The 144179-nt window shown below is 37.9% G+C and overlaps 1 long non-coding RNA gene across 1 annotated transcript; it reads right to left on the minus strand.

Moving 5' to 3' along the window:
- Positions 1-37338: 37338 nt before the first annotated feature.
- LOC147005669 (uncharacterized) lies at positions 37339-98731 on the minus strand. The gene is made up of 3 exons (XR_015046643.1): positions 98548-98731; positions 60149-60439; positions 37339-37502 (listed from the first exon to the last, which is right to left on the minus strand). It is a non-coding gene; the product is annotated as an uncharacterized LOC147005669 (long non-coding RNA).
- Between the last annotated feature and the right edge of the window lie 45448 nt (positions 98732-144179).

Below are 144179 nucleotides of genomic sequence, written 5' to 3' on the forward strand. Positions count from 1 at the left end.
CAGGAGGCAGCTATATAAGGCTCCTGTCAACAAGCACTTCTTGGCATCCACAAGTCTGAGTTCGATTACTGTATATGGGATGGATCTCAAGGTGGGCAGTATCTGGATGGCCTTTCTTTTAGTCTTTGCTCCACACTTTGTCTCTGTATCTACTCCAATGGGTATTTTGTTACCTCTTCTAAGAAGGACCAACGTATCCAAACTTTGGTCTTTGTTCTTGTTGAGCATCATGTGGTCTGTGATTTGTATCTTGAGAATTCCAAGCTTTTGGGCTAATATTCACTTATTTGTATGTGTACGTCATGTGTGTTTTGGGGGGATTAGGTTACCTCACTCAGGATGATATTTCCTAGCTCCATCCATTTGCCTAAGAATTTCATGAAGTCATTGTTTTTAATAGCTGCGTAGTACTCCATTTTGTAATGGTACCACATTTTCTTCCTCTGTCAAAGGAAGGTTATTTATGGCTTCTGGCTATTATAAATAAGGCTCCTCTGAACATAGCAGAGCACATGTCCTTGTTATATGTTCGAGCATCTTTTGGGTATATGCCCAGGAGAGGTATAGCTGGGTCCTCAGGTAGTACTATGTCCAAATTTCTGAAGAAACGCCAGATTGATTTCCAGAATGGTTGAACCAGCTTTCAATCCCACCAACAATGAAGGAGTGTTCCTCTTTCTCCACATCTCCACCAGCATCTGCTGTCATCTGAGTTGTTGATCTTAGCCAATCTGACTGGTGTGAGTTGGAATCTCAGGATTGTTTGATTTGCATTTCCCTGATGATCAAGGATGTTGAACATTTCTTTAGGTGCTTCTCAGCCATTTAGTATTCCTCAGTTGAGAATTTTTTGTTAAGATATGTAACCCATTTTTAATAGGGTTATTTGGTTCTCTGGAGTCTAACTTCTTGAGTTCTTTATATAATGTATATTAGCCCTCTGTTGGATGTAAGATTGGTAAAGATCTTTCCCCAATCTGTTGGTTGGTGTTTTGTCCTATTGATAGTGTCCTTTGCCTTACAGAAGATTTGCAATTTTATGAGGTAACATTTGTCAAGTTTTGATCTTTTGAGCATAAGCTATTTCTGTTTTGTTCAGGAAAATTTCCCCTTTGCCCATGTGCTCTAGGTTTTTCTTATTCTCTCCTCTATTAGTTTCAGTCTATCTGGTTTTATGTGGAGGTTCTGGATTGACTTGGACTTGAGCTTTGTATAAGCAGATAAGAATGGAGAGATTTGTATTCTTCTACACGATAACCACCAGTTGAACCAGAATATGTTGAAAATGCTGTCTTTTTTCCACTGGATGGTTTTAGCTACTTTGTCAAAGATCAAGTGACCATAGGTGTGTGGGATCATTTCTTGGTCTTCAATTCTGATCTACCTGCCTGTCTCTGTATGAATATCATGCAGTTTTATTCACTATTGAGTTCAGGAATGGTGATTCCCTCAGAAGTTATTTTATTGTTGAGAATAATATTCACTATCCTGGGTTTTTTGTTATTCCAGATGAATTTGCAAATTGCTCTTACAAACTCTATGAATAATTGAGTTGGAAATTTGATGGGGATTGCATGAATCTGTAGACTACTTTCAGCAAGGTGACCATGTTTACTATCTTAATTCTGCAAATCCACAAGCATGGGAGATCTTTCCATCTTCTGAGATCCTCTTTAATTACTTTTTCAGAGACTTGAATTTCTTATCATATAGATCTTTCACTTGCTTGGTTAAAGTCACACCAAGGTATTTTATATTATTTGTAACTATTGTGAACCTTGGCATTTCTGTAATTTCTTTCTCAGTCTATCCTTTAAGTAGAGGAAGGTGACTGATTTGTTAAGTTAATTTTATATCCAGCCACTTTGCTGAAGCTGTTTTAGGAGCTCTCTGGTGGAATTTTTGGAGTCACTTAAGTATACTATCATATCATCTACAAATTGTGATATTTTGACTTCTTCCTTTCCAATTTGTATCTCTTTGAACCTCCTTTTGTTGTCTAGTTGCCCATGCTAGGACTTCAAGTACTGTACTCAATAGGTAGGAAGACAGTCGGCAACCTTGTCTAGTCCTTGATTTTAGTGGAATTGCTTCAAGTTACTCTCCATTTAGTTTTATGCTGGCTACTGGTTTGCTGTATATTATTTCACTATGTTTAGGTATGCACCTTGAATTCCTCATCTTTCCAAGACTTTTTTGTCATGAATGGGTGTTGTATTTGGTCAAATGCTTTCTCTGTGTCTAATGAAATGATTATGTGGGTTTTTTTTTTCCTTTGAGTTTGTTTACATAATGGATTATGTGGATAAATTCCACATATTGAACCATCTATGCACCCCTGGGAAGAAGCCTACTTGATCATGATGGATGATCATTTTGATGTGTTCTTGGATTTGGTTTGTGAGTATTTTATTGAGTAGTTTTGCATCCATTTTCATAAGGGAAATTGGTCTGAAGTTCTCTTTTTTGGTTCTTTGTGTGGTTTAGGTATAAGAGTAATTGTCACTTCATAGAACAAATAGGGTAGTGTTCCTTCTGCTTCTATTTCGTGGAATAGTTTGAGGAGTATCGGTATTAGGTCTTCTTTGAAGTTCCCATAGAATTCTGCCTTAAACCCATCTTGTCCCAGGCTTTTTGTTGTTGTTGGAAGACTTTTAATGATATTTTCTACTTCATAAGGAGTTATAGGGTTGTTTAGCTGGTTTATATGATGCTGATCTAACTTTGACGATTGGTATCTATCTAGGAAATTGTCCATTTAATCTAGATTTTCCAGTTTTGTTGAATATAGGCGTCTGTAGTTAGATCTGATGATTTTTTGGATTTCTTCCTTTCTTTTGTTATGTCTCCCTTTTCATTTCTGATTTTGTAATTTGGATACTGTCTATGTGACCTTTGGTTAATCTGGCTAAGGGTTTATCTACCTTGTTGATTTTCTCAAAGAACCACCTCCTGGTTTTTTGATTTTTGTGTAGTACTTTTTGTTTCTACTTGGTTGATTTCAGGCTGGAGTATATTTATTGCCACCTATTCACGTATTTGCTTCTTTTTGATGTAGAGTTTTCAGATGTGGTGTCAAACAGCTAATGCATGCTCTCTCCAGTTTCTTTTTTGGAGACATTTTGAGCTATGTGTTTCTTCTTTGTACTGCTTTCATTGTATTTTAGAAGTTTGGGTATGCAGTGCCTTCATTTTCACTAAATAATAAAAAGTCTTTAATTTCTTCCTATATTTCTTCCTTGAAAAATTTATCACTGAGTGCAATGTTATTCAGCTTCCATGGGTATGTGGACTTTATGTTGTTTTCCAGTCTTTTACTCTGAGATAGTGTCTGTCTTTGTCCCTGCAGTGGGTTTCCTGTATGTAGCAAAATGTTGGGTCCTGTTTATATAGCCAGTATGTTAGTCTATGTATTTTATTGGAGAATTGAGTCCATTGATATTAAGAGATATTAAGGACAAGTGATTGTTGCTTCCTGTTATTTTTGTTCTTAGACGTGAAATTATGTTTATGTGGTTATCTTCTTTTTGTTTTAATTTTCAATTTTTTATTAGATATTTTCTTCATTTACATTTCAAATGCTATCCCAAAAGTCCCCTATACCCTCCCCCAACCCTGGTCCCCTACCTACCCACTCCCACTTCTTGGCCCTGGGGTTCCCCCTGTACTGGGGCATATAAAGTTTGAAAGACCAAGGGGCCTCTCTTCCAAATGATGGATGACTAGGCCATTGTCTGCTACATATGCAGGTAGAGACACAATATCTGGGGGTACTGGTTAGTTCATATTGGTGCTCCCCCTATAGGGTTGCAGACCCCTCCTTGGGTACTTTCTCAAGCTCCTCCATTAAGGGCCCTGTGTTCCATCCAATAGATGACTGTGAGCATCAACTTTGGTATTTGCCAGGCACTGGCATAGCCTCACATGAGACAGCTATTTCAGGGTCCTTTCAGCAAAATCTTGCTGGCATATGCATTTGGTGGCTGATTATGGGATGGATTCCCCTGGTGGTGTAGTCTCTGGATGGTCCATCCTTTCATCTTAACGCCAAACTTTGTCTCTGTAACTCCTTCCATGAGTTTTTTGTTCCCTATTCTAAGGAGGAATGAAGTATCGACACGTTGTTCTTCCTTCTTCTTGATTTTCTTTTGTTTTGCAAATAGTATCTTGAGTATTCTAAGTTTCTGGGCTAATATCCACTTCTCAACTGAGGAATACCAAAGGGCTGAGAAGCACTTGAAAAAATGTTCAACATCCTTAATCATCAGGGAAATACAAATCAAACCAACCCTGAGATTCCACCTCACACCAATCAGAATGTCTAAGATCAAATATTAAGGTAACTAACAGTCGATGCTGGTGAGGATTCGCTGAAAGAGAAACATTTCTGGTGGGATTGCTAGCTGGTACAACCACTCTGGAAATCAGTCTGGCGATTCATCAGAAAATTAGACATAGTACTACCGGAAGATCCAGTAATACCTCTCCTGGGCATATACCCAGAAGATGTTCCAACTGGTAATAAGGACACATGCTCCACTATGTTCATAGCAGCCTTATTTTATAATAGCCAGAAGCTGAAAATAACCCAGATGTCCCTCAACAGAGGAATGGATACAGAAAATGTGGTACATTTACTCAATGGAGCACTACTCAGCTATCAAAATCAATGAATTTATGAAATTATTGGGCAAATGGAGGATATCATCCTGAGTAAGGAATGACCCAATCACAAAAGAAGTCACTCGATATGTACTCCTTTTGGTTTGTTAAAAGAAGAATATTTTCTTGCTTTTTCTAGGGTGTAGTTTCCTACTTGTATTGGAGGTTTCTAATAATTATCCATTGAAAGGCTGGATTTGTAGAAAGACATTGTGTAATTTAGTTTTTGTCCTGGAAGATGTGGTTTCTGCATCTATGGTAAATGAGTTTTTTTGCTGGGTATAGTAGGCTGGGCTGGGATTTGTGTTGTCTTAGTGTCTGTATAACATCTGTCCAGGATCTTCTGGTTTTTATAGTCTCTGGGGAGAAATCTGGTATAATTCTGATAGGTCTGCCTTTATGTTAGTTGACGTTTTCCCCTTAATACTCTCAGTATTCTCTCCTTGTTTTGTGCATTTGTTATTGTGATTATTATGTGACAGGAGGAATTTCTTTTCTGGCCCAGTCTATTTTAAGTTATATATGTTTCTTGTATGTTCATTGGAATCTCCTTTTTTTAGGTTAGGGAAGTTTTATAATTTTGTTGAAGATATTTACTGGCACTCTCCTCTATACCTATTTTCTTTAGGTTTAGTCGTTCATTGTGTTTTGAATTTTCTGGATGTTTTGGGTTAGGAGCTTTTTGTATTTTGCATTTTATTTGACTGTTGTGTCAATATTTTCTATAGTATCTTCTACACCTAAGACTCTTTCTTCGTCTATTCTGGTGATGCTTGCATCTATGAGTCCTGATCTGTTTCCTGCATTTTCTATCTCTTTGTGATTTATTTATTGTTTCTATTTCCATTTTTAGATCCTTGATGTATTTGTTCAATTCCGTCACTTCTTTGGTTGTGTTTTCTTGCAGTTGTTTAAGGAATTTTTGTGTTTCCTCCCGTATTTTTTGTTTTGCTTTGCTTTATTTTGTTTTTTTGAGACAGGGTTTCTCTGTATACCCCTGGCTGTCCTGGAACTCGCTTTGTAGACAAGGCTGGCTTCAAACTCAGAAATCAGCCTGCCTCTGCCTCCCTAGTGCTGAGATTAAAGGTGTGCACCACCATGCCCGGCTTCCTCCCATATTCCTTTAAGGGAGTTATTTATGTCCTTCTTAACGTCCTCTATCAACATCATGAGATGTGATTTTTAATCTGACCCTTGTTTTTCCAGTGTGTTGGGGTATCTGGGACTTGCTATGTGGGAGAACTGTGTTCTGATGATGCCAAGTAGACTTGGATTCTGTTGGTAAGGTCCTGAAGCTTGCCTCTTGCCATCTGGTTATTTCTGGTGTTAATTGGTCTTGTTGTCTCTGACTGGAGCTTGTCCCTCCTGTGGGCCTGTAAGCCTGTGAGCTTAGGTATGTGAGCACTCCTGGTGAAACTAGCTTAAGGCTGGGTGGGGTTTGGGTGCAGAGTGCTATAGGACAGTTTTAGACCAGAAGGATCCTGCCCCCAGCAGCTCCACTTTTCCTTTGCCTTGTGCTCCTGGTAAATTCTGCTTTGGACAGTCATTGGAATGAAAGTGGTGGTCTCACCTCTTAGCTTAGGAGTGAAAGCACTCTTAGGAGATCAGCCCTCTCCTGGAGGGATTTGTGTGTGGAATAGTGTGGAACAGTCTTAGCTCAGGTGCAGATGGTGACTGGAAGGCACTATAATTATATTTTAATTTAAAAATTAAAAACTAAAAATATCCTGTCTCAAAAGAATTTATTTAATCATTTGTTTACCTAAAGAGCCAGGATCGAATACTCTTATATTTGATATCAATTTTAATGAATTTTGTTTTTCTTAATTTTATTTTTATTTATTTACTTTACATCCCAACCTCTGCCCTCCTCCCAGTCATCTCCTCCTATAACCCCAGTCATCTCATCCCATAATCCTTCCCCATGCCTATCTCCCTATCTCTCTTCTCTGAGAAGATGAAAGTTCCCCTGAGTAATCTCCCATCCTAGCACATCAAGTCTCTATGGGACTTGACACATCCTTTCCCAATGATGCCTGGCAAGCCAGCCCAGCTAGAGGAACCTATAACATTCTTCAGTCTTACATTTAATCATAGAGGATTCATAATGTATTCATTTCTACGTATCTTTACTGTGCTTCATGTAGAATCTTCAAGCTCTATTTAGAACCCATCTACAGCCAAGTAGGCAATAAACCAAGAACTTGCAGTTGGTCATTGGCTAGCCCAAAATAACTAACAGATAGTATTTGGGGAAATGCTAATGACAACAAAATTTTTTAAATTTACTAAAACATTATAACATGGTAGTTTGATATTTAAATATCTAGTTGACAAATTGCAAGAAGAGACAGTCTATGTATTCCAACAAAATTATAAGGTGGCTTTTACATTGTTTTGGGGAAGGGAGTTGTCATACTCTTTATAGATAAAGGCATAAGCTATCACAAAGGCTTCAGTTATTACCCAAACCCAGAAATCACACTGCATTCATGGTCTTAGGACATACATATTTACAAGTGATTGAAAAAGAATCAAAATGAAAGCATAATACAATAAAGCTGGCATCACCTAGAATTAGAGACATTAATAATTCAAGGACAACAAAAAATGTACTGAGAAACTTAGTAATAGAAAGCTTGCTAGATGCTTAACAGAGCAGAAAATAATTGGGTTTTCCACCTCTCATAGTCAAAGAAAAGGAAGTGCATACAGCACTGGCAAGAAGAGTTTTGGATTTCCAGACACATTTCAGCCTTACTGAGATGAACATTGACAGCTGCTTTACAAGGGACTGTGACTGCAGAGGTTGGCTCCATCTCAATCATAGAGCTAAAGGCCTCCGAGACAGATTGTGGTGATGTTCATCTGTTCAGTTCAAGTCTCTTGACTGAATAATATTCATCATAATCTTACAGAACTCCTAGACTATGTCACTGTCTGTGGCTTGTGTAGAAATTCTGATTGTGTATGCTGATTTTTCCTTTTCAAATTTATGTTGCTACTTCAGGAGAGCAAAGTGATTACTTTGGATCTTGGGAAGATGTCATGACAATGCTATTTGGTGAAACTTAGGCTGTGAATGATTAGAAACGGGCTTAATAATTCAAGAGTTTAAAATGGATAATTTTTGTATTGGAAAATGAGATTGGATAAAACCAAACCTTTTGGCCCTTAATTTTGGTGGAAAGAGCTCCTTTACAAGGCTTAACATGGAAATAGATCGCTATTGCCACCTCCTGGCAAGTAAACCACACCACCAAATCAAAATCCTTTGAAGAGCTATATATATTTTGGGAAAGCAAGATTACTCCATAAATAGGTAATAAAGTATGGAGTATTTATTGTAAGGCAACCATTGGGATTTTATTATTTACTCCTTGAACACCTTTACAGAAATCCATTAGATTTGATAAATAGTAGCATTTGTTTTATCAGCACTTTATATTCAACAGAAACACTGCTTGTTATGACTTTTTAAATTAAATTCATATGATCAGTCTAACTATAATTGAGATAAGTGTTAGAGAGTTTCAAGAAGAAAGCTGGTAAAATGTTCACTATGCCTTGGAGGATAGGGACCAGCATTGGAACACTGCATGAAGTCAAGAAAGTGACAGGTGGCTTTCTACCATATAATAAAGCTGATGGCATGGATAACAACTCTGACAGTGTTAATCTGTCTTTCTGCCACGGGGGCTTTCAGAGGAGATGAGTGATAGCAGCCCCTTCCAACTTGCCTAGGAATCCTGCTGCATTTTTCTTCACTTCTCTCTTCCTTCTTATTGTTCTCCTGTACAATTAGTTGGTGCTGATGCTTTGAGACCCATTCTGCCTTCCTCACATCTGGACATCAAATCCTCAGCTGCATCAGAGCCTGTTTCATGGACTCCCTGCCTGAGATGCCAGCTGAGCCATTTATGAAATAGATGTCACTCAACCTGCAAGGCACACTCCAGGATGCCTGGCTGCCCTAGAAGTTCCAAGTATGTGCTGCAGGTAAGTGAAAGAGAAAAATAAGAAATGGCCTCAAGCTGTTACCCTCCAGATCAGAATACCACATCCACATTAATTGGAGATTTTGCTCTTTAAGCTAATTACTTTATAAAAGATGAACTTAACAAATAACCTTCCCTAGATGGGTTGAAATCAACATCAAATATAATTAAACATTTAAAAACATAAAGAAATACTCCTTTAAATTGGGGGAGGTATATTTAAGTTGTCCTAATTTTCATCTTGCCATATCTTATCCTAAATTTTACCTAAATCCCATTCAATTATGACAAGTGTAAGATTGTTTTAGTTTACACTAAGGTGAAAGAAGAATGAACACTGTAGAAATCTGCCTGGATTTGAGCTGTGTGTGATTTATGACATTACTCCAGTTTAGTATCTTGGGAAGTGTTCTGCTGACCTTTCACATTGCTGGCCTGTTGCATTGCTGGTTAAGCCAATTTCATAAAAACAAAACAAAACAAAATAAAACAAACAAAAGAAAACCAAGAAGAAACCTACAAAATGATCAGGAAGGAGGATTATCTACACCCAGAAATAGCAATAATAATATCAAGTATGAGAGACATATTAAGGCTGATAACATTGAGAAATGGTCCATTCCTCTGCCCTAGCCAATTACTGCTCCACAAGACTACTATTAGAAGAATGTCAGATAAATCAATGCCAAAAAAGCCATAAAGAAATAAGAAAAAGATTTTAAGAGAAAAAAGCGAGAGCAAAGCAAGTATATAATAAAATAAGTTTAAAAATCCCACTGAATAAGATGCCTAGACAGAATAAATGCATCCATAGGCCATAGACAAATGGCATCACATGTCCATGTGTATAACACTTACTATGAAAGAGAAATATCTGTGATTTTATCACATACAAATTAAACTCAATTCTCAAGACAATGTCATTTCGCCTATGTAACAGATTTAAAAGCAAACAAACAAAAACTGCAAATCAAAGGAAAACTAATTGTTGATTCCTGTTATTTTTGTTGTTAGAGTTGGGATTCTGTTCTTGAGGCTATCTTCTTTTAGGTTTGTTGAAGAATTACTTTCTTGCTTTTTTCCCTGGGGTTTACTTTCCCTCCTTGTGTTGGTGTTTTATTTTTATTATCCTTTCAAGGGTTTCATTCATGGAAAGATATTGTGTGAATTTGATTTTGCCATGGAGTACTTTGGGTTCTCTATATATGGTAATTGAGAGTTTTGCTGGGTATAGAAACCTGGACTGGCATTTGTGTTCTCTTAGGGTCTGTATAACATCTGTCCAAGATTTTCTGGCTTTCATAGTCTTTGGTGAGAAGTCTGGTGTAATTCTAATAGGTCTGCCTTTATATGTTAAGTGATCTATTTCCCTTACTGCTTTTAATGTTCTATCCTTATTTAGTGCATTTTTTTGTTCTGATTATTATGTGTTGGGAGGAATTTCTTTTCTGGTCCAGTCTACTAGGAGCTCTGTAGGCTTCTTGTATGTTCATGGGCATCTCTTTCTTTAGGTTAGAGAAGTTTTCTTCTATAATTTTGTTGAAAATATTTACTGGTCCTTTATGTTGAAAATCTTTATTCTCATCTACACCTATTATCCTTATATTTGGTCTTCTCATTGTGTCCTGGATTTCCTGGATGTTTGGAGTTAGTATCTTTTTGCATTTTGCATTTTCTTTGATTGTTGTGTCAATGTTTTCTATGGAATCTTCTGCACCTGAGATCTCTCTTCCATCTCTTGTATTCTGTTGGTGATGCTCCCATCTATGGCTCCTGATTTCTTTCCTAAGATTTCTATCTCCAGAGTTGCTGCTCTTTGGGTTTTCTTTATTGTTTCTACTTCCATTTTTAGATCTTGAATCATTTTGTTCAATTTCATCACCTGTTTGGATGTGTTTTCTTCTTTAAGGGTTTTTTTTGTGTGTTTCCTCTTTAAGGAGTTCTAACTGTTTAGCTGTTTTCTCCTGTATTTCTTTAAGAGAGTTATTAATGTCCTTTTTAAATCCTCTACCAGCATCATGAGATATTATTTTAAATCTAAATCTTGCTTTTCCACTGTGTTGGGGTATCCAGGTCTCACTGTGGTGCGTGTACTGGGTTCTGATTATGCCAAGTAGTCTTTTTTCTGTTAGTAAGATTCTTATGTTTGCATTTGCCATCTGGTAATCTTTGGTGTTAGATGTTTTAGCTGTCTCTGTCTGGAGCTTGTTCCTCCTGTGAGTCTCTTAGTCTCTGTCAGCCCTCCTGGGAAACCAACTCTCTCCTGAGTTCCAGAGATCAAAGCACTTCCTGGAGGCAAGTTCTCCTCTGGTGGTCAAGGTGCACAGAGGTCTGAGGATCAGCTCAGCCTCCTGGCTGAGGATGAAGGCCCAAAGGGACCCTGTCCAAGAACCTCTGTTGCTTCTGTGGCCTGTGCCTCTCCTGAGCAGACCAGCCTCAGAGAGACCCTTGATAGAAAATGGTGATCACATCTGAATCCCAGGGTCAGAGCACTCCCTGGAGTCAAGCTCTCCTCTGTGGGGAAGATGCTCACAAGTCTGAGTATCAACTCCACCTCCTGGCTGAGGATGAAGACCCAAAGAGACCCTCTCCAAGAAGCTTTGTTGCTTCTGTGTCCTGTGCCTCTCCTGCAGGGACCAGATTCAGAGACACCTGGTTAGAAAAAAAAATATTTTTAACAAAATATCACTAAAAGTTCAAACATAAATTCAAATCATTAATAGAATAAGTTTACAGCGGAGGTGTTTGCATGTGTTTCCCTTAGGACTATTTATGTAAATAGACATTCATTTTCTGTCACTAGCTACAGTGGTTCATTGAAAGGTAAAAGTCACAATTTTTGTGACTAGGCTAGCACTGAAGTTTTGTATAGATAAATCCAGTCAATATTTTATCTTCTGTCCTTGCACCTATAATAAATCCTTAATTTCCCTTTTATGATCTTTGCTTAATTGCTTTACAACCTCTTGGAATGTGTTCTAAACTGTAAATACCTGCTTTCTACCTCAAAAGCAATTAACCCTTAACACATCAGGACTGGCAGAGTTCTATACACAATGTTCATATGAGAGAAGGCTTTAATAGCAATCCTATCATAAATGGCTTAATAATTATTAGTGTTATTTTATGAGTTCTTATAGGGTCATCATAAAGAATTAAGAAATCATTTATTTGTCTGTATAGTATCACAATGAAGACATATTGTCTTCATTGATCTGCATAAATCTTTACAATAAAGTGGAATAATATCAGGTATTATATAATATTAATTTTATAAGGACTGGAAAGGCATCTCAGTTGTAGAAGTCATTTTCTGAAATTTGTGCTTTGTACCTTACCTTGCAAAATCTCTTTCATCCTTGTTCCATGGTGAAACATCTCAAGCAGATCACCTGCTAGCTTTTAAACCTCGCATAGATGGCTTGTGGCATGTGATAATGAGTTTAAAAATGAAAAAATAAAAAAGACAAATCAAAATTCATTGATTTTTCTTTTCCCCAAAATGTCATATATTATCTTTTTTCTAAACAATTTATTCTTAATAATAATAAAAAGCATGTATGCCTTCTACAGATATCTTGTCTTTACTATTGGCATTATCTAATCATCATGCCACAATTTACATCAGTCTTTTTGCAGACTACACATAAAATATGAAACTCATACATTAGCATTTTGTCTCCTTTTAAGTCAGACTCTGCAGAAGAACAGTGGCCATGTCCCTATTCATTTGGCTGTCACTGATGAACATTGTTTCTCTTTTCTTTTCTTTTCTTGACTCAAAATAGTGTGTGTATCATAACAAATACTTGCTGTACTTCATTTGAGGGAAGGAATTTCAAGCTTTTTGAAATATACTCCAAGTGTATTTCAAAACTTTTAATGGCTCCCTATTGACAAAGAATATAATCCATAATATAATGGATTATGATTCTGTGACATGGGAAACCTCTAAGGCTCATAATCCTTTACATTTTTTTACTCTTAATTGCTCTGGATGATGTTGGGGCTATACAGTGCACCTGTCCATCCAGCAATCATGGATGCTTCTCAGCTCCTCTGACTCTACTTCTTTTGTTTGTGTATGACAAACTCATGTGCCTACTTCTCTGATTAATACCTAACCCATTTTTCTTCCCAACTTAAACCATAAATTATCTCCCCTTTGAGTGGTCTTCTGGTCCCTTCATAAGATAGTACCCATCCCTGTTTGGTGACAAAATATATTTTCTTTTATAGAACAATTATTTTTCCTAGGCTTCTTTATGTGGTTGTGTCTATATGTCTGTCTATAGGTATAGACATTTGGGATTCTAAATGTGAATGCATGTGCCCATGGTGGCTAGAGCTCTGCTAGAACCAGAATTATAGCTGTTTTGAGCCAACTGATATGAATATTTGGAACTGAATCTAGGTCCTTTGCAAGGACAGTATGTGTTCTTAACTCTTTGGTCATCTTTGTCTACTTCCCTCCCCAGTGAATTTTAAGCAGACTTTCCCTTTCCCATTACATTTTCATTACAGATTGTTATAACTGCTTTTACATTTCTCACTCTCAAGTGTGCATGCTTTCATGCCAACATATATATTTGGTGGAATGCTGCATCAAGAAAAATGCTGGACTTTATATTACTGTTTATATTTTGTTTGCAGGTTAGAAAATAATCTTACACTGCTTTTGATTAAAATTGTATCACACAGTAATTGTTTTCAGGACAGATCTTACTCTGTCTCTTAGAGCTGAATGCCATTATCAAAGCCGATTAACCTCTTTGAACTTGTTTACTGACCATTATCAAGGAAAAAATAGTTTATTTCAAGTGATCACCATAAATATCAAATTAAATATTTGATATGTGATATTGCAGCATCTTTTAACACCATTGTATGAACTACTCATAGCATAAGCATATAGCTACAGGTGCTTATAAAATATACTGTATCATTTCAGTCTCTTCAAATGAACAGACTGAGTGAGAATAAAGAGGCCAGCTTTGTATTAGTGGTAATAAGACACATAATTTTCTAGAAACAAGAGCAAAACGAAGATTAAAAATATTTTAAAATTACAATAATTATTTTAAGGCATGAATAGATTTCCCCCAGATTCTGTAATGAAAAGCATTAAATGACTCAGTAACCTTGGGGGGGTTTGATGACATTTACCAAGTTTGAAATCTGACTACACTAATTTCATTTGCATCTTATTTTTCCTTGGTTTGCTTAATGTTATTGAAACACTATCTGAAACAAATATCTTGTGACATATTTTTTCTATGAAGATAAATATTTAATATTTTTACTGGAACTCAAGGGTAGATATGTGAGAAAGTCAATGAAAGGGAAAAGATACAATAGGATGTGAGCAGAGGAAGTCCTTCCTAAGCAGATGGCTTTGCTGCAAATTCACATGGCTGGCATGTCAAAGAGGCTTTGGTCTGAGCCTCCTTCTGACCACTATCACATGTCAGGAACTTGATAGAACGAAAAGCCCCCAAGTCAAATGTTAGCCCTCTTTTCGCTATCTATTTGTGGATCACATCTAAGAACTACTAACTTAGAAACACACGATGGCAAGCTGGGCAGGTAGCTACGTAGGCTGAGTGCTTATCCAGCAAGCATAAAACCCTCTGTCCATTCCCCAGTGGCACAGAAAAATCTTACCACTGGTGACAGAGGTTGGAGCATCAGAATTTCAAAGCTGTTCTTGGTTACATGATGAGTTTGAGGTATGTTAAAGTTAGGGGTAGGTAGATAGATAGATAGATAGATAGATAGATAGATAGATAGATAGATAGATGGATAGATAGATAGATAGACAGACACACAGAAAATGAGAGAAAAGGGGAGAGGGAGAGAGAGTTACTTGTGCCTATATTACTTCTGATTATCTCAACTATGCATATGAAATTAATTATTCATTGTTCTTTTTAATGTTTGTTTTCTTGTTGCTTTGGTTTCATTACTAAGGTAGTTGATGCCCTAAGATACTTTGAAGTCCACAGAAGGAACATTTTAGCTTTTTGTTTGACCGTGATAATTTACAGTTCATTTGGGAGGGTGGGAAAACATTGCAGAAGAATTGGTTTACTTTTTGCAAGAATCTAGCAAGAAGATGAAGGTCTGTGGCTTAAACGATATTGATCTGTTGTCCTTGCAGACTCTAAGGTCTAACATTGATCTTTGTTTCCTTACACTACAGCACCATGCACTCACCAAATTGGGACTAGCAAAATGTACTCCAATGGCTGCCTTCTCAAATCAAAGTAAATAAATAGTTTATGAAATATTTGTATAATCTCTCAGAGCATATAAAATAGGCAAATATAACATCAACAGCTTTAAATGAAGTCTAAAACATTTAGCATGGTTGTCCTGACTTGATCCAACTGAGTAATATTAGATTTTCCTCCATAAGTTTTATTCTTTTCTATTTGAAAAAGAGTCATTGATTTTTTTTCTGCCCTCTATGGTTTTAATATAGTACAAGCCAACATAGTTTTATTTATTCTGTGTCTCTGCCCAAATGCCATCAAATATGTCAACTGCCCATGGGGATTTTGACTTTAGGGTACACTGTGATGTCTAAGTGAGTCAAAGCATAGTGAACAATAAATAGTGTGAGTCCACTGGAAACATGAATCAAGTCCTTTCTTCAACACAACACCCCCTGCCCCGTTTAAATTACAGAAGGGAGTTAAATATATATGGTCTGGATCTATGCTTGGTTTATTAAAGATTTCTTGCTTGGATCAAAGCTTGCCTCTGTTGCTTCTAAGTCTTCACCAGCATTTAATCAGAGGGAAGGAACATTAAATAGCCTGTCATATTGCTATATGCACCAGGCAAGTTGAGAGAGGCATTATGATTTGTGGGTAAGTTTTTCTTTCAGTGATGAAGAAATACAATGGATATAGGTTGACCAAACTTTCAACACATAATTTTAAACTATTGAATAGATAGAGTACTGGGCAATGCTTTAAATAGTTGAATATTGAGAGTATATACTTGAAAGATATTTTTTAAATGAAGTCCAGCATTTATGCAAATAAAAACATGTGAAAATGCTTTTTAAAATATGTTAATGAAAAAAGAAATATGAGGACAGAGTTTAGATAGGAGAGCATTATATATGATTTTTAAAAGTGTATTTTTAATACACTATCATTTTTAATATAAATGTCAGGTGGGGATGCTGCTAGAAGTAATTTTGTGATGAGAATACCATTATTTACAGTACAGTTTCCTGTGCCTTGAGATGGTATTGGGAACAGAACAAGATTCCTCAATGCATCAGCATTCAGAATTATAGCTAGATGCACACTGAGTTATGTCTCCTTCAGAAGAAATGTGAGTTTTTACTTCAAGAGCTAGAAAGATGGGAAAAAGAAAATCTGTACTTAGAGTGACTGAGATCTGTAATACTAATGTTCACATTTACACCATTGTTATCGTTTCCATGGCAATCTTACAAAGCCATACAATTAAGCTTCTTCATAAGTATGTCTATGAATTGAATGATTTGGCTTCAAATGAAAAAAGTACATTTATGCTTTCACTTTTTCTGGAAAGTTGACCTGTTTGCTATTTAATTGCTATGTGCTTGATCTTTCTGGTTTTGATGCAGATATATATATATATATATATATATATATATATATATATGTATATATATATATATATATATATATGCTATATCTAATATATATATATATATATATATATATATATATATATGATATAGCACCATAAACTGAGACTAAGAAAGACCTCCAAATTCAGCAGTACTTTATAGATGCTTCGTTTTAGGGCCTTATATATATCCTTAAACTACAGATGGAAAACAAAATTTAGTTCTTTGAAAATTAGTTTAATTCTGTGGTTTGCAAACCCTGGATTACCTGTAATTTCTCCTTATGAAAGTGGGTGACCAGTTGCAACTACTATGTCACATGAATCATTCACAAAGTGCTATATATCTCTGTTCAGGAATGATTTGCAAAGGATCTGATCAGCAGTAGCTAAAAGAATCTCATTTGAGATTTTCTTAAAGTAGGTTGTTTATCAACAGCATGCCAAGTATAAAACATGATCTCTTCTTCCCAGAGATATTCCTCCCAGAGACATCAACTAAATAGGGAATATCAATTTAGAGTAAGGCTAGGCACTTCCCTCATACTAAGACTGGCCAAGGTAATACAGTAGGAGGAAAGGGGTCTAAAATTAGGCAAACGAGTCATAGATAGCCCCTACTCTCACTGTTAGGAGTCCCACAAGAAGACCTACCTAAACAACTGTAACACATACGCAGAGGCCTGACCATCCTGTATAAAAACAGAGCAGGAGTGGATGAGGGTAGGTCAAGGAGAGGTGAGGGAGATGGAGGGGAAACTGCAGTTGGGATGCAAAATAACAATTAACATCAATAACAGAAGTACAAGTACAATAAAAAATAAATCATTCTCTAGTGTTGTGTGCCTGGTTCTATTAAAAATGTCTTGAATCCCTTAATTCATGACATGTTTACAATTGCCACAAGAGGCAGGAAGTATTAGCACCAATTTCCAGATAAGGAGACTTAGACACAAAAAATTTACACAATTTGTCAAAGGCCCTGAGTGATAGATTGCTTTCTGACCTCCATTGTCCTATCTAGCAGAGCACCGACTCTCCATTATTACACTTTATAAAACCTATCCTTCATGTATATTGTGTGTCTATTAGGTTAGGAATGAGATCTCTTTGGTTCCTCTAGTAAGAAGTAAATTATAAAGAAGACAAGACAATATAATTATTCTAATAATTAGGGGAAATGACAAGAAATTCTGATAAAGGAGGAAATACAAGATTCAAGAGGAAAAACTCTGCCTGGCATAGTAACCAGGTTGCCAGGAGACAGGTAAAATCTGTATGATAGCAGGTCAATATGCCAGACCTTATTGGCTTTTCAAGTTTCTTGGCTGTTATTTTAAATGAATGAACAAAATAAGGCACCCCATTTGTCACGTCCGTGAAAAATAGAAGATTTGTTTCCTCAAATTATGTTACATGTTGGCCGTACATAAATATTACACACACACACACACACACACACACACACACACGTGCGTGCATGCATGAACACTTGAGAGATAATTTATTGGATGTAATTACCAAATATAGTATGATTTTTTTCCTGCAATATTAGATATTAAACATAGCACCATGCACAAGCCAGAAAAGACAGAGTGCCCTCCCAAGCCTAAACATGCCTTGGGTTAATACTAGCATTATCCACTCAAATATTTATTATTATTATCTTTATTAATTTACTTATTTGTTCATGTGCATGTGTATGTGTGACCATGTATGTGAAAATACACATATGTGTGTCAGCACACAGCTTTTAGGAGCTGTTCTCTCCTTCTCCCATGTGGGTCTTGGGTACCAAACTCAAGCAATTAAATTTGTCTATAAGGTCTTTTATCTACTGAGCCAACTCTCTGGCCCTCAAATTACTCAAATTTAAAGAATTGGCACAAAAAGTACCAAGTATCTCCAACATATTGTCAAACCCAAAAGCATAATCAAATATCAAATTAGAAGTAGGATCATGGGAAATATCCAGAGCCCACTTAGGTCTACTCACTCATGATTCATTGTAAGTATTTCCCTAAAAGTGAATTTCTTGGTTATTTTCATGGGCCATAAAATATGGTAGCCCAAGCATAGCATGCACCACTTCACATATATTCACTCATTTATTCCGCACATGTTTAGTGAGGGATTTGGATTTATAAACTGTCATAAGCCTTATGTGAATCTCAGTATTTGGAAGGGAGAAGTCCTTGAGTGTATAATTACTTGGGTGTATATAGGCTGTTGGTCTGTAACTGAATGTTGATGTAAGAAGAGATTCCATGGAATATACACCACTATTAGCAAGACAAGAAAATTATGGGCACCCACATTTCTGCACAATTCCAGTTTGTTCAGTAATCTGTGTTTACTCCACAAAAGACATTATCTGTGGAATTTAAAATGTCTACACAAACATTAAACATTAACAGTTTTACTCATGACTCTGGAGATGAGAAAACACTAAATGAATTAAAGTATTTGTTGATTTTATTTTTGTTTTTCTACTTCCACTAAAACAATATAAGCTATGTTGCTGTCCAAATCTACCCACTGTAGAATATACATATGACTGAGTTAGAAGAGAGGAATAAAGGAGTAACCAAATTTTGAGAATGGCAGAAACCTTCAAAGTCCGAGAGCTCAGCAGCATCTCTGTCACTGTCCATGTCTTAGACACATACATTATTCCTGCAGCCTTTATGACTATGAGCAGTGGCTGCTGTGATGGGATGAGACACTGAGCACCCAAGGCTTGTCATCTCTGGTGCTTTCCACATTTGACAAGTGTGGCTTGATTCACCTGACAACTGGGCTTCTTTCAGATATTCATTTAAACACTACAGATCTTGCCTCCTAAAGGGACCTTATCTTACTCTATCATGCATTTGTTAGAGATACTTCAAGGAGAAAACAGATTTTAAAATATTAATCCCAGGCAGAGAAAACATATTTGATTGAAAAGAAACTAGATTTATCATATCCAAACCCACTTCACAAATATCCACATTTTTTTATATACAAAATAGGTCCAGGGAGCCTACGTAGCACAGTGTGATGGTTACCATGGATATTTTCTTAAAACTGTGTATAGAGAATGCTTCCAATGACATTTGCTGTCAAGGCCTTTGGCAGATAAAATTATATATTTGGGGGACTTAAGAGTCTTTTATTCTTTCCTGATGTTTTCTCTTTTCCTATTTAATAACTACAAATATAGAAAATTACAAACTATAACCAGCCTTCAACAGAAGAAGCAAAGTATTGCATTTTTCATGTTCATTTTAAATTTTTATTTATCCAATAGAAAAAAACATTAATATATGAAGTTATAGTTTCTGTGGAGTATTATTTCATGATCTCCAGACTCTCAGCCCTGATCCATTTACCATTCCTAAATGTCAGGATTTGGCACCCCTCATTCATGTCTACCCACAGGTAAAAGCCCAAAACGTTGTATGGTTGGCCTCTTATCAAAAGCGTTACTATTTCAGTCAAATAGTCTGTGTTTTGAGCTATGTTCTCCTTTCTTCCTGTGAACTACCACTGTAACAAACACAAGCACTACTATGTTCTCAGGTCATTGTTTAATTTTCCTGCCACAATATTAAAATCAACCTCTATTATCAAAGAGTACATCTCACAATTATCCACATCCAGAACATATGTAAGTAATTCAGAAACAAACACCAAAAGTCAAACAAAATATTTTTTAAAAGCTACAGAACTAGATGAATGTTGAAGAAGAAGAAGAAGGAGAAGGAGGAGGAGGGGGAGGAGGAGGAGGGGGGAGGAGGAGGAGGAGGAGGAGGATGGGGGGGAGGAGGAGGAGGAGGAGGAGGAGGAGGGAGGGGAGGAGGAGAAGGAGGGGGAGGAGGAGGAGGGGGGAGGAGGAGGAGGAGGATGGGGGGAGGAGGAGGAGGAGGAGGAGGAGGAGGAGGAGGAGGAGGAGGAGGAGGGAGGGGAGGAGGAGAAAGGGGAACAAAGCCACCAAATACATGGGATAAATGCTCAGTTTTACTAAAACCAACAGAAATGTAAATTAAAGCAATGCTATAGCAGTTCATCCTACTTAGTTATTATTCAAAAGACAAGCAATGAATTCTGGGGAGGATGCAGAGAAAGGGTAACCCACATACTGTTGGTGGAAATGCAACTTGATATAGCAATTATGAAACAGTGTGGTAATTCTTCAAAAACAAACAAACAAGCAAACAAGCAAATAAAAGTAGGTTTATATGATACAAAGCTTTACTACTAGGCTTACACCCACAGATATAAAATTTTCATGCTAGAGACTTACACCCCATGTATGTTACAGTGCTGTGTGCAATATACTGAATATGAAGTGAGTGCAGAAAAGGACTAGAGAAGGTTTGGCAGGAGATGGAAGTGCTGCACTCAGGTACAAAATTCTGTTTTTGGTTTGAGTTCTGTCCTAGCCAGTGCCTTGTCATGTCTTCATCACATTTGCCAGTTGTCACTGAAAGTCTTTAAGAAGTGACATGATTGGAACTAAAATTGCTTGTAGGAAATCTCTGCCTCAGAGGAAACAGATAAAAGGACCAGGAGTAAAATACAACATAGTTTGAAAGATGTCAACATTACAAAGTTGCAAAGAATTCTTGCCGACTTACATAAGACATCTGAAAACCTCAAACCAAGGTCAGTGAATGGCCTCAGTGATCAGCGAAAGAAATTATATTATTGTATTTAAAAATGTAAGCAAGAAATCACCTTCAAAAACTGACATAACAGAGAAAGAAACCTAAATGAGGACTATTGAAGTCGGTCTTGATAGGCCTAATACATCTTAATTTCTCTTCATTATATACATATTTTATTGCAATTTTCTGAGGTATATGTTTATAAATATGTTGTGCATGTGTAGGCATGTGGCTTTATTGTATGTGTGTGGAGATCTTTGTCAATTTTCTGCTAATTCACATAGGTTTCAGAGTTTGCCCTCAAGTCATTAGGCTTGTGCTGAAAGTGCTTTTACTTATTGAACCATCTTACTCCAGTGTTAGGATTCATGTTTCTGGGGACTTAAATGTTTTATGTGAGAAACAGACACAATAACCACTACTCTGTGTAACCATGTGTAATCTTGCTTTCTTTTTCATAGCCAGAAGGCGGTTAAATCTGGAACAGAACAGTACATTCCAACAAAATACATGGATTATAAGATTCAACGCAAAATACCAATGGAACTGACTATGATTGAGTAAGGAATGTTTGAGCAATAGACAGATTATTTTTAATAGAGTAACATTCATACCAAGATGGATGGGTCAAGACAGAAAGCAAACTCTACCTTACCAAGTTACCTGGCCCACAGATCCTTCTTTTCTTTTTGTAAATGATAGGTGTCATTGGTGTAGCTGTCTCTTATGCTATTTGAAGTGAAAATTTTGGGTGGACTGTGTGTAAGCATCAAAATAAAACACAACATAAGGGTAACACATCATAAGCCAGAGGGGTAATGAGGGGTGAGGGCTAGGAAGATAAGAGATTATTAAACCAATTAATTGTTTAGTGTACTACACAGTTAACGAGGGTATTAACATCAGTCTTAAACAACATTTGATTTAACTATATACACAGTCATGTTTTCCTTACTATCATGTAAATTTCCCTAAGTTCCGTAGCCATTTGGCTTTGGCAAAAGATTTTATCTATAACAGGAAGGTTCCAAGTCAATCATCTATATATCTCATCTGTCTTCTGTGGGTTTCAGCATCTGTTTATCTTGGAAGTCTTTAGTCAGATGTATATGTCTGGACAAAGGCAGCTTCATTGCCCCCAGGTAGGTTCAAGGAGATGGTGGGTCATATCCATCTCGGTCCCTGTCTATTCTGTGGCAACAGCTCTCTGTCTTTTCCCCTTTTTAGAGATAAACCTGTAGGATAATTATAACAGAGGAAGAGAACTCCAGCAGGGATATGTCTGCATAGGATGCAGAGTGTGTGTTAAGCCTGTAATAATTGCCTGTAATAATTTGCTTGGGAGCACATCACAGTCTGTTGTTAGACACCTTGCTAGAAAAAGCAAGAGTATTTGAAGAATGTAGTCCTGGAAGGCATTCTGTAAGTCAGAAGTTATCTATGATGTATTAAGAAAAATAGAAGGAAGAGTTGAGGATTTATCTGCTCTGGATGGCTGAGGAAGAAAATACTATGGTTTTTTGTTATTGTTTGGTTGTTTTGTTTTGTTTTACATTTTTATTAGATATTTTCTTGATTTAAATTTTAACTCTTATCTCCTTTCCTTACTTTCCCTCTGAAAACCAGCTATCCCATCACCCTCTCCCTGCTCACCAACCCACCTACTCCCACTTCCCTGTCCTGGCATACACTGGGGTATCAAGCCTTCCCAGGACCAAGGGCCTCTCCTCCCATTGCTGCACGACAAAGCCATCCTCTGCTATATATGTGCCTGGAGCCATGGGTCCCTCCATGTGTACTCTTTGATGGTTTAGTCCCTGGGAGCTCTGGGTGTACTGGTTGGTTCATATTGTTCTTCCTCTTATGGTGCTGCAAACCTCTTCAGTTCCTTGGGTCCTTCCTCTAGTTCCTCCATTGAGGACCCTGTGCACAGTCCAATGGTTGACTGAGAGCATGCACCTCTGTATTTGTCAGGCACTGGTAGAGCCTCTCAGGAGACAGCTATATCAGGCTCCTGTCAGCAAGCACTTGTTGGCATCTGCAATAGTGTCTGGGTTTGGTAACTGTATATGAGATGGATCTGCAGGTGGGGCAGTCTCTGAATGGCCTTTCCTTGAGTCTCTGCTCTATACTTTGTCTCTGTATCTCCTCCCATGGGTATTTTGTTGCCCCTTCTAAGAAGGACAGAAGTATCCATACTTTGGTCTTCCTTCTTGATCTTCATGTCATCTATGAATTGTATCATTCACAGAAAATACCATGTTAAATATATATCTGGCATAGGTAATAACAGTTTGTCTGTAAAAAGAAACTGATTTAATTTAGGGTTAAATAATGGTTATGAGCTGTGAGCGCCCTGTGGGGAGCAGGTGTGGCAGCAGTCCCAAGAAGGTGCCAGGGACTGCAGCTAAGTCTTATGAATTGCACCTGACTTCCTCATACATCTGAATATAAGCCACAAACATCATGAGAGCTGCGCAGGTGTACCAGGATACTGGCGAATCCATTTGGTGGAGATATGCCCCTGCTGCCCTGATTAGCTGAAGCTGCGTACCTGGTGAGGTGACGTGGCCTGCTGTGAGTGGATGGGAACTGAGAGTATATAAGAATGAGAGGCCCAGGGTTCGGGGGAGATATAAACAAGAAGAAACAGGACTGAATAAACTGCTGTTAGAAGGACTCGTGGTCGTGTCATTCTTGCTGGTCCAGAGCGGACGCGACAGGGCGCAACTCGCCAGCAAGAACGATGCCACAATAGGATCTTTCTGCACACGTTTATTGGGAGAGCTCACTTACAGAGGCGAAAAGACCCCCAAGCTCAGAAATGGTGCTACTTATATAGGCCTAGTGACGTGTCCATACCTGATTGGTTATGCTACCATTACCTCATTAATATGCCTCAGGACAGGCATTGACTCGGCAAAAAACTCTTATGCACATGCGCACATTGGCTGTTTACCCATAATCATGGGCGGTGACCAGTGGTAGCCAGCGCCATCTTGTAATGGTGTTTGCGGCTTCCCACATCTCCCCCTTTTTATTTTAATAAAATGATGCTGGACTAGGCCTATGCAATTATGTCCAACCACCATGGCTCCTGTTCCTCTATGTTACAGCCTTAACCGCCATAGGGTAACCCTATCGCCACCAGGCCCCGTGTCTTAGGTTGATCTGTGCATGAGGAAAGTTGCCTGTCTGGATACCGCGGTGCTGTGTGATGGTAATTGCTAAATGACCTAGGGCAAACTCTGCAAAAGAGGCCAGCCAAGTTTTATTTGAAAGAATTAGTGGAGAAATCATGATCACCCTATCGCATGCAATAAGGAAACCTCAGCGATGTGCAAGGGCTGATCAATGATCGTTGAGTCTCTCTCATCTCAGTGCAATGGATCCATAAATCCGTGGGGTGCAAGAGCAGAGAACTCAGATGCCAACTAATTCTTGAGGATAGATAACCAAACTTCAGGGGAGGCGCCGTTTTCAATGGCTAAAAGTGCCTGAGTTATAATCACCTTGTCACGTTTTTGTTTAGTTCTGAATTTGCAAACCAACCAAAGCATGAACACCAGTCCACAGCATATAGCAGCACAAAACAAAATCACTCCCACCCATTCCTTAATGTAAGAAAATGCAGAGGTAAGCCAAGAGGTAAAGTCTCCAAAGGTCACTGGTTCCACTCTGGTTCCATTAAGGTTCAGGATCTGTATCTGCAGCCTCGTCTGCAACCTTTCCAGCTCCTGCGACCAGTTCCCCTTCAGATAATTAGACAGGTCTGTACTTTTAATAAAAGAATCATTAATATACCTAATGAGAGTAATGCACACATGCAGAGTGGATGCCACACAACTCATTTGTATGACATCCATTATCTGTTCCATGTTATTTTGTAAAATATTCACTCTCTGATTCACTAACATTAACCCTGAGGCCATATGAGAATCTGCCCTTTGCAGGATAAGCAATGCCTCAGACGATTTTTCTGCTATCTGACTTATAGTGTCAGCAGTATTAATTTGATCTGCCTAATTAGAGATAGTCTTTTTATTTAAAAAACATACAGGGTGTGAAAGGTTTATCCACATTATGCACAAAGCATAGTGTATAATTTAAATGAAAACTAGTACTCTTATACACCCCTGGCTCTTGAGGAGTTTGTCGTGCATAAGGCACATCCAAAAAACATTCCTTTGCAAAAAACAAAGGCTAGGTAGAAGAATTGGAATGTATCGATAAAGGTACTGGCCATGATCTTACTATGGCCCACAAAGGTATACTTATCCCGGTCTCAGTCATCAGGAGTAAGAATAGCAGGATGATCTTGGGATTCATCTTGATCTTTCATGGTCCTTGTCAGTCACATCGGAACCCAAAGTGGATTTTCTTTACCCTGTGGAGAAACACAAATAGCTCCCCAGGATCTGATTAATATAGGATCTGGGCCATACCATTTATTATCAAGGATGTTTTTCCATTTGACCATTTCATTGGGCAATTGAGGCCATTGTCCGTGCATTTCGGCTGGTGATCTTCCAGCATCACCCAATTTTAAAAAATTAAGAGTAAATATTGTAAGGGATAGAGCCATCTTTGGTGTCATAGCCTCTATCCCCCCTTTTGTTTTTGCAAATATTGTTTCAAAGTACGATGGGCTCTCTCAATGATGCCTTGGCCCTGTGGATTATAGGGCAACCCAGTAATATGTTTCACTTGCATTTGTTTGCAAAATTGGCTAAATTTAGAAGAAGTATACACAGGACCATTATCTGTCTTTAGCACTAAGGGCTTGCACCATGCAGCCCAAGCCTCCAAGCAGTGAGATATGACATGAACTGCTTTTTCCCCTGTCAATGGAGAGGCATGTAGGACACCAGAACTGGTATCGATGGACACATGTACATATTGTAATTTCCCAAAAGCTGAGATATGCGTGACGTCCATTTGCCAAACATATAGGGGTCGCAATCCACGAGGATTAACGCCCATGGAAGGTGCATTGAGATGGCTCAGTGGGTAAGAGGACCCGACTGCTCTTCCGAAGGTCCGGAGTTCAAATCCCAGCAACCACATGGTGGCTCACAACCATCTGTAACGAGATCTGACTCCCTCTTCTGGAGTGTCTGAAGACAACTACAGTGTACTTACATATAATCAATAAATAAATCTTTAAAAAAATAAATAAAATAAATTCTACACATCTACTACACTGTAGGACAATATCTCAAGCTTCTGTTCGTGTGAACTTAAACTTTTGTCGTAATGTAGAAGCAGGGACATGATAAAGTTGATGAAAATTCTTAGCACTGTCTATAGAGTTTTGTGATAGGAAAACCATATCTCTGGTGGCTGAATCAGCAATTGCATTTCCCTTAACCATAGGTCCAGGTAGTGATGTATGTGCTCTAATATGTTGAATAGTAAAGGGGTGCTCATGCATCAAAATACAATCTTGTATTTTCATCAAAAATTCAGATACTGGACTAGACTGCTTAAAATTTCTGGCAGTCTCTAATGCTAGTACAGCATTAACCACATAAACAGAATCAGAGATAATATTTAACAGCTCCCTTTATAGGAGTATTAGCCGTTACCTTTGGAAATATCACTTGGTGCAATAGCATAAAATGTAATAAAGGATGTTTAGGATAATAATTATCAATTAAACCAGAATAACTGTATCTAAGAATGGCCTATTCATCTATAGCCTCACACAATATTTGCATTTGTGTGGCAGTATAGGGAACAATTATGCTATCAGGCATTTTTCCAAAGTGAGTAATTGAAATTTTTATACCTTTATGGGCCATATTTGCCACCATGGTGGGATAATGCTCTACAGTCTTATTAGAGGATGTATGTGGATATATCCATACTAAAGGACCACCTTGCCATAACACAGCAGTTGGCAAATTTATGGTTCTTAATATGCATAGGTACAAAGGTTTTCGCTCATTTATACGATTTAACTGTGCTTTTTAGATAGTTCTTTCCACCTTCCTAAGAACATCAGAAGCCTCAGGTGTTAATTGTCTCAATGAGGTAATATGTGATTCTCCTTCTAAAATTTGAAATAAAGGTTTTAATTCCGAAGTAGGGATCCTTAAATAAGGTCTAATCCAATTTATATCTCCTAATAATTTTTGAAAATGATTTAATGTCTTTAGATGATCTTTCCTTATACTAATCTTTTGTGGGGTGACACACCATAAAGTAATAGTGGCTCCTAAAAAATGACTAACATTAGACTGCTGTACTTTTTCTGGTGCAATAATCAAGCCATTATTCTTTACAGAGGTGAAAAGACCCCGAGCTCAGAAATGGCACTGCTTATATAGGCCTAAAAGTGACGTGTCCATACCTTATTGGTTATGCTACCATTACCTCATTAATATGCCTCGGGACAGGCAGTGACTCAGCAAAAAACTCTTATGCACATGCGCACATTGACTGTTTACCCATAATCATGGGTGGTGGCCAGTGGTAGCCAGCGCCATCTTGTAATGGTGTTTGCGGCTTCCCACAATGAGCATAGTTGATTTGAGCTGTGGTAGCAGATTAAAGATGATTTTTGAACCTTAAAAGAAATTTTAAACATTGAAAATTTTTAGTACAACTTTAAGTTAGAAGGCACGAAAGTTATGGAGAAAAAAAAACATTTAAATAAAGAAGCATCAAATTTGGGGGGGGGGGTAAGGGTTTCAGTGTATTTTTTCCAAATTCTCAGCAGCAAGATCTTATTTACTGTCTTTGCCTAGTGGGCTCTTTTTGCCTAGGTGCAGGTGAGTAGTGGCCGGCTCTGCCACACTGTGATGCTATGTGCTCTAACAGGCAGGTCCCCCTTTTTTCCTGCTTGTTTTTTTCTTGGATGGTATTGATAGGAGGCATATACACTAAAAGTAGAGCAGAAAGAGAAGGATATAGACTTGCTGGCACCATATTACTCTGTGGGGCTGGGAAAGGGACAGAAAGCACAGAGCGAGTTGAGTCTGAGACAGAATCTAGAGAGGGAATATGAGTGTTTTGCCTGTTTGTATATATGCATACCACATGGGTACATACTGCTCTCAGTTGCCAGAACAGGGCACTAGAAATCCTTGAACTGAAGTCATAGTTGGTTACAATCCACCACATGTGTTCTGTGAACCAAACCTGGGTCCTTGCTAAGAGCAGACACTGATAAGAACTGCTGAGCCATCTCTCCAGCATCTCTAATTCCTTTTTAACAAGAGAAAGAAATTGGATACCATAGAGTTTGAGGAGAAAAAGAAGTTTGCAAAACCACTGAGAACATATGAATAAAATATGAAATTTCATCAGTTGGTATGAGGTACCTGGAAATTGTACTGTTTTGGTAGCAAGTCTATAATTGTAAAAGTATTCTATGATAAGTATTTTTTTAATGCCCTCTTACTACGTTAGCTAGAATGGGCAGTGAAACATTACATAGAAAAGGTAATCCCAGTCACTGCCACTCTTGCTATTGTTATAGAAATGAAGTGCTTTGCCAGGTATGTATGTTATGTGTAGGTAAGTACCATTTTTTAAGAAAAGTAATCCCTGTCTATTATTATATTTTTAAGTCATAGGAAAAAATTAAGTCAGAATTCTCTCTAGATATTTAACAGTCACCTCAAGTCCCATGTACCTTAAACAGAGCTTGAATTATTCTTCCAAAACCTGTCCATCTCACAATATCCACTTCAATAATTGGCACCACTACTTACAAATGACACATTCAAACTTTGGAGTCATTGTAGGACTCTATCCGTCCTACATTTCTCATATCCTACTTATGGAAGATTCAATTAGTCCTAACTTTAAAACTTTAACAAAATCAGTATTTTACCCAGACTGACTTATATGAGACATTACCATCTCTCTCTCATCTAACTATAGCCTCTTTGCAAGACAGCCATTTTTTCATTTGGCAGAGTGACCTTTAAGTGAATGTACATTTTTTGATGTGATTCCTCCAGTGGCGTTTTTAAAAATGAAAGTGTTTTTCTCCTTTTATGTATTTATTTAAATCCACCAATCAAAGTAGTGCATCTTTAAGAGATGTAGAGTGGTGTCTTGGTCAGTTTATACATTGTACCAAGCAAGTCAAGACACAGGGTTTATAACCCTCATGTTCAATTTTCACCATTTCTTCACAATGAGGACATTCATTTCAAATCCTTTCTTCCAGCTACTGTTTACTGTGCAGTGTGCTTTCATTAACTGTAATGACACTCTTTGCAATAAGTGCAAATTTTAACCTAAATCTTTCCATAATCTCCAGATGGCCTCCCCTCCATCATTTCTCAGTACTTTATTTATCTTCTTTTTCTCCAAACATATTACCTCATTGCTATATCTTAGTATATTAAAAAGAATTCTTATATCAGGGCATTTATGCTGCTGATCCCATGACCCAAAACCCTTCTTCCTCAGATTCCCTATGGTTTATATCTTCTTCCCTCAGCTTTCTGTTCCCATATTTGTTAACTTAAACAGTTACTTAATTATGCTAACTTAAATTCTAACTCAGTACACATATTCATACTAATGCATATAATCATAACCCCTTAACCCTTGTTTTCTATATAGATACCTACATAACCTTCATAGCACATACAAATATATAGTTTGTTTTAAGTTTCTATGTAACTCTCATATAAGAAACAGGAAGGCAGAAATTCTAACTGCCTAACTATGATATCATCTCTAATACTCAAAAAAGTGGCTAACATATAGCATTCCTATAGAAGTTTTTATTATGCTGATACATCAAAAAATGTTGGTAAATACTCAATATGAATTTTCATATTATCATTTTATCTTTCTTAATAATACATACTATTCAGTATATCTGTTTATATCTAAACCATTTAAATCTGTTTCATTCAGGGAGTTCTCCTACTTTACAGTTTAATGTGCTTGTTCTTGGATAGATTATAAAAACATCTCATTGAAATATCTTTAAGCCTTGACTATTCAAATTTTAAGAGAAAATTATGGATCAGTAGGGGCTAAAGATACTTTCTACCTAAACTAATGATGTGAATTATATCCCCAGAACCCACACACTGCGTGGAGAGAATTAACTACTGCAAGTTGAAATCTGACTTCCACACACCAGCCATGGCAAGCACATACCATACACACATACACACAAACACACACACACACACATGCACCATCACAAGTTAATTAAACTTATTTTTTAAAGTGCCTATATAAGCTGTGCACTGTAATATAGTTTATATTTCTTTTACCACTTTGACAGATTGTTCATATTGTTATGATTAGAAGAAAATGGCATATATGGAGATCATAGGGCAGCTTATAGGAGCCTGTTCTTTCCTTCTACTCTATGCACCCCAGTAATGGAATCATTTGCCAGCTTTCTCAGGAATCCTAACAGTGGTTCTTTTTAAATTTTACTTTTTGTGATATTAACATTATAATAGAATGACATATCATAGTGTACATATTTATCTTTTACTTTTCTGCATTATTTTGTAAATATCATTGGAAAACTATATTTCTTTAGTTTCATTCATATAATTTTAAATTTGTATTACACAATATACACTAGTTTTATCACAATAAATAAATATCACTACCATATATTACAACTTGTTAAATAGTGTCTTAGTTAGGGTTTTACTGGTGTAAACAGATACCATGACCAAGGCAAGTCTTATTAAAAAACAACATTTAATTGGGGATGGCTTACAGGCTCAGAGGTTCAGTCCATTATCATCAAGATGAGAGCATGGCAGTATCTAGGCAGGCATGGTGCAGGCAGAGCTGAGAGTTCTATGTCTTCATCCAAAGGCTGCTAGTGGAAGACTGACTTCCAGGCAACTAAGGTGAGAGTCTTAAGCCCACACCCACAGTGACACACCTATTTTAACAAGGCCAAACATCCAGATGGTGCCACTCCCTGGTCCAAGAATATACAAACCATCACATTCCACTCCCTGGCTCCCATAGACTTGTTCAAAAACATGAGTATATGATGGTCATACTTAAACATAGCATAATGCAAAATGCATTTAGTCCAACTTTCAAAGTCCTCATAGTCTATAGCAGTCTCAACAATGTTAAAAGCTCAAAGTTCAAGGTGTCTTCTGAGATTCATCCAACTAATTAACTGTAAATCCCAAAGCAAGGCAGGAAACCAGCTGGGCAAACTCCAAACTCTGCATCTCCATGGCTGATATCAAAGCAGTCTTCAGATCTCCATTCCTTTTTCATCTTTGTTGACTGCAACAAACTGCTTTCTCCTGGGCTAGTTCCACTCCCTGTTAGCAGCTTTATTCAGCATGTATCTCATGGCTCTGGCATCTTTAACATCTTTGAGTCTCCAAGGCAATTTCAATGTTACAGCTTCTTGTTTCAGTGTCTGGGATTCTACTTGATCTTTTGGGCTCCTCCTAAGAGCTGGCAACACTTCTCCAGCTCTGCCCTCTGTAGCACACTAAACTCAGGTTGACCCACTCCACTATGGCTGCTGTTCTTGGTGATCATCTCATGGTACTGACATCTCCAATACACTGGGGTGTTGGTGAAGCCACGCCAACTAGGCTTCACCAATAGCTTCTCCTAGGCTCTCTTCATGGTACCAAGCCTCAAATCCTTTGCATGACCCTTTCAGTCCTGGGCCATCAACTACAGCAGAGGCTACACCTTCTCCAATGGCCTTACATGACCTCTCACAGTACAAAATCTCAGCTGTTCTTCATGACATCATCAGGCCTTCAAAACTAGTACCACCTGGATGATTCTTACACAATACCAAGTCCAGCTGCAGCATGAGGTACAACCTTGGCTATCTCTGGAACACAGCTTCTTTCTGCTCCCAGAAAACACTTCCCAGAAGATTTCATCTCAGTGATGCTGGTCTCTTCTTAATCACTGCTAATTTCTTAGCTCCAGCTAATCAGTATCAATTGTCCCAGGAGTTCCATCCATTCTTAACTCTAGAGCCAGAGCCACATGGCTGAAGCTGCCAAGTTCTGCTACATGCAGGAACTAAAACATGAACTGCTTGTACTATTACATTACCACTGGCTTTATGTTTTCCAAATCCTTCACTGCCTAAGCTTGGCTATCCTGGATCTTGCTCTGATTGACCTTGAACACAGAGATCAGCATGCTTATCTCTTGAGATTAAAGGTCTGTACTACCATGCCTGGATCTAAATTTAGCTGGGTAGGATCTTGCTCCAAAGTCCCACTCCCTTAATCTGTTATCTCCTAGAACACAGGATTTTGCTCCACTTCACTTCCTGGTACCCCTTTAATACTCAAACCATATATTTTATGTTTTTATTCTTTCTAAGTTTCAAACTACTCTTCATAAGACTTAACCAGAGAACAAAGTCTCTGCTAGGCATTTTTGAAATTTCCTTTGTCAATGCAATTAATCTGAGTCTCTTCACCTTAGCCTCAGGCAGACTTTTCAGAAAAGGGCAAAAAGTAGCCACATTCTTCACCAACAAACAGTCTTTATGCCACATTCTAAAATTCTTCTCCTTTGAAATCTCTTGGACCAGGTCAACACAGTTCAAATTAATCCCAGCAACAAAGTCTTCCATATTCCTACTAGGATGACCATTAAGCCCCATCTAAAGCATTCTGCTGCTTTCCAAATCAAAAGTCCCAAAATCTACATTCTTTCAAATAAAAGCAAGGTCAGGCCTATCACAGCAATATCACACTCCTGGTAACAACTTCTGTGTTAGTCAGGATTTTACTTCTGTGAGCAGATACCATGACCAAGGCAAGTCTTATAAAAAAAAAAAAAAAAAAACAAAAAAAAAACATTTAATTGGGGCTGGCTTACAGGCTCAGAGGTTCAGTCCATTATCATCAAGATGAGAGCATGACAGTATCCAGGCAGGCATGGCACAGACAGAGCTGAGAGTTCTATGTCTTCATCCAAAGGCTGCTAGTGGAAGACTGACTTCCAGGCAACTAGGGTGAGAGTCTTAAACCCACATCCACAGTAAAATACCTATTTCAACAAGGCCACACCTCCAGATGGTGCCACTTCTTGGTCCAAGAATATACAAACCATCACAAATAGTAATTTATTACTCATCATTAAATATTTTTATTTTTCCTTTTCTTCTATCTTTCATTGCTCATTACCTCTTAGGTGAAGATTCCATTACAATTATCTATCCCACATAAATGTATTTACTAGCACATGTTCTCAAATAAGTGAATTTTCATATTTTAGAGTTTACTCTTCAATGCTTAATATTGACACTAACTTTCTATACTCCAAAGAAAGTCTAAAGTCACTCAGTACATCTTTTCCAGTTCAGGAACAGGAAATTGACATCTCCCTAGTTTCCAGCTGCTTTGCAATGATCCTCCAAAGTTCTGCCAGTCTTTTGTTTGGCTTTTTTCAGCTACAGCACTATTTCTTTCTAGTGTTTTCACACGTTGAATATTGTATCCTTTCATTGTACCCATTCTCCATTACTGACAATCTTTTGCTAATATGTTTGCAAGAATCTCACAATCACAAACTTTCACTTTGGGAATGTAAAATTATGTTACTTTTTCTTAGTCTCAAATAATATTTAGCTACCTAGAGTGATTTCTTCCTGAATAAATCGAAGCAAAATAAGAAATCCTCTTAGGGAAAGATAAATTTATGAGTGGTTCTAAAAATCTTCAAACTGGTAAAGGAAAAAATGCTCATAAGAAAAAACAAAACTATTCAAGAAAAAACAAGAGAAATTGACTAAAATGTGATTAACCTTTTCTGAAAATGTGGTGAGTGCAGGAGACCTAGGTGCTACTATGAACATTCTCAACGCTATTAGGAAGTATATATGCTGAACCTGAGGATTTCTGTTATACAGTTGCCTACAAATATGCTTTTTGGCATATTTGTTTTATATTTATTTTTAAATATTTTGATTCATTGTTATATCTTCACATTATGTATCGAAGTATTTTATATAAAATCATTTATTGTAATTAATTTATCATTAATAAGACTACAAAGCTAGTTTAGGGAAGTCACTAAAACATTTAATCGAGTTCAAAACTTGATATATCTCAATGAACATCTATATAGCTTGTTACTTACTTTCTTTTTACTTTTCATTTTTCTTGATTGTTAACACACATTGGTTGAGCACTACTTAAAATGTTTTCTATAACTTTTTGTTGTTTTATAATGTTTTACTTTTACTTAAAATTAAAGTTTCTTCCCATATTCTTTGAAGCTATGATTTTGGGATTGTCCTATAACAATGCACAGGTATGTATTTCATAAACAAGCTTTATGAAGAATGTTTGAGATTAAACAAAAGTCTGTGGACACTGGCATACTTTCTGAAATGCCTCAATCTACCACACTTCCCTTATATACAGTCAAGTCAATACAAGCTGCAATCAAACCTCATAGCCTTTTCAATTGCTGCTTATGAGAATGCCCTGCCTTTGTTTAATGTCACAGTATTTGTTAACTTGATACAAACATAGGCATACCTATGAAAAGATAATCTCCAATGAGAAAGTGCTTCCATAATATTGACCTATGGGCATTTTGTTAATATCTTATTGGGGTAGGAAGGCTAAGCCCAGTATAGGTGGTAACATCACTGGACAAGGTCTGGGCTGTTTAAGAAAGATAAGTGAGTAAGGCAGAAGTGGGCACTCTTCCATGAATTTTGCTTCACTTTCTTCTTCAGTTCAGAATTCTCTCAGTGATGAACTCTGAATTACAAGTAATAAGCATATAACCCTTTCCTCCTCAGCTTACTTTTGGTTGTGTTTTATCACAGCAATGGAAGAAGCAAATTAGGACACTACCTCTCTACCAAGAACATTAACTTCTGCTTGCTTCCTAGTCCAAGATCTGAGATGTGCCAATGATTATCTATCTAAATACTATGCTGTATTTCTCTTCTGTGATTAAACACAAAACCATCTTGAGTATATGTTAATTTTAATTTTCTTTTAGGAACCCATTAGGTAAAACAGCACCCTACATAGTGGAAAAATGTCTTCCCAATTGTACATCTGATGAGAATTATGCTTTAAAACAAAACAAACAAGCAAACACCAAAAAACCAAAACATCGAGAAAAAACATAACACAACTTAAAAATGGTGTGTGGAACTAACCATAACCCACTCAAAGGTAAAACACAAATGACTGAGAAATACTTTATATAGATTAAATATTCAAGATCCTTAGCCTGCAGGTGATTGCAAATTTAAATTGCTTTTATATTTAATGTTGCCCTAGTCAAAATGACCAAGATTAGTTAAACAAATGACAGCCCATGTTCCTAAGGATTCAGGAAAGGAGAAACACTTACTGATTTCTGGTGGGAATGCAAATAAATAGTCAGTATGGAAGTAACTGTGGCATGTACTCAGGAAGCTAGGAATGAATCTACTTGAAACCCAGCTACAGCAACTCTTGGCCATATGCCCAAGGGATTCTACATTCTGTCATGTTCATTGCTGCTCTATTCTTGACAGACACAAATTGGAAACAACCTAAATGCCTATCAAATGATGAATGGTTAAGGAAAATATGATACATTTTTAGAATGGAATATTATGCAGTGGTTCCAAAAAATGAAACTATGAAATTCACAGGTAACAAGGAACATCAACCTGAGTAAAGTAACCCAGACCCAGAAGGACATATATTGTATATTTTTTCTTTTGTGGATGTTAGCTTTTACATTTCTGATATGAGTGATAAAATATGATGTTAATTGCCCAGAAATGCACTGGGCAATTAAATGCACCAAGAAGTGGGAAAAAATACAGTGTTATGAGGAAACAAAGGGAAAATTAGAATGAGATTAAATAATAAGAAGAAGATTGGGAGGGAAAAGTAAGGAGGAAGCATAGAGAGAGACAACTATATTAAAGATCATTTGCAAAACCATGTAGAAACTTGTAACTTTAGAAGCTTCCTAAAATGTATATATGTGTGAAAGGCTTCTAAATGGAGTCATCAAATAGTAAATGAGACAGAGCCCCACCTAGACATTTATCCCTCCAAGTAAAACCTACAGTACCAGGAATGAATTATATTACTCACTATTGTCAGAGTTATTGGCTACTCTGTATCTGGATTTCGGGGCTCTATTGTTGAAGACATCACTTACTTAAGTTTTACAACATGGAGAAATGGAGTTAGTGCTTAACTAGAAGCTTCTACCCTACTTACTAGACTTCATAGTGCTGGAAGGTACTCTGTACGTTATTATAAGAAAAAGGTAATCATAAATATCTTACAGCTACAAACCCTGCAACTACAACAGTGGCCTGCCTGCAAGATATATTTGTATAATAGTGACATAAGTATGGTGGGAGTAGCCAACCATTTTTGTTGTCTTTAAAGTCTATTTCATGGGATAAAACCCATACCTACACTCCAAAGTAGCTAATTAGCTGATATTAGATATATTATGGACTCTAGAACCTACTACAACTCCTCTGTTTAAAAAAAAAAAAAACAAAACAGCAATAAAATGACTCCTCATGGCATAAATTGCTACATCCATAGAGGAGATTATTATTCAAGTTCCATGAAAGAACTTTCTTACAGGAGGAAGGAAATAACATAGAGACCTACAACTGGACAGTGTGCAGAAAGTGTGAAACTTTGAAATAGTTTCCTATAAATGGGATATCTTCATTAAACTCTCCTATTAGGGATCAGAGAGCTATGTTGAACAGGGGATGGAAAGAATGACTGTAAGAATCAGAGGTGACAGATGACTCCAGAAACACAGCTACTTTCAGATGCAATAGGACTGATGCATCTATAAATTCATTGAGACTGTGGCAGTGCTCACATGACCTTCACAGGTTCAAGTCAGCTGGGCACCAGCACTGAGAGTAGAAAGTGAATATGGGATCCCACCTGTAAACAAGAAAATATTTACAATGTCAGCTGCCAAAGTGAAAAATGATTTTCTCCAATGGAGTGTTACTGGGTATATCAACCATATGTAAGGGCAGACTACCTGCCCAGGAGTATTTTGCTAACACAAAGTTAACTCCATGTATCTTCTGGGTTCAGGTTTGGTTTTGATGTTTTGTTTTTGGAAGAATATTTGTTTTATTGGTTTTATTTTGGCTTTTTTTTTGTCTTATTGTATTGTGTTTCTTTTTTCTTTCTTTTTTTCTTTCTTTTTTTTCTTTCTTTCTTTCTTTTTTTCTTTTTTTTTTTTTTTTGCTTCTTGTAGAAGTACAGTGTTCCTTTTTTGTTTCTTGTGTTTGTTTGTTTCTTAGAGAAAAAGGGTAAGTAGTGAGGTAGGAAGAATCTGAATTGGGGAAAGGTAAAACGATCAAAATATATAGTATGAAATTTTCAATTAAAAAATGAAAAAAGTCATCAGATTTGGCAGTAAGATCATTTTATTTAATTTTATCAAACTTTCTTTTTCAGCATTTTGATCTCCAAACATATATTGTAGGACTCACTGGAACTGCAGTAACATGTTCGTATCATCTGACCTGTCTGATGCCAGACCTAGATATTGGCTTCTTGCCTTCAGTTAACTTCTGCAGGTCATCCTAGAGAACATAATTATAATTAAAGTTAACTTCAAAATAATGTAAATAAGATTTGCTAAATGGTTTGTCTCTTAAATATGTCACTAAATAAACTAATACATTTTAGTTAACATATAATTTCACCATTCTCCCCTTTGCATTTTTCTCTCCAATCCTGTCCATGACCCCTATTCTTTTCAAACTCATGGTCTAGTCCTTTTTCATTAATATTATTACACACACACACACATACACACACACACACAAACATACACATTTACAAACAAACAAACACACATTTCTTTCTATATATGTATTATATACATATGGATATATGTGAATATACACATACATATAAAAAAACAACCCATTGAGCCTTCTTATTAGTTAAACAATATCAAATGATCACCGCTGAAACCACATACATACAAAAAAATGTATAATTGACTCATCAGGATACTTTGAAATCTGTTTGTGGAGGTTTTCTCACTTTTGTTTGGTAGGACTGATGTCTATATAAACAAAACAAATGTATTAATTTTAACTTTTTCTGATTTCTAAAATGTTTGTTAGATCTTCCCTAGGGTTATTGTGGGAAGTGGTTTCTGCTGTGCCTGCGTGGCCTAATTGGTAAACAAGCAATATGCGCATGTGCAAGAGTGTTTTCGTGCCAAGTCATGGCCCATCCCGGGGCGTGGTGATGAGGCTCTGGAAGAGCAGCCAATCAGGTGTGGACACATCACACTAAGGTGTATATAAGCAGCACCTTTTTGGTGCTTGGGGTCTTCCTCTTCATGTTGAAACTGGTGTAATAAAGTTGCTGCAGAAGGATCCAGTTTCTCACGCGTGTGTTCTTGCTGGTGAGACAATAGCGCGTGTGAGAGGTTATAACATGAGCATTACTGTTCACCACATTACTATAACTGTGACTTCATGTTGTTATGGCCTCTCCAACATGCTACAATATGTAAACCAGATAATGGGACCCCATGAAGGGAATTCTGAGTGTTTTGATAAAACTCCAAGACAAGGCAAAAGTCTTGTGACCTCAAGTTTCTTCAAAACCATGGAATTGTTCTTGGAATGTGCTTTTATTTCCCCTCCAGGTGTAGTGGATAAGAATATGTTTACTTCAAATTATTCATCACATCTGGATATTGTTATTTGTTTTATTCCTCTATGAGAAAAAAAAAAAACATGTTTTGCTGTATGCACCGTGTCCTTGTGATTATATACAGGTGGAACACATGATAACTTTATTCATGTGACCTTTTATAATGCTCAGGGCATAGATTATCTAATGATAAAGCTGGCTATTGCATGAGACTTTAGTCTGTTAGATTTTTAGGCTCCATGCTTCCAGGTTCCAGCAGCTATTAGACAGTAAACTCATGCTTATCTGCATACATGTACTTGTCTGTATACATGTGATTACAGTACACACATGGAAAGAGGTACAAATAGGCAAATGTTTGAAAATCCTCACTTAAATAATGAAGAAAATATGTATGAAGTACCTATTTCTACAGAAAGATGAGAAGAAATAGGCTTATATGTGAACTGTGAAGGGCTGAAACTGTATCTATACTATCTTAATGGTATTATTGTACTGTAACTAAAATCAATTGGGAAACTGAAGTGATAAAGTATTGTAATAGGTTCTGATGTTTTCACTAAATTATTTCTTTACTTTTTTAATATAGATGAAATGCTTCATAGTTATAAAATACAATCTATTACATTTTTGCTAAATTAAAATTTGGAAAGCTTTTCAAAATGATACCTACAAATACAATGAAACAAGTCCAACCATGATAAAGCCATTATGTAAAGAACCAACTTCCCATATTCAACATGTATATATCCAGAAAGTAAGATTCATGCTTATTCTAGATTGTGTTTTATTTATTTACTTCCTTAATACTTTAAACAAAGGACAGTACCTTACATCTAACTAAATATTTTGATAAATGGATAAAATTGACTATTGACTAAATATTTTTGATAAATGGATAAAATTCTAGTTTTAGACAAAATAAATTTGCCACTTTATTATAGAACAACAAAAAAAAAAATTAGGTGGAGGTCTTCCACACATAGTCCTTCTTGTCACTAGGTAGGCAGTCCCAGGAAAGCCAGAAAAATCACATGTCTGTTTGGGAAGCTCAGAATAGTCACATAAGTACAGAGAGTGAAGTCAAGACATGAAGGTTGGAGAAGAGACAGAGGCATCAACATTGCTGATCACAGAACTTCAAGCCAACACTGATTAACTCAGCCTATTATAGGGGCTTTTTAATTTACAAGTAGAAGAAAATTAAACTCAACTCAGAGAGACATCAGTCTGCTATACAGAACCTTGAAGAGCAACTGAGATTTCCCAAGGAATGGTCACATTTCTCATAAATTTCTTTAATACTACTACTTTGGGAAATTTTTATATGAACAATTCAATTAAATTTTATTATATTTGCACTAAAGTATATTGAGAGGATCATGAACATTTTATCTCCTTCCTTGGTATAAAATAGGCTTATTTACATTTTTCTACCCATACCTAATATTTGGCTATAATCCACAAAGGGAGAGATTTAAATGTTTTCATAATACCATACTTCTAAAATGCATGATTTTATCTCTTTTCAAGTGCTATATTTACATAATTCCTAAGATTACTTTTTCAAGAACAAAACCATTTTAAAACCCTAAAGATTTTGCAGTCACAGGTCTTGTGAAAGCCTGTTCCCTAAGCTCCAAAGGATACATTATATTCAGGAATAAAATTGATGCAGAGATGAGATGAGATGAGCAGGATGCAGAATGGAGCACTCCATGGTATGTGAGCTGATGGACAGAAGGAGTGTTTATGTAGATGATGGGCTTGGCCTGAGCTTGGTTCTCAGGGACTCAGCATCCAGTTTAGGTTTTTCTGACTTATAATTCTTTCTTTTAGGGTCAGACAAAGCTGAGTTCAGCTCAGTGAGGAGAGCTCTCCTGATCAATTTTTCTCTTTGACATAAAGTAGTTTGATTCAAGAAGAGAAAATGGCACCATCCACAGGATTAAGCAAGATTTTAAACTCCGGTGCTGTTTGCTAACTGTGAGGCAAAAACAAAAATTTGGCTCTCTCTATGGGTTGGTTGTGCTTTTGTGCTTATGCATGGCTCCCTGGAAAGTACGAACAAAATCGAAAAAGCAGCATTGGGGAGTTTCCATTAAAAACAGCCTCCCTGTCATTTCTGTCACTGTTGTCACTCAATCCATAAAAGTGAAACTGTGCACCTCTACCTGAGGTTGCTGTTATTATTGCTCTTGTGTGGAGAAAATAAGCAGACAGCTAACCACAGTTAAAATGTCTGTAACTTAGCTACATGCAGAGTTGTAAAAGTCTCACTATCATCTTGAAACCATACTGTGTTAAGTCACTCAATTCTCCAACATTACAAAATGTGATATGCTTTTTTTGTACAATATCCTTTTTAATAATTTGTATGTTACATGGTTTAAACTTTTTCAAGTGCTATATTTGCATAATTCTGAAGATGACTATTATTATTTTTTGGATTATGAAATTTGGGTCAAGCATTCACATACTTCCAGTGCAATATACTTATTTTCTTCTGTTGTATTATATCCTCCTTGTTATTGGAGGAAGGGTTGAGGGAGGGAGATGGCAAAAGCAAAAAGCAGAGCAGAATTATATTAACTTCTACACATTGATAAAATGTGTGATATTTTACCAGTGAGGAGGATATATGGAAATCTTCACTATCCACACTTAGGAAAGTTAATAAAGGAGTTAAAATAATAAAAGTATGGTTATAAAGATAGAGCTTTGGGATCAGGCTTAATGTTTGATTTAAAACAAACCAAATAGTTGAGTTGAACCAAAATCTATAGTGAAAGCCAAATAGAATTATTAAGACACTGACACACAGAGAACTGAAGTTGCATGTTTGTGAGGAAGGGAAGGTGTATGTCTCACTAAAAGTAATATACATTCTTTTGTAACTGCACATCAGCATTTGAGCTATTTCTTATTTGTGCACAAACAATATGGCCTAGCAGAACCAAGCAGAGAGTAGCTAATCATACAATCTAGAAACTAATGATTTCTGAAATTCCCCAGAATTCTGCACTTCATGATTCACCAGGGAAAGTGGTGCTTGTTTGATTTTATTCTGTAACACCTGAAAGTTTCTTCCACATAAGTTAAGTAAGAATATATTGAGAAGACCTCTGAGAAGATGCTTAACCCTGGGGATCAAAGTATAGCCCGTTGATAAAGTGCGTTCTTGGCATTTCGATACCTTTAGTTTCATTCTCAAAACTAAAAATAAAAGAAATGAAGTGGCAAAGGCAAAAGAAAATACAAAACAAAATATGACATAAACCAGGATGGATATTTTGAACACTGATAGTTTCAACAGTCTTCACTCTGCAATCAGTTCCACACACCATTTTTAAGGTGTGTTATGTTTTTTCACTTAGACAGCAAAAATATCATAGTGGAAACAATAAAATTATAGCTGAAGACTATATATGTTATTTTTAAGAAAACAGAAAATCCACCCAAATTTACCACAAACTGGGCCCAAAAGTAGAATAAATAAATATGACAGAAAAAAATGGAACAAATTATGTTTTGTATTCACATGGTATTAATAGGTAAATACCAAAATAGAAAAAAATTAAATCAGTAAAAGATAAGATTTACTTTTATGTGGTCAAAGAAGTTCAAAGTGTAAACTAAATGAATTCCAAAATTATTGAGTATTTCAACTCATAGAACAGAGTGCTTAGATGGAAAATATAACTTCATGTAGTTCTTAAAGAAATAAAGACCTAATTAATGAATGGCTCAGCAGTTAGGAAGTCCCAACACCTATGTGGTGGCCCACAGATATCTCTAACCACACTACTGGGGAATTTGACACCAATATTCTGGTCTCCATGACCACATGATATACAGACAAAAAAAACAGGCAAACACTCATTTAAAACATAATAAAAAATTATTTAAAGGGAATAGGACTTAAAACCAATTTTTTACATATCCACCTAAGAAAATAAGATATTTTTAGAAGAGCAGAAATTAGTGAATCTAAAGGTACATAATTTAATATCTACTTGTTACAAAATATTTTATAATTATAATAATAAGTGCTTAGTATACAAATGGATGAAAAAAAGGGAAGCTGCAGATTACCAACATGAAGAATGAAACAGATCAATTCACAGAAGCAGGTAAACAAAATAAATGAATTATTTCATGATATTACTCTAGGTTTTTTTAATACATCAGGTATTTAATACATACAGATAAGAAAAATACATAGAGTTATATATAACTATATCAAAAATTTATTTGAAATAAAATGCACAAATTCCTTGAAAATACAACTTTCTAAAACTGATACAAGATTCGGATCTGGATTGGCTGGATCTTATAGTTAAAGTAGCCTGTAAAGGACACTTATAAGAGTGACTAAAAGTTTATATACTGTTTCTTATAAATCCCTCAAAAGAATAATGAAAAAATATTATACCAAGTTTATAAAACTTATCTGAGATATTAAAACACATAAAGTATTGGCAATAATTTCAGGAGGCTAATATTATATGAAGATATTTAGAATAATAAAGAAAGCCATAGGACACAGACACATACATCTATACAAATGTACTGAACAGAATATAGCAAATTAAGCTCTAAAGTGGATATAAGAAGTAAGCCAATTAAACTTATCTTAGAAAAGCAAACTTAGTTTACAATTTGAAGGCCAATTTCTGCTTCCCCATAAACAGTATAGAGTATATAATGACCTCAATAAATGCAAAAATTGGAGATAAATGAAAAATTTGCACCATAAAGACTTTGACAAGGCCACTTCTATAACAAAATGTGTTTTCCATTACAGAACATTTACAGAAATCTTCAGCAAATGCTGAGCCTCATTTGAGATATTTAAAGCTGTCTTCTTGGTCTGGAAGCATCACAGGCGCTTCCTTGTTATTATTTAAATATTGTGCTGGAGGAGGAGTCAGTCAATATCCTAAGAGAGCACATGCATTATAAGGTATAAGGACAGTGATGACATCAGTAATATTATATCATCCACAAGTAAAAAGATGATACCAGTAAAACTGATACAATTATACTATATAATTACATATTATACATATATAGATATAGATATAGATATAGATATAGATATAGATATAGATATAGATATAGATATAGATATAGATATAGATATAGATATAGATATGGCTGTATATATATATTCATATATATATACATACATATATATATATATATATATATATACACACACACGTATATGTGTGTGTGTGTGTGTGTGTGTAACATACACATGTTTATATGTGTGTTTATCTTGGTCCACTAGATATAAGTCCAACATTTTAGAACAACTTTATTTCTATAGCTGATAACAATCAAAAGTATTTCAATACTCATATTATTTATAGTTTACAAAAACACTTAATGGCACAGTGTAAACTGGCTTCTTTTTTAGTCTTATATATATCTGAGGAAAATTAGAATATGAATAGAAATTTCTAATATGCCAAGAAATATGAAGCTCAATAGCATAATGATATAGTCTGTGAGTGACCTTGGAGCTAAATCCTATCCTCATGTTTAAAATTCAATGCACATTATTGGAAAAAATGAGTTTTTTTTACAAAATTGATAATATGTAAATGCAAGGAATAAGAATTTTAAGAATATTAGAAATAAGAAGCTTTTCCTAAAAGATATCAACATATTACATCATAACCAATTATATTAGAGTAAGAAGAGGTAAAGACAATGGGAGATCAGATAGAGGAGTCATATAGACCATGAATTATTACAAATGTACCAAAGATTTTGCAGGAGAAAAGGTGTGCTTCACAATAAATTGTCAATTGCACAGTAAACACAAAAGAACATAGTACCCTTCATTCTGATTCACACATAAACAGAGAAGTAATTCCTGAGCAATTTCTAACTTAAAACACAAGCTGGTAAACCTCATAGATGAGACAACCTAAATTATGTTATTATCTTGAAAAGGAGGTTTTATTTTATATTTTAGTTTTTTTATTTAGTTTGATTTTTTGAGACATTACTTCTTTGTGTATCCCTGGCTATCCACGGAAATTGCTCTGTATTCCCAACTAGTTTAGAATTCACAGAAATCTACCTGCCTCTGCCTCCCTGAGTGCTGGGATTAAAGGCATTAAACCACCACCACCTGGTTCAAATATTTTATTTTTAATATATATATTTAATTAATTATTTGAATGTTTTTTTTCAATTCCTTCACCTGTTCCGTTGTATTTTCCTGTAATTCTTTAAGGAATTTTGTGTTTACTCTTTAATGGTTTCTAGCTGTTTACCTATGTGCTCTTTAAGGGAGTTATTTATGTCCTTCTTAAAGTACTCTATCGTCATCAGGTGATGCGATTTTAAATGAGATGAGAGTCTTGCATTTCTGGTGAGTTTGGGTTTCCAGAGCTTTCTGTGTTGGGAGAACTGGGTTCTGATAATGCCAAGTAGCCTTGGTTTCTGTGACAATTCCTACCTCCACCCAACTCACCGAAAAGGTATTAACTGAGACAGGAAGCCATGTAAGAGAACTCTTAAAATTATGAAGATGACTTCTTGCTCTCTTACTCTCTTGCCTCTCTTGCCTATCTTGCCTCTCTCGCCTCTCTTGCCTCTCTCTTGCATCTTGGTCCCTTGCTACCCCTCTCTCCTCATTCCTTTCTCCCCTCTCTCCATGTTGTCATGGCCAGCCTCTACTTCTCTACCCTCTCCTTCTCTCTGCCTTTCATGTACTCAGACTTCATGAGGTGAACTTCAAAAATAATCAATAGAAACATTATGAAAATAAAAAAATAATAAAAGATCTGAGAACAAACACTAGAACCTTCAAATTAAATATTCTCTAGTTATATGTATCAGTGTATACTTACTGGAGGTGTTTAAAGATAAATTTTAATTATCTACATTGCACTTCTTTCCTTGTATTTCTGAGCTACATTGTAAAGGTGAATGAGAATTGAACTATATATAAACAAAGGTGTTCTGAAAAAAATTTTACAAGGCACTGTATACTACAAAATTTCAAAGAAAAACTAATTCAAACATCATACAATAAGCATAAATATAAATATTGTTTTAAATCTATTGGTTTTAAAATCTTTCAAATCTATCTGTGTCCCAGAGTTGATCCTGTGCCACAGCTCTACATACTCAGGTCCCACCAAGAGAGGGCTCATCTCCAAAGAGTGCTGACACACCTGTAAGCACAGGTAAGACCATCACTTCTGCTTCAAGGGACCCTCCCAGAGCCCTCAGGACCCAGGAACTGAGGACTGGTCTGGGACAGGATCCTTCTAGTTTCCATCAGTACCTGAAGCTGACCCAGTGCCACAACTTTCTGTACTCAGATTCCTCCAAGAGAGAGCAGGTCTCCCAGGAGTGCTGACACACATTAGAGCACATTTCTCCATTCCCAGATCCCACCATGATAGAGCTGGTCTCCCAAGAGTGCTGATACACCTGAGAGCACAGGTAAGACCACCACTTCTGCTCAAATTCAAGTGCCAAGAGGGACCCACCCAGAGCCTCAGGACATGAGAACCAATGAATCCTGTTCCAACTGGGAACAGGATCATTCCTAGCTGCATATGTAGCAGAAGATGGCCTAGTCGGCCATCATTGGGAAGAGAGGCCCCTTGGTCTTGCAAACTTTATATGCCTCAGTACAGGGGAATACCAGGGCCAAGAACTGGGAGTGGGTGGGTAGGGGAGTAGGGGGGGGGGAGTGTATGGGGGACTTTTGGGATAGCATTTGAAATGTAAATGAAGAAAATACCTAATTTAAAAAAAAAAAGAATTACACAAGACTTCTCAACTGACACTATGAAAGCTTGAAGATTCAGGTCAGATCTCATACAGACCCTAAGAGAACAGAAATACTTATCCAGTCTACTATACCCAACAATACTCTCAATAAACATAGATGGCAAAACCAAGAAATTCCATGACAAAAACAAATTTACACAAAATCTTTCCAAAAACCCAGCACTACAAAGAATAATAAATTGAAATTTCCAACACAAGGAGGGAAACTATACCCTAGGGGAAAAAAAAAGTAATCTTTCAACAAAACAAACCCTAAAGGAGATAGCCACATAAACATAATTCCACCTCTAAAAACAAAAGTAACAGGAAGAATCAATCACTTTTCCTTAATATCTATTAACATCAATGGACTCAATTCTCTAATAAAAAAACAGAAAAACTGAATACAGAAACAGGAGCCAGAATTTTGCTGCCTACAGGTAACACACCTGAGTAACAAAGACAGCCACTACCTCAGAGTAAAAGTCTGGAAAAACAATTTTCCAAGCAAATGGTCCCAGGAAAGAAGATATGGTAGCCACTCTAATATCAAATAAAATCAACTTTTGACCATAATTTATCAAAGAAGACACGGAGGGGTACTTCATACTCATAAAAGGAAGTATCTACCAAGTTGAACTCTCAGTTCTGAACATCTATGCTTCTAATGCAAGGACAACCACATTCTTAAAAGTAACTTTACTAAAATTTAAAGCACACATTGCACCCCACACAATAATAGTGAGAGACTTTAACACTCCACTCTTATCAAAGAAGACATAATGGAAACAGAAACTAAACAGAGACACAATGAAAATAACAGAAATTATGTACCAAATGGATTTAAAAGATAATAACATAACATTTCATCCTAAAACAAAAGAATATACATTTTTCTCAGCACCTCATGGTACCTTCTCCAAAATTGACCATATAATTGGTCACAAAACAAGCCTCAACAGATACAAGAAGATTGAAATAATCCCATTGATCCTATCAGAACACTACAGACTAAGGCTGGTCTTCAATAACAACAAAAATAAGAGAAAGCCCATATATACAAGGGAGCTGAACAATGCTCTACTCAACGATAACTTGGTCAAGAAAGAAAAAAGAAAGAAATTAAAGACTTTCTAGAATTTAATGAAAACGAAGGTATAACATACTGAAACTTATGGAACACAATGGAAGCAGTCTTAAGAGTAAAGCTCATAGCTGTGAATATCAATTCATGTTAAAAGTCTTGAAAAGATCAGGAATTCGAGTCTCATACCTAAACATAGTAAAAACAATATACAACAAACCAGTAGCCAACCTCTAACTAAATGGAGAAAAAAATGGAAGCAATCCCACTAAAATCATGGATTAGACAAGGCTGACTTCTCTCTCCACATTTGTTCAATCCTGTAATTGAAGTTCTAGTCAGAGAAATTAGACAAAAATGGAGGTGAAAAGGACATAAATTGGAAAGGAAAAATTAAAAATATCACTATTTGCATATGATATGATAGTATACTTAAGTGATCCCAAATTTTCAAGCAGAGAACACCTACAGCTGATAAATAACTTCAGCAAAGTGGTCACATATAAAATTAACTCAAACAGATAAGTAGCCTTCCTTTACACAAAGGACAAATGGGCTGAGAAAGAAATTAGGGAAATGATACCCTTCATAATAGTCACAAACAATATAAAATATCTTGGTGTGACTCACATCAAACAAGTGAAAGATTTGTACAAGAAGATCTTCAAGTCTCTGAAGAAAGAAATTGAAGAAGACCTCAGAAAGTGGAACTATCTCCCATACTCATGGGTTGTTAGTATTAATATAGTAAAAATGGCCATCTTGCCAAAAGCGATCTACAAATTCAATGCAATCCCCATCAATATTCCAACTCAATTATTCATAGAGTTAGAAAGAACAATTCTCAAATTTATTTGGAATATCAAAATCCAGGATTGTGAAAACTATTCTGAACAATAAAAGAACATCAGGAGAAATCACCATCCCTGACCTCAAGCTGTACTACAGAGCAATAGTGATAAAAACTACATGGTATTGGTACAGTGTCCGGCAGGAAGATCAATGGAATAGAATTGAAGATGCAGAAATGAACCCACACACCTATGGTCCCTTGATCTTTGGCAAAGGAGCTAAAACCATCCAGTGGAAAATAGACAGTATTTTCAACAAATGGTTCTGATTCAACTGGTTGTCAAAAAATGCAAATATGTCCATTTTTATCTCCCTGTACAAAGCTTAAGTCCAAGTGGATCATAAAACCACATAAAACCAGATACACTGAATCTAGTAGAAATGAAAGTGGGGAAAAGCCTCAAAAACATGGGCACAGGGAAATTTTTTCTGAACAGAACACCAGTGGCTTTTGCTCTAAGATAAAGAACCGACAAGTATGACCTCATAAAATTGAAAACCTTATGTAAAGCAAAGGATGCTGTCAACAGGATGAAGTGGCAAACAACAGATTGGGAAAAGATCTTTACAAATCTTATACCTGATAGAGGTTAATATCCAATATATGCAAATAACTCAGTAAGTTAGTCTCCAGAGAAACAAATAACCCTATTAAAAAATGGAGAGCAGTGCTAAACAGAGAATTTTCAACTGAGGAAACTCAAATGGCTGAGAAGCACCTAAAGAAATGTTCAACATCCTTAGTCATCAGAGAAATGCAAATCAAAACAACCCTGAAATTCCACCTCACACCAGTCAGAATGGCTAAGATAAAAAACTCAGGTAACAGAAGATGCTGGCAAGGATGTGGAGGAAGAGAATTCCTCCATTGCTGATGGGGATAGATCTCTGAAAATCCATTTGACAGTTCCTCAGCAATGTGAACATATTATTAGCAGAGGACCCAGCTTTACCACTTGTGGGCATATACCCAGAAGATGCTTCAACATGAAATAAGGACACATGCTCATAGCAACCATATTTTTAATATCCAGAAGCTAAAAACAACCCAGATGTCCCTCAACAAAGGAATGGATACAGAAAATGTGGTACATTTACACAATGTAATACTAGTCAGCTATTAACAATGACTTCATGAAATTCACAGGCAAATGGATGGATCTAGGAAATATGGTCCCAATTGAGGTAACTCAGTCACAAAAGACCACACATGATATGTACTCACTGGTTAGTGGATATTAGGCAAAGAACGTGGAATAACCACGATACAACTCACAGACCACATGAAGCTCAAGAGGAAAGAAGATCAAAGAGGGGATGCTTTAGTCCTACTTAGAAGGAGGAACAAAATTATCAAGGGAAGCAGAGGGTGGGAGGGACTTGGCAGGAAGAGAAAAAGGGCAAAGGGAGGGAAGAATCAGGTATGGGAGGAGCTGTAGGTGAGCTGTAGGAGTCAAAGAGGGTCAGGAAATTGAACAGAGGTGAGTAGCAATGGGGAATGGGGAACTGGGGCTAGCAACCAGAAAGTCTCAGATGCCAGGAAAGCAAGAGCTGCCCATGACCACATGGGATGACATTAGCTGAAATACCCCACAAAGGGGAGAGAAAACCTGACGAGACCATATTCAGAGGTTAAGCATGTTCCCCCTGACCCTGGTTGAGGGATGAGCCAACTAACCATCTCCAAAATTTTAACCCAGAATTGTTCCTGTCTAAAGGAAATACAGGGACAAAGAGTAGAGCAGAGACTCAAGGAAAGGCCATCCAGAGACTGTCCCACCTGGGGATCCATCCCACATGCTGATACCAAACCCAGACTCTATTGTGGATGCCAAGAAGTGCTTGCTGACAGGAACCTGATACAGCTGTCTCCTGAGAGGCTCTGCCAGATCTGTCTTGACCAATACAGATACTGATGCTTACAGTCAACCATCAGACTGAGCACAGGAACCCCAGTGGAGGGCTTAGGGAAAGGACTGAAGGAGATAAAAGGGCCTTGTTTGGCATCAATGGGAGTGGAGGTCCTTGGTCCTGTTAAGGCTTGATGCCCCAGTGTAGAGGAATGCCAGGGCAGTGAGGTGGGAGTGGGTGGGTGGATGGGGGAGAAACGTCATAGAAACAGAGTAAGGAGGATAGGATAGGGGGTTGGCAGAGAGGAAACCGGTAAAGGGAATAACATTTGAAATGCAACTAAATAAAATATTCAATTAAAAAATCTTTCAAATTATATGCTGTTGAAAATTAAATGATGTTTCATTTTATGACAATTTACTCCATGTATTGATAAATGTCATCTGTTACAAAGCTATGATGCTCATTAGGTTGGCCATATTAAGTTTATTTTTGTCTTATTAATATTTTAACTCTATAACTTTCAAAACATAGTATCATCATTATAAGTCAAGAAACATGATTCGTAAATGTGTACACATATTAAAATGTACAATCTGGTGTATTTTGATATGGATATGGATACATAGTCGAAGCTTTAACATGACTTCCCATTTCCTCCCAAATATCTCTGCTTTCTTTTAAGTCTGGGCTAACATTTTTAGGGGTTTATATAAACTATAATGCAAAAGGAGTGATTTGGCTCTATGGACATAATTATTTTTAAAGGTTATAAACATTATCTTATGTACATTTGTTTCTCTTTCTGGCTACGTGGTGCTCTGTTTCCTATATATAACAAAGCATATTTAACTTGTTCACATGCTGATCTGACTAGGGCATTACTAGTTTGGCATAATACATACATTTATGAGTCTTTAACTAAATGTATGTCTCCATATATCTTGGCTCAATACATAGGAATTAAAGGACTGAACTATATGTTTAAAACAGTGAAATTGGTAAAAATCTCCTGAGACTAAAAGAAAGTAAAAGATGCCCTGAAACTGAAGTTATAGACAGTTAGCTGCCATGTGGGTTCTGATGTTCTGAGTATCTTAACTCGTGCTCTAAATAATCTGATTTCTTCTGCTGGCGTCTTCTGGCTTCAGGTACTGCATATATAGTGCACATATATGGATGCAGGGAAAAAATTCATCCATTATATAAAACCAAATAAATCTTTAAAAATTAGTAATAAACTAATTAGTTTCTAATAAGTTTACGGTATAATTTCATGTGTTTGTAATTTGCAGCTCCTTAACAAGTAATAATGCAAATAAGTGATTATATTTACTTCCTATATATCTTCTTCTCTCCCAAGAATTGAAAATGCTGTAGATCTCTCTCTCTCTCTCTCTCTCTCTCTCTCTCTCTCTCTCTCTCTCTCTCTCTCTCTCTCTCTCTCTCACTTTCTTTCTTTGGTTTTAATCATCTTTATCCATGCTGCATACATCCTCTCAGGAAATGTATGAGTTATCATTATTTTCTCCTAGACATAGTTTTTCTGCTCATTTACTTACCAGTTGTTTTGGAAATACAAATGCTGTTAATTTTTTGTAGTCCACTTTAATTTTTTTTTCTTTTTTTTACAGATCATGATTTTGTTCTTATAGTTAGGAAATCTTGCCTATTATCTCCAAAGTATTTTATCCATTTTTAAATTTATAACATTAATTTTTTTGTGATTTAAAATTATGTCAACATGTCACAGGGATTTCACAGCAAGGTGGACATGTGGGCAGCCAAAGTCTCAGCACTGCCTACAGAAAAGTGTGTTCTGCTATTAAATAGAATTTACATGTGTGCCCATGCCATGTCTACAGGCCTGGGAGCACTTGTTTGTAAACTGTATCGATGTTTACTATTTATCTTGACAGCAACATAAATAGTGTTGGATGAATATCTTTGCCATAATATTAAAGTCAGGCAGTGTAAGACCTTCAGCTGGTTTTCCTTTCTCTAATCTGTTGCTTGCTGGTGATACTTAATTTGATTTACTTGTCTCCCATGAATTTACATATAAATTCTGCAATCAAGTTTTCAATACGCAGAAAAACCTACTGGAGTTTAGGTTGTAATTACTATATAAAGCATTAAACATCATAATAACATATCTAAGATATGTGTCATCAAGGTTCAATTTCTTAAAATTTGCAGAAAAAATTATGATCTTTTAAGTAGGTTTCCAACTTTGTTTTGGGCAACACTAGCAAGTATTCGGTGTTCTGTGTAGTTGATGAGCTGTACCTTAGACACTCACAAGGGTAGTTTGTGTTTCAAACACACCAGGTGAACACATACTATTTTCCTATTTTAGGTCTTCTTTAAATTCTCTCAGACACATTCGCTTTACTTTATTTCACCAATTTTGCATGTTCTGTTAGACACATCTGGAAGTGATTCATATTTGCTCATTAACTTTCGGTATAGGACTGGCATACCTTGGAATTTTACTTTAATTATTTGTCAGTTCAAGGAGATAGTTTTTAGTTTTATAATTTGTTTATTTGTATGTGCATGTGTTAAAGTTCATTCGTGGAGGTCAGAGGGGAACTCATGGGAATAAGTTGTGTCCTCGCACCACGTGGGTCCTGGTGAACTATGCTTGAGATGACATCCATTTTTGTGTGATATAATGTACTCCTACATGGACTTGGATTCCACTTGCAAACATTTTGCTCATGATTTTCGCATCTGTGAATTTGTAGATAGTTCCCCATAGTATCTGCTACTTACACTCAGAGTTAAAGGTGGAACTTCACAGGAAGGTGACTTTTAGAGTTAAAGACTCCAGGTCATCATCTCCTGTTTGCTCGTTCTGCTTCATACTTTAGGTTCCAGATGTGTTCTGGAACCTGGTCCTGCTGCCATGTTTGCTGCTTGAAGCCATGACTCCTTTCCCCCCACATTGTTTCTTATCATGCTGGAACAGTACACCAAAATTAAGTCTCTTTTCCTTAGTCAAAGTTACTTTGGCTATGCTGTTTTCCCATAGTAAGAGGCATTGAGACACTTAGGAACATAGCTAAAATTTATGACTAGAGACGCTAAAGAGATGACTCAGTTAAATATACTTGCTGCTCTTGCAAAGGATCAGAGACAGATTACCAATGCAGGCTGGTCAGGAGCTTCTGTATCTCTGGTTATAGAGAATGTTTTATCCTCTTCTACTGATACACACAAGCATTTATAAACACACACACACGCACACGCACATGTAAATCAAATCAAATAATAATCTTCTAAAATTATATCAGGAAAGATAATTTTAAGTGATAATACAAGACTAAGTGTACATGGGCACATATTCCATGAAAAACTTATCTGAGGATAGCATTGTGGTCACTTAAGCAAACTGCAAAATTTTAAATTGCTCCTTACTATTAATTGAGCAAGATCAGTACAGTGCCCAAAACACTTTGATTCAATACCCAGAAAAATAGTGTATCTTGAAGATTGAAGTGACTAATCAGGGCCAATTAGATGTCATGTTAGGCTTTAAGTTTCATAGACAATTATTTAAATATACATGCAAACTAAATGTCAAGGTGCAGAAACATTCAGAAACTCCTTGGCGGTTCATATGAAAGAATATCACGTTCTATAATATGAAATTCTATGGTAGGAAAAGATATTTAATGTAGGCGAGTAGATATTTAACTGCATAGTGATCCAAATTAAATAAAAATTAAATGTTTTAAAGCAATTATTAAAGGTTTTATGAACTCTACAAAGAAAGTCATATACATTTTATCGGAATATGTAGATACTTCAATTTGACCGCTATAACTAGATAATAAAATAGATTTAACTACTTAGGAAAGACAGGGCTTTTACCTGGCCCCTTATTATTAAATATATTTTTACCTAATAGAATAAGTTTAATAAAACAAGAAAAGGTTCAATGATGTATATATTTTTGTTAAATTTATGTAACTATCTTTAAATTAATGTTTTCACATTTTATATCAATATTGTAACTGTTACAAGGTAGCTAAGTGTGTGTGTGTGTGTGTGTGTGTGTGTGTGTGTGTGTGTGTGTGTGTGTAAGAATGACTGGACATGGGGTCTTCATGGAATTGATTACATAGTAGGCGGTCATAAGGACTCTCACCACTATGGCAAAATGCTTGTTTTGGTTTTCCATCTATCATAAGTGATCAAGGGTGATCAAAGAACTCAACTGTCATGATGACTAAATGAACTAAATTCTGTAATCTGTTAGGTACACAGCCTTTCCTATGTGCCTGGACTCAACATCCATATTCCCTGTCGGATTCCCTAGTCACACTTCCACACTGTATTAATAAGAGAGTCCAGAGTCCTGAGAACAGTTCCTCAAACTTGCGTTGCTTAGCAAGTTTGCCAACAGCGCCTGCTGCCTGATCCTGTAGCACTGAGCTGGCATGCACCTAGCTCAGATCCCTGCTCTGAACCTGGCAAGTGATCATGACATCTGTTTCCTTCCAAGAGTCTTAGAAGAACAGAAGGTACAGCCAGCTCTGGGGCAAAAACATGGAGAATATTGGGCACATAGACTAGACTCCAAGGTGAAAGCAGTATTAGGATTAGTGAGAGGCAGTTCTGCTGACAGTGCCAGCCCTCTGGTGGCTCTTTTCCAGGAGATGCCAGCCTAGAGCATCTGTGCTAACTTTTCTATTTTGGTACACATCTTATGGGGCTATTCCTACTTTCACATGATTAAATATAAATAAGCAGTTCACATTTTGAAGAACTAACCAATTGTATCCAGCTACTTTGTATAATTCATTCCTCCTGTTAAAATCCAACCCTTTTGTGATCATTATTAATTGTCTCCCCCCAAATTATGTTGCCCTTGGCTGTGTGCTTGATCTTTAGGATTAAGTTTTCTGTATATTGATTTTAAAAGTAAAGGTTTATCAGGTATGGTAGCTGCTAAGCCCCAAAGGGTTTTTGAAGTAGAAATCATATTCAACAAACAAATACAAAGAAATAGTGTTTATTATGATAATCACAAGTAAAGTGAAGTACACAGATTCCTGTGAACAGGATTTAAGATGGATAGACCTCTGGAAAATAGCTCCAAAACTGATAAAACACAGAAGATCTGATTGTGAATACATGTCTGTATTCACAAGTAATATATTCCAGAAATCCTTCTGTGCACTGGGTATGTATAGATCTGGGAATGACAGAAGCCAATGGTACAGCACAGAGAGTAACCCAAGGGCTGGATTACCTACAATGCATGACTGTAGTAAACAGAGGAAGAGGCCACAGGAGGCTAAGTCTTGGGGCATGTGTATAGAGCCAAATTACAGTATTTTTTTAATCACATAAAACTAAGTAATTCAAATAACATGATTCTATAATAAAAGTGCAGTGCCTAGCTGACTGTGCATCAAATGTGGGTTTATTATCAGTTTTGTTTGTTTATTTCCTTTCATTTGTATCTTGAGTCTTTTCTGTCTGACGGTTCACTATGGTGTAAGGAAAATCTTCTAGACTTAGAAGATGGTAGCTAGATGACAGTGGCTGGCACATATTGTTCTAGCATGAAGGAGGCTGACAAAGAGGACTACCTGAGTCCAGCATGTTGAGATAAGCCTAGGGAATACACTGAAACCCAGTCTCAAAATGTGTCTGTGCGTTGGAAAAAAGTTATAGAGCAATTGCCTCCCTGCCCAAGGTCTCCAGCAGATTAAAAAGTGGAGCATTCTATTCACAAATAAAATATTCCAGAAACGGTTCCTGTGTACTGGTATGTATAGGTCTGTGCAGGAATGATGGGAGCCAATGAGTACAGCAAAGAGAAAAAGCCAGAGGCTAGTGGTTATGGCTCTATTCTGTAAATTCACTAAACACTACTGACTTGTTCAGTACATGAACTTCTGGAAAATAAACTGTATCACAAGTATGCTGTGAAAACTCAGATGGAGAATAACGTGTTTATTGAGATTTCTAGGAAGCAACATAAAATGAATACAAGAAAAGTAGCTGAGATACTAGGTGTTACAGCTGAGTGAGTCTTTGGAACTGTTTAATGGAAATTTCTGAATCATTTTCCTCATCTCTTCTGCTTCTTGTGACATTGTTAATAGCAGATGGGAACTGGAATGCATGTGTCCAACCTCAGGAGATCTTTTCGGTCATTGTTGCAATCTTATCTTTATTTGTAAATATTCAGCAGTGTGGGGCACAATGGCTAAGGTAGAGTCATAGGATCCATTTTCTGATACTGGTACTGTAATTCCAGCCCCAGAGCAAGTCAATGTTTGGGCCCACAGAGCTGTAGGTTGGGCCCTGGGTTGTTCTATGTGCTTTACCCTTTGGCTCCCATCATTCCTGCTCAGAACTATACATACTAGTGCAGAGGACACACTTTCTGGAATATATTATTCAATAAACATGACACTAGCCCTAATCTTATGAATCTCGACTTCTTTCTACTGTGAACTTGATACCTTTCATAAAAAGTGTACCTGAAAGATTTTCTTTCCAGGTCAACAGAGACTTATATCCTCAGGACACAGTCTGCTGCATGGCATTATTTATTTAGGTGGGGTGAGGCAGACAAAAAGGAGCTAAGAAGCTGAAGTTCACTAAAAGAAACAAAAGATAGCTACTAAGTTAATGCCTTCGAGCTAAAGACAACAAAGCCATTACTGATGCAATAATACAGCTTTCAATTGTGTATCAAAAAAAAAAGTCCAGAATTCAGTATCTTTACTGTTTTTTTATGCTTTATAGTTCCATCTTTTGTATTTTGATGTGTGTATATGTGTTTATGTCTATATGTGTGTGAATGTGGGATATGCCTAGGTATGTATGCAGGGATACACAACTAGAAACCAAACATATGTCCTGTTCTATCACTTTCAACCTTATTCCCTACAGATAGGATCTGTCACTGAACCTATATTATGATGGTAGTCACCAAGTCCCAGTGGTGATCGTCCTGTGTCTGTCCCTCCTCCTCCAAAGCTCTGAGCTTCCAGGTATGCATGACCACATCCATCTTGTTATGTGGGTGCTGGAGAGTTGAGCTCGGACTTTCATGCTTTTACAGTATGTATTTTAACCAGGAAATTGCCTCATTCTCTTGTTTTCTTTTGACAATAAATATCTTTTAAAAAGTCACCACCATGTAGCAAAATCATTTAGTACTTAATATTAGCCAGTTACCAAAATTCCCTTCAATAATTTAGCAGAATTCTGCTGACACCTGAAACAGTCAACAGGAAACATTATTTCTTCCATGACTCTCATCTCAGAGATGTTCCTTCCTGAATTGCACATAATCATGCTGTGAAGTCACTAATGGGACATTAGAGATTACTGGTATTTCAAGAAATATGAGAAACCATTCTCAAAGGGAAGGTGATTTATAATTTACACAGCCTAAAGGGGCAAACACAAAGGTTTTTAGTTTTTTTTCTATTTCCACAGAATAAAGCTACATCAATTTTTGAGATTTTTATGTAGCTTCAACATTGTGCCTGAAAATGTTGGAATGTATAGTATAAGGTATAAATTTATAGAGAATATAAGACCATATAACATACCTAAATATTAAATCTCATTTTTCCACAACTAATAAACAAGTCATCAAGGGTAAAAAGGATTCTTCTTTGGGGTATAGCTTCTGGTGGGTTCCCTGGATATCTCCACACCCATGCAATTGTCAACAGCATTAACTGGACTTAGTGGGTTATTTTAAGAGAAAAGAAGAAAACATGAAGCTGGGAAAGAAAACATGTTAGGGAGAATCTAGGAGACTCATGTGTGTGTGTGTATATATATATATATATATATATATTCATAATTTATATGTGTATGAAATTCTCAAAGAATAAAATTTACAAATAAAAAAGAAAAAGAATTATCCTTTCCTTTATCCACAGAATGAACTGTTGTGTGTAATCCAAAATTTTAATAAAAATAGTGAACAAAGGAAAGATGTTTATATGTAGGGAATAAATACAATACCATGCAATGTGAAAAGGTTCCTAAGAATCCTCACAACTATCCTCAAAAGAAAATTGTCGAGCATGGTGGAGTATGCCTTTAATCCCCGCACTAGGGAGGCAGAGGCAGGCAGATTTCTGAGTTCGAGGCCAACCTGGTCTACAAAGTGAGTTCCAGGACAGCCACAGCTATACAGAGAAACCCTGTCTCAAAAAAAAAAAAAAAAACAAAAACAAAAAACAAAAACAAAAACAAAAAAACAACAAAAACTAAAAGGAAAATTGAGTATTATCTTTGCTCTAATCTAAGAGTTAGAAATGGTTTGGATAGAGCAAATAAGTTTGGAAAGATATCTCTCTCTCTCTTTCCTCTCCAGATATCTGGAGAGGAGAGAGAGAGAGAGAGAGAGAGAGAGAGAGAGAGAGAGAGAGAGAGAGAGAGAGAGAGAGAGATGCAGTGTGGGAGCAATGGCTGTGATATAAGAGAGGTCATATGGAACAGAAGTCCCACTTCCTAACTGAAAACCTAACATCACACATTTAAATCTTGGAGCAGAGGGAAACCCAAGTAAATACTGTGCCAGCCAGGTTGGCTCCTAATCTTGTGCCAGAAAAATTCCTTCACTGCAGAGATAGCTCAAAAGACTCAGTCTTCAAAGCATTGTTGAAGATGAAAAAGGAACCCTCAAATGCAGTGAGATACTGAATCAAATTGAATAAAAGATTTGGACAGAGCCTCTTGAGACAGAATTGGTATTCTAAGCAAGTAACTGAGAAAGAAAATGTGTTATGAATCTACCCTAGGAGAAAGTAGGATTATATATTTAAAACATTCCCTGCATTAACAACAACAACAACAGCAGCAGCAGCAGCAGCAGCAAAGACAAAAAAACCATACCCAGGAAATAAAGTCTCTCACAAGTAAAGGCAGAAGGCTGACTGAATACAAGATTTATTTATATGTGTGTTACAGATTTACTGTATACTACTAGGCCATCCACTTAAAATACTAACTAAAATTGCTCAGGATAAAATGGATGACACAAGTATTTTTATTCATGAAAACCAAATAGCACAACAAATGTAATTATGCCTGCTGGCATTAGTGCAGGTTTTCTGTTTTCTATTCTTAATTGATTTAAAAGGAAATAAGATAAAATAATATTAATATCACCTCCCGCCAAATCTATATCACCTGCAGTGTAATATATTAGCAATAGCATCACAAAGGTATGGAGAAATAAGTACTGGGCAAAGAAAGGGCCTATGGGCTTTAAGAAAGATAAGTAACATCGGCTGAAAACAAGCTGTTCACCTCCCAGCAACAAAATTCTTCAGTATGCTTCATGAAAACGTTCTTTTAAGACACTGGAAACTTGAAATATCCTGAAAATCATCTCTACATCCTTGAGGTAATTTACTGAATTGTATGAGTCTATATAAAATGTGTCAAGCAACCCTACCTCTTAAGGCTAATGATTTTCGGTGTGAGAGAAACATCATAATCCAGATGTTGGAACATACCTATGTTGACAAGTACCAGGCTTTATTTTAACCATCTAGAATCTGGGTGGTTTTACTGCCTTAGCATTGAGTAAAAATCCTGTGTTCTAGTAAGCCAGTATTTCTATATATCTGCATTGTGATGTGAACAGCCTTTGGGTTGCCAAGAAAATGTTGCATGTCACCCCATCTAGATTTAGTAATACATCTACTTAAGTGTATTACAATCACACATGTTATCACATGTTATTCTCCAGCTAGAACATCTACTTGTCTCGAATAGTACTTTCTCTCACAGTATTTGAAAACAGGGAGATGTATATGGGTAAAAACTACATTCTTTTGATTCTGTTAGAACTATCAAGTGTCAAAACATAGCAGAAATGGGAATGAGGAAGTTGGGATGGAGAGAGACAGGTCTCTCTGGATAGAATTCATAATGTAAAGTGAATGAAAATACCCTTACATGTTTATTTCACACATGCTTGATATTTTCTCACAGAAAAAGCTTTAAAATACTGTGCAGACCACAGCATGAATAACGAGTCTGAGGAAATACTGGGTCTTCAAGCCTGAATGGAACTTCCAGTCGCATGGTTCAGTCAGGATGAAGTAAACATTTTTTTTCCGTTTTGTTCTTCCTTGTAAAAACGGCAGCTGCCTCTTCTCACTCGTGGCGACATATGTTCATGTTTCATTAGCCTGGGCTCTGATGGGTAAACGTCTGGTTACATGTGTGGCCTTAAAACAAGTGTCTCTGTATAATAGAAAAGTTATTGAAAATTTTTAACCTAAAGCTAAGTGAAAAATGGATATTGGCATTTTCTTTTCTATAATCTACAATAAAAATATTGAAGAGGTGATTTATTGTCACAAATGAAGGCTTTTCATTATAAAATTGGCTAAATGTCATTTTAATATATGGCAAAACTTGTCCTTTTATAGACTCGATTCCACGGAAGTAACAGAGCGGCACACGGTGCTGTTTCAGTGAGATAGGCAAGCCAGCTCAGGGATTGTCAGGAAGGATGCTTTGATATGGGGCTGTGTAAAGAAGCATGGCTTGCTGCAAGGGCTTAGCTTCACTTAGTGGGCTGAATCGTGCCTGATACAGTTACACAGATAGAAATTATCCCTTGGAAGAATGGAGTGCCTCTGCCCAACGAGAGCTGCTGTTGTTTTATCCATTTCCATTTTTCTTCTTCATGCACAGACAGGCACCAATTTGAGGCTCGCTAATAGCAGAAACAGAGACCAGCTATCGGGAGTGACATATTTCCCTCATTGATGAACCTCCTGATTTATACTTGAACTATAGCTTTGCCTTGATGGATGGAAAGAGCCCAAATGAATATGATGCAGTAGAAACTGCTAAGCCTGGGGACATCTCCTGGGAACATTTTCAATTAAAATGGAGTCTCAAAATCCTAAACCCTAGCTTCCTGGTGTATAAATCAGCTGCTTGGTGTAGGCACTACATAAAGTCTTGTCAGAAAAACAAAGTTTTAGTCCCTAAATTGAGCTACCCCAATGAAACAGAACCGATGTAACCAAATAGGATGGATTCATATCTGGCTAAGTGTAAAGCCAACGGCAAGAATAGTAAAAAGAAAAGAACGGTTTATAACCTGTGCAAGCAAAGACTAGGCTTTATTTACAAAGCAATGCTCTCCCTGTAACAAAGGAAGCATGGGGACTTTATTCAGGTTATCTATGAATATTCATATAGTCATCGCCCCCCCCCAAGGTATGCTCAGTTAAGAAGGGCATTCCCTAGCATGTTCAAGTTAATGTCATAATTTTAAAAATAAATGATGGTAGATACATTTTTCAGTTGTGTTTTTCTTAAAGTCATGAGGCTCACATTAAATGATAATAATTATGGAGAGAAATGCCTTGGGCATTTTCAGCTCGTATCAGGAAGTTTTAGCTAAGAATAAAGAATGGATACTCAGAAAGTTTATTAATATAGGAATCTGCTCTTTGATAACTACATTTCAACAAGGTCTCCAAGAAGGTCAATGAATCATGTTCGAGAAGCACTGGTCTCAGCCATGGGGCATAGGTACTCTTATAACTATGTTAGCTAATTCAAACACTAGAAACATCAGGAGGCAATTACTGACCATTAACCAATTCTGACTGTTAACCTGTTCTCCAAAGAAACGGAACCAGCAAGATTTATTTAAATAAAAGAGACTTACTATAAGAAATTGGGTTACAAAGTTGAATCAAGATCAGGTTAATGATCTAAACAGCCCTATATCCCCCAAAGAAATAGAAGCAGTCATTAATAGTCTCCCAACCAAAAAAGCCCAGGACCAGATGGGTTTAGTGCAGAGTTCTATCAGACCTTCAAAGAAGATCTAATCCCAGTTCTTCACGAACTATTCCACAAGATAGAAACAGAAGGTACTCTACCCAACTCATTCTATGAAGCCACAATTACTCTGATACCTAAACCACAAAAAGACCCAACAAAGATAGAAAACTTCAGACCAATATCCCTTATGAATATTGATGCAAAAATCCTCAATAAAGTTATTGCTAACCGAATCCAAGAACACATCAAAACAATCATCCATCCTGACCAAGTAGGTTTCATCCCAGGGATGCAGGGATGATTCAATATACAGAAATCCATCAACATAATCCAGTATATAAAGAAACTCAAAGACAAATACCACATGGTCATCTCGTTAGATACGGAAAAAGCATTTGACAAGATCCAACACCCATTCATGATAAAAGTCTTGGAAAGATCAGGAAATCAAGGCCCATACCTAAACATGATAAAAGCAATCTACAGCAAACCAGTAGCCAACATCAAAGTAAATGGTGAGAAGCTTGAAGCAATCCCTCTAAAATCAGGAACTAGACAAGGCTGTCCACTTTCTCCATACCTATTCAACATTGTACTTGAAGTCCTGGCCAGAGCAATTCGACAACAAAAGGAGATCAAAGGGATACAAATTGGAAAAGATGAAGTCAAAATATCACTTTTTGCAGATGATATGATAGTATATATAAGTGACCCTAAAAATTCCACCAGAGAACTCCTAAACCTGATAAACAGCTTCGGTGAAGTAGCTGGATATAAAATTAACTCAAACAAATCAATGGCCTTTCTCTACACAAAGAATAAACAGGCCTAGAAAGAAATTAGGGAAACAACACCCTTCTCAATACTCACAAATAATATAAAATATCTTGGCGTGACTCTAACTAAGGAAGTGAAAGATCTGTGTAATAAAAACTTCAAGTCTCTGAAGAAAGAAATCATAGAAGATCTCAGAAGATGGAAAGATCTCCCATGCTCATGGATTGGCAGGATCAACATTGTAAAAATGGCTATCTTGCCAAAAGCAATCTACAGATTCAATGCAATCCCCATCAAAATTCCAAATCAATTCTTCAACGAATTAGAAAGTGCAATCTGCAAATTCATCTGGAATAACAAAAAACCTAGGATAGCAAAAACTCTTCTCAAGGATAAAAGAACCTCTGGTGGAATCACCATGCCGGACCTAAAGCTTTACTACAGAGCAATTGTGATAAAAACTGCATGGTACTGGTATAGTGACAGACAAATAGACCAATGGAATAGAATTGAAGACCCAGAAATGAACCCACACACCTACGGTCACTTGATCTTTGACAAGGGAGCTAAAACCATCCAGTGGAAGAAAGACAGCATTTTCAACAAATGGTGCTGGTACAACTGGTTGTTAACATGTAGAAGAATGTGAATCGATCCATTCCTATCTCCTTGTACTAAGGTCAAGTCTAAGTGGGTCAAGGATCTTCACATAAAACCAGAGACACTGAAACTTATAGAGGAGAAAATGGGGAAAAGCCTTGAAGATATGGGCACAGGGGAAAAATTCTTGAATAGAACAGTAATGGCTTGTGCTGTAAGATTGAGAATTGACAAGTGGGACCTCATGAAACTGCAAAGTTTCTGCAAGGCTAAAGACACCATCAATAAGACAAAAAAAAAACACCAACAGATTGGGAAAGGATCTTCACCTATCCTAAATCAGATAAGGGACTAATATCCAATATATATAAAGAACTCAAGAAGGTGGACTCCAGAAAGTCAAATAACCCCATTAAAAAATGGGGCTCAGAACTGAACAAAGAATTCTCACCTGAAGAATACCTAATTGCAGAGAAGCACCTGAAAAAATGTTCAACATCCTTAATCATCAGGGAAATGCAAATCAAAACAACTCTGAGATTCCACCTCATACTAGTCAGAATGGCTAAGATCAAAAATTCAGGTGACAGCAGATGCTGGCGAGGATGTGGAGAAAGAGGAACACTCCTCCATTGTTGGTGGGATTGCAAGCTTGTACAACCACTCTGGAAATCAGTCTGGCGGTTCCTCAGAAAATTGGACATAGTACTACCGGAGGATCCAGCAATACCTCTCCTGGGCATATATCCAGAAGATGTCCCAACCGGTAAGAAGGACACATGCTCCACTATGTTCATAGCAGCCCTATTTATAATAGCCAGAAGCTGGAAAGAACCCAGATGTCCCTCAACAGAGGAATGGATACAGAAATTATGGTACATTTACACAATGGAGTACTACTCAGCTATTAAAAAGAATGAATTTATGAAATTCCTAGCCAAATGGATGGACCTGGAGGGCATCATCTTGAGTGAGGTAACACAATCACAAAGGAACTCACACAATATGTATTCACTGATAAGTGGATATTAACCCAAAACTTAGGATACCCAAGATATAAGATACAATTTGCTAAACGCATGAAATTCAAGAAGAATGAAGACCAAAATGTGGACACTGTGCCCCTTCTTAGAATTGGGAACAAAAAACCCATGGAAGGAGTTACAGCGACAAAGTTTGGAGCTGTGATGAAAGGATGGACCATCTAGAGACTGCCGTATCCAGGGATCCATCCCATAATCAGCTTCTAAACGCTGACACCATTGCATACACTAGCAAGATTTTGCTGAAAGGTCCCAAATATAGCTGTCTCTTGTGAGACTATGCAGGGGCCTAGCAAACACAGGAGTGGATGCTCACAGTCAGCTATTGGATGTATCACAGTGCTCCCAATGGAGAAGCTAGAGAAAGTACCCAAGGAGCTAAAGGGATCTGCAACCCTATAGTTGGAACAACATGATGAACTAACCAGTACCCTGGAGCTCTTGTCTCTAGCTGCATATGTATCGAAAGATGGCCTAGTCGGCCATCAATGGAAAGAGAGGCCCATTGGACTTGCAAATTTTATATGCCCCAATATAGGGGAATGCCAGGGCCAAAAGAATGGGAATGGGTGGGTAGGGAAGTGGGGGCCCTATGGGGGACTTTTGGGATAGCATTGGAAATGTAATTGAGGAAAATATGTAATAAAAATATTAAAAATTAATAAAAAAAAGAAATCTCACAGGGAAAACTGCATGTTAAGTCAAAAAAAAAAAAAAAAAGAAAGAAAGAAATTGGGTTACATAATGACAGACCAAGAAGACCCACTATCTAAACCTAGGAACCCCACATTGATGACAGCATACTAGTCTGCATAAGGATGGCCCGGGAAGAATTGATGCTTTGGTTCTGAGTCCTAAAGTTAATAAGCTAGTACTACAGGCCATGTCCAGTGAAAACACTACTCAATCAATGGATACAATTATTACTTCTATCCTAATTCCTCCCCAAGATCACATACACAGAGCATCTGAATAAGTATCTACCTCCTGTGATCCAGCAAAGTTAACACATGTATCTAGCCATTATAATGGTTGTTAAGGAATTCTGTCTCTCTATTTTTCTGCACTTATCCCACACCCATGGCCTAGTATACTGATGGCTCTGTGGCCCAGCAAGGGGCAGTACCAAACATCCAAAGTACATACTTTTGTTGCTCTGTCTTTCCTGGATCACCTTGTTTTCCTTGGGGACACTCTAGCTCTAGACATAATTTTATTTAGCTTTTCATAACTTCCTAAGTGACTTTTAAACTTTCATTGGAACTTACAATCATAACTCTAAGGCAACATTAGACATATTTCAGCCAACATATAAAATGTTTTAATGAATCCCTTGATGTTTAAGAAGATAAATAATGCCTTTAGATATTATTCATTTTAGTTATTCTAATCTATATTGTTTTCTAAAACAGCATGTATTGCAAATGAAATCAAAGATTAATTTATTTCATTGTAAGTCATTGCTGATGTATAAGCAATAAAATATATGGGACAGAAATATCACTGTTTCTGTCTTTCATATAGCTTTTGTTTATAGCAACTTTTCCTTTATTCTTTCTTGTTTTGCTCCCAGTAATGCCCAGACACACTTTCTTTGCCCAGTACTTATTTCTCCACACCTTTTTAAGTGTCTTAATTGAGCCAATGAATATTTTCATGAAGCATATTGAAGGATTTTGTTGCTGGGAGGTGAGCAGCTTGTTTTCAGCCAATAGGTACCTTCTCCCTTAGCATTGAATTCTCATTCTGTGTCATAGACATTCATGGTCTCATATTCCCTGATGGTCCTTTATGCTCTGCAATAACAAATTTCCACAACAGTATAATTGATTTTAAAAATCAGGTTTTTGCAGTTCTTTAATGAAAATAGAATTTAATAGCAGTTTTCATTAATAAAAATTTATGAACTCATAAAATGGAAGTGAACTAACATTTACTGAATGGCTACCATGTGTGCACTTTGGGAAGCACTTTATATGCATGATCTCACTTAATTGCCAGCAAAAACTTCCGAATAGCTGTTAACTCCAGTATGCAGATAAGATAACAGAGCCTTGGAGAGGGCAGACTTCTTGCTGGTTCCAAAACTAGTCATTAATGGATTCAAATATGAATTCATAGAGGTCTTATTCTGAGGCATTCTGGTTACAACACACTCTAGTATACTATGATAAATTAATTAGATAGTATAATTTAAGCAACATAGGAGTTCATTTGGTTGATTTACATTTCTTTATTTATCTACTTATGAAAGTAATGTAGCTCATAAGAAAACTTGCAGAAACCTTACAAAACACATGAATCATATCTAATAATATTACCACTTAGGAAGAAGGATCAATAATAACAGCTTGTGTAGACTCAACTTTTGCAAATTCAGGCTTAAAACTTCCTTTTCATAACTCCTACTTGAATGTAAAATGCAATGCTTATTTTCTATGTTATTAAAATTGTTATAATACATGATTCTTTATGTTTATACATTTTCCATATTTTGAAGACACAGCAATACAAACTTTCCTGTCGTTTTTAATCACCATTATTCTTTAAGAACAAAACAAGAGAGCAGTGCTTGATAACGAAAACAACTTGGGCTAGAAAGACAGGAAACTGAATTCTCAGTCTGCGATTGGCAGCTCTAAGTCAGGGAAAGATTATTTGGCCTTCCCGGTACTGATTTCTTTTGAAAAAGAGAATTAGAATATGTACCATTTTTCAAATACCTTAAGTTTTAAGACCCTGTAATTACAATATAAGATCCAACATTTGAATACTCAAACAAGGATATATTTGTATATCCAAAGATTTAGGCTCACTGCATTTGGGGCAGCAGAGCAGAGGCTGCTGACTTGTGGATTGGATCCAAGTGATATATTTCACATCCCTGAATGTTCCATCTACAGAACTTCATGGAATTGTAATTGTGACAAGTGCTAATATATCATTAAGTAATATTGCAGTATTTCTATATTTCCGTGGATTTCATTACCTAAAATAGAAAACTTAAAAAGGTAAAATTCAACCCCTTAAACTGTTCTTTTTTGTTATTAGACATATTTGATCAACTAGTTTGTATTTGAAAGAAAAAAAAAATAAGGATTGCATCTGTCTTTAAGACTCCATTAGCAAACAAAAACCTATGCGGATTTCTCCTGGAAGTGGGAAGCTTGTGAGTACAAATTCTCCTAGTAAATAACTCCCTTTGATTATAGACATGAGGATATCTCTCAAGATTGAAGCAAAGAGTGATCCTTTTCAGTTCACTACAGATAAATTAGTCAAAAGAACAAAATTTAAAGAAAAAAGAACTGAACTTTTATTAATAGGTGGAAAGAATCCACCTCTGTTTGGAGGGGTCGTGAGAGTAGGGGTATCTGGGAATGGTGAAACAACTTGAAGTCAGGCCTATGTTCTGTTCAAGAGAGCTTTCCAGAATGCACTCTGTATTGTGCACAGCTTTTGCTTGTTATTCTAAAAGCACATACCTTATAGATCAAAAACCCACTTTTTAATTTACATGTCATTTTAGTTGTTACCCCAGGTTCTCTTTTGATTATTCCATGAATCAGCATCCTGTGACCCTAGACCCTTGATTCTTAGAAAGAGAAGGCAAGCACAAGCACAGATAGCACAAGCATAGCCAGGGAGGGCTGGGGGGTGTGGAGGGTGGGACCCTACCCTAAAATTATCATTCCTACAGTCTGGGACTGGACTTAACACTCTGTCCCAGGCTGACCTTAAACTCAGGAATCTACATACCTTTGTAAGCATAAACAAAAGAATCTTAGCAGAGTGGGATCTTACCATGTGATCACCACTCTAAATCTCTTTATCTCCTTCCTAGTATCTTTCTGACAAGCAGGCTCATAGTGTAGCTGCCTCTGTTTCTTTAGACCTAAGAAGCTCCTTATACAATAGATACAGTATCTTTATATTTTGCATAATTATACATTTGCAAACTAACTTTTTCTTCATTCTTTCCCACAACCTTAAGTGTTGTCCTGAAGGTCACTGCATTCTACCATTTGCTGAGACATAGACACACCCTCACCTCCCCCAACTCATTTGGTCTCTGATTATCATGTGGCTATTAACCTTTACAAAGAGGACATTGCAGGAGCTAGGAATGTAAAAATATGAATACTATTATGAAAAGAAGTCTTTCACCCACAGCAACCATCAACACCCCAGGAGATCCACACTGTGATACCTCTGTTCCTGGGACAGGAAACTCAGTCATACTGTTCCTTACTTGGCCAAGCCACACTAAACAAACAAGAATTTCAATACCATTGCCTTTCTAGACTTTTCTTCAATGCTTGATCCATCTACTACCTTTCTAGAAGTTCTCAATTCTTCTTTTTTTTTTTGCTATTAAAGATAACATGTCTTTGTGACATGAGAAAAAATTTATTAACAAATGTCAGGAAGAAGCAATGCAAAAGAAAAAATGTGTTTTATATACTGATGTAAAATATGTCTAGGGAAAATGTAAATAGAACCAAAGCATAACTAAGGTTGTGCTAAGATTCCAGGATCATGGCTAATTAGTTCATAAAACAGACCTGAATATATGACTCTGGCTAGCATTTGTAAAAGCACAGGTTCCATTCTTAGCAGTATAACAATAAGTAGTGAAACAGCTGTACTTGATGGAGAGGATAGCTCATTATATGCTATGTTAGCTTATGTCTATATTTATTTCATGGAACATTTTATATAGACTATCCTACTTAATCCTGCTTACTTACTTTTAGTAATAGGCCCTCACTTTCATTCATTATTCTTTCATTAAATCACATGCTCATAAAATAGTTTATACTGCATCTCTTTTATGCTAATTTCCTAATAAAACAAATAACATGTATATATCAAACTTTATTTACTAATAATTCATTATGGAAGAACCTCTTTGAGATTTTCGTTTTACTATTTGAGAAGCATCACTTTTAGCTATTGATAAAATGAGGGATCTGGTTACTGACAAGGACAGGGTAAATTAGAAATGATTCATTAAAAAAGATAGACCTTGCAAGCCAGCAATTTCTGAAAGTCTGAACAGAATGAATTGGTGCATAAATACTGAAGAAGATATAAGGAAAGTCAGTGGTGTCTTAAAGTAATTAATTTAAAACGTCATACCATCCCCATGTCTCCCTTGTTTCTATAAAAATTTATCAGAATATGAATTTCCATTCATATGTCCATGTGGTTTCTATCACATGCTTAAATATTGATGTTCTACAGTTAGTAATGAAGATATTAATAGGAATGACAGAAACGTCTTCCTCTCAAAAACATAAAATCATATTAGCTAAAAATGAAAATCAGACATTTATGAGAACTTTTTTAATTTTGCTCTACATTTTTTAGAACTTGCATAACTCATAAGATTAATCACTTTCTCTAAGATTCATGTACATAAGAAATCTAAGGGAAACCTGGATGAAATGGACGAATTCCTAGACAGATACCAGGTACCAAAGTTAAATCAGGATCAGATTAATGATCTAAATAGTCCCACATCTCATAAAGAAATAGAAGCAGCCATTAATAGTCTCCCAACCCCAAAAAATGACCAGGACCAGATATATTTAGTGCAGAGTTCTATCAGACCTTCAAAGAAGACCTAAATCTAATTCTCCTCAAATTATTCCACAAAATAGAAACAGAAGGTACTCTAACCAATTCCTTCTATGAAGCCACAATTACTCTGACACCTAAACCACATAAAGACCCAACAAAGAAAGAGAACTTCAGACCAATTTCCTTTACGAATATTGAGGCAAAAATACTCAATAAAATTCTCCCTAACCAAACCCAAGAACACATCCAAACAATCGTTCATCATGGTCAAGTAGGCTGCATTCCAGGGATGCAGGGGTGGTTTAGTATACTGAAATCCATCAATGTAATCCACTACATAAACAAACTCAAAGACAAAAACCACATGGTCGATTGTTTCCAATCCTAAGAAGGGGCAAGGCGTTACAGAGACAAAGTTTGGAGCTGAGACAAAAGGATGGACCATCTAGAGACTGCCATATCCAGGGATCCATCTCATAATTAGCCTCCAAACGATGACACCATTGCATACACCAGCAAGCATTTGCTGAAAGGACCCTGATATAGCTGTCTCTTGTGAGACTAGTCTGGGGCCTAGCAAACACAGAAGTGGATGCTCACAGTTAGCTATTGGATGGATCACAGGGCCCCTAATGGAGGAGCTAGAGAAAGTACCCAAGGAGCTAAAGGGAACTGCAACCCTGTAGGTGCAACAACATTATGAACTAACCAGTACCCTGGAGCTCTTGACTCTAGCTGCATATGTATCAAAAGATGGCCTAGTCAGCCATCACTGGAAAGAGAGGCCCATTGGACATGCAAACTTTATATGCCCTAGTACAGGGGAACGCCAGGGCCAAAAAATGGGAATGGGTGGGTAGGGAAGTGGTGGGGAGGGTATGGGGGACTTTTGGGATAGCATTGGAAATGTAAATGAGGAAAATACCTAATAAAAAATTTAAAAATAAATAAATAATTTAAAAAAAAACAATAAAAGAACCTCTGGTGGAATCACGATGCTGACCTCAAGCTGTACTACAGAGCAATTGTGATACAAACTGCTTGGTACTGGTACAGCGACAGACAGCTAGATCAATGGAATAGAATTGAAGACCCAGAAATGAACCCATACACCTATGGTTACTTTATTTTTGACAAGGGAGCTAAAACCATCCAGTGGAAAAAAAAGACAGCATTTTCAACAAATGGTGCTGGCACAAGTGGCAGTTATCCTGTAGAAGATTGAGAATTGATCCCTCTTATCTCTTTGTACAAAGCTCAAGTCTAAGTGGATAAAAGAGCTCCACATAAAACCAGGACACTGAAATTTATAGAGGAGAAAGTGGGGAAATATCTCAAAGATATGGGCACAGGGGAAATTTTCCTAAACAGAACAGCAATGGCCTATGCTGTAAGATCAAGAATCGACAATTGGGTCCTCATAAAATGCAAAGCTTCTGTAGGGTGAAAGATTCTGGCAATAAGATAAAAATACCACCAACAGATTGGGAAAGAATTTTTACCAATCCTAAATCTGATAGGGGACTAACATCTAATATATATAAAGAGCTTAAGAAGCTGAATTCCAGAATATCAAATAACCCCATTAAAAAATGGGTACAGAGATAAAGAATTCTCAACTGAGGAATACATAAGGGCTGAGACGCACCTGAAAACATGTTCAACATCCTTAAACATCAGGGAAATGCAAATCAAAACAACCCTGAGATTCTATGACATACCAGTCAGAGTGGCTAAGATCAAAAATTCAGATGAGAGCAGATGTTGGCGAGGATATGGAGAAAGAGGAACACTCCTCCATTGTTGGTGGGATTGCAAGCTGGTTCAATCACTCTAGAAATCAATCTTGCAGTTCCTTAGAAAGTTGGACATAGTACTATGGGAAGATCCAGCAATACCTCTCCTGGGCATATACCCAGAAAATGTTCTAACTTATAATAAGAACACATGCTCCACTATGTTCATAGCAGCCTCCTTTATAATAGCCAGAAGCTTTAAAGAACCCAGATGCCCCTCAACAGAGAAAAGGATACAGAAAATGTGGTACAATTACATAATGGAGTACTACTCATATATTAAAAACAATGAGTTTATGAAATTCTTAGGTAAATGGATGGATCTGGAAGATATCATCCTGAGTGAGGTAACCCAATCACAAAAGAACACACATCATATGTACTCACTGATAAGCATTTATTAACCCAGAAACTTAGACTTCCCAAGATACAATTTGCAAAACACATGAAACTCAAGAAGGAAGACCAAAATGTGGATACTTCATTCCTTCTTAGAATGTGGAACAAAGTATCCATGGAAGGAGTTACAAAGTTTGGAGCTGAAAAGGAAGAAAGGACCACCCAGAGACTACCCCACCAGGGATCCATCTACCACCAAACCCAGACACTATATATAGCATCTCTCAGTAAGATTTTGCTGACAGGAACCTGATATAGCTATCTCTTGTGGGGCTATGCTAGTGCCTGGAAAATATAGAAATGAATGCTTACAGTCATCTATTGGATGGAACACAGGGCCCCTAATGAAGGAGCTAGAGAAAGTACCCAAGGAGCTAAAGGAGTCTGCAACCCTATAGGAGAAACAACAATATGAACTAGGCAGTACCCGCCAGAGCTGTATCCTTAGTTGCATATGTAGCAAAGGATGGCCTAGTTGGCCATCAATGAGAGGAGAGGCCCTTGTTCTTGCATAGATCATAAATCCCAGTACAGGGGAATGCCAGGGCCAGGAAGCTGGAGTGAGTGGGTTGGGGAGCAGGGAGGGGTGAGGGTTTAGGAGACTTTTGTGGTAGCATTTGAAATGTAAATGAAGAAAATATCTAATTAAAAATAAAAAAAGAAGGCTTGTGCATCACACCTGGAAATCTTACATCTGTGTAGGAACATATTTCCCCTCTACACATGATGCACATTTGATCACCCATCAGGCAAAGCACCCAGTAGAACAGCAGGCAGAACAACAGTCATTGACATTTGAGAGGCAGGCAGAGAAATGAAGTTACTTCTTCAAGGTCACACAATTATCCTGTATAAGTTAAGCCTCAAATCAAGTACTGTAGATTAGTCCAATTCAGTCTAACATTGCTTCCATTTTTAATGAAATGATATGAATTCTTCAAGATTTGGGGACAATGTTAATGTCAATGCTCTATAGTATTCCCATAAAACAATTTTTACACAGTCAAGAATTAGATTCATGCAAAAAATAGCCATGTGGAGACTTGACTGTTTCCTATACACCATGCTTTTCTGCTTAGCTTTTATAGTCCATTGGAGTACAGTATAAAGATCAGGGCATTCATATTGGATGCATAAAAAATAATAAGTTGAGGGATGAATTTGATTTATTAAATTACAGTTGGAAAACATTTTATGTTTTATAGAAATCCTTTCTTTCCTTAGAGTTTAATGATTTTGATAATCCCCTGGAAAAAGAAAAAAATATACTGAATTGATCTTAGGCAATAAAAAAGAAGAGGTGACTAAGGATGTTCACAAAAGTGAAATAAATAACAGCAGGTCAACACGTATCCTTTAGACATCAGAAATCACAGTTGTCATGGGTTGATGAAGCCCATAGATAGTCCCAAGCTGATTCACTTCATCGTTTTTGGTAAAAAAGATGACAATCATTCCAACAAAAACTACCAGGGATACTTTGGAAAACATTCATCATTAGAGAAATTCCAAGGATTCCTATATGTAACACTGTGTCTGTGTACAAGTGTAACCATGTGTGTGGGCATGGGTGCAAGTAAGATACTGTAAGACTCTTACAACAAGCCTTAGCTTACCAGGGATGCCCTGAGTGAACCACATGGAGCTGGAATTGATGCAAAAAGCAAGAGAAATTTATTGTTCCAGTGTACTGGGATGGTCCCAGACACAAAGGAGAGACAGTGACCCCCAGCGGCCTGTTTATTGAGTTTTTATAAGGTTTCCCAAGTCTCAATAGAGCAACTAGGCACAATAGGAATGGTGGAACAGTGCACCCTATAAACTGATTGGTCTCTAGGGAATGAGGTAGTAAAGGCTTACTCAGCTTCTCCCTTCTGGCCTATGTGCTCTTTTACCTGTCTCTTCCAGGAGGAGAGGGGTCCAGTGGAATTCTGGAAAATTCCAAAGCTCTGAGCTGAACTCTTCAATACATTCTACTTACTAGAAACAATAATTCACAGCTCCTTTTTTGATTACCATTTCTAAAGACAGCACCATTGTGCTTAATATAAAATTATGCAAAGAGAAAGGGGTAATATCCTAAAACTCAAGTATAAGATTATTTTTGTAATGAAACATTATAAATGACACATTTTTAACTCTATTTAGGCATTTACTGAATTCTGTATAGACCTCAGTTGAATTCCCCACTGGATCCATGCATTACTATAAATAAACTCAGTGTTTCAGGATGCTTATATTTCTTTCTGCCTCTCCTAATTTATTGTCTATGACTGGAAGTTTGGACAGGTGGATGAGTCTTCCGTAAGTTATAAATGGTTCTGGCAGCAGCTTCCTGAATGCATCTCTTTGGATCTCTCACCTCTGCACACAGTAGATGAAGATGCTGGCAGGAGAGAACTGACATGGAAGTCTCAGGAGGAGTGTCAATACTCAAACACATATTATCTGCCTCCCTACACCTTCTCTGGTTGACCCATGCCACATTTAAACAATCTACAGATCTCTCAATGCTTTCCCCTTTATGTGCACAGCAATGAAAACCTTCACATAAAAAAGTAAAAGAAACAAAGCAGAACCAGAATTGTTCTCCTGGCCACTGCCCTACTTCCAGCAGTGCAAAGGGACATTTCATTGTTTATTATCAGCTATGTCCTGCAAACTGAAGCCATCTGTTTCACAACTTCTAAGGATTGGGCCAAGGGAACCTTAAACCAAGAAGCCATTTCACCAAATGTCAGTCAGAGCATCTGGCACCTGGCTCAACCCTAAAAGCTGAGAATGTGATATTTTTCCAGTGGCTGTGGCCTTCTCAGCAATGCTACCCAGTTCAATGTGCTCTGAAATGTAATATAGTAGGCTATTTGATTGTCATCGTAAAGTATAAAAATATAAAAATTATCCACTATGTATCATACAAAATAACTTCTGTTATTTTGTGTGTTTCTCTATCTTATTTAATGTTCTTGGGTAATCATATCATATTCTTTTTATATCTTGATTGTTCATGTATGTTAATATATATATTTGCATGTGCATGTGTATGAGTATGCCCTAAACTTTCAGCTTACTTGAGACAGGGTCTCTTTTGTCATTTACTAGCAGCCAAGATTGTTCCCAATTTCCAGAAATTCTAGTCTCTCTCTCCTGTTTCATTGTAGGATTCCCAAGATGACAGAGGTATGCTACCATATCTGGTTTTCTGTAGATTCTTGGAATCAAGATTGAAGTTCTCCAGTTTGCATGTCAAGTGGTTTACTCATGAACCATATCCCCATTCCATTGCATTATACTCTATACACTGAGATCTCTTCCTTGCTGTATATTTGTCTTCATTTAACAAAATATAAAATATTTTGGAAATATTCCCCAATTTATAGATAATGTTTGATAATATGCATACTTTCAGTTTACTTTAATTTATTGTAGAGCTATGACTATGCTAAATATGGAAAGTGCCCTTTAGATCCTCAGCAGTTTGATACACTGACCTATAGAAAATTGGTCCTCTCAATAAGAATGGTTGAATGCCTGTTGCACTGTGCTCGATCAACAGAAGACATGCTACAAGAGCAAAAACATGAGAATTGTCTAAGCATTGTGGTCTACATAAGTTTTCTTTTCTTTTTTTTTTTTTTTTTTTTGGTTTTTTGAGACAGGGTTTCTCTGTATAGCCCTGGCTGTCCTGGAACTCACTTTGTAGACCAGGCTGGCCTCGAACTCAGAAATCCACCTGCCTCTGCCTCCCGAGTGCTGGGATTAAAGGCAAGTTTTCTTGATATTATTTCACCACCTCCTCTTCCTATCTCTAAAATTGAAGAATCTAATTCCTTTGGCATAATCTGTACCATATATGACTGGATTCATTGTGGGGCCCTCTCTTGGTCTCCTCTTCCCATCTCCATTCACTGCCTAGTATTTCAGTGTTTTTAAGAAGATAAAGAGGCATTGATATTCAGTGATACCTCCAATCTGGTTGCATTTGAAATGTCTGCAGCAGAATGAAGTCCATTGACACTGACACCTTTTTATACTTGCCCATTTTTACACTAATCCTACTCTTCATTACACTTTTCTTCTTTGACTCTTTCATGTGAAAGGTTTTCATTGCTGTTCACACAAAGAAGAAAGTCTTGAGAGATCTTTAAACTGTTTAAAGGTGGCATGGATCAACCAGAAAATGTATAGGGAGGGAGATAATATGCCCTCCACCTCATCCTTCCTAACCTCTAGGAATACTATTTCACTTTGAGATCAATTTGTTCTTACCATCCACATGTGAACAAGAACATGCAATATTCACCTTTATGTGTCTGGTTTATATCATATAGATTATTCCACTTGAACCTATTTTTCCACAGGTAACATCACTTTATTCTTTTAAAAGACTGAATAATATTTCATAGGTATGCACACCACATTTTTGTTATTCATGTTTTTCCTGACAGGCATGTGAAATGATATCATGCTTTGGCAAACATGGGACACAACTGTCTCTTCAACAGAATTAGTTCCTTCACATTAGATATAGACCCTGCAATGGGATTGCTGAATTATAAAACAGTTTGTTAGCAACTTTTATACCATTTTTCATAATAGCTATCCTAATTTTTATTCTCATAAGAAATATGTAAGTTTGTTCTTCTTCAAAATGCCTTTTCGTTTTAGGGAGAGGTATCTTTTCCATAATAACACCATTTCTCTTCAGTATAAAAAATATATCCTCTTTGTGTTTTATGATATCTATAGTTTTGTGATATCTATATATATTTTGTTCCACCTTTCATCCTCCAGTGTTCTATGGTATTTGTTTTGAGTGATTAGTCCTTCCTCAATCCTCTTATTCACATCTAAATCTCATGAGCCTGAGAGTAGTATTCTTTCTTTTCTTCTCAAAGGCACTCCTTTCTGGAAAGCCCCTCTTTTACAAACATCTACTGCAAGCCAGCTTTACTCTCAACCTGCTATAATTAACCTCACAGTGGTTTAGATGATCATCAACATATTAACTGATAAGTGCTTATGAAGTAATTTTTATATCTTAAGTATTTCAAGAGATTAATGAAAATAATAGTCTTCTAAGGATGTAAGGAGATAAAATGCTTAATCATAGTGAGAAAGACAGATTAGACCAAATCCTTAGATTTCAGAGTCAATATTTGGTGCCCTCTCACCTACAGCTGATGATTTTCAGAAGATCAATATTTTGCCTTAAAATCTAAATCTAAATCCTAAGCAGAATTCACCTTTTCTTGTGTTCTCAATTCCATATTTATTTTATGTTGTTTTTTTTTTTTACTAGAATGTCAAGTCTTGTTCTGTAAGACAGATGGTGCTGGCTGTTTGGTTTCCTGTTTCCAGTTTCATATTCACTGTCTTAGTGTCACTGCTGTGAAGAGACACTCTGACCACAGAAATTCTTATAAAACAAAGCACTTAATTGGGGACTTAACTTGCTGTTTCAAAGGTTTAGTCTATTTTCATCATTGCAGGAATCATGGCCGCAGGCAGGTTCAGTGTTCAAAAGCAGTTACGAGCTTCATCATGATCCATAAGAAAAATTGGAGAGGGGAGATGGGAGGGCAAGAGAGAGTTAGAGAGAGATGACAGACAGACAAAAATAGAGACAGAAAGACAGAGAGACACAGAGAAACAGTCAGAGAGATGGACAAATAGATGTGGGTTTCCCCACTCTCACGGAGAGTTGGCAAATTTGGCCCAGCAAGGGCAGTGGGAACAGAGATGTTCAACAGGGCATTTGGAAGCACAGTGAGTAGTTCTGGTGAATTACCACACTGGGCCTGCTTGTCAGTAGGCAGATCAACTTTACTTAGGGAGATTCAAGGTTTAAGAAGTTTTAGAGGACTGATAAGCAGGGACATCCAGGATGGGCAAATGTCATTGGATTGGGGCTTAGGGTGCCTGGAATACCCAATTAGCATGGGGGGAGCCGTTTTGGAATCTCAGGTACTGGAGGAACAGGTTTTGTCAGGAGAAAGGAAATTGATCCTATAACTAACTGAAGCTATGTGACATTCCTCAGCTGGAGGCATTTGTGTGGGATGAGAATAGCACAGACAAGGTCAGAGAAGGAGAAATTCTGCTAAATACACGCAGAGCCCCTGGTCAATGGTAAACTTAGACCTTAATTAGCAGCTTTCCCACAGATAGAGACAGAGAGTAGGGGGTTGGGGGAGCGGAGAGACAGCGACAGACAGGGAGAGAGACAGAGACAGAGACAGAGACAGAGACAGAGACAGAGACAGAGACAGAGACAGAGATAGAGACAAAGAAATAGAGATAGAGAGATTGGGCCTGGCATGGGTTTTTGAAGCATCAAAGCTCATCTCCAGTTACTTACTTCTTCCAATGAGGTCACACATCCAACAGGGCCACACCTCCTAATCTTTTCATTTATAGTTCTAGTGTCTGGTGACTAAACATTCACATGTTAGAGCCTATGGGGGTTGTTCTTATTTAAACCACCACACTGACCAAAGAAGAGAGCCTCCTTTTACAAACAGTCCCAAACTCAAACTCATACCTATAGAAAATATAGACATATAGACACTGGGTGCTATATGACAAACCTCAGGAATCTTCATGAAAGAGGAGCCATATTCTGAGATGTGGATGATTTTCCTGTATTTCATGTTATTTGTTTACAGTTGTGCCATTTGCTGTGTTTCTTCCCTTGGAAGCATCATGTGAGACTCATTTTAAACATATATAAAATGACATTTTATTTCACTTGTTATTCTAGACTCATATTAAACTCAGTTTTTGCAGCCAATCACATTTTTTTAAAGTAAAGAGCACCAATCTCTTTAAAAAGAATTCATTACAAGATACAGATGCAACATCCAGTAAGTCAGAAAGGTAGTGGTTCCTGCTATAATCCTCCTCCTCACAGTCACATTTTCTTACTCATACATTGTGCACCTGCCTCTAAGGGATAGGATTCCAGGACTTCATGCATTTCTTTGTCTAAATTCACATTCTATACAATATAAGGAGCTTTATTTATGTACTAGTCTTTTAATCATCATACCTCAAAGATATGGGAAAATATATTCCTAAATATAGATATAGATGCCAATAAAAAACAAAAATGAGAAAAGACAGCCAAGATGTTAAGAGTTCAGTAGAGTGATTCTTCAGTAAAGAGAAGAATAGAGACATTCAAAAACAAGAATAGCTTTCCTCTTGGGTTAAGATTTTCTTTCTTTATAAAATATATATCTTACCAGTCTTGGCAGGTTTCCCTGGGACTCAAAAGAAACATGATCATTGTCTTTTGTAATAAGTAATTCCTGTCCCATTTGACTAACCAAGTTAATGACATCTTAAGCACTGACAGAGACGAGTTAAGCAGCCTGAAAAAAAAAAAAAAAGAATTTTGCAGTCAAGGATAGAGTTTGCCCTGATGCCTATGTCATCTCACTCTAAGGGAGAACAGGACCACCCAAATCTCTGTTCAGGATGAGGACAGTTAAAAATAGTCCAGTTCAAAGGAGATTAAAGAGTAAGATGACTTTCCTTCCTCCAAGCATAATAAGAAAAATTGACACTCAATAGGCATGGCTATCATCCTCAGGAAGATAGTCTGACTTTGGTCCACCTTGATACAGAAACAACTGTGATCTATCTTTTGATATGTAGCTGTGTTTGTACATGGGTCCATTCAATGAATGTGAAGGGTCAGCCTGAGAGACTTAGTGAACATAGCCAATATGTAAGTCAGAATTTTGACAATCTTTGCCTGACTCCAAATAGGGTTAAGTCTAACATAGTATATGTCATTCTTAAACCACAACTAATTTTTGTCTCTGTCACTCATTAAATTGGTTATAATTATAAAACAAATTATTTAGAAGGTAAATTTGGATCCAAGAGAAGGTAAATCCAATTTTGCTAAGCTATTACCTTTTTATAACATCAAGGAAAACGTCAGGAAATGTGCATGTGATAAAAATTCAAGAACTTAAAAAGACAAAGCATGTTCAACTCATCAAGAAGAAACTCATTCATTGAAAGGAGCAGACTCCAAGTTTCCTTCTTCCTAACACCAACATCTCTTGAAGATGTACAATCCTCAGAGGTTTGTGAGCTGCTTCACCTATATTGTTTTCTTTCACAACTATCTTGGAAGTTATATGCAGTTGTTTTTTTAAAAAGAAAAAAAAGAAGAAGAAAAAAACCTAGGACTTACAAAGTCTTTATATCTGCTTGAAGCTGAAGTAGCCCATTTGATGGCATTTATAATTCCTTACCCTGAGTTGTCAATGTGTTGTCATGTTTGCATATCTCCTTTACTTTACTAGATTCTCACTGGAAAAGGAATACGTACTTCTTATATTCATATCTTCTCTGCAGTTCCTCATGTGACTCATTGTATGCTCATTGCCTCTTTTGATACGCTGAGATGCGTATTTTAGATATTTGTGTGGCTACTCACTAAACATATATTCTGTTCCTCTGTTAGTATTGACCTATGAGAAAATATGACTTTCCACATAAAACCCCCTTTCAATGGGAAAATAAAAATTAGTCAAGCACAATTTTCTTAATATAAGATGACACTGTCTCTTGTCTACTCAGTTTCAAACCTCTCCTTTTCATGTGAAAGCTCATTTTCTTATAATATATTTATATCTCTACCACAGTCTAGAATGAGGTAATTATGCCCCTGGAATTTAATAAAAGTTTTCATTGTGTTTTGTTTTTTATTTCCTAGACTCCTACCTCTGTCTATTGGGATCACTACAATAAAAGAACAACAGAAATTAATTTAAATGTGCTGAAGTTAATTAAATAATAGGAAATACTTTCTCATATTTTTCAGGCTATATTATCCAAGGTCAAGCACATACTAGGTCCAATGAGGACTCTTCTTCCTATGAAAATGTCTATCTTATATTATATCCTCATATAATGAGAGCAAAGTAAGAGGGAGCATCCACTTTTCTTAAAGGGCCATGTTAAGTCTGGAGAAGTGGTTCGTCAGGTAATATTATTTGTTGTATAAGTGTGAGGACCTGAGTTTCAATCGGCAAAAACATCACAAAAACGACAGGCATAGAACATTCCTATAACTCTGTCATTACAAGATGAAGACAGGTGAATACACCATATGAATATCCATCCTTCCATAGTGGTTTTAGCCTCATGCTGCTTGAATTATAATATGAATTTGGGTCCCCAAAATCATTTGCAAAAAACATTCACACATAAGACACTGAGGTACCTTGACACTGAATTGGTAAATAAGGATGTGAGCAGCCAATAGGTAGGGAGAAGAACCACAGGTGGGGGTTCCCAAGCTAGGGATGATGAGGAAGGAAGAAATCTACCATGCCAGGAGATTGTGGAGAAGAGGAGAGAACCCATTCCTGAGAAAAGTACAGGAGAGAGTGGCATAGCCACCATGTTAAGGAGTCGGGACCTAAGATACAATTTGCAAAACACAAGAAAATCAAGAAGAGGGCAGACCAATGGGTGCATAATTCTTTCCTCCTTAGAAAAGGGAACAAAATACCCATTAAAGGAGTTACAGAGACAAAGTTTGGAGCTAAGATGAAAGGATGGACTGTCCAGAGACTATCCCACCCGGGGATCCATCCCATAATCAGCCACCAAACCCAGACACTATTGTACAATGCCAGAAAGATTTTGATGAAGGGACCCTGTTATAGCTGTCTCATATTAGGCTATGCCAGTGCCTGGCAAATACAGAAGTGGATGCCTACAGTCATCTATAAGATCGAACAGAGGGCCCCCAATGGAGAAGCTAGAGATAGCACCCAAGGAGCTGAAGGGGTCTGCAACCCAATAGGTGGGACAACAATATGAACTAACCAGTACCCCCAGAGCTCGTATCTCTAGCTGCATATGTAGCAGAAGATGGCCTAGTCGGCCATCACTGGGAAGAGAGGCCCCTTGGTATTGCAAACTTTATATGCCCCAGTACAGGGGAATGCCAGGGCCAAGAGGCAGGAGTGAGTCTGTAGGGGAGCAGGGTGGGGGGAGGGTATAGGGCACTTTCAGGATAGCATTTTAAATCTATATAAAGAAAATAATAATAATAATTTTTAAAAAAGGATCCAGGAGAGTGCAGTCCTGAGTGAAGCCTAGTTGGGCAGTCCTCTTGCTCCAGAACAGTCAAAAAAGAACACAGAATTTAGTAAGTAGAAACTTGGAATTATAGGCAGGAGGTAGTGGAGGATAGGCAGTGATCAAGCTATTGTGTTGCCGAGGGAATATTAAAATATAAAGGCTGTGTGTGCATGCCTTTCATTCAGGAACACGAACCTTTGAGGCTGGTTGTGAACTCTCCACCAAGACTAATTTATTAAATATTACTTCAACACCCTGCCTTAGCAGAAAAGTTTTTATGGAGAAACATTACCTCAACTGTATGGTAGAAAGCAGTAGAGACAGACACATAATAGCCTCTGCTTAGTGTATTATGGGATGCATGTGACTCATGTTCATGTGTCACACAAATATATACTACACATACAAATATAAAATCAAACAGAATAAAAGGTTAAAGGGTATTGGCCAAATTTTGAAGTCTCCACCCTATGACAGAGTTACTCCACAGGTCTCACCTTTTGATACATTGCATTGGGGCTACAATTTCAATATGTGAATCTGGGTACAAATAATCTTATATTTCATAATTGACTTAATGGTGCTATAATTTTAACCTAATCCTAAAATTTACCATGAGTTAAGAAAATACATGATATCTAGGTATGCTAGTACAAGGTCTACAAAACTTAACAATAGAAGCTGTGTTTTTAAATCGATGTTAGGTGGTTTTTACCAGTGTGCAAGCATCATAATCTTATAATCTAAGGAGTCTAGCCTTCCACACACTTACTAAACGTGAATATACATGCTAACCTTCTATATGACCATAATACTGTGCTCTTACTTATAAATACATCAATATATAAGTGAGCAATGTATTTTGCTAACTATATTATAAAGCATTAGAGGTTTTTAGCCTCATATTAATACTATAAGTCTACCATTCCAGAGCATGACTAATAAGTCATTATAGTAAATACTATATTTCTTTCTTGAAACTAAAATTCATAGAAGTGTAAGTAAAATTTTATTACACTGAGAATCAAATCTCTACCCAAGATCTGAACTAGAAAATAAAAGCATGTACATGATGGCTTCCAATGTAACAAATGTTAATTTCCTCTAAGGACAAAAAGTTTTAAACCATGCCTGTGATTTAATGAGGCAATTCCTCTCCCACTCCCAGAGAATGACAAATGAAGGTGACTTAGCCCAGCTGACCAAAGTGCTACAGTGCATGATTGCCAGGTAAGGTGACCTCTACTATTACCTTCCACAAATTCTGGGCTTCTTGCCACAATGACTGATACCAAAACATACTCTCCAATTTTCTGTGTACATACCTTGGTGGCAAGGACAAAAGAAAACAGGATGGTAAACTAGGTGAGTTATCATGGACAAATGATACCCCAATTGGATGCATGTATCTAGAGCTAGTTTATGATCAGTGGACCCTGCCAATCACCCTTTGGTTGGTTTCCTAATCTCAAAACATAATTATTACAACCTAATTACATGATTCTATGTTGAAATGTAACAAGACATTTTGATTATTTTACAGGATTGCCAAAATAAATATAAAATGAAATGATGGTTGTGTAAATATAGAGAAAATATAAAGCTCTAGGATGTTTTAAGTTTCAGAAATCAATATTCAGTTCAAACGAAGTAGGAAAATTTTAAGTAATAATAAATAAGGTTGCAGCCAGATGTCTCAGTGTGAGAAGAGATTGCATTAAGGCCTGAAATTCACATACAGGTGATACCATAAAATTGTCCTCCTATCTCTTTATATATTCTGTGGAACACACATGCATTGCCCCCATCCCATCATATGAACATGCTATAAGTAAAATTAAAAGGTTTTAATAATAAATAGAAATCACAAATTATTACTGGAAAAATATTATGCTACTCATTCAAAGGGACTCTCTTGTTTTCCTGGGAAAAAAATAATGTCTTTATTGAAGAGTATTAAAAATTATTTGGGAGCCTCTTAGGAGCCCACAGGGATGGCATTAGCTGAAATTCCCCACAAAGGGGAGGAAGAACCTGTCAAGATTATATATAGAGGTTAAGCATGGCCCCCGGTTGAGGGATGGGGCCACCCACCTATCTCCAAAATTTTAACCCAGAATTGTCCCTGTCGAAAGGAAATATAGGGACAAAGAGTAGAGCAGAGACTAAAGAAAAGGCCATCCAGAGACTGCCCTACCTGGGAATCCATCCTACATGCAGATACCAAATCCACACACTATTGCTTATGCCAAGAAGTGCTTGCTGACAGGAGTCTGATACAGCTGTCTCCTGAGAGGCTCTGTCAGACCTTTACCAATACAGTTATTGATGCTTACAGCTAACCATTGAACTGAGCACAGGGCCCCAATGGAAGAGCGAGGGGAAGGACTGAAGGAGCTAAAGGGGCCTTATCTGGCATCAATGGGAGTGGAGGCCCTTGGTCCTGTGAAGGCTTGATGTTCCAGTGTAGAGGAACGCTAAGGCTGTAAGGCAGGAGTGGGTGAGTGGGTAGGGGAGCACCCTCTTTGGAGCAGTGTAAGGGGAAATGGGATAGGCAGTTTGCAGAGTGAAAACTGGGAAAGGGGATAACATTTGAAATGTAAACAAATAAAATATCCAATAAAAAAATAGCTGACTTTTTTTGTTACACTGTGTTAGCAGTTTTACTCAGGGCCATCTAAGTAATACAATTACATTGCTACTGGGCATTTTGGTAGCGGATATATATAGGGTTTAATTTTTTTTATAACATATTTTCCTCAATTACATTTCCAATGCTATCCCAAAAGTCCCCCACACCCTACCCCCACCCACTCCCCTACCCACCCATTCCCATTTTTTGGCCCTGGCATTCCCCTGTACTGGGGCATATAAAGTTTGCCTGTCCAATGGGCCTCTCCTACCAGTGATGGCCGACTAGGCCATCTTTTGATACATATGCAGCTAGAGTCAAGAGCTCCAGGGTACTGGTTAGTTCAGAATGTTGTTCCATCTATAGGGTTGCAGATCCCTTTAGCTCCTTGGGTATTTTCTCTAGCTCCTCCATTGGGGGCCCTGTGATCCATCCAATAGCTGACTGTGAGCATCCACTTATGTGTTTCCTAGGCCCGGGTGTAGTCTCACTACAGACAACTATATCAGGATCCTATCAGCAAAGTCTTGCTAGTGTATGCAATGGTGTCAGCGTTTGGAGGCTGATTATGGGATGGATCCCTGGATATGACAGTCTCTAGATGGTCCATTCTTTTGTCTCAGCTCTAACCTTTGTCTCTGTAACTCCTTCCATGGGTGATTGTTTCCAATTCTAAGAAGGGGCAAAGTGTCCACACTTTGGTCTTCATTCTTCTTCAGTTTCATGTGTTTTGCAAATTGTACCTTATATCTCACTATACTAAGTTTCTGGGGTAATATCCACTTATCAGTGAGTACATATCATTTGAGTTCTTTTGTGATTGTGTTACCTCACTCAGGATGATGCTCTCCAGGTCCACCCATTTGCATAGGAATTTCATAAATTCATTCTTTTTAATAGCTGAGTAGAACTCCATTGTGTAAATGTACCACATTTTTTGTATCCATTCGTCTGTTGAGGGGCATCTGGGTTCTTTCCACCTTCTGGCTATTATAAATAAGGCCGCTATGAACATAGTGGAGCATGTGTCCTTCTTACCAGTTGGGACATCATCTGGATATATGCCCAGAAGTGGTATTGCTGGATCCTCCAGTAGTACTATGTCCAAATTTCTGAGGAACCACCAGACTGATTTCCAGAGTGGTTGTACAAGCTTGCAATCCCACCAACAATGGAGGAGTGTTCCTCTTTCTCCACATCCTCGCCAGCATCTGCTGTCACCTGAATTTTTGATCTTAGCCATTCTGACTGGTATGAGGTAGAATCTCAGGGTTGTTTTGATTTGCATTTCCCTGATGATTGAGGATGTTGAACATTTTTTCAGGTGCTTCTCAGTCATTCGGTATTCCTCGGGTGAGAATTCTTTGTTTATTTCTGAGCCCCATCTTTTAAGGGGGTTATTTGATTTTCTGGAGTCCACCCTCTTGAGTTCTTTATATATATTGGATATTAGTTCCCTATCTGACTTAAGATAGGTAAAGATCCTTTCCCAATCTGTTGGTGGCCTTTTTGTGTTATTGACAGTGTCTTTTGCCTTACAGAAGCTTTACAGTTTCATGAGGTCCCATTTGTCAATTCTCATCTCGATCTTACAGCACAAGCCATTGCTGTTCTATTCAGGAATTTTTCCCCTGTGCCCATATCTTCGAGGCTTTTCCCCACTTTCTCCTCTATAAGTTTCAATGTCTCTGGTTTTATGTGAAGTTCCTTGATCCACTTAGATTTGACCTTAGTACAAGGACATAGGAATGGATCAATTCGCATTCTTCTACATGATAACAACCAGTTGTGCCAGCACCATTTGTTGAAAATGCTGTCTTTCTTCCACTGGATGGTTTTAGCTCCCTTGTCAAGATCAAGTGACCATAGGTGTGTGGGTTCATTTCTGGATCTTCAATTCTATTCCATTGGTCTACTTGTCTGTTGCTAAACAAGTACCATGGAGTTTTTATCACAATTGCTCTGTAATAAAGCTTTAGGTTAGGCATGGTTATTCCACCAGAGGTTCTTTTATCCATGAGAAGAGTTTTTGCTATCCTAGGTTTTTTGTTATTCCAGATTAATTTGCAGATTGCTCTTTCTAATTCGTTGAAGAATTGAGTTGGAATTTTGATGGGAATTGCATTGAATCTGTAGATTGCTTTTGTCAAGATAGCCATTTTTACAATGTTGATCCTGCCAATCCATGAGCATGGGAGATATTTCCATCTTCTGAGATCTTCTTTAATTCCTTTCTTCAGAGACTTGAAGTTTTTTGTTTTTTTTGTTTTTTGTTTTTTTTTTTTTTTTTTTGGTTTTTCGAGACAGGGTTTCTCTTTATAGCTCTGGCTGTCCTGGAGCTCACTTTGTAGACCAGGCTGGCCTCGAACTCAGAAATCCGCCTGCCTCTGCCTCCTGAGTGCTGGGATTAAAGGCGTGCGCCACCACGCCCGGCTGAGACTTGAAGTTTTTATCATACAAATCTTTCACTTCCTTAGTTAGAGTCACGCCAAGATATTTTATATTATTTGTGACTATTGAGAAGGGTGTTGTTTCCCTAATTTTTTTCTAAGCCTGTTTATTCTTTGTGTAGAGAAAGGCCATTGACTTGTTTGAGTTAATTTTATATCCAGCTACTTCACCGAAGCTGTTTATCAGGTTTAGGAGTTCTCTGGTGGAATTTTTAGGGTCACTTATATATACTATCATATCATCTGAATGTCTATGCTCCAAATGCAAGGGCAGCCACATTCATTAAAGACACTTTAGTAAAGCTCAAAGCACACATTGCACCTCACACAATAATAGTGGGAGACTTCAACACACCACTTTCATCAATGGACAGATCGTGGAAACAGAAACTAAACAGGGATACAGTGAAACTAACAGAATTTATGAAACAAATGGATCTGACAGATACCTACAGAGCATTTTATCCTAAAACAACAGGATATACCTTCTTCTCAGTGCCTCAAAGGACCTTCTCCAAAACTGACCATATAATTGGTCACAAAACAGGCCTCAACAGATACAAAAATATTGAAATTGTTCCATGCATCCTATCAGACCACCATGGCCTAAGGCTGATCTTCAATAACAACATAAATAATGGAAAGCCAACATTCACATGGAAACGGAAAAACACTCTTCTCAATGATACCTTGGTCAAGGAAGGAATAAAGAAAGAAATTAAAGACTTTTTAGAGTTTAATGAAAATGAAGCCACAACATACCGAATGGGACATACCTATGGGACACAATGAAAGCATTTCTAAGAGGTTTAATTCTTAATTAGTATTACTGTTAAGGGGCAGGAAGGACAAAAAGGATGAAGTCTGCTAAGAGCAAGCACCAAAGTAAAGGGAAAGATAGAAAAAAAAAATTAGCAGAACTCTTGTTGAACAGAAGGCCAGATGATCAGACATCACCAAGATAAACCAGACTAGATATCAAACATGATCAGATATTAGGTATATTAATCAAGTTTCTCTAAAGGAGCAGAACTGATTTTGTGTGTGTGTTAATATATTTAGCATATGAATATATATATATGTATATGTCATATATATTCATACATAAAGAGCGTGCACTCACACACACACACACACACACACACACATCACATGGTGATTAGAATGATAATGTCCTGCATAAGCTCATATAATTTAATGCTATGTTACCAGTTGTGGAAAATTGTCTTATTGGAGAGGGTCTGTCACTCACTTGAGGCTCTAATATTAGAGAAGGAATGTTGACTTTATGACCTTGAAAGTGAGAATGACAGAGGGCAGTTAGAAAGCAAAATTTCCTTTTTCTATGCCCATTTATGCATGTTGCCACCAAAAGATGTAGCCAAGACTGAGGGTGAATCTTCCTGCATCAAGTGATCTGATTAAGAAATTCTCCAGAGAAACTCTGATACTATTGTGGAAGCCAAGATCTGCTTGTTGACAGGAGCCTGATATAGCTGTCTCCTGAGAGGATCTGCCAGAGCTTGACAAATACAGAAGTGGATGATTGCAGTGAACCATTGGACTGAGCATGAGGTCCCCAATGGAGGAGTTAGAAAGAGAAGGAGCTGAAGGTATTTGCAACCCATAGGAAGAACAACACTATCAACCAAGCAGACTCCCCAGAACTCCAGGGACTAAACCACCAACCAAAGACTACACATGGAGAGACCCATGGCTCTAGCCTCATAAGTAACATAGGAGGGCCTTGTTGGACATCAATAAGAGGAGACATCCTTAGTCCTGGGAAGGCTCCATGCCCCAGTGTCAGGGGAGGCAGGAGTGGGTGGGTAAGCACCCTCATAGAAGTAGGAAGAGTGAGGATGGAATAGAGGGTTTCTAGAGGAGAGACCAGGAAAGGAGATAACATTTTAAATATACATAAACAAAATATCCAATAAAATAAATAAATAAAAGATGGAAAGCTCCCAAGTCAGGGGTTGGGGAGGAGAAATCCCCCAGATGAGTGCACAGAAGCTAGGATAGTAACTGAATTCAGCGACAGTTAAGTTGACAATCAAGATTCGCCATCACAGCAGGGATGGGGGCATTCTGGATAAAATGATTTATCAGACCTGGTCCATCAATTGCAACTGAGGCTGCACCTTCACCAATGGCCTTCCATGGTCTCCCACAGTGCCGAGCCTCAGCTGCTCAGCATGACCCCTTCATACCTTCAAAATCAGTACCACCTGGATAACTCTTACACATTACCAAGTCTAGCCACAGCACAAGGTACAACCTTGGCTATCTCTGGAATGCAGCCTCTGTGCTCTTAGAAAACACTTCCCAGAAGATGTCACCTCAATGATGCTGGTTTCTTCTTAGTCACCGCTAATTTCTTAGCTCAAGCTAACCAGCATCAATAGTCCCAGTAATGCAAAGCTTTTGCTTTAGTAGTTCTGGTATCATGTTAATCTCAGCTGATTCTTCAGCCCCTGCTCACCAGAACCACAGAATCTTCATATTCAAAATAGCAATGGCCCTGAAAAGAGTCTTTAATCTTCCCTCTAAAATTTCACAAACCAGGCCTCCATTTTCAGCACACATTATCTTCCAAGCTCCTACACAACATCCGACAGAGTTCTTAACACCGAATGGATCTTCTAGCCCAAAGTTCCACAGTCCTTCCACAGACCTCCCCAAAACATGGTCAGGTTGTCACAAGAATGCCCACTATGCTGGTACCAATTTGTCTTAGTCAGGGTTTCTATTTCTGCACATCATGACCAAGAAGCAAGTTGGGGAGGAAAGGGTTTATTTGGCTTACACTTCCATACTGCTGTTCATCACCAAGGAACTCAGGACTGGAACTCAAACAGGTCAGGAAGCAGGACCTGATGCAGAGGCCATGGAGGGATGTTCTTTACTGGCTTGCTTCCCCTGGATTGCTCAGCCTGCTCTCTTATAGAACCAATACTACCAACCCAGAGATGGTACCACCCACAAGGGGCCTTTCCCCCTTGATCACTAATTGAGAAAATGCCTTAAAGTTGGCTCTCGCTGGGCATGGTGGCGCACACCTTTAATCTCAGCACTCGGGAGGCAGAGGCAGGCGGATTTCTGAGTTCAAGGCCAGCCTGGTCTACAAAGTGAGCTTCAGGACAGCCAGAGCTATACAGAGAAACCCTGTATCAGAAAACAAAAAAACAAAAAAGTTGGCTCTCATGGAGGCATATCCTCAACTGAAGCTCCTTTCTCTGTGATAACTCCAGCTGTGTCAAGTTGACACAAAACTAGCCAATACAGACACCATTAAGACTTTTGATGGCAGTAAAGGTCATGATCACCAACTTGGTCTCCCAACAACATTTACATTAACTAAATTTTTGAAGCAAAAAGAAAACCTGAATTATACTTTTCACTTTTCAATTAGTAACATTGCATTTCTTCCAATGTCCATTTCAAACTTGTCTAGAAAATATGATTGTTACTCGGACCTGAGTATTCTCTGCTTCCTAGTTGGAAAATATTGGGAAGAACTCAGAGGCTGTAGCTGAAACATTACCTTCCAATAAAATCCAAAGTCCACAAGTCTTGACTCAATGTCATCATTTCTAACTATGATGAGGAAAAAGAATTAATAGGCACCCTACAAAGAGATTCTTGTAGAAGAAAAATACTGAGCAGAAGAGAATGAAATCTTAATGTCTCAGAGTTGACACAAATAAACTTTCCACACCCACTATTATTGTCATAGACAATGCAGATCATAATGGAGAGCTACCTCAGTGGTTAAGAGCACTGACTGCTCTTTCATAGGTCCTGAGTTCAAATCCCAGCAACCACCTGGTGGCTCACAACCATCTGTAATGGGACCTGAAGACAGAGACAGTGTATTCACAAAAAATACAGATCATTAAACAAGAAGACTTTCCTCATTTCAAAATAGTAATTATAGTAAGTAATAGGGCTACAGAAATTAACACCGTGGTAGTGATATAACAGCAGACTTAAAAGTCATGGTAACTGAATCAGACATTCATAAGGAAACACTTATAATCAAGGTAGATTTGCTTTCAGCAGGATAACATGGCATTTTTCACAAGTGATATAAATTTTGAATATATTTCTACAAAAAGGATAATTAGTTAGTCCTTATCTCTTTTGTGAATAAAAATTAACTGTAAAAATTTCAGAAACAAATGCAAGAAACAGCCTTTATGATTTTGTCGAAGATTGCTTAAATGAAAAGATAATCCACTGAAAATCATATTTCCAATCAAAATAAATTTTAAAACCTTCTATATTTCTAACAGAACAAAAAAGTGAAAAGACATAACAAAAACTGAGAGAAGATATTTTAAAAATATAAAGTCTGTCCAAGTAGAATATAATAAAAACTAATACTAAGAAAATTAATAAAAATAGGGGAAATTATTTAGTTAAATGTCTTAAAAATAAATTGCCTCAAAATAAATAAGGGTTTTTCAATATTATTAATCTTTTGGCAAATGCACATTAAAATTATAATAAAATAAAAACTCATATCTTTTGAATTCCTATAAACAGAAAGCAGATAACAAAACTTATAAAAGCAAGGATTTGGATTTAGTAATGAGAACGTATAATGGAAGATATTGTTTGGAACACAATTTGTTAGATCCTTAAAAACTTAAGCATGACCTACTAATAATTTACTAAGTTAATTATACACAAGAAATGAAAGCTACCCTTATCAGGACTTATAAATCATTGCTCATAAAACATTATTCATAATAGCTCAATGTGAAGACAATTCAAGTAGTCATCAGTTTGTGAATGGATAAACAAACTCTGCTATACCTATTAAGATAAAAATTAGGACAATCATACATACATACATACATACATGCATACACATACACTCACACACGTACATATACATATATATATCACCCTGTATGTATATATGGTAACATATATAAATTGCAAGGGTAGTAGTAGGGCAAGAAATGCGTACACAGTGAAGATTATGGGGATGGAAGAAAATCTAGAGGAGGAGGATATTATGAGCTATATAAAAGCCTACTAGCTTAAAGTTTAAGTTAAAAATTGGAAGTAGAATAGAATATATATGGAATGAAAAGGGGAGGCTATTGAGAGTACACACACACACACACACACACACACACACACACACACGCGGCAGAAATGGGTCTAATGAACGGAAAGAAAAGAAAATAGTGACTGGGTTAACCAAAATGAAGAATCTATTAAAAGCTCTGAACCTTCTTCCAATAAGGAACCATCTCAAGTGTCATGCCAAATACCAATGGATTTGTGTTACTTCTAAAAGTTCCAATGATAGTCACTATAATTGGGAGAAAGTTCAAAGACACATGCAGGTTATTTGGCATAATTCTAACACCTCTCTGGAAATTTAACTTTGTATAACAAGCTTATGAGTTTAAGGAATGCCGCTCCACTGAGCATTGATGCTGCACATACTGCTAATAAAATTATCCGTGGCCTGAGGTCAAGTATTTCCATCTTGGTCAAGCTTCAAGAATGGCATATATTGTTTGATCATGCTAGCCCTTCTTGTCCTGGGAATACTTATTCCTGCCCATTGTGATAAAACTTGCCTTTAACGACATCAATATTTTGGCAGCCAAAATGCGTGGCTTGAAACTAAAAATGGACTCTCAGACAGAGTTATGAATTTAACAGGCTAGCAGTCAGAGACGGGTAAGTTCTGCACAGTACCTTACCAACCTAAGACAGAAGTGCATTGTTTTTGATAATGCATATTTCATGACAGGTAAGGAGGGCATTCTTGTCAGAAGAACCTAAGATATGTGCAGTTTTGTTTATAAAATAAAAAGTGGGGAGATATGGAGAGCTTTTCCAGCCACTTCTAGGAATTCGGAAGGAAATAGCTATCAGGCTAGGACAATAAAGTAGGCTCGAGGCAATTACAGTCAAGGAATGTATTGCATTCCTTTTATCTGGATCATCCTGATAAACCCCTGAACATAGTGACCACGGGACTATGTTTATTGCCTTGATTTTGCCCTGCTTGTTCCTTGACTATTTTATTCATGCTTTGTTTATTCCTTGACTATTTTATGTCATAAAGACTGATCATAGTCTTTGTATGATATAAAATATAAATTTTATATAAAATATAAATGATATGATGATATTAATGCCGACAGGAAAAATTAAACTTGCCCTCAGCCTCAGAACTGGCTGGGGTCATGCCACAGTGGAAAAAAAAAAAAAAAGAATCTATGAAAAAGCCTTAAGGAAACACACTACTTAGAAAGTTAATTTTAAAATGCAGCTTTTAAGAAGAACGGAGGTCAAGTAAAATTACCATGGGTGTATGAACAACATTAATCCCAGATTGCATGGGTTATTAAATAAAAGGCACTGGATATTGGCCAGGGTCTCTAATATTGTCCTTTGTTTCCCACAATACCTACATGGTAAGACTGATGATACCACATACTTCAGCTACAGGTCAAAGAGAAACCAATCTCAAACTGACTGTGAACTTCTTCCTTGATGTTTATCTTCCACAGTGATAAATGTGCTGCACACACTGCTGGGAGAGAATAATTCATTGATGTACTTACTCAGCCCTGGTCTTGTATGGTGCAATTCCAACATGCCAGACAAAATGTGCCCACTGAAATAGTAGTGGCACAACTGTTAAGACATAGCTAACCACTCTATTTTTAGATTAGAGGCCTGCTCTACAAGAGGAAATAGAATGCCTTAAAATATAATTATGGTCAAAAGTCATGGAGAGATCATGGGTTTTAGGATGAAACTTGCTGTTGTTATTTTGCTAAATCACCACGTTGCCGAATTCCTTTCCAAATATCTATGTTTGTGCTTGTGCTTATGGACCTGAACTGCTTTCATTCTTAATGCAGCCAATAGCAGCCAATGGGAAGAAAACCAGTGCCAATGCTGAGAATAGGGGAATGAGTGCTCATTCCTAAGCAGGACATCCATGTTAACCCTGCTATCCCAAGGCTCTGGGAATATCACACACATGGTAAAGAATACAGAAAGAAGAGTATTGGGAAATCACCTTCCAGAGAGGATATGGACAATACAGTCAAGTTATAGTAGCTGTGGTTATCTGCATAACATAAACCCAGCAAAAATTCTTGGATAGATGGAGTAGGTTGTCTCCAGGCCCCACTCCTTACTGAAGAGAGCTGACAACAGATAACAGTCAGGGATGATGGAGAAGCATTCTATTTTGAGGATAGAATGCCATCTGTAGGTTTTCTATGCTCCCATGGAGGGTCACATGCCACACGTGTACTGGCAGCACTAACTAGACTTCTTAAGTTATCAAAAAGAAGGAAAAACAAAAATTTCATAAATTTGAGAGAAATTTCTAATACTAGGACATAGGAGAAGACAAAAAAGGAGAAAGGAGGATTACCTATGATTATATGTCTTGAAATTTCATGTCTGATCATATCGAAATCTCAAAAATACAGAAATAATTCCATTGAAAATTTATGAATTAAGGAAACATAAAAATTAAAGGTAGTTTTCCAGGAAATGGAAGGAATATAACCAAATTTTATTATATGAAACTGTAAAAATAAATATTCAAATAAAGCACAAAAAAAGAAGTCTAGCACAGAGTTTACAAAGCATACAAATTTTAAAAGTTGTAGAGATAGATAGTCAATAAGTGGTTGGCTGGCTCTTACATAAATAAGTTATTGTCAAAAGTATTTGCTCCAGGGAGTAAGAATGATGGAAATGAAAAGGTTTCTTTGAAGTTTTACAGATTCAGTTAATATGTATTTTGTCGAGCCCACCTCGTCCGGCAAGGAAGACACAACATGGTCGAATTCTCCTCAACAGCTTTATTGCAGGAACGCCTTGATGCTGCTATGGGAACCCCGGGGCGGGGGGAGGACTCCTTATATACACCCCAGGACAGGGAAAGCTTTGTGTCCTCCTGGGATTGGTCAGTCTGCCAGCACCTTAATTTGCATGCACCCGCTCAGGAGGGGTTGGCGCCAGATTCGGGCTAGCACCTGCGCAGTGGTGTTGTTTACGGCCACGGTGTACTGGAAACCGGCGCCATCTTTTAGGCGTCAGCTGCCTACATCTCCCCCTTTTTTGTTTAATAATATGATGCTGGACTAGGTCTGGGCAAGTCTGTCCATCGGCCACAGCTCCTGTCTTAGGTCTATCCTTTCATGTCACAGCCTTACCAGTCATAGGGTTACCCTATCGCCTCCAGGCCCCATGTCTTAGGTTGGTCTGTGCATAAGGAAAGTTGCCCGTCACTGGATACCGTGGATCTGTGTGACTACAACTGCCAAACGACCTAGGGCAAACTCTTAATTTTTTAAAGAGGCCAGCTAAACATTGGGAGATGCGCCATCTTTAATCTCCATCAATGCTTGGTACACCACTGCCTTATACTGAGCATGCTCTCGTTTGATTCAACACAATAGCCAGATACAAAAGACACAACCCAGGAGGACCACTGCCCCCCAGGCCAACATTCCTGCCCATTCCTTAAAGAATGAGAAGGCATTGGTTATCCAGGAGGTGAAGTCCCCCAAGGTGACAGGGTCTAGTCGAATTCTATTGAGTTTGGCAATCTGGAGGAGCAGCTTTCTGGACAACTGCTCCACTTTAGCCGAACAATTTCCTTTAAGGTACTCAGATAAGAGCCGACTCTGTTCAAGAGACTGAGAGAAATTAGCTTGTACAACTTTATACAATTCTTTAACCTGTTCTTGAACTAAGTCTATTCCTATGGAACTCCTCAAGGTTGCAAGGAGAAATAAGAGAAAGTCCCACCTGCTTTGATATGATTGAGGAGGCATACATGACGAAATGTGGCCACAGATTTTGCTACAAGTGTATTCATCAGAGTTTGGAGGACAATAATAGATGTCCCAGGTGTAATTATGTTGTGGACAATATTGACCATCTCTATCCTAATTTCTTGATGAATGAACTCATTCTCATACAGAAGCAAAGATTTGAGGAAAAGAGGTTCAAATTGGACCACTCAGTGAGTAGCACCAATGGGCATAGGTGGCAAACATTTCAAAATCTACTATAGGCACAAAGGTGGGAAGTTTCACAACCACAGCAGTATACCCTGCCAACACTCTGCTAAAAGACATGTCCTTCCGGAACTATTACAATCTATATCTCTGTCAGGGGGAGCAAATTTCGTGCCAGCCTCTCTGGTACCCAAATCGGGTGTTCTCGACCCTGTGGAAAAACACAAACAGCTCCCCTGGATCTCGAAATAACAGGATCTGGGCCATACCATTTTCCAGTTAAGACATCTTTCCATTTGACATCCTGTTTAAGGATAGGCGAGGTCATGGCATGCCTATCTGCAGCCAAACGACCATGTTCGTCCAGAATTAAAAATTTTAAAGTAAAGAGAGCTAAAGATAATTGTTCTTTGGGTGGCCAGCCATCGGCGATTCCCCCTTTTTGTTTTTGTAAGAGTTCTTTTAAGGTTCAATGTGCTCTTTCCACAATGCCTTGGCCCTGTGGATTGTAGGGAAGACCAGTAGAGTGACTAACTTGCATTATTTTGCAAAAGGTTTGGAATAATTTTGATGTATATGCGGCGTCATTATCAGTTTTTAAACTATCTGGCTTTCCCCAAGCTGCCTAGGCTTCTAGGCAATGGCCAACCACATTGCGGGATTTCTCACTGGACATGAGGGAGGCAAAAATGACACCTGAACAGGTGTCAATTGAAACATGAACATATTTTAATTTTCCAAATGCTGAGATATGAGTAACATCCATTTGCCACAGTTTTAAAGGGATCAATCCTTGAGGGTTAATACCAACATGAGGAAGGTGTTAAAATTGTACACACTGTGGGCATTGTAACACCACATCTCGTGCTGAGACTTGAGAGATATCAAATTTCTGCGGAAGTGTGCCAGCAGGAACATGATACAATTGATGAAAATCTTTTGCAAGCTCTAGTGGGGTGGCATGGAAAAGAAATTCTATATGAGTACTAGCGTCCACTAAGGCATTTCTTTCAGCCACAGGGCCTGGCAAGGTAGAGTGAGCTCAAATATGTTGAATAAAGAATTTATGTTTTCTTTTCCAAATCAATTTTTGTAACTCTAATAAGATGGTGCACACAGGGCTGGTGGGTCTAATAGGTCCTGCAATTTCTAATGCATGCACTGCATTTACTACATAAGCCAAATCAGAGACTAGATTAAAAGATTCCTTAAAAGCTTTGAATACTTCCAACACAATTTTACATTCAGTAAGTTGAGGGGTGCCAGGATTGGATTGAAAAAGAACGGGTTTTTGAGAATTAACTACATAGGCACCAACACCTGTTTTAGAAACATCTGTATAAATATCCAATGCACCCAATATGGGTTTAGATGCTGTGACTTTGGGGAAAATCACTGGATGTTCACTAAAAAATTATAGCAAAGATCTTTGGGATAATGATTATCTAATTCCCCATCAAAACTACAGCGCAATAGGGCCCAATCATCTATCAAAGAACTTAGGATCTGTATTTGATTAGCATTATAAGATGTAATGATTTTCTGAGGGGGTGCTCCAAAATGTTGAAAACACGATTTAATGCCCAAAATTGCTAATTGAGCTACAGCAATGGGATAATATTTTGACCTTTTGTTACCCAACACTCCCTTTTTCACTGGGTTGGCTCTATATGGGCAATCCAGATCATACCTATCCCTCTCATACCGAGCTGCCTCTTCTTCTAGGTCAACTTCCTCATCTTTATCAAGCTCTGAGTCACTAGAGTCAGAACTTGCTGAACTTATTGTTAAGTCTTTTAATGAGGGATATATTTCTGCTATTTCCTTTTCTTTCTCATTATTTCCTTTTCCTTTTGAATGTGCCTTTTCTCCCTTCTCCTTTTCTCTCTCTTTTTCGTCCCGTTTCTTTTGCTTATGTGTTTCCTATCTTTCTCTGACATACTTTCTTGTTCTGTAAGAATTCTCTGACCTGCCTTAACTGCTTCTATCAAACAAAAGCAGAGACCAGAAATTACAAAAAACAAAACAACAAGGATAAGAGCTACCCACACTGGGACCACGGGTGAGAAAAACATATCCCCCCTTTTAACCAATAATCAATTCGGGAGACTTACCTGTACCACCGTTCCTCAGCTGAAGAGTTCTGAATCCACGAGACCCTCAGGTCCCTGTATGGGCCACCAAAATGTCGCGCCGACCTCGTCCGGCAAGGAAGACACAACAAGGTCGAATTCTTCTCAACAGCTTTATTGCAGGAAAACCTCGATGCTGCTATGGGAACCCCAGGCACCCAGGGAGGACTCCTTATATACACCCAGTCACAGGGGAAAGCTTTGTGTCCTCCTGGGATTGATCAATCTGCTGGCACCTTAATTTGCATGCACCCTCTCGGGAGGGGTTGGCGCCAGATTCGGGCTAGCACCTGCACAGTGGTGTTGTGGAAACCGGAGTCATCTTTTAGGCATCAGCTGCCTACAGTATTTTTTCTGAAAAAACTGAAAAAGCATGCATACATTTTGATAAAATACAAAGCATGTAAAAGCTGATATCTTCTCAAAAACACAATGTGAAAAGTAAGTCTGAGAATGCTGACCAACACTCCCAGATAAGCAATGTAGGTATCATCAGGAGAATAGTTTTGTCAGGATCCTCATGTTCTACTCAGATGATAATGGCATTCTTAACTGTAGTCTTCCTGCTCAATGCCTGTAGTATCTATATAACCTTGAGAAACATTAACCATTCTAACAGAGAACATTCAAAAAATTGCCCAATCATTAATTCTCAAAAGCACGAAGGTTCCAAAGCAAAATCTGAGAACTTGTCACTGAACAGAAGAGGCTAAGGACATATTCTGACTAAATATCATTAGACACTCAGGATGAAGTCATGGGACAGAAAAGAATATAAGATATAAAGGGTGAAACCAATCTGAACCAAGTGCCCAAATATAGTAATCAGTAATGTATTAATGACCCTTGGACTTGGTGATGGTTAATATTGACTGTCAACATAGCATGATCTAAAATTGCCTGGGCAATATTTCTAGATTAGGCTAATTGGTAGAAAGACCTACCTTGAATATGGCTAGCACCATTCCTTAGGTTGGATTTAACTGTGTAAGACAACTTTGAGCATCTATCTCTCAGAGTTTTATGTAATCACATCAATGGATCTCAGTATGTTGACCTCCAGCCAGTGGGGTAGGATTAGGTGAGTGTCACATGTCTTCCATTCTTCTAAGACAAATATATCTTATATTCTTCCTATTCATGTTAACACTGAGATATAGGGACAACACCAGAAACCTCTCAAGCTGGGACTATTCAGGTCACTTTCAGCTGGTCAACATGATGACAGAATACATGGAAGAGATGGAAAACCACCTTCTACCTTTTGAGAAGTTGTAACTGCAAAGCCATATGACATAAGTCATGGACCTATATTTGGAATACAGAAAAGACACCAAAGGTCAGGTGTAAGATTAATCTTAGAACCATAATTTACTGAGAAGAAATCAAAGTTTTCCCACAAGTCAGCTGTGTGACTGTGAGATGAAGCATAAGAATGTGAGTAGTCTGTTCCCTTAAGAGCACTGGACACTCCCTGAGGCTCACCCCATATCTTTCTGTGGTAATCTAGATAAACACTCAAATCATCCCATCCTTCTCATTGTGGAGTCTCAGAATAGCAGAAATGCAATGGGTACTGAGCCACCACCACTCTTCCCACCAGTGAGAATCCTTCAATATTCCTCTTCTTTTTGATTTCCCCAAAATATTTGGATAATATTTTCATCTCAAACAAACAGATAAACTCTCTAAAATCTACCACCCATTTCCTATCATGCTATTATGTGAAAAGCTTAGCCTATCTCTGTGCCTCAGTTTCCTATTCTGTAGAATGGAACCAATAATACACATTCCTCATTTCTCAAATGAGTATTAAATTACATTAATTCACATCCTTGTATGTTAGGATCTCAAAATCACTGCACGCACATGCAACACTAAAACACATTCATATTTAATTAAAAATTCAGCTGGGTCACACTACTTGTTCTGGAAATTATTACAAGAATTTGATGGGCTTCCTGCAGTGTTAGAAGTGGGGTGGTTTTCTTTTACTTCTCTTGTCAAATATGTTAAACTGCAGAAGTCTATCTCATCAATTTCTTTTGCCTTTTTCTGACAGCGAACACCATTGGCAGACATCCAACAGAAAAAATTCTCAGCCTCTGTCTAAAGAAAGTATGTGGTGTTATTTAGACTTTAAATTATTCAGCGCCTGGTTAGTTGCTGCAGAAATTAATACACAACAGCACATTGCTAATTACTTAATTTAATGTGTTATTCCTTCACACCCAATTTTATGATTTTACATTTTAATGGGATTTTTTTCATTTTAAATAAATATCTAATGTCTTTTACATTTATTATTAATTATCCATTAACTGTTGGTTAAATGAAAGGCTAAATATGACAGAAATAAAGCTGTTCTAAATAATCACAGTATGAGGGAAACATTACTCTAATGTCACTGCAAGAAACCTTCTAGAAATCTAATCATATGTATAGTACATTCTGGTTACATAGCTAGACTGTGTATTTCCTTTGTGTATAAAATCATGGCTTAAATTAAATGAAAGCTCTACCATCTATATCTTATTTATTTATTTTCATGTCAGTATAAAGAAAAATAAGTTTCCACACTAATAAATAACTATAAAAAATCTTTTAACTACAATTTAAATATTAGTAAATGTAATATAAATGCATCAATATTTCTCTATGCACAAATAACAATGCATTGTTACTTGATTGTTTTAAAGGCACTGTAAAAAGGAAGTAAATAGACATATTCATGGTGAATATAATACCAAGTGTCTCTACAATGTGCATCATGATAAATGAAGCTTGTGCTATTGACTTGCATGGTATAGATGAGGACAGGAACTGTTTGAAAATAATAAGAAAAACAATATAAAAAGACATTTTTCCAAAGGATGTTGACCTCCAGTTGCTGAAGACTTGAGCATGGCTATTGCTGTTAAAACAGAGCAATTAAAAGTAATTGGTAGAGATGTAACCCCCCCACCCCACCCCCCCCAACAGAGACCTGAATGAGGCAGGACTGTCTACTGGGACAAATTCATCACAACTCTTACCAATATTTGAATAGACAGCTGACATGACACTGCAAAATATAGCAACTAAACTATTATTAGAGTCTGTATACCTATTTTCAATTCTCTTCTAGCTCTTGAAAAAGATTTCTCTGAAACTGTAACCCCAACACTAACATTTGACATGAGAAAGTCACAGAAGCCCAGCCCTGTCACTCAACTGAGGACCAGAATCTCCTAACCACCCGTGAGTAAAGCTCTTATATCTCTGGAATGTTCTCTGTCCTCTGGCCAGCATATCTGACTAAAACAATGAAGTTTCTTGACCCACAACAGGACCACCTAAACCTGGGGTATGATCCAAGTAGCCATCCTGAGTGGCTGAGTTCCTTCAAAGTGTTGGCCTAAAACTTCCTCCTTACCAGCAGGGGGAACTGAGAGATGGTAGAATCCTATAGGTCTATATGTAAACCAAGCATTTTCTCAGTTACAGCGTATCTTTTCTTTTGCATCTCAAATTGTACTAGACATTAAATTAAATAAGTAAGATGGCGATAAAAAAAAAAGAAAAAGATTTCTCTATCAGGAAAAAAGAATAAATCACAGAGGAGAAGAAAGAAGTTGAAAACTAAAGCTCACGTGTCAGACGACTGGGTAAGCTACCCTCATGGCTTATATGCTACATAATGTTTCAGAGCTTTAAACTCTACTCTGGTGCAGGAGCTTTACAAGAGCATTGCTCTTGGATTATTGCACAGATTAAAAGATAAAATATACTATGGCAATTAGTAGGGAACGAAAGTATGCTAAATATCTTAGTTAATGTATGATCCATTTATATGGCATTGTCTCCAGATAATTCAATTCTCCTAATGTTTCAGAGGTGTTCACACATTAGTGGACAAATATGTCAAGTGTTCTGATAATGTTTATAACTCAGAATAATATAATCAGGCTTCGCAAATAAGAATCACCACTATCCACTTTGTGATGTGATGACCCGTTTTTAAATTGCTTATATTTAATGAGTCATTACCAATTTGGGGGGGAGTTCATTATAAAAGCTTTCACTAGCATCATAATTTTAGGTTCACTTTGATCCGTTTTAAGATAGAATATACTGTGCTATCTCGTGGAACCATAAAGAAGAACATCAAACATTAAATCTCTGTGTGTACTTAATAATATTCATGTTTTCGCCAAATTGGAACTATTTGACAATCCACATCCAGGAGCTCATGCAACTGAAAGGCAAAATGTGAAATGTGAGAATTCATAATAACTCACGGGGATACCAGCTACTGATGCTTTGTCCTTTTAAATTTAGATGATGGATATGATATCCGCCAATTCGAGGCTTGGAAAATAGATCTGTGACCATTAAACACTGGATTATCCTTGAACATTCCTGATGTACTACATATTGATCCATCTCTGTAGGCTTTTCTTTTGCACCCATTGGGATTACTGCTTGGATTTCAAAATTGCAATTTGATTTATGCTATCCAATCCATTTAATCCCTGCTTTGTACATGTGCATTGTAATTCCCACCTGTGTATACACAAACCACCAGCCTGGAGTTTGGAGCAGACAAGTAATTTCATTTAACAGCTGTTAAATAGGGGAATCCACAGGTAGCTTTCACTCAAATGTTAATTGCTCTCAGTGCTTTGCTCATAAACCCACCAAAGTCAGGTGCTTTAGGCTGTATTGCAGAGAAAAGTAAAAAGTAAGATAAGTTACAGGCACCATGGCAAGAGGGAAAATGAACTCAGTCCTAGAACTGAATGTGCCTGGACCCCTGAGGACAATACCAGAATGGAAATTAAATAGTGACGGATGTTTTACTAATAGTGATGGGCTGTTGCTGTTTCCCAGATGGCAAGAGTTTAGAGAACAATTCCTAAGGACTAAGGGAAGAAAGCATTTGCAAATTCTGAAGCTGGGGAAAGCCAATTGGCAAATTACCAAAATATAATACAGTGCTGAGCCAGAACCAAGGTATTCAGTTGTCAGTTGCTTTGGAATACTCTGAGTAAATGGAGACTAGATTTGGAAGTAAGCAATGAACGTGGTGATTTTATTGAAGCCAGCTGTTTTGAATATTACATCGACAGCAGTCACTCTGTACATGGTGGCTCAGCTCAGCGCCTGGAACGCATGCTGGATTATCTCCTTTAAAAAAAAAAAAAGAAGAAGAAGAAAAAAAGAAAAAGAAAAAAATGAAACTAGCAACTGTTCCAAGAAAACAAGTAACAGAAGGAAAACAAATGCCTGGCACAATGTAAGGTGAGTTAGCTTGCTATTCACAGCTCAGTTTCTTCTTCTGTAAAATGAGATGATTAAGTTACAGGCAATAGGCAATTTGAAATGGCTGAAATCTGCAAATGAGACAGTCCTGTAGTAGAAATCATACTGTAGATTCAGAACTTTTATTTGTCTATGTATACAAGCACTTGGTACTTTCTAATCTCTCTCTCTCTCTCTCTCTCTCTCTCTCTCTCTCTCTCTCTCTCTCTCTCTCTCTCTTTCTCTGTGTGTGTGTGTGTGGTGTGTGTGTGTGTGTGTGTGTGCGCGCGCGCACGCGCGCGCGCGCGCACGCGTGTGTGGACTGCAGAAAGTATCTGCACCTCTCACCTCATCCTATGACCACAGGAGAAAACATTCCCTACTCTACAATGTACTATCCTACCAAGATGTGTTTCTCAGCACATGAGGGGTATTCAATTCATGAGTGGCTTTATAATTTACTTTATCCTCAAATTTGCAATAGATCTATGGTCACATAACTGTTGAAAAGACACTGGGAGCCTGCCTCTGCACTTCCCTGTCAAGTGAGTCTAGAGAAATTAATGCCCCTTCCCTCTCCCCTTCATAGGTGCCTCTTGCCTTTGGAGAAGGCCCAGCCTGGCACAGGAAGAATGAAATTCCCCTTCCCCCTTACAGTTCCCCGCCCCCTGCCTGGAGGGCAGATGCCAGCTTTGGAAACAGACAGAAAATACCATACCAAAGCCTCCATGTCATGTCACCGAAGCCAACACTCCCTTTGATTGATAACCAACATTTCCTCCATGCAGGTGGCTCCTGCCCTTGAAGGAAGCAGAGACCAATATTCTTGAAATAATAGAAAGCCCAGTCTTGGACCATGGGAGAAAGGCAATTAAGTGTTCCCAGACACCTGTGACCAAGTTGTAGAAATACACTAGCTTCTGATAGCACAATAAGTTACTTTTCCCAGGTCAGGAAGGTCCTTCTCCTTTTGCATGGTTCTGCCTCGATGTCTGAACAAACACTATCAGGGTTGAAGGATGGCATTCCCATTATTACTCCCCTAGTCACATAACCCCAAAGTTTGAGAAACCCGGCTTAATAATGCACATGCATATATATATATATATATTCCAAGTTCCTGGACTCAGGTATCAAAGTCCTAACTTGCCCAGTGGGGAAGGCTTACAATCCAAGACTAACTCGTGTAATAAAGAGGATGTTCTAGTAGGCTATCAATGGGAGGAAAGGCCCTTGATCTTGCCAAGATTATATGCCCCAGTACAGGGGAATGCCAGGGCCAGAAGCAGGAGTGGGTGGATTGGGGAGAAGGGTGGAGGGAGGGTATAAGGGACTTTCGGGATAGCATTTGAAATGTAAATGAAGAAAATAATAAAAAGAAAAATACTTTCTTTGTTTTTTACATTAGACTTGAAATCCCTGGCATTCTTCTTCCTGATAACTGAGCATAACACAGTACTGTAAGTCAAGGAGCATTATAAGTGAGTCTCTGAACTCATCAGGGTTTCCCAGTACTTGACTATCTGTGCTGCTGAAAACAGAAAGAATTAGCTATTTGTATCATATACACCAAAATACCCACTCCCACTGCATGGACTAAGAAAACAAATGCATTATTATCAAGAAAATCAGGGCTGAGAAAGTAGCCCATAGGAGGGGGAGCTAGAAGTCTTCAAAGAACAACCTGCCTGACCTCCAAGTTCTTCATTTTCTTTTGTCTCCTCGGCTCAACCATAAAATTTATGTGTTGGTTTCTTCAATTGTACTTATTGATCATTGCTACCTCCACACCTAGGCTTAGTCCCTTACTGCTACATCCACTCCAGTAGTGACTCACATGACAGGCCTAGAAACCTGGAAGCAGTCCTGAGACAAAGAGTTTCATGGAAACAGTCTCCCGGATGGAAACATAGCATCCCGAATAACCAATGCTCCTTGGCTGCAAACTTGCCTTGCTAATGGATCTGTGTGCTCTGTTTAGGTGTTGTTTTATTATAGGTGCATCTAAGCAATGACTTGCCAAATACCTAAACAAAATTGAACTTTGCTTCCTGGCCTTCACCGGTGCCCTAGGTAGTTCTTGAGCTGACCCTGGGCTTGGAATTCAGTAAGAAAGTTGCCTATTCAGTGACATTCAGAATTGCCTTTAGTAGAGACAGTGAAAGTAATCAAGCATTACAATTTACTTGAATAGAGCTAGAAATCTCAGGGCTAGTCTACATAGTAATTACTTAGAATAGCCGAGTCACTCCCATATACAGGAACTTACAATGGTTTAAGAAGTAGATTGGGCTGTGGTTTAAGGAGGAACTAGAGTATTGCATTATTCATGAGAAAATTAGCTAGAGTGGAACTCCCTAATTAGAATCATGACTTGGGCGTGAAAGCCCTTGCCCTGGGAGTGTAAAGACCTCACACCTAGCTTCTAAGAATATAGCTGACCTTAGATAGAGCTGCCTTTTCTCAGTTGTTTTATTGCCCAGTTCCTGCCAGTCTTTGTGTTTGCATTCCTCTGCTTTGTGTAAGAATCATTAAGCATCTGGTAACCTCATTGTACCTTGCTGTGTCACCTAACTTCCCTATTTTCTTCTGTATTAAAAGTCTGGTGCTTGATTTGATAAATTACATACAGATACCATGCTCCCTTGTGTCCGTATTTGTTTGTCATCCATGCTGACTCCTTGCTCACCTGTAACTGGAACCCTCAGGTTTCCTGCAGATCAAGGACCTGACTGAGGTCCATCTGCAGCAAATCATTAAGTATTAACGAACATCTGAAAGTTTCCTCTGACATCCACATGCAGGCCTGCACACACACACACACACACACACACACACACACACACACAAATACACAGAGAAAGAGAGAGACAGACACACACATGTAAAAATGTATACGTTACATTTAGGAAAAAATAAGTAGGAACATTGAAAGTTTAATTCTAGCCTTCACTAATTACTAAGAATATTTCTCAAAACAAACAAGCAAACAGCAAAAAATATCTGAGAAAGAAGCTATGCTTGAGCTAAATTTTGTAGAACATTTAAGATGTAAGATAAAGCAGAAAGGTTCATTCAGGAATTACATTAAGATAATTGAAAAACTATCAGATGGTTTCATTTGTGGTGTTGTTTGTACCAATTGGGTAGTCACTACTGGATCATGTCCTAGCCCTTTCCGGTTGCATACAATTAATACAGTCAGTAGTTCAAAGATAATGTGATATTCACTACTTCATTTCCATCATAACGTCAGTATATAGTATGATAAAAATAAAAACTTAAAGAGCCTGACCTATCTCCTCTTTTTGGGCTGATTGGAGATTTGAACAATGTGTGTGAAGGGATGGTAAATTGCATAAATGTTGCTTGTACTGCTGTTCTATCTACAGATAGAAGGTAGTTATTATTGTCTTGGAAGCATTTATTGCTAAGTGGGAGAAACCTAACAGAGGATTGCTAGTATCTTTTACCAGTAGACTCAATGCTTTCTGACATGCAGTTAGACTGACCTGGGTCTCATTAGTATGCTTTAGTTTGTAACAAGGAGCACTAATTTTTAAAGAGGAATTTTAGACAATTTTATGCAAGTAATCAAGGTATATTTGGTCCCACTTTATGACTATTGTTTCCCATTAGTTTCCATTTGAACTCAATTTCGTGTTGATGCTAAAAATAAATAAATAAGCATGAGATGTAACTCACAAAGAAACAATTTCTTATTTTTATAGTATAGTATTATAGTATTAAAGTGTTAGCACATGCACTTCCCCCCCACACACACACACACAAACAGACATTCCCTTCATAACTTGCAGTAAAAGACAAGCATTTCCCAACAAGCTGGAGAGACATTCTAACCTTAACATCAGGAGGAATATCCTATTATACTTTTGCTCTGAAGAGAGTTCTGTTGCCCCTCATAAAAGAATATAGTAAATTAATACAGATTATTTATTAGGAGTAGAGGGAGGGAATATGGCTGAAGAAGGTAGCTAGAACACAACTTTATTATGCTCTTCAAACCTCTTTTCTTTTGAGGCCTCAGTAGTTTTCACGGTGGTCATACTGGAGGCATGATGCTTTTCTTTAAAGGGCTCTCCTTTAGCATTACTATGGCAGACAGGCAAGCTTTTTGTTTGTTTGTTTGTATTGTTTTTGTTTTTCTTTTTTTTTTATTTTATTTATTTTTTTTAATATTTTTATTACATATTTTCCTCAATTACGTTTCCAATGCTATCCCAAAAGTCCCCCATAGCGCCCCCCCACTTCCCTATCCACCCATTCCCATTCTTTTGGTCCTGGCATTCCCCTATATTGGGGCATATAGGGTTTGCAAATCCAATGGGCCTCTCTTTCCATTGATGGCTGACTAGGCCATCTTTCGATACATATGCAGCTAGAGACAAGAGCTCCGGGGTTCTAGTTAGTACATCATGTTGTTCCAACAATAGGGTTGCAGATCCCTTTAGCTCCTTGGGTACTTACTCTAGCTTCTCCATTGGGAGCCCTGTGATACATCCAATAGCTGACTGTGAACATCCACTCCTGTGTTTGCTAGGCCCCAGCATCGTCTCACAAGAGACAGCTATATTTGGGTCCTTTCAGCAAAATCTTGCTAGTGTATGCAATGGTGTCAGTGTTTAGAAGTTGATTATGGGATGGATCCCTGGGTACGGCAGTCTCTAAATGGTCCATCCTTTCATCACCACTACGAACTTTGTCTCTGTAACTCCTTCCCTGGGTGTTTTGTTCCCAATTCTGAGAAGGTGCACAGTGTCCACACTTTGGTCTTCATTCTTCTTGAGTTTCATGCGTTTAGCAAATTGTATCTTAAATCTTGGGTATCCTAAGTTTTGGGCTAATATCCACTTATCAGTGAATACATATTGTGTGAGTTCTTTTGTGATTGTGTTACTTCACTCAAGATGATGCCCTCCAGGTCCATCCATTTGGCTAGGAATTTCATAAATTCATTCTTTTTAATAGCTGAGTAGTACTCCATTGTGTAAATGTACCATAATTTCTGTATCCATTCCTCTGTTGAGGGACATCTGGGTTCTTTCCAGCTTCTGGCTATTATAAATAGGGCTGCTATGAACATAGTGGAACATGTGTCCTTTTTACCGGTTGGGACATCTTCTGGATAAATGCCCAGGAGAGGTATTGCTGGATCCTCCGGTAGTCCAATTTTCTGAGGAACCGCCAGACTGATTTCCAGAGTGGTTGTACAAGCTTGCAATCCCACCAACAATGGAGGAGTGTTCCTCTTTCTCCACATCCTCGCCAGCAACTGCTGTCACCTGAATTTTTGATCTTAGCCATTCTGACTGGTGTGAGGTGGAATCTCAGGGTTGTTTTGATTTGCATTTCCCTGATGATTAAGGATGTTGAACATTTTTTCAGGTGTTTCTCTGCCATTCGGTATTCCTCAGGCGAGAATTCTTTGTTCAGTTCTGAGCCCCATTTTTTAATGGGGTTATTTGACTTTCTGGAGTCCACCTTCTTGAGTTCTTTATATATATTGGATATTAGTCCCTTATCTGATTTAGGATAGGTGAAGATCCTTTCCCAATCTGTTGGTGGTTTTTTTGTCTTATTGATGGTGTCTTTAGCCTTGCAGAAGCTTTGTAGTTTCATGAGGTCCCACTTGTCAATTCTCGATCTTACAGCACAAGCCATTACTGTTCTATTCAGGAATTTTTCCCCTGTGCCCATATCTTCAAGGCTTTTCCCCACTTTCTCCTCTATAAGTTTCAGTGTCTCTGGTTTTATGTGAAGTTCCTTGATCCACTTAGACTTGACCTTAGTACAAGGAGATAGGAATGGATCGATTCGCATTCTTCTACATGTTAACAACCAGTTGTGCCAGCACCATTTGTTGAAAATGCTGTCTTTCTTCCACTGGATGTTTTTAGCTCCCTTGTCGAAGATCAAGTGACCGTAGGTGTGTGGGTTCATTTCTGGGTCTTCAATTCTATTCCATTGGTCTATTTGTCTGTCACTATACCAGTACCATGCAGTTTTTATCACAATTGCTCTGTAGTAGAGCTTTAGGTCCGGCATGGTGATTCCACCAGAGGTTCTTTTATCCTTGAGAAGAGTTTTTGCTATCCTAGGTTTTTTGTTATTCCAGATGAATTTGCAGATTGCACTTTCTAATTCGTTGAAGAATTGAGTTGGAATTTTGATGGGGATTGCATTGAATCTGTAGATTGCTTTTGGCAAGATAGCCATTTTTACAATGTTGATCCTGCCAATCCATGAGCATGGGAGATCTTTCCATCTTCTGAGATCTTCTATAATTTCTTTCTTCAGAGACTTGAAATTTTTATTATACAGATCTTTCACTTCCTTAGTTAGAGTCACGCCAAGATATTTTATATTATTTGTGACTATTGAGAAGGGTGTTGTTTCCCTAATTTCTTTCTCAGCCTGTTTATTCTTTGTGCAGAGAAAGGCCATTGATTTGTTTGAGTTAATTTTATATCCAGCTACTTCACCGAAGCTGTTTATCAGGCTTAGGAGTTCTCTGGTGGAATTTTTAGGGTAACTTATATATATTATCATATCATCTGCAAAAAGTGATATTTTGACTTCATCTTTTCCAATTTGTATCCCTTTGATCTCCTTTTGTTGTCGAATTGCTCTGGCTAGGACTTCAAGTACAATCTTGAATAGGTATGGAGAAAGTGGACAGCCTTGTCTAGTCCCTGATTTTAGAGGGATTGCTTCAAGCTTCTGACCATTTACTTTGATGTTGGCTACTGGTTTGCTGTAGATTGCTTTTATCATGTTTAGGTATGGGCCTTGAATTCCTGCTCTTTCCAAGACTTTTATCATGAATGGGTGTTGGATCTTGTCAAATGCTTTTTCCTTATCTAACGAGATGACCATGTGGTATTTGTCTTTGAGTTTCTTTATATACTGGATTATGTTGATGGATTTCCATATATTGAACCATCCCTGCATCCCTGGGATGAAACCTACTTGGTCAGGATGGATGATTGTTTTGATGTGTTCTTGGATTCGGTTAGCAAGAACTTTATTGAGGATTTTTGTATCAATATTCATAAGAGATATTGGTCTGAAGTTTTCTATCTTTGTTGGGTCTTTTTGTGGTTTAGGTATCAGAGTAATTGTGGCTTCATAGAATGAGTTGGGTAGAGTACCTTCTGTTTCTATTTTGTGGAATAGTTTGTGAAGAACTGGGATTAGATCTTCTTTGAAGGTCTGATAGAACTCTGCACTAAACCCATCTGGTCCTGGGCTTTTTTTGGTTGGGAGACTATTAATGACTGCTTCTATTTCTTTGGGGGATATAGGGCTGTTTAGATCATTAACCTGATCTTGATTCAACTTTGGTACCTGGTATCTGTCTAGGAACTTCTCCATTTCATCCAGGTTCTCCAGTTTTGTTGAGTATAGCCTTTGGTAGAAGGATCTGATGGTGTTTTGGATGTCTTCAGGATCTGTTGTTATGTCTCCTTTTTCATTTCTGATTTTGTTAATTAGGATGCTTTCCCTGTGCCCTCTAGTGAGTCTGGCTAAGGGTTTATCTATCTTGTTGATTTTCTCAAAGAACCAGCTCCTTGATTGGTTGATTCTTTGAATAGTTTTTCTTGTTTCCACTTGGTTGATTTCACCCCTGAGTTTGATTATTTCCTGCCGTCTACTCCTCTTGGGTGAATTTGCTTCCTTTTGTTCTAGTGCTTTTAGGTGTGTTGTCAAGCTGCTAATGTGTGCTCTTTCTAGTTTCCTTTTGGAGGCACTCAGAGCTATGAGTTTTCCTCTTAGAAATGCTTTCATTGCGTCCCATAAGTTTGGGTATGTTGTGGCTTCATTTTCATTGAACTCTAAAAAGTCCTTAATTTCTTTCTTTATTCCTTCCTTGACCAAGGTATCATTGAGAAGAGTGTTGTTCAGTTTCCACGTGAAGGTTGGCTTTCTATTATTTATTTTGTTATTGAAGATCAGCCTTAGTCCATGGTGATCTGATAGGATGCATGGGACAATTTCAATGTTTTTGTATCTGTTGAGTCCTGTTTTGTGCCCAATTACGTGGTCAATTTTGGAGAAGGTACCATGAGGTGCTGAGAAGAAGGTGTATCCTTTTGTTTTAGGGTAAAATGTTCTGTAGATATCTGCCAGATCCATTTGATCCATAACTTCTGTTAGTTTCACTGTGTCCCTGTTTAGTTTCTGTTTCCATGATCTGTCCATTGGTGAAAGTGGTGTGTTGAAGTCTCCCACTATTATTGTATGAGGTGCAATGTGTGCTTTGAGATTTACTAAAGTTTCTTTAATGAATGAGGCTGCCTTTGTATTTGGAGCATAGATATTCAGGATTGATAGTTCCTCTTGGAGGATTTTACCTTTGATGAGTATGTAGTGCCCCTCCCTGTCTTTTTTGATGACTTTGGGTTGGAAGTCAATCTTATCTGATATTAGAATGGCTACTCCAGCTTGTTTCTTCAGACCATTTGCTTGGAAAATTGTTTTCCAGCCTTTCATTCTGAGGTAGTGTCTATCTTTTTCTCTGAGATGAGTTTCTTGTAAGCAGCAAAATATTGGGTCTTGTTTGTGTAGCCAGTTTGTTAGTCTATGTCTTTTTATTGGGGAGTTGAGTCCATTGATATTAAGAGATATTAAGGAAAAGTAATTGTTGTTTCCTGTTATTTTTGTTGTTAAAGTTGGCATTCTGTTCTTGTGGCTGTCTTCTTTTAGGTTTGTTGAGGGATTACCTTCTTGTTGTTTCTAGGGCGTGGTTCCTGTCCTTGTATTGGTTTTTTTCTGTTATTATCCTTTGAAGGGCTGGATTCGTGGAGAGATAATGTGTGAATTTGGCTTTGTCGTGGAATACTTTGGTTTCTCCATCTATGTTAATTGAGAGTTTGGCTGGGTATAGTAGCTTGGGCTGGAATTTGTGTTCTTTTAGTGTCTGTATAACATCTGTCCAGGATCTTCTAGCTTTCATAGTCTCTGGTGGAAAATCTGGTGTAATTCTGATAGGCTTGCCTTTATATGTTACTTGGCCTTTTTCTCTTACTGCTTTTAGTATTCTATCTTTATTTAGTGCATTTGTTGTTCTGATTATTATGTGTCGGGAGGTATTTCTTTTCTGGTCCAGCCTATTTGGAGTTCTGTAGGCTTCTTGTATGTTCATGGGCATCTCTTTCTTTAGATTTGGGAAGTTTTCTTCTATAATTTTGTTGAAGATGTTTGCTGGTCCTTTGAGTTGAAAATCTTCATTCTCATCCACTCCTATTATCCGTAGGTTTGGTCTTCTCATTGTGTCCTGTATTTCCTGGATGTTTTGAGTTAGGATCTTTTTGCATTTTCCATTTTCCTTGATTGTTGTGCCCATGTTCTCTATGGAATCTTCTGCACCTGAGATTCTCTCTTCCATCTCTTGTATTCTGTTGCTGATGCTTGCATCTATGGTTCCAGATTTCTTTCCTAGGGTTTCTATCTCCAGTGTTGCCTCATTTTGGGTTTTCTTTATTGTGTCTACTTCCCTTTTTAGGTCTAGTATGGTTTTGTTCATTTCCATCATCTGATTGGATGTGTTTTCCTGTTTCTCTTTAAGGACTTCTACCAGTTTGGTTGTGTTTTCCTGTTTTTCTTTAAGGACTTGTAACTCTTTAGCCATGTTCTCCTGTAGTTCTTTAAAGTCCTTCTTGATGTCCTCTACCATCATCATGAGATATGCTTTTAAATCCAGGTCTAGTTTTTCAGGTGTGTTGGGGTGCCCTGGACTGGGCGAAGTGGGAGTGCTGGGTCCTGATGATGGTGAGTGGTCTTGGTTTCTGTTAGTAAGATTCTTACCTTTACCTCTTGCCATCTGGTAATCTCTGGAGTTGTTATAGTTGTCTCTGTTCAGAGGTTGTTCTTCTGGGGATTCTGAGTATCCTCTGTCAGCAGACCTGTACAGACTAAGTTCGGCGGAGTCCCGGAGCCAAGATGGCGCTCCCTGCAGGGCAGGTCACTGTTCTCCGGCTGGGAGGGTGTCGGATGTCTGCGGCCCCAAAAGGGTGCTGCCTCAGCGGTTCTGTGGCTCCCGCCTGTCCCAGAAGCTGTCTGCCTTTGTGGTCCTCACTCTGACCTGTACAGACTAAGTTCGGCGGAGTCCCGGAGCCAAGATGGCGCTCCCTGCAGGGCAGGTCACTGTCCTCCGACTGGGAGGGTGCCGGATGTCTGCGGCCCCAAAAGGGTGCTGCCTCAGCGGCTCTGTGGCTCCCGCCTGTCCCAGAAGCTGTCTGCCTCTGTGGTCCTCACTCTAACCTGTAGACTAAGTTCGGCGGAGTCCCCTTGTTTTTGTTTTTCGAGACAGGGTTTCTCTGTGTAGTCCTGGCTGTCCTGGAACTCACTTTGTAGACCAGGCTGGCCTCGAACTCAGAAATCCGCCTGCCTCTGCCTCCCAAGTGCTGGGATCAAAGGAAAACTTAAACAAAATTGACTAAAGATGTAGTTTTAAAAGAACAGCAAAGGCTAAACATTTTGGCTCAAGAAAACATTAACTGTATGACCACATACATTGGGTATTTTTTCTGTTCTTCCAGCTAAATTCCTGACAAGATACAAGTCAAAAAAGGAAGGAACTATTTATTTTGGCTTCTTAGTTTGAGAGGATGCAGTCTATCAGAAAAGGAAGTCACAGAAACTAGAGCCAGAGACACTAGTAACATTGTATCTACAGACGGAAAGCATAAATTGATCTGGAGTTGGAATTGGAACACAAAAGCCCAAGGCCCGACCTGCGGCCTCCAGCGAGGCTCCACCTTCTAAACTTGCCCCAGTTTACCCAAAAATAATCTTTAGCTGGGACCAAGTGTTCAAATGATAGGTCTGTAGATACACCTCAAATTGTGACCAGAGCATCACTCACTCTATATTCTCCAGCTGTCAGGCTGCCTGTCTGCCTTGCCACTGAGGTGCCAGAGCACTGGCAACAAGCTGCTCAGGGGAGACAGAACTCAGTAGTAAGAGTCTTCAGTCCATGTTTTGTCGGGAGGGAAACACTGGGATCTAGGAGGGCTACTGTGATTCTCAGCCTCCAATGTAAGCAGGTGCTCCTGACTTGGAAAGTGGAGTGGCAGATCCTTGCTTCCGCTTAGGGCATTTATGAGCCAGGCAGGAAGGGTAAGGATGAGTCCCAGATGGAGAGAGAATCTGGTTTGGTTCTGTGTGAGTGCCAAAGCATATGGAGGGGCTGGAAGAGAAAAGGCCTTCTCCAGGAGATTTAGGCATGGCTCTTTTGACAAGAAACATCTCCTTCCAAGTCAGTCCTTTATGAAGGACTTTGCTTGTCCAAAGTGTTTTATTTGATGACAAATGTGAATTCATGTATCTTACTCAGGGTGAACCAGGGACTAAAATACTTTTGCAGGAAGGAATGCTGAGAGAGGGAAGCTCATTGGCTGAACAGTCAGGGCCCTATAGATATCACACAGGCATGAAGAACTCCAGATTTTTATGCTACATGACTGATTGTCATGGCCGTCATAATGCAGTGTCATGGTTATGTCTTCCAGATCAGGTAGTTTGGCAGGGATCTGGTCCCACTCCGTCCCTCCTGCCCTTCTCAATTCTGAGATTTCCCCAGAGTCTGAGCCTGCTCAACTTTACCAGACTTCTGTCTGGTGGCACAGTCCACTTGCCCCACATCCAGCCACATGTGTCTTTGTGAGACTTCAAGAAAAGAGTGGTGTTGATATAAATCTCTTTCTTCCTACTGACATGGAAAAATATAATAGGACAATCAATAACATAGACAATCTGATGGTCTGATGCCTTAATTTGTATTGTTGGGATATATTCTATGCGTTAACTGTACCCCCAAATGTTTACTGCTGAAATTTGAATCTCCTGACTAATAAACATGTTGATGGTGCATGGATATGGGGCCTTAAGCAGGGGAGTTAGAAAAGGTCACAAGAGTTTGGTCCTGAAGACAATCATAGCTTTGTAAGAAGAGGATGAAAGGCAACCAAGCTCGTTTATGTGTTCTGTCTTATCATGTGATGGGTACCCTCAGTAATGGTTCAGTACAGTAAAGGGTACCTTACCAAACAACAGGCAAGGGACAACTCCATGACTTAAGACTTGCCAGAGGTTCAACCACTGAGCCAAAAGCTCTTTATTTATTTTTCTTTCTTTAGTATTTTGTTATAGTACAGAAAATAAAGAAAGACAATGTGTTTGATTATCTTTTCCTACCTACTGCAGTAGTCCTCAAAATCCATAAAACTTGGAGGAGAGATAAATGAAAGTGATAATTAGAAGATACTTTTGGAGTAAGTTTGATTCAGTATATGCACTGTGCTAACCAAATATATATATATATATATATATATATATATATATACATATATATTTAATAGATGATAAAGGATATCTTAATTCAATTTTCTTAAACATTATATGTTTTCAACTGGAGACTTTATGATTGACATTTCCATATATATGTGTGTGTGTGTGTGTGTGTGTTATTGCCCTAGAAATGACTTCCATATAATGCCATTTTTTGTCTATAGGATAAGAGTTGGCCTATAGTTTCAAAAAAACTAGATCAAAAACAAAGAATTTCTTTATGCTGTAACTCCATTACATGTTTATGATAGGGTCTTCCAGAGAAAACTTGTTACCATCTTTGTTTATAATCTTGCAAAAGATCCTAACCTGCACTCCTTAATTCAGATTTTGGGCTTCATAGTATATTAATTTATTCCATCATTCAACACAATGTGTGGTGTCTATACCATGCTCAGAATTAAAGTCACATAATTTCTACTGCTTTTTAAAATGTGGATCCTTTACATTGTAAAAGCTCTACAAATAGATTTTAAATTCCAGTGATAAAAGTTGTCAAATACTCTTATGGCTCCAGAAACAGAACTAAGTATATGAGGTATTTTCTACATTGGTTTAAAAGTTGACTAGTGAGGTTGTCAGTGGGTGTGACTTCCCAATTAAAGAAAGCAGTCAATGTTCATGACAAACTGAAGCTCATTACCCAACTCTATTTTAGAGATCAAAGGAGCACTGATATGTCACAACTGAAGTAGTTCAAGGTTACAATAGAGAATTTTTTTTAAAGATTTATTTATTTATTATATGTAACTACACTGTAGCTGTCCTCAGATACTCCAGAAGAGGGCATCATATTTCATTACTGATGGTTGTGAGCCACCATGTGGTTGCTGGGATTTGAACTCGGGACCTTCGGAAGAGCAGTCGGCGCTCTTAAGCACTGAGCCATCTCGCCAGCCCCCTACAATAGAGAATTTTTATGTAGCATCCAAACACTGTGATGTAATGGTGCAGGAATGTGATAGCACAATGGACTTATGACTGTGGAGCACTATGATGTGACAATGTGGTATTCTGATGTCACAATGCAGCAATGTGAGCCCACAGTAATCCGATGTGTTATTATAATACATTTTGATAACCTATTAAAGCATAGTGATGTCAAATTCATTTTGGTGGTTGGCACTATGAAGCATTGTAATGGCATTATATAGCCTTGTAATGTGAAAATGAAGCATTCTGATGTAAACTAGGGTGATTACTATGTCACATTCCAGCACTATGATATAAAATGTTACAATGTCATAATATAATTTCACTTTTGACCATTGTGATGGTGCAAAGGGCCATGTCAAGGCAAAATGGGGTATTATGATAACAGAGAACAGTTTCTAACTTTTCAGGTGAGCTTTGTAACACATGAATGTAGCACTATGATGTCATGTTAGAGAGTTATAATATCAAAACGCAACAGTATGATGCCATAATAGAGTGCTGTTTTGTCACAATGAAATATTATAATGTCAAAATTCATTTAGACTATACAATGAAGCATTTGACACAACTCAGCATGGTGGTGGTATAATGGAACATTCTGATGTCACAATGAGTTATCTTGTCACAATTCAGAATTGAGATATCACAATACAGCATTATGAGGCTACAATTTGGTATAGTGACAAAATTTACCTCAAAGTACAAACAGCCCTTTCTCAGCTACGTTCTACAAAATATGTGTCGTTTTGTTTGTCTTTGTTTTGATAGTTCATTTGACATGGAAAATATTTCTAAAAAAACAAAAACAAAAACAAAAAAGTCCAAACAAACAAGAATGAAAGACTAAAAGTCCAATGTGTGAAAATCATGATGCTAGATATTATCTGAGTCTATTTATGCATCCTTAAATCCCAACAAAATCAGAATATAAGTTTAGAATCAATAAAAATATGAGTAAACTTACCAGAAAACTTTAAAGGTAATGAATGATCTGATATCCTCATTTCTGCTTTCTAAGATCAAGCTAATGAATAAAATAAAATTCTTAAGAGGCAAACAACTTTAGGCAAAAGAAAAGCTTTTGTGGCAAGAATAAATGCTATCTTGAGGTTGGTTTAATCAAGTTGTATTTACTTCATCTGCGAACAGCCTGGTGGACTGTTTAAATTGACGTGTGCCTATAGACTAGCCCTAATTGCATTACTAGCATTACATTAGAAGTCTAAGTGCCTCTCTGTATTTCATGATTATTTATGGGACCCTAAGAAGTCAATTGACCCAATATCATCTTCATTACAATTTGCTTATTCTCCACTTGGAGGAAGCATTTTTGTATAAAAGATAAATTCTTTATGTAAATGAAAAAAATTGCACAAGTTATTCAATTTTGCCAAAGTCCATGAGCTGTTTTTGAATGTGTTTGTATCAGAACACAAGCAGAACCCCTGGAAAGAAGTGCTCAGTCTTTAACTGTGTGCATTAGGCCTAAGTGTAACTCCCAAACAGTGCTGCTCAGAGCAATGAGCACAAGTCATTCCGTGTGCAGCTCCGGGTTCTTACCATCACAAGCACAGCAAGGATACAGGTTGACTTTGCCCTGGATGAAGGAAGGAAACATTAATTGTAAATAAATGATGTGTATTCTTTCAGCCATTTGAAGCAGAAATGTGCTGTCTTCTGAGCTCCTCTCTCCCATATTTTCAAGGTGATAAATAGTGATAGTGATTAGGAAACTAATAGATATCTGTGAAGCCTCTGTCTCATTACGAGTAAATGTCTTCTCTGTAGAGAATCTTGCTTGATGGTCCTCTACACACAAATGTAGGTCTCAATTTTTCCAACCATTAAGAAAAGGTCTATTTATTTAATGGCAATCTATTGAACAGTAATAATTAAAGGGACAATGAAGGACAAAAGGAACATCTAGTCTTGAGTCCTAGGTGGAAGGTCCTAAAATTCAGTGAGAGAGAAAGAAAGCTGCTACATAAATACTCAACAAGCTGTTAATAAATGCTACAAGGAACGTGCAGGTGAAGCGTCATGAGCAGAAAGTAAATCATCCATGACTACCCTTAAACATACTTCCATAACGATACAGAGACATTCCAGAAATTGAAGCATGCCCAGCACTTCTATGCCATATGTCCTTTGTGAATAAAAGTTCCCACTGACTTTAATATTCAATAGTTGACTTACATTTTACAAGTAAGTCTTTACAATTTAATTCTGAAATATAAAGTTTTTTAAAAACTAAATCCAAATCTAAAAAGTGAACTAAGCTTCTTTTCTTAAATTAAGAAACCTACCTGTCCATCTCCCACGATTCCAGACATAGTGATTCATTTTTAAGCAACGGTGAAATATCAGATGTTAGGTGCGATTTTGTAATTCCAGTTCCATAGTTGTGTCACGCAGACTTGCCAGGTAGAAAAATTACTTAAAAGCAGAGATAGCACACAGTAAAATGCACCAGTTATCTCTTGAGTTGAAAAATTAAGGATTTCAGTAAATAAAAAATTTTATAAACAATATCACCAGTTAATAGCAAAGCTAGCTGGGTATAAAGTGATTAGTAGCAATTTTATGCTATAGTGGATAAACAAAATCTTATCGAATCTGATCTGTATTAGAACTCACAAAATCTTTTACCACTTACTAACATGGAGTCCAATTACTGTACCTCTTGTCACTAAGTATGAAGCACAAAACATGTGATAATCTATGAGAGAAATTGTAAATCTCTTCTTACTGTGGTAACCCACGGTCCATTAAAAACAATAAAATAAAAGAACCTGGTTAATTATTAACTTAAATATAAAAGGTTTTCAATATTTGAGGTTTCTTTTTAAAATAAAGTACCATGCAGAATTTTAAAGCAGGAAAATTATTGTCTAGCTACAATAAACATGCCTCAGTCACTAGCTCTTTTTTAAGTCCTTTAAAAATCAAAATTAAGTTTGAAATTTTAATGCAACCCCTGTACAGTGAACAAAATAGAACTCCCAGTTTTATCTTCAGCTTAATTGGTGACTAAATCATTCTTTCTGCCATCCATCACCTAACGTTTTAGGGGGAAGCATGTTCATCTCCAATCCAATAGATACAAAAAAGAGGCAAAATCATATTATAAATTCTATATAATTTAAGCAATAGAATTGAAGTTTTTAATACAGTAATGGTGCCATCAGAAAAAAAAATGAAAATGTCTGTTATAACTTTCTGTGTGATTTTCAAATGTAATGTATTTACTTTTCATGACCGTTGGAAGTAAATAAAGTTTATTGCTAAGTCTGCACAGCATGACTAAAATCCCTGGCTAAGAGGATTTGCAATTTTCTGTTGTCTTGGTAATTGGCTGAGAGGCAAAGACTCATACTGACTGTGTGGTAAGCCAATTTGTTCATGGAGAAGATATGAAATCCTGGTTCCACTGTGCCTCTGTACACTTTCTGCAATTGCCTGGCTGTTAGGAATTCATGTCCAGTATGTGGCTGGAGGGGAGGATTTAGCTTTTACACTGCAATTACCATCCTGTATCAGAACATTTCAGCTGTTTACAGCCAGACTCTCCAGGAGCTAGTAGAAGACCCAGATTATAAAGAAGGACAAATATTTGAAAGATAAAAAGGCCAGGGCTTGCAGCCAATATTTAGTTAGAAGAATAATTATTTCCTTTTATAATCCAACAGTCATTAGTTAAAACTGGGGCAAAAGATACAATGGATAAGATATTTTACACTAAGCTGGGGCTATAGCTCGGCTGGTGGAGTGCTTATGCATCAGTATGGGGCTATGGGCTAGTACCAAATAAACCTTGCATTGTAGTGGAGATCTATGACCCAAGCACTGAATAAGGTAGAGGCAGGAGGATCAAAAGGTGAAGTACATCACTAAGTATACAGGAATCTGGTTGAAAAAGGTTGAAAATAACATTTTATTTTACATGCTACTTGTGTGAATATGTTTGTGTGCAGGTGAAGGGAGGAAGCAAGCATGTAAATGTACACCCATGGATGAACAGAGTCCTGTGATCACTCTCCATCATACCTTCATTGTATTTTCTTAAGTGGACTTTCACTGAACCTGGTGCTAGGCTGTCTGCCAGCAAGCCTCAAACATCCTCGCCCTTCTGTGTCCCCTACTCCCCTGCCACCCTGTGAGCTCTTTATGTGGGTTCTAAGGATTTGAACTCAATACCTCACACTTGTACAGTAAATAATTTTACTCTCTAAGCCATCACCCCAGCTCCTTAATACTACCTTATACTCCGTCTCAAATACCCCTCCTGGAATCTACTCTTACCAGCTTCCCAGTCATTCTATTTGGCCCTGACTGAGAGTCCTTTTCAAAGCAGTGATTCTGCACAATAGACTCTAGCACCCATTCTGCAGACTCATTCTGTCCAGATTTTGTCCACCCTCTTGAGGCATTTTCCTAAAAACAGCTCATAAAGTTCTACATAGCCTCCCCCAGAAGCCCCATTCAATGTCACTTCTCTTTTTGTTCAGTTTCCTAGTCATACACACAGGTGTTTAATTTATTTAGGCTTCTTTTATTGTCTCCTGCAGTATATATACCCAGTGTTGGACTGCCTACTTGTGGCTGCCTCAATAACTACTACTAGTGTTTCAGTTCCCTGCTCACAGATCATTTTCCCAGTGAAGCCTCTCATGACCTAGCTAAGTGAAGTCTTTTCCCACAAGTTCACACACATCTGTAGCAGCCTGTCTGTATGATTGATACTGTGCATCTCTAGTTCCACTCTGCTCCATGGGTTTTGTTCACTGCTTTCCCCATGACATAGAAATAGGCCAGATATGCTGCATTCAAGAGACGTTTGTGAAATGCACAAATGGATGAGGTAAGGGACTTTAGAAGTCCTTGATTATATGATCCACGTTAGGAAGTGTTACATCTCTTTGCTCCATTAAGCAAACAAATATCCAGTAGTCTAGCATGCGGCTTCCACAGAAAGGCATTAAAGTAAGTCCAAGAAATAACACTGGAGTCACACAGGTAGAATTGTGGGCATTTTGGTATAGTTATTTATACATTTTAAAAATAGTTAATCTTGATTGGGGGTGAATGTGCTAAAAGCAGAGACAAGTAATTTCAGTTCTTCTGCCAAGACCATATTCTTCAGGAAAGATGACATACAAAGTTGCTACAAAGCTCCTGAGAAACAACAGCTATTCCAGATTTGAGCTGATATGTGATATATAACATGTAATAATACAAGTAATTTAACTTAGTAATAGAGAGGGAGTTGTGTGTGAGTAGACAAAGGATCACAGAATTTCAGCAATCAGATGTAACTATAGAACAGAACTTCATTCTAGTTACTTTTGTAAGAGAAAACATGTTGAGTACTACAAACTAAAAACCATGTGTGTGGGTATGGGTATGCACATATACAAGCATGTTCATAAGTCTCAGTCTCTCGGGTCTCTCTCTCTCTCTCTCTCTCTCTCTCTCTCTCTCTCTCTGTCTCTCTCTCTCTCTGTTTCTTTGAGATGAAATCTCTCTCCGACCTGGAACTTGCCAAGTTGGCTTGATTGTCTGGGCAATGAGTGCCAGGAAAGTACCTGCTTGCATATCTCTAGAGCTGGTTTAAAACCTATGACACTCTACCCATGCTTCCATTTTGGTTGGTGACATGAACCTGGGAGGGTGGAGAGTAAAAATGAGGCAGACTAAGAGCCTCATGAAATAGTCAGTTTTCTTCAGGTCACCAAATAGTTTATACTCTGAGAGTATTCTGTGGATAAGCAAGGTCATGTGAGCAAAGCTCAGTTGAGTTCAAGTTGTATATAATCACAAGGGCAAGGTCACATGAGGTTAGGCTGTATATAGTCCTGAGGACAACATGTGCTTAGAAACATCATTCTGAATAATAATGGGTAAGAAAAATGATAGGTAATCTGAAGCAAAACCCACTTCTATTATTACACCAGGGAGGGCCACAAAACCATATTCTAAGTACAAATTTATGTTATGGGGGAACAAAGGTTACAAAAGTTTTTTCATAAGCTTTCAGCTTTCTCCTTCCACATCATCACTGATGGGCCATATTTCAACATATCTGAGTGTTTTAATATAGGCTCTAAGTATGAACTCAGGTCCTTCAGTTCCTTTTTGTTGTTGTTTTTTTCCTTCAGTTCTTTACTAATTGAGGAATCTGCCCAGATCTGAAGATCATGATTTACCCGTTAGTGGCAGAGGCACCTAGAGCCTAGTGATTACCTGATCCCTCACACAGTATTTTCTTGTAACTTGTTTAAACAATATGAACTTGGGAGAGTAAGAACCAATATTTAGGAGTGATTGTGGAAACAAATGCAAATGAGAAACATTGTACTTCTTCCTGTGATGATAAGAACTGTGTTACTCACATTGCTATCTATCTATATTCGTGTCTTTAGAGCCTTGGTTTCTCATGTTCTAGGACATGTGTCTGTGCTATACCTTCAGCCTGCTTTACATTTCTGCTGTGCTTGAATCACCGATCCTAAATATATTTTATCCTTCTTTGACAGTGCTTTTGGAATGTAGGTACTAATAAATAGCTACTAATAAATAAGACAGAGGCTCAGCTTTCTAGAAGTTATTGTCTGTCTGAAGTAACCAGATAAATTCACTTAAAATAAGGATAGGAGAAAACACAGACTATTATTAAATTTACAGGACAAAAAATTGATGTACTAAGAGTTCCTTGAAGGTAATATATTCAAATTTCAAAAGTCAATGAGAGCACCCTGAAGATTTAAAGTGACCTTTAGAACAAGAAACTCATTTTCCTCAGCTCAGGAGAAAAAGAAGCAGACCAGGAGAGCACTATGTTCCTCGGAGAGTTCCCAGGCATGGTGAATGTCACAGACTGATAAAACAGCACTGATTGTTTGCTACATTTAGGTCTCATGTCTCTCTAAACCATCTTAAGACCATGCTTGGCACCAAAGCTTTACTTTTTTCATATTGCCTAATGCATCATCCTGAAAGTATATTACTGGTATTTCTATCAGGTACTCTCCTGTGTCTGTTTAGAACATACCATCATCTCATCATCTTCTCTGTAACTCTAACCATCAGCTAGGATCAAAAGTCATAGCACAGGGCTTCCTCCTCCTTCCTAATTTCTACAGTATTTTGTAGAGGACTTTTAATCCAGCAACATGGCTGCTCTGGCAAGGAATCACATCCAAAAATTTAGGTCTGTGTGATCCAGCTGGAATGACACACCTTTAATTTCTCTGGCTGGAATATAGACCTACTCTTACCACACACCTTTAATCCCAAACACTGGCTTCTAATAAGTGGTAGACATAGTGATGAATCAGACAACGATCTGTCAGAATGAATCAGAGACAAGATATATCCAATTGTCACAAGGACAAAGAGGAGGGGGTGGTGACTTAAGTGCAGGGAGAGGGATGGATTTGTTGAGGTCTGTGCAGTCCAGTCCCATGCAGATGAGTTGTGCTCACAAAGCTGTGTTGATTTCTTTCAGTTCATTTCAAAGTGTCCGCATAATCAGTGAAGTTCTGTTCATGGAGTTCAGAGGCAGATTTTCCCAGCAGAGCAATTCAGTGAAAAGCTGAGAGAAGCCATTTGAATCAGTCAGTTTAAAGAGGAGTTTGAGCAAGAACAGCTGAGTTGAAGCAGTCACCCTGAGTCCAGACAAAAATATAGAAAGGGTGAGCTTATTCAGTAATAAGCCTCAGAGGCAGAAACATTTTAGGCCTAGGTTAGTATACTCGAAAACTGAAACTTCAAGGTCCAGGCTTGCAGAGGATTATGTTGTACATAGGCTAGAAGCTTCAAGGTCTAGGCCAAGCCATAGTTATATAGAAACACTCTAGGCTTAGCCAAGCCATGTTTTGTTGGTAAAACTTGAATATGACTCTCATTTCATCCCTTCAAGGAAACAAATTGACCTGTACCACTCACTAGAAAGCCATGTTAGGATGTACTGTTAGAGAATGCTGGAGTGTGCATAATGTATATGTACACACACACACACACACACACACACACACACACATATATATATAAGTTAATGTCAGGAAGTTTCTGTTATCACTCTCTAGTTCAATCACTATAGGTGGAGTTCTGGCTATTGAGTCTCTGGAATCCTACTGTCTGTCTCTGCTTGCACTAGCATTCCAGGCACATAGCTCCATAAGTAGATTTTTATATCAGTTCTTGAATTTGAAGTCAATTTGCTATGATTGCATGACAGGTACTTTACCCACTGGGCATGTACCTAGACAATCACCATTATAACTGGAAGAGGGGTCAGAGTTCTTGCAGTATTTCACACCTTCCTGTTACAGAAGTATTCACTATAATGTTGGGTCAGTGGTATATACTTCGTAAAGGGGTTGTGAGGACTGAATGCTAAAATGAATGTGCCAGAAATTTTTTAAATATTTTTTTAGAACAAAGCAAAAATAAACCATAGATATGTACATATTATTATGCCATATTATATAAATGTATGGATGTAATATCTTTCTGTTGCACATAGTACTAATTCTGGTGCTCACCATATAAAAAGCACTGTGTAAAACTAGGTAGATAATTAAAACCAAATAAGTTTCTGTGAAAATGGAAAAGCCTCCATCCTCTCTGCATTCCTTTTGCTCATTTTTCTGTGTTTTCTAAACAAAGACAACATATAATATTATACTTCAGTAACATTTCAAGTGAGAAACAATTAGAACTGGGAACACTTACCTCTGCCCTAACAAACCCTCTGTTTATGATGTCTCATGAACTATCTGAGCAGAACAAATTACACACAGTGACAGCAGAGAGGAAGTCTCACCATGATGGAGTCAAGGTGACTGAATTACTGGAAATGCCAGCCACATATCAGGCAAGTAGTAAATCCATTTCACTAACAGTTATGGCGTACCTGAAGTATATGTGTGCATGTGTGTGTGTGGACCAGAGTTCAATATGGCTATCTTCCTCAATCTTACTCTAGTTTTTGAAGCAAGACCACTTACTAATCCCGAGTTCTCCAACTAGTTCGACCGAGTGGCTAATGAACTACAGAGATCCTTCTGCACCATTCCCTGCTCCACCAGTGCTGGGGTAACAGGCCTGTGCTACCATGCTCACCTTTTTACATGCATGCTGAGGATTTGAATGCATGGCCTGATGTATGCACAGTGAGGACTTTACCAACTCAGCTTTCTCTCCAGCCCAGATTTCTGAGTTTTAATCTTTCAAAATGTTATATAAGCTGAAGAGATTTCTTTAAAAAAATTACTGAGGAAAAAGTAATAAAGGGAGGAAGGAGGCAGTTTGCAAGATGATGGTGAGGGAACTGCTGCTTTTGAAAGAGAACAAATTTTAGAGCAAGTCTCAGAAAAAAAAAATTGCCATCTCTAGATGAAAGAAACAAAATGAAAAGTCAAGGAAAGGACATGACTAGTCCTAGGTATGATGGAGGAGAAAGTTTATTATACTTATGTGGGAGGGCATAGCCAGAGTCAGAGATGTCTGAGAGAGGCCAGAGTTGGCATGTCTCTACTGAGCTGGGCCATGTGGGGAGAAGCAGAGAAGGAAGAGAGAGAAAGAGAGGGATCCGGTGCCAGTACAGCAGCCAGGAGGTCAAAGATATAAAAGGGCAAGTAACCAAAATGTCTAAGTTATAAAGAGAAGAGACTCTAGGGAAGGGGCAGCCAGCCCTTGGGATGGAGAGTTCAGCAAAGAGGGCAGATTATCACAGGATACCTTATAACAGGTAGGGGCTGAAGGATGCTGGGAGAACCTGGAGGTCAGGTCCATTTTAATAAGCTAAATATGCACCTTAGCTGATTGTCTGTATGTCTGAAGCAATGATTGTCTCTATGTCTGAACAAGCTCCTTCACTTCTTGGCAACAGTCCTTCTTTAAATACCTGTGCTCTTTTATCACAATTACTCAATTGCAGTGTGAATTGAAAACATGCATATCAATGACCTAGTGTAAGAGGTGTTGAAGAGCTCTCTAGCACATTCAAGCATAACAATCACCCTTTCACACACACACCCTTGCTAATCCTTTAAATTACATCCCTAAAGCTAATTTACAAGGTCTATTCCCTTATTTGGCCACTGACTCAATCCTGAACCTACACAACAAAGTCCAACTATCAAAACAGTAAGGTCCAGCAACCAAAATTCATTATTTGGCTACATTGGCTAATCTGTCCAATCAGAACTTACCGAATCATCTTAATGCAGAGCACAGACTTCTTTTTTGTCCTTAACCTTGTCATACAACAAACATCTGCTGCTGCTTGCTGTCTGCCTTTGCCCAATCCAGAGTCAGCCACACACCCTACTATCCCTTCCAGGGTAATAACTCTTTGTTGTGCTGAGAATTATGTATCCGGGTGTGCTCAGAGTTTACTCTGAGGGCTCCCCTACATATGTGAGCACTCTATATGAAATCTCTAAGAAATTACACAATATTTGAAACTCAAAAGCTTGTTCTAGTCCAACATAGATTGCAATCCACATGTGTGCTTCCCTAAACATATACTCATAACCCCACACTTTATTAAGGATCTTGCCTAAGGTTATAGATTAAGTTAATATTTCATAGAAACTGAAGATCTGCTGCATACACAGCAATTGATTTACTTCCCAAGATATTCCTCCTTCCCCTCCACCCATGATCAATTCATTATAAATATTACCTGTCACCCACAGAATAAGCAGCAATGTGTTTGACACTTTCTGATGGATTCAGTTATGATTAGTAAGGGTCCGTCCTTAAGCAGAATTATAATCTCTTCATTGTGCTCACTGGGATAGTAGAGTAAAAAGGCTGTATCTGAAGTAGGTGAGATTTGACACTGAATCTTGTGAAGAACTTTGCCTCTATGAAACTTTTATAAACAAGTCATGAAGGTTAAGTAAAATTAGGCTCAGAAAGCCCTTATCACAATCAATCACACAGTGGATCACACTCAGGACAGCTACAACCCGATGGAACATGGCTCACATACTGAAAGAAACAAGGAACTCCAGAAATATCAGCCCACAGACTGCTGTAGAGAGTTATAGGGCACATTCTAAATAGATCATTTTCCAGATGTTAAAATGAAAGGAATAAGTAGAGGGGTAGTCAGCTACTGGGAGCAAATCCTATGCCCTTTAATGTCAAGGATGACAAGATGGGTAACCTAAATTGCATCCATGACTCTGCCAGTGCCTTGTGTGTGGATCCTTAGCCAGGATAATTAACATCACTACAACAGTTTCCTCTGTAAGAAGTCTGTGGGAATAGAAACATTTGGCTTACTCACAAATATGTTAACTATGAGTCCTGAACTCAAATCTCCTTACTACAGGGATTAAGATCTTTTATATAAAAGAATGGGTACAGAAACAGGAGCATCTTAGGAGTTATGATTAAAAATAGAAATGGTTGAGGAGAGTAACCAAGCAATTTACTTGCTTAGAGCCATGGCTTTTTAAATGCCTACCACTGACAGTATGATATATTTTCTGAAACAGAGCTCTAATAGCAAGTTGACAATAATTTGATTTTCTCTGTTGTATGACACTCTAAATTCTTATTCCCTAGCTTACCGTGGAGCTCTCTCTAGCAAGTGTCACTCAGTGAATTTTGACTGTGTGTGCTTATTGTGGAGCCAGTTTCACTAAAAGCTGGTTCCTCTCCATCCCTTCAAATCAGATGCTCTTTTATTACCCAAAATAAAACATCAGCACTGCTGCTAGACAAGTCTTTAACTTAGCAACCTTCCAGAAATACGGCCCCTCTATTTCTGTTTGCCAAAGACATGAGATTTTTCTTTACCCTTTGGGACAATGCATTCCTGTTGCAGGAGAGTACATAAACAGAAAGAAAGAGCTGAAGTCTCCAGTCAGGATGATGTGGGTTTCCTCAAACAGACCTCTGAAAGGAAACAAACAGTGTATGAATAAGGCAGAATCTTTCTTCTAAGAGCAAACAGAGCTGGATACTGAAGTGTGAGAGAAAATCCCAGCAAGAACATGGGTTAGGGGAGGCATTCCTTTCTTACTCTTTCCTCTACCATAAAGTCTCCAAAATCTGTTCTAATTCTCTGTCTCTATAGAAATCCACTGAAACACTGTAGTAGATAGAAACACAACTCTTAGAAGGGGTTCTAGTTTTTTTGTTTTGTTTTGTTTTTTCTGTTACTGTGATAAAACAATGGCCAAACTCAACTTAGAGGAAGATAGAATTTATTACATCTATACTTCCAGGACACTCTCCACCATTAAGATAAATCAGGGAAAGAACTCAAGATGGGATCCCAAAGGAAGAACTGAATGCTTATTCCACACAGCATTACCTCTGAATTGAGAGATCACTCACAACCAAAGGAGTACAACAAGATCCGTGGAGTAACATGACCTGGCTTATTATCTGGCTTACTTACATGTTCAAGCATATCTAGGTATTTATATAACTCAGGACCACCTGCCTACAATTGGTACCAGAGTGAGATAGGCTTATATCATATAAGTCAAGATAATCCCACATAAACATGATTATAGGCAAATAAGATGAAGAAAATGAACCAACTGAGATTCTTGTTTTATCCAGGAGAATCTAAGCTGTTCGAGTTAGCAGTTAATGCTAATTATGAGAGAAGAGATTTCCTACTTCTGTAGTTTCCCTGAGAAGCCATTTTTCTTGATGCTCCTATGTTTCTGTCCTATTATGATTCATTAAGAGCAACTTTCCTGTTCAGTGAAGTAGAGAGGCCTGCTCTGTGGGGCTCAGCATCTTCTGCCTCACAGTAAACACACAGGAGCTCATGCTTAAAGGGCTTTGGGCCTGTTCTTTTGTACCCAGAATTCAGGTTGTGTACAGATAAACTTCAGATCTTTGTTAATCACATGGGTGATTTGGACAATACCCTCTCACCTCTCATATTTTCTACTTTCAAGTTCCTTTACATTTAGTCAGAAAGGCAGGTGGGGAAGGGGAATATTAATGCTACTTCTCTTAATCATAATATTCATGTGTGTTCTAGAAGAAAGCTCTTCAGATATTTCCTGCTGGAGACCAAATCACTTCTGATTATCTCACCCACTGCTATTGCCTCTTAACCATGAAAGCCTTCTGTTTATCCATGGAACTAAACATGAAATCAGTCATCTGTAAAACCCAGTGAATAATAAAACAGAAGATTCTAGACCAAAGAAATGGCAGTTCTCTTCTTTAACGTGCTTCAGCTATCAATGTAACCAGAATAAAATTTGGGGATGAACCCATCTACAGTGAAAATTTCCCTGCACATCTCTAAGCTGGCTGAATAAACCAAATTGAATGGAATGGAATTGACATTATCTGAATGTATCAGAAACTCAATGACAGGCCTGGCTTAGGGAAATAAGTACCGAGATTCCTCATCATGATTTTAATACTGCTCTGTTCTATCAACATGTTTTGAACCTTGAATATCTCCTCTATTAAATATAGAAACAGTAGTGATGACATTATAAAATACTAGAAGGATTAAATAGTCTACTCATGGCACCAAAATATTTCTGTTCTACAGCGTTTGTATACAAATGCATATTGGTAATGATTTCATAGACAAAGATGCTATTAAGAAATGGCTGTTACATACAAAGTCCACAAACCTATCTTGCTAGCTATTTTCATTGTTGCTGTGATTAAAAAAATTCCAACAAAAGCAGCGTGAGGAGAGTTTATTTTTTGGCTTATTGTTTCACAAGAATACAGTCTGCCATGGAGATTACAGACTATCATTCTAAAAAGACATGGCAGTGGGCAAGAAAGCCATAGTAACAGGAACAGGTGCAGGCTGGTCACATTGATGCCATATTCAGAAAGAAAAGAACAAAAGGCAAGTAGAGTCAGGCTCAAGGATCAACCAGTGATTAGATTAGTCCACAAATCATGGACCATAAACATTTTACAGCTTCCTAAATGGAGAAGCCAGCTGGCAACCAAGTATTCAAATACACGAGTCTATGGGAACGTTTTGTATTAAAAACCCCCAGCAGTTATTTAATGGTTTTCTAAGAGTAGGGCTTGCTTCATCTCTTCTTTACTATAAATTCATAAATAGATCCATATATGACTTTTGATAGAAAACATTTTTTAGTACTAATGCAGAATTTCTATTAGTTAGACTATGAGCCTATATCCTAATGATGAAGAGAAAGTTTGTAAATCACCGTATTTGATTCAAGAGTTTTTACTACTTACATACTGCTTTCTTGTGGAGAGCCGTGAGCAATCGCCATTACAAGATGGTGCTGGCTTCCACTGTGCCTAACTGGTAAACAAGCAAAGTGCGCAGGTGCAAGAGTGAATTCGTGCCAAGTCACTGCCCATCCTGGGGCGTAGCAATGAGGCGATGGGCAAGCAACAAATCAGGTACTGACACGCCACTCCAAGGTGTATATAAGCAGCACCATTTTCTGGGGTTCGGGGTCTTCCTCCTAACGAAGCAATAAAGCTTTGCTGCAGAAGAATCTGGTTGTCCGAGTGTGTTCTTGCTGGTGAGAAACTAGCTCGGGACACTTTCTCATCAATTGTACATGTTCTTTCCTCCCTTTACTTGAAAGCATCTAGAAAGGATCAGTTGAGTCAAATCTTTTGCCTCTATCTTAACCTCCTGAGTCTGTGTAAGTTAAAACTATATCACCTCTCAGTTTAAAAGCCAGCAATCAAATTCCTACAGCCAAGAACAGCTACTCCCAAACTAATCATTTCAATATTTATTTTCCATAAAAGTCAATTTTGAATTATGATATTCTGAGACCATAATAGGCCAATGTTTCAAAAGAACATCACTAAGACATAGGTAGTACAAGCTATAATATCTGCAACAGATGAAACCCTATTATTATAAAAAAATTCTGAGACTACAAACTGTCACAGGACTTTCCCTGTCCAATTACATTAGTGCAGCAGGAGACCTGTGATTGGACAGGGAAAAAGGAGGCAGAGAGAAGAGTTGCAGATAGGGAGCATCTCAGAAGATGGAGGCAGATGTAAACCTGCTTGGCTTTAATTATCCACAGGTAGTTATGATAACTTAACGTTAAAATAATTGGTATAAAGATTTTATCATATCAATTGGTTCTAAAATTATTGTATTGGCATCTTGTAAATTGAGAATTTATTGATACATACATCTGGTTGGTTAATTATAAGCTTCTAGAGTTTTGTTTCAATCAGGTATATGGGTGTTATGGTGGCTGACTGTGGGGTAGACAGTCATTGCATGGGGCTGGCAGCAGTGATCCGCCAAGGGACTTGGGAGCTCTGACCCAGAGAGAACACCAAGTTGAAATCACCCAGCTGGAGCCATGTGGTCCCCGGGTTGCTGGCAGTAGCACAGGAAGTCTGCTGGTCAATTTTTTAATATTTCCCGCTACAATAATCTGGTTGTAATATTATAGGGCTGGCTCATAGTGACACAGTAAGAGAGATAAAGTCTAGGTGTGAGGCATCGGTAAAGCAACCCCTTGGTAGAATTGAGCAAAAAAAGATGTTTGTCGACTAGCCTATAGACCCATTGGTCAATGGGGGTATAAGTAGGGTGTCCTATGAAATGTCTAGGTGTTTCTTCAGTATGTTCTTTCTGTGGAGCTTGGATTCTGAGTGATTTAGAAGCCAAGAGAACCTGGGCAGAGGAAGACCAGGAAACTGGCTGTAATATTTGAAAAAGTAAGCAAAGTTTTCAGGGATACACAAATTCATATCAGCCTCCTTTTGTGGAAGAATCAAGTGTGATTTCCAAGAATAGGAAGCAATTCCAGGAAGAAATTATGTAAGTAGGAATGTTGATTGTGATGCCATAGTGGGCTCTACTGTAACCCCTTTGAGTTGCTTCTGTTCTTAAGAGTTCGGCTTGATTATGTGGTACCACCACTGAGGATCCATCTAGCCTACTTTCAGAAGAAATCTTTTTTTCTTTGAGTGCAATAAATTTGTTTTGTGTTTGTCAGTGCATTGCAATACATTAGTTACTACCATTTTGTGTTAACTGGCCAAATCTTGAATTCTCAACTGATAGTGTTTCATAATTATGCTTGTTGTGAAAGCATTATTATACTTACAGTTTTCAAAAAGCACAGGAAATTAACATATATACAAGTCTCCCTTTTCTAGTGTTTTCTCTGACAGAAGACTCTTTAGTCTAAAAAACAACTGGATTATATTCACAATGTTACTCAACAGCTAGGTAAAAAAAAAAAAAATGAAATTTTTGTTAAATGTCCTGTTAGAAACAAAACTGCTCAGAATGAAAGTTCCCATTTCCATCTCTTTCCCCATTGATAAGAAGTTCCCTTTTTTGCTTCTTCCTTTCTGGAGAAAGGAATGACAATTTTGAATACAATAATCTTAATAAAAATTATATAGCATATTATAAGTGCTTATAGGATACTACTGTAGGCCTTGTAGTCTTCTAAGTATGTAACCTACATTAACATACTTTATCTTCACTCCAATACTGGGAGATTGCTGCAGTCTCCGACTCGCAGAGACAAGAACAACATGAACACCAAGTCGGGTTCATGCAGCAGCTTCTTTACTTGGTACTTTTTCTCTTACATATCTCTCCCCAGCAGCTTCTTCTTCCCCTCTCCTTCTTGCAGCAAGCCTATACTACTCCTATCCTCTTGGCAACTGACCTCATCTTGCCCCACACCACCTCATCCAATCAGAATCACACACGCTCCAGGCACAAGCTCAGGTCGGTCACAGGTAGGCTGACAGGTCCGGATCACAAAGAATAGTCTAGCTTGGCAGGCAGCTTACACATGCAGTTTTACTGCGCATGTTCGGGCAAGGCAGTAAACATGGGCCAGGGCAACATCTAGGCCCATGTAGCTGCACCCGCTTCCCGCATCTCCCCCTTTTAGTTTTATTAGTAGCTCTGGGATCAACATCTGTCTTAGGTTGCCCTCATCTATGCCACATCCTTACCTGTCATGGGAGTAACAAACTCACTTTTGCCATCGTGTCTTAGGTTGGTATGCACACGTGAGGGTCTTACCCATCAATGATTACTAATCCAACATATTGAGCCAACATTAGGAGTATGTTCCTGCTTCCAAAGCTGCCATAGCCTGCACTAAGGCTCATTTATCAGCCCTGTGCCGCCTTCACATACATGCCATTCACCAAAGCATTCCTTCACACACAACAGTCAGCAGGAACGCCCAAAAGGCCATCCCTCCCCAATTTTTTTAAGAATCCCACAGTTCCCTGGATGATCTCCAGCCATTGCTTTGCAGTTGCAATTTCTACATGGGTGTTGTTCATGGCAACAATTGAATCTCATAATTCCTTCATCTTTGAGTCGAGATCATGACTCCAATTTCCTAGCAGCATCTCACCAATTGCATGCGACAGATTTGCAGCTCTGGAAAAATTCTGATACAAACAGAGGTTACACACATTCCTGACATATGAGTAATGCAGGAAGCAAATACTAACTGCTCCAACATATTTATCTGTTCCTGCAACCAATCCACTCTTTGGTTAACCATAAGGATACCAGCTTTCAAATTTGTATTCCAGTGGAGCCGAAGCCCTGATTTCCTCTTTTCAGTCCTCTTGAAGGAAAAATAGCATGGTGACTAGGCAAAAACAAAATTTGAGCAATTATATCTCCAGGGGAAATGGCAGACACCCCTCTGGGGGAAGAAACCATGATCTTAACCTCTCCCTCATAGTCAGGATTAATTACACCAGGATGGATAATTAATCCATTAATGGCTGCTGAACTACATCCTAATAAGAGGCCAACTGTGTTTTTAGGCAAAGGACCCTTAAAGTGTGAAGCAATCATCTGCACACCCATTTCTGGGGTTAATATGAGTCTGGTGGTGACACAGATGTCCAGTCCTGCCATTCCTGTTGCAGCTCTTCTGGGGACGCCCGTAGATGATTGAACTGGGGAATGTGTTAAAGGTTTGGCCACAGTGTGGGAGTCTGCTGCATGGCCCCATATATTTGTGGGCCCTGAGGCTGGGGGCCCCGCACTCCGTTTTTTTTTTTGTTTTTTTTTTTTTTTTTTGCCTAGTACCTGTGGAGTGAGAAGTTAGGGGGCAACCATCTACATCCCACTTGGATTGACATTCTCCAGCCCAATGATTTCCTTTGCAACAGCGAGGACATAACTTGGGCTGCTGCCTTCCTGTCTGAATCTCCTGTCTTCCTTTATTAGGACAGTCTCCCTTGAAATGACCTGGCTGCCTGCAAGAGAAGCATTCCCCCCTGGATTGCCCCCTACCGTCCACCCTGACGAGGAGTCTGCCTTTGAGCCTGAACTATGGCTGCTGCTAACCACTAGTTGGCCAGTGGAGTGTCCACCACAACTCAGCAAACCTTTAGCCATACATCCAGCGGTTTGCTTTTATAAGGGTGTATGGTGTCTCTTCAGGGTTTATTGGCCTGCTCATAGGCTAATTGCTTTAGCAATGGTATTGCAGCATCAACATCTTGACATACTCTTCTGGCTGTCTCCACTAGTCATGCTAGGAAGTCTGCAAACTTCTCATTGGGTCCCTGTTTCACATTAGACAAGCTGGCCCCAAGGTCTCCAGTGCCTGATAGCATCTTCCAAGCTCTAAGAGCACAGTTATTAATCTGCTCATAAACCTATAAATAAACAGGATAACCTGTTTGATTGTTGGCAAAATTCCCTTGCCCCATTAACATGTCTATATTCCAGGCTGCATTGGGGAGTCCAGTGGCAGCATTAGTCGCAGCCTGCTCAACAGCATGCTCAATATAAGCAGCCTTCCATGTTAAATAACCTCCTCCTGAAAGAACGGCCTTGCAGAGGTTCTGCCAATCAAAAGGCATCATACAGTACCGCTGTAGGGACTCAACCTGAGTTACGGTAAAGGCAGCCTGGACCCCATAAGTCAAAACTGACTCCTTCAATCTTTGTACCACCTTCCAATTCAGGGGTTCATGATACCGTTGCCCCTGTTTGTCCTGAAATACTGGGAAGGCCCCCGCAACAGCAGGCACATTTTTCCAGACTTTTGCATGAAGACTATGCTTTCCCCTTTTGTCCCTCATCTTTATAGGGGGAAGGAGAAGGCAATGGAGGGGCTGATGGTTCGGGCCGCCTACCACACCTCAAACTCCAGCAAGACATCCGACTACAGATGTTACTGTCACTATCAGTCCAGTCACAGTCACTAGTAGACCCTTCAGAGCTAGATTCCTTCTTCTCTATTTTATCTTTAGTTTGTTGCCTAAGCTGTTTAGGTTTTCGGCGGCGGCTAGCCCAAATAGCAATCTCCTTAGCTTCCTCAAGCGCCACTGCTCCTCCTCTATTTCAGCATTGTACTTTCCACTGGCGTCCCTCAAGCATGCCCTGACCAGGTTCTAGATGGCTAACATTTTTACTTTCATTTTATTCGCAGTTGAACCCATGTTACTGATATTCCCTTTGTCTCTATTCCTGAGAATCTTAGTGCCCCTTCCCCTTTTTTCCCCGGGAACCTTCCCTTCATCTCTATATCTGAGATCCTTAATGCTCCGTCCCTTTTTTCCCAGGAACCTGACAGACCTGTGCTTTCTTTAATTCCCTTTGTCTCTATATCTGAGAACCTTAATGCTCTGTCCCCTTTTCTCTGGGGAACCTGTCTTTACTTACCGCTGCTTACCAAAATTTCCTTACCGCTGCTTACTAAAATTGCCTTACCACTGCTTACTAAAATTTTTTTACTGCTGCTTACTAAAATTTCTTTACTGCTGCTTAGTAAAATTTCCTTACCGCTGCTTACTAGAATTTTCAAAGGCCTGTACTTTCTTTACTTACCATTGCAGACTAATGCGATGAGTTCTCCATAAGGGCCACCACATGCCACAGTCTCCGACCTGCAGAGACAAGAATGACACGGACACCAAGCCGGGTTCACACAGCAGCTTCTTCTTTTACTTGTAGCTTTTTTCACTTACATCTCTCTCCCCAGCAGCTTCTTCTTCCCCTCTCCTTCTTGCAGCAAGCCTATACTACTCCTATCCTCTTGGCAACTGACCTCATCTCACCCCACACCACATTATCCAATCAGAATGACACACGCTCCAGGCACGAGCTCAGGTCGGTCACAGATAGGCTGACAGGTCCGGATCACGAGGAATAGTCTAGCTTGGCAGGCAGCTTACGCATGCAGTTTTACTGCACATGTTCGGGCAAGGCAATAAACATGTGGGGTTCATGGGGCCTGGCAATGGGCCAGGGTGCCATCTAGGCCCATGCGGCTGCACCCGCTTCCCGCAGGAGATAAATGCAGACATTATTTCAATTTTACAGGGGAAATAACTTGAACCAGTCATAACACTGGTAAGTGGTCAAGTTGTAAGATGAGTACAAAGAAACACTCATTGGATTTAACTATATGCAAAACCAGTCCCACCCTTTACCTCCTCCATCCCAAGCAAAGAATGTTTTATTCCCATTGAAGAAGCAACAATTTTGTCATGTGTTAGGAGTAAAATCTACCTGCCAAAGACATTGATATTATCAAGTGATGTGGATTCAGTCTAATGCTGCTTGTGTTATAATGTTAATTTTGGTTCCCAAAACTGCTTAAACGAGTGTATGCATATAAGAAACTGAGGGAACCTGTCCCAGGTTGTTTCTGATTGGTAAATAAAAATGTCAGCAGCCAATGGCTGAACAGGACAGACAGAGGCAGAACATTTAGGATTCACGGGCTTGGGATAGAGAGGAGGAAGAAACAGAATCACCATGAAAGAGGCATAGGACGCACCAACCCTGTATAAATTCTGGTAAGTGGCTCTGATTTGGTCTGGTGTAGTAGAGATGAAATACAGATTTTAAAGGATGTTAACTCCTGAATACTAGAGGGAAGTGTTTGCTAGCCACAAGAGGGATTAGAAGTACCTTTGAGCTAGCCAAATTATATCAAAATTAAATGGTGTGTATGAGTGTGTGTGTGTGTGTGTGTGTGTGTGTGTGTGTGTACAAGCACATGTATGAATCAGAGAGCTCTTGGGAGGGTGCAACCAATCGAGAGAAGAGTGGATTAAATAACTATCACTACAATCAAGAATGGAAGTGTGGACATTCATCTGTCTCTTTAAGGTGGGGCCTTTGGTTGAGACCAGAATTCTTAGATCTCTCTGTGTCTTGCAGCACAGATATTTATTTGGAGGCTATGTTGCTTAATATGAGTAATTAAGTCACAAAATACCTGCCTGAAACTTGAGAGAGGAATTATTTTGCCAGTCCTCATGGCAGCAAAAGACTACCAGTCTCCTTGTATTTGCAGTCGGGAATCAGAGAATTAAAGGGCAGCATAGGTCTGTCCCCAGTGACCCACTTCAAACTGCAAAGTCCCATGTCTGAAAGGTTCTACAACTTTCCCAAATAGTGCCATCAACCGGGGATCAGCTGTTTAAAACCATGAGCTTTGGGGAGCAAAGGGAGCACTTTACCTTTAAACCACAACAGAAGGCTGAGCCAGAGCATCACTGGAGTTCACAAGTTCAAGCACAGCCTAATCAGCCTAGTTACATCCAGCTGTAAAAATGTTGCTGACTTCTCCATTTTGCTATATTGCTAACAATAAGCATAGCAATAATTTCTCCCAGCAATAACAATAATTAAACACATTTAAAACATAAGATGATTGCATAAAAATTTCTACATACCTTCCCAAATAGGGAGAAGTAAAAATATGTATATTACCAAATCAATATGAGTTCGTAACCAAATTCCACAGAAAATATTCTAAATCCAGACGGGCACCGGTTATGTTAACTTCATGGGAGGAAGAGTCACAGTTAACATCTTTTGATGTAGGACCAAATCGTTGCAGTAAGAAAGGAATAATTTTATTAATAAATATTAGATAGAAGCTATTAGGAACTAATTATGTGTCTGGAGGTATGTATTCCCTTCAGTACTGGAATTAATTATACCTGGTTTTAAGAAACTCAGGCTAAATACTTAACATGGGAGTTTGTATTTAGGAGTTACACTGATGATTCTGCAAGGCAGCAAATGCCAACAGACCTCTGTCTCTGATGTCTGATCGTTTGTATCTGTCCCTTTCACCATCCCAATAGCACTGAAGTTCCAGAGGTATAATTATAAGCCATGCATATATACATGCATGCATACAAACCTACAGCTGGAGGTTTGCACAGGCCCTTACTTATTGTGTGCCCACTTTTCTTGCACCTGTCTGCAACACTTCCTGTTTTACCTAGTAGTGTCTCCTTGTAATTCTTTCAGGTCATTAAGTATCTATAGCTGTCATCCCAGCCTGACCTGTGACTGAGTCCAGGTTACCAGCATGGCTCTGTCCAGCACTTCTGCCCCCTGAACCTCATCTGACCCACTTTGAGCTTCCAGGCTGAGCATGTGGGTGTGCCTCCTGCTGGGCAGACACCTGTTGTACCATTTGCTTGGGCTCACTTGCAGTTTGACAGCTAGTCCTACACTCACCTCCCCTTCTACCTCCCTGGACTATGCAAGTACACACAAAACAGTATTTACTTGTTTACACCCATGAACGTTTTACACACACACACACACACACACACACACACACACACACACACACACACACACACACACACACATTCCATTTGGTATTCCAAGAAGTAAATCAAAACCTGCTTAAAAGGGTAATACAACCTTGCCACCTTTCCTAGTTGAAATTGGGTGATTTAATAAAAGGTAAGCTTTCTCTGACTTTATTTGAGATATTAAAGCTTAAAGTTTTAGAAGAACTAATAAATACTGTGTTACTCAAATCACCACAGGTGATTCAAAGGACACTGTGTAAAATTCAGTCTGTAAATCTCTGAGTACTTAATTAGCATGCCAGTATGAAAAGTGAGCAGACCTTAAAGCCTTTCTGAGGCAAATACAGTAATTAAAAACAAAATTAAGGTGTTCAGCCTGAACTGGGAGGTTCACAAAGTACCCCCCCCCCCGACCAGAAGGGAAATGCCTCCCATGTCTCTGTGGGCATTTAACTGGAGACCATCATGTGACTTAGACTTTCTGTGAAGACTATGTGTGAATACTCACAGCACACTGGGCACTTTTTCTTGGGTAGATGTTGAACATCTAAGGGATTGGAGAGAGGACCACCCTGTAGACTCAGCCAAAGAGTCAGACATGGAGTCTTTGTGCTCCATGACACAGGAGGCTGGAGATTTTCCAATATCAACACCAAAATAGAATCCCAGGTTCTTAGAAGAAAAGAATACTCTTGTATATGCTTACTGCAGCTGATTGTAATTAGTCAAACAGCAACAACAACAAAAAATCAAATATAAGGCTCTTGTCAAAAAATATGGTAAAGCCCTTGGATTTATTATTATTATTATTACTATATATTTTCTTTATTTACATTTCAAATGCTATCCTGAAAGTTCCCTCTACCCTCCCCTCACCCTGCTCCTCTACCCACTCACTCCCACTTCTTGGCCCTGGCATTCCCCTGTACTGGGGCATATAAAGTTTGCAAGACCAACCCTTGGATTTTTATTTCTCGTAAAATTTATCTAAATCAGATGAAATCGGGTAAAAAAACGTATTGTTGTATGACAATCATTGGCTTTATACATGTGTAACACTGATTCTAAAGGAAACTAGAGTTATTAAATTTGCAAGAGAGTATTGCAACTATAGCATATTACACCAAGTGAGGTAACAGGCTCAGGAAGACAAGTTCTCCTTCATGTGAGGATCCTAGCTTTGAATTTAGAGTTTTGTGTTTAAGTTGGAGTGGGTGTTTACAGAGATCAGGCAGCAACGCAGAACCTATGAGGGTGTGGGCGTGGGGCTTGCAGGGAGCGAGTGAAACCTGTGTGATATGAAAGTGTGAGCAGCCTAGGAAAGCTGGGTTAAATAGAGAATGAACACAAGTGGGTGGGGGCTGGAGGAAATGTTAACCAGGACTTAGGAGATAGAAAGAGGTATAGAACCCTAATATATAAGGTAACTAAAATGTGTAATTAGTTATGTAACCTTTGAATAAAAGAAGCTATGATTTAAAAAAAAAATCTATGGACCAGGTGTGGCTAATCCGCATGTGAGGTATTGGCTAGGAAGTACCTAGAAGGCCCTAAAACACTGGAGGCTACTGCTGATGTGCTTGGTTCCCCACAAGAACTACATGGTAAGAACGAATTGCTGATGGTCACACACTTGGGACAAAATACACAGAGAAATCATGCTGGAGCTGACCTAGAACCTCTACCCTTGTGGCTAATATTCATGGGGTCCAAAGGTGTTATGGAGGCCACCAATGGAGAAAAAGCATTAAAGGACTTATCCAGCAGTTGACTATGCATACTGCAATACACACATATCAGACAAAAAGATCCTTCTGCTGTTGTAGTGGCCAGATGGACATTAATTGTTCATTTTTTGATTGGATTTGAAGCCCTCTCCACAGAAAGAAATGCATGCATTTGAGTGTAAATATGAACAAAACACATGGCTGGGATGCCACAGGGTGGGATAGGCCAGGCTTACTACTGACATTAAAGTAAGTGGGTATGTAAAACAAACTACCTTCCAAATATTTATATTTATACCCATAGCTTGGTGCAGTGGATAAGAACTTATTCTGAGACTTCTAACTTCTTAAACTCCTGAGAAAAGTAACTGTGTTGGATGTTCAACTCTAAACAGTTTATCTACTTCAGCCCCTCTGTGGCTCAAGGAACATCACAAAATGTTCATCACAAAACAGTTGATGAAGGCAAAAGATTGTAAGAGCTGGAAGATGGGGAGGAGCCCTATGAAATGTTGTGTTCTGGGTGTCAGGTTGCTAGTGTAATCATAGGCATGCAGCAGCTATAGCTGCATGCACAAACAAGGTGTATGATAGTAGAAAGCAGAATAGTTGGGAAGAAGAGAATCAGCAGGAGGATGAAGGAGACAACACAGGGTAAAGAGAAGAGGTATTTGTTCACACTATATTATATACATCTACTTAATTACCAAAAATAATATATGTTTATATATACATATATCATTAAATTTCCATACATATGTATGTATGAAATATAGACCAGAAATGACATAAGAGAGGCACACAGACTCAGAGTCTAGCAGTTGTTTCTGCTACACTATACTCTGTGCGGTCTTATATTTAGGCATTTTCTCATATCTACTCGACATAGTAACTATAGACATTTTAACAAATTTGTTATTTAGTCAACATTTGTCTATTCCAGCTCCAATGCTACCAACAGAGTTTGTCTCTTATGTCCAGTTTGCATGATCTGTATTTATTTTTAAAGAGTCTTCATTTGCAGATAATTGCATCTTTCTTTGTTCTCATTTGGAAGAAAGAGGGAACTGAAGAGTGTCCATGATGCTGTGTAAAGGCAATATGAATAGAGAATTAATACAAGCCCATCCCTTCACAGGGAGTCATTTTCAGAGGCTCATCTGGCTTGGCGGCAGTCACAGGCAATGTTAAAGTGATCTCTTCGCCCTAGCTAGCAGCACAAACTGCAGGGAACATTTTGGATGGGTTCTTTATTGTGATACCACGTTTCCTTTATGGCTTAGTAATTTATTGAGAAAATTCACTTTTTCCCGAATGACAAGTGCTATCTAATATTCCAGTTTATAACACTTTCTGGGTAACTTTACCAAGTTTAGGAGTCTTTATTCATCAAGATGAAACTACGGGTATACATTTAAGTATGTGTTTAATCTGGAAAAGAAGGAAAATCAAAATGGTTTTATTATGTTCCTGTGGAAAAGACGTTGTAATCATCCCTAGCCTTTCAATGGTGGTCCTTTCAATCATCTGGTAGGTAGAAAATCGTAAGTGACATGCCTTCGAAATCATGAAGGGAAGCCAGGAAGTCAATATTAAATTCACCAAAAGAATATGATGAATTTGCACTATTGTCTGGTCTCATTATATTCTTTGTCACAAAAATGAGTTATCACAGGATTATAATGTCTAGTGTGTTCTTCTTTATAATACATTCTTATTCACATGACAAGAATTACGACAAGAGGAGAAAATGGACAAAATTAATCCACTCTCGTGACAGAAAATACTACATCAAATTAATGTTTGACAGGCAAGTATTTTTGTGACGGCATTTATTGATGGCATCTGTCTGATCAGTCTACCTACATCAGTTCTTTATGTGCCTCATCAGGGATCCATCATGAGCAGAGCCCTGGGAAATACATCCTCCAAAGATAGTTCAAACTAAAAGGAGAGAAACAGGGGTCATTTTGTATGGGGTCTCTGGAGACTATCCCTAACTAAATCATACACTTGGCTTTTACAGCACTACTTCTGAATACATTTGAGTCTGCTCTTAACAAAAATCTCTGTCCCTGAATCTGGCAGAAATTTATTTGTAGATTAACTTTTTCTATTATAAATGGGGAATAGAAATGTTTGCATTACAAAAGAATTTGTGACCTATATTGCTCTAGTGATCACTTCTGAATCTAAATTATAGGTAATATGGAACATCCTTACCATCATATATACCTGCATGCTACCTGACTGTGGAAACACAATGCAGTCAAGTTCATTAAAGGAGGCAAGGTTGCTATAGTCCCTGATAGTGGGTGAATGTCACATCTGTTTACTCTTAAGTCACTTAGAGATAGGTCAGCTAATAAAAAGGATGTTGAGATTTCAGGGGGAAAAGATACATAGACATGTGATAAAGTAGAGACCAAATTGTTGTCTTTGAAGCATTACTCCCTAAGAAAAGTTTACTCTGGAGACTGACCAATGCCCAAAGTTGAAATGATAAGATTGAAAACTCAGATACTTACTATATAGGGAGGCTATCAGAGGAGTGTGTGGGTGTGTGTTCATTTTGCTAAAAATTACCACCATAACCAATTCATTTTAAATAATCATCAAAGAAGATAGCATATAATGATTTTTGGGGTTTTGTTTGTTTGTTTGTTTGTTTTCTTTTTCTTGTTGTTGTTGTTGTTGTTGGTTTTTGGGGGGGGGTTGGTTTTTTTTTTTAGT

The sequence above is a fragment of the Mus caroli genome, unplaced genomic scaffold (genome assembly GCF_978045245.1).
Source record: "Mus caroli unplaced genomic scaffold, Mus_caroli_1 scaffold_3, whole genome shotgun sequence".
Lineage (NCBI taxonomy): Eukaryota > Metazoa > Chordata > Mammalia > Rodentia > Muridae > Mus > Mus caroli.